The following is a 144,179-nucleotide window of genomic DNA, read 5'->3' as shown; positions in this document are numbered from 1 at the left end:
GCAGACTATATAGTGTCTGGAACAAGGAAGTGTCTTCCTCTTTGGCTGCTGTTCTCTCAGGCTGCATGTCATCGGGCCTGAGACACACGGTCTCAGTAAAGAGAACTGCCAGTTTTGTAAGTCGGGGACAGGGCCCCGTGAATGAGAACTAGCCAGCACAGACAGTTTTACTTATAGCACCCTCTAGAAGTGGTGAGAGTAGTTAGCTTATTTAGCAAGGGCAGTTTAATAGCCCCAACCAGGAGTTGTAAAAGGGTTTAGTCCACCCCGGCTCTGTAGTCGTTCTTTAGGGACCGGTTTTATTAGACGCCAGGTACCAGTGTTAGGAGCTCTCCCCTGGACCACAGTCGGCCGGAACACTCCCTTCTGAAAGGTCTATATCTCAGGTGTCAACTAATCCTCTGTGCATCCTCCAAGTGGGGTATTCTGTGCCTAAAGTGTTACATCTGCTGTACTCCATTGACCAATTCTTATACTGCTGTGTCTGTAAGTATACCCTGCTGCACTATAAAGTTGTGCCTTTGTCCAATAAATTGTACCATAGTTATTAAGCAAGAATCCTCTGGCGCCCAACGTGGGGCCCGAAGGGTTAAATTTATTTTGAAATTATCGGAGCCATTACCTGAGGGGCTGAGTAAAAGTGTGTTGTTGCTTTAAATTTTTACTGACAGGCACTGCCGGACGCGTTAGGCAAAAGGCGCCTGCAGTCCTGATCGTAATCCCTGATAACTAATTGGCCGTGGGTTCGGGCTTGAGGATTCCCCCCCGTGTAATCCCATTGGCCAGCGGAACTATCAATCACCGCCCCTAGAATTTGGCGCTCTTTTCCTACGAAATCCCGCGAGAGGCGGGTTGTTTGTGAGATTTGGCGGCCATTTTCCGTGACACTGACGTCACGGCGGCCATCTTGTGCCTCTCACTTGCATAGGAAAGAGACGCGTGAGAGAGAGCTCCTGCTGGTAAAGTTTGGATAAGCGGCTGCTTCCATTCTACACCAACCATTTAACTTCCCTCTATTGTGCACTTGCCTTATTGCTGCTCCATCGGCATATAGAGGAAGGTCTGTGCCCTACCAGAAACGCGGCTGCGTCTGGACTTAAGGCCGGATAATATTGCCAAACATACCTGTACCTACCTTCTGTGCGGCTGCCAGGAGAGTCGGTCGGCAAATAAAAGTTCCCCCGGGAGAACCAGGACTCGCGGCTGCGACCTGGATATACTGACCGGGAAGGAAAAGCATAAAAAGTGAGTACTACCCGCGGCTGCGGAATACTCCTGATACGGCATAAGAACCGGATTCACGGCTGTGACCGGATACGACTGTCTGCTAAATCAGATCCCTATAACAGTCTGAAGATTGACCCCAGGGCGCGCCTTAAAGAGGCCATAGGCGTTTGGGATAAACTGCGCAAAGGGTCTGATCATTATTGCTGCGGTTGTCAGACAGCCTATTCGGTGAACTGCAACTTTGTGCCTTTAAAGATGGCTGACAACGCTAGTCCCCGCTCACTGACCCCAGACACCCTGGGTAGTGATACCACCTTTATGACATCCCAGTCCCAACGTTATGTGTGGCTGGGCACTTTTGGGGAGCGCACCACAGAGGATGGTGACGTAGTAGTGGAGCCTTACTGTGAATGTTGTGGGCAGGTTATAGTCCAAGCCTGGAAGGAACTGGAGATCCGCTGCCCATTCTGTAAGTCGCGCTGTTGGGCAAAACCCCTACAGAGAGCGCAGGGACCACTTGTCCAAGGTGGCGCGGCAGGGCTTGACATACCCAGGCCTATTACTCCTGCTCCCACTGACATTCCGACTATTAAAACTGAGAGTGTTCCTATTAAGGTTACACAGGACATTGATACCAAGTCTGATAGCTCAGAGGAGGAGAGACTGGATTCCGTTTCAGTGACTGCCTCCCAAGCCATATATCCTCAGGAGCCTGTGATTCCTGTTAAAAGTCAGACTCCTCCAGATCAAGCAGGTGTATCCAAAGCAGAGGAAAACCTGCGATTACTGCTACTAGGTGTGGGTAGGGGTAGATCAAAATCCAATACCCCTGAAAAGGAGAGTGTGGCGTCCTCCCATTCCTCAGGGAGTGCAATCTTCCTGAGCGGTACCTCGCAAAGACGAGGCCATCGACCTGACTGGGCCCATATGACCTTTGGGCCCCTGCCTAGACGTTCTCTACCAGAAGGGCAGAGAGGATCAGAATCTCCAAAAGAGCCGGAGCTGCTGTCTAATGATCCGCCTGGTTGGCCAGTTGTACCACCCCCTCCCCATGCCGTGAACAAAAGTACCTCTTGTTGGGTTGCCCCAGGAAGGGCAGACTCAGAGAAATTTCGCTCTGTATCTAGAGTGCAGAGACTGATCAACGAAAAAGTATTCCAGCAGTGGGGTTTCTACATGCCATACGCCCCAGAGTGGGTATACGATGAGGTGGAAGCCCATGTTGATGAGTGGTTATATGGGGAATTGATCCGTCGGGAGGGCCTGATCCCAGGGGGCCTCCTACACCAAAATGCAAAGCGGAGAACCCAAGATGCCGAGTACTTATCAAATATTGCCAGAGAGTGGTGGTTCGGACGAACCATACTGAAACACGGAGTTCATTCAAGTGGGAAGTTTCAAGATGACCGAAATTTCGCCTTACTGTCAAATCTTCCTTCAGGAGGGAAGACGGACAAACCACACCCTGCCTATTATGTGTCCTACCGAGTGACCAAGGAGAAGTACGACAGGAACCTCCATTAGGTAGGAAAACCCCATGCCGGTCTGGATCTTCATCCCAGATGGGATTTTCCCCCGGGTGGGAGGTGGGTTGTAAATTCCCTAAAAGTTAAGGGCAAAATACCCACCGTTTTCATTGGGCACACTCCTAAGGACTGCCGGTACTGCTGCATATAGGGTGTGACCCCATCTTCAGTTTATCCACAGTGGTGGATTTGTTATTTTAAGTTTGGAACTCTCCACATTCCTTCAGGAGAGACTGTAAAATTGTTAATAGTTGGGTGAACAATCAAAAGACTGCTGCGCCCCATCCCACTACAACTTCTATTTCATTGCCTGCTCCACACCACGAAGTGCATGTCGAGACATCCATGAACACTGGGTTTGGGTGGAAGGCCTGGACTTAATAAAGTTTATGGGTGGGGATGTATTACAGTTTAAATTGTGCCCAATAACAATTTCTTTACAGCCAAGCATTGTGCCTGGGGACCCCTGAGTGAAGGCAGGATCGTCCTCATGTGTAAGTGTATCTATTATATCCCTGTTGCAGGTTACAGGTGGTATATCAAGGATACCTAAGTGTGTACCTGAGCACCACTGTTTAGGGGCAGGAAGGTGACTCAAGAATTCTAAGTATTGTGCCTGTCATACCTCTGTTGCAGAGTCAGATGGTATGTCATGGATCTATAAGTAAAGTGCCTGAGTGATCTATTATGACACTCATGTAATGTATATGGTTTACAGTAACGTAACTAGCAACGAAACAGTTAATATTTTGTTTAAATCAAAAATTCTGTTACAGCTAAGATGGTGCCTGGGAACCTGTACCTCAGGAGAATTCCCATGTGTGCACTGGAGTGATCCTACAGGACACTCAAAGTGTATATGATTCAATAAGTTGCTGTATGTGCCTAATCTTTTCTTTACAGTTATCCAATGTACCAGATACTCCTCAGGAGAGGGTATCAGAAATGGATGTAAGGATACTGTATTTTTGCACTAACTCAATGCACTACTGTTTTTGCTTGAAATGTGTACTTAATATTATTTGCCATTGCCGGGTCGGAATGGAATTTTCCCCCGGGTGAATGTAGGGACCCATAGGGTTAAGCTCCCTATGGTGTTATCCCTTATCTTTATGTTATCTGTGTTGTAATAGGGCAGAGCCCTCTACACTCAGATTTCAGTATTAGGCTACCCCCTATAGGTTTAGCCCAGGTTGACCACTCCCCTTGTGCAGACTATATAGTGTCTGGAACAAGGAAGTGTCTTCCTCTTTGGCTGCTGTTCTCTCAGGCTGCATGTCATCGGGCCTGAGACACACGGTCTCAGTAAAAAGAACTGCCAGTTTTGTAAGTCGGGGACAGGGCCCCGTGAATGAGAACTAGCCAGCACAGACAGTTTTACTTATAGCACCCTCTAGAAGTGGTGAGAGTAGTTAGCTTATTTAGCAAGGGCAGTTTAATAGCCCCAACCAGGAGTTGTAAAAGGGTTTAGTCCACCCCGGCTCTGTAGTCGTTCTTTAGGGACCGGTTTTATTAGACGCCAGGTACCAGTGTTAGGAGCTCTCCCCTGGACCACAGTCGGCCGGAACACTCCCTTCTGAAAGGTCTATATCTCAGGTGTCAACTAATCCTCTGTGCATCCTCCAAGTGGGGTATTCTGTGCCTAAAGTGTTACATCTGCTGTACTCCATTGACCAATTCTTATACTGCTGTGTCTGTGAGTATACCCTGCTGCACTATAAAGTTGTGCCTTTGTCCAATAAATTGTACCATAGTTATTAAGCAAGAATCCTCTGGCGTCCATTATTCTCTATTTGCACTACACACCTCAGCTAGTTGTAGTTCAACTACACCCTCAGCTCCATCTAATTCTCCCATATAGCGGAGGCTCACCCCTTTGTATTAAGTGTCGCAATGTAACCCATGCTCACATTATCACTACTAGCCTGGGTTTGGTAAATTGGGTCAGAAAAGTGTTACAGTTGCTTAAAAGATTTATAGCAATAATCAATCTGGAACACCATCTATGGCCCAGAGCACTAGCCCTAGTTTTGTTATATAGTATAAAACATGTAAATACTGGACTAGCAGTGGTGTCCTTGGTAATTTTGTCAAACATCAACCTTAATAAGGAGCAGAGCTACCTGTGAATTCACCATTGGTTTCAGGTTCTATGGAAATTTCATGTGTGCAGCAGGTAGGATACAGCTTTAGACAGCATGTAGAGCACCACTGTATAGACTGTAAAAGTGTTAGCCCCGAAACAGATTCTGTTGTGCCGACAGCTGGTTATAAATTGACTAGAATATCATGTCACAGTGTTTTAAGGGCTTGTAATATATACAAGTATATATAACCTGGTCACTTTAATTACCTATTATACTATTCCCGTGTAGCACAAAATATGGAACCAACAATAGTATTTGTACACATATATAATATATGTATTATTTTGCATCTTTGTGTGCCCACTGCCTACTTTTGTGAAATCTCGAGGATGAGACTACACTAAAAAAAAGCACTTTCATTACAGACACATAAAACAGACAAAATAAATATGAGCAAAAGTAGCTCAGCTTTGGAAGTCGGCTTTTAGGGCTCTGGCACACGGGGAGATTAGTCGCCCGCGACAAAACTCCCTGTTCGAGGGCGACTAATCTCCCCGAGTTGCGGCGGCGATTTCCCGAAATCGCCGAAAAAGACTTGCGAGTCTTTTTCGGCGATTTGCGTGAAATCGCGCCGCCGCGTCTGCCATCCTGCCGGCGACTTTCATGTTCGGCGGTGGGATGGCAGGGGTAGGCAACTCGGGGAGATTAGTCGCCCGCGAACAGGGAGTTTTGTCACGGGCGACTAATCTCCCCGTGTGCCAGAGCCCTTAGACCAATGTGATAATTTATTGAGAAAGCTGGGCCCCCAGAATTCTTTAACCTGTCTTTATAGCAAGGCACATGACACATACCATGCTTTGTTTATGTAATTCCTTGTGGGTAGTTCACCTTTATATTAACTTTTAGTATTATGTAGATAGTGCTGTTCTGAGACATTACATTGTATTTACATTGTGTTTACAATAACAATAAAAATTGTAGCCTCACAAAGCAACAGTTTTTTGTTAATGGATGATCAATGACTTCAAAAAACTGGAAAGAGGCAGGAAAGGAAGGGAAATAATGTTTTTTTGTTCATGGGGGATCAATGACTCCAATTTAAAAAACTGGAAAGGGTCAGGAAAGGAAGGGGAATAATTCCATACCTAAAAAATAATTAAAAAAAACAATTGAAGAGTTTCACCAGTAATAAAGTGTAAATATAGTTTAAACCTAAAATGAAAATACAATGTAGAAGTTATTTATTTTTATTTGCTGCTAATTATTTTCTGTGCTGTTTCATCTGCAGTGCTCAAATATTGATTTCAGTTAGAAAAAGTCATAAGTACCGAGAAAAAAATTAGTTACACTAATACCCATTTTGTCTTTGCAGTATCACACGCTATCAGCGCTATGTAGCCCCCTTTGCCCTTTTGTTCTTTTCCTTCTAACATTTACATTTAGTCACAGAGTCTCATGAAAACCTGCTCCATCCAGAGACACTGCTCCTTAAACATAATTAAGTAGACTTGTTATTGCAGGCTTCTAGGTGACTCACCGCCTTTTAACAATGGGTCCCTATGTCTTTTCTAAGAGATAGCAGATTCCACCAATCAGATGTCTCTTGTTTTACGTCAGAGGATAATTTAGTCTTCACTTTACAAATGGAGCCATGAATAGATCAATGAGAGCAGCACACAAAGCAGATGTCAAATAATATTTACTTGATTTTATTATATTTTCCAAGCTCACGTAAACTATGGCAAATATATATAGATGATATATTAATCTGTAGATAGATAGATGATGGATATTTAGATAGATAATAGATAGATAGAGAGGATAGATAGAGAGTTGATACACACAAATAAAACATTACAGCAATCTGTTTAAGTTTATTTCAGTAACAGATATTTATATATATATATATATATATATATATATATATATATATATATATATATAAAATAAACCTCTCTATTTTTGCATTTACATTTTGCTCACAGTTTTTTAAATCCTAGGAGTGCTGTCCTTGTTCCAGTGCATTTTTTTGGTACTAGCACCCAGGTATTTGTTGCTGCAAATACACTGACATCCCAGGCACATTATATACAGTCAAATGCAGTTTGTATATTTACAAAACACATTATATGCCGTGAGCAGTGCCGGGCCAAGGCAAGGCACCCTAAGCAACCTGTTCGGCTTTATTTTGTAATATCTCCCCTTTCCCTGCCTACATTTGTGCCTTACTATCTGTCAAGAGAGCTGTGCTCTGATTGGAGAAGCCACAAGAAGAAAGATCCAATCAGAGCACAGCTGATTACAGCAGAGCCAGAGCGTGCAGGAAGGAAGAATGCAACAATATTTCCCGATGTTAAAGGTTCCAGACCAGTTCAGAAACGAGTGAGTTTTTTAAGGTGCCAAGTAGGTTTGGGGAGGCTTAACCTCCCCTAGCCTTATTGAAAATCTGCCTATGACAGAAAACTTCAGCGTGCATAACTGTTCACCCCCCCCTCCGTTAAGTCAGTACTTTGTAGAGCCACCTTTTGCTGGCAATTACAGCTGCAAGTCACTTTGGATAAGTCTCTTTGAATTTGCCATATCTTGCCACTTTCCTCAAGGCAAAACTGCTCCAGCTCCTTCATGTTGGATGGTTTTCGCTTGTGAACAGCAATCTTCAGGTCTGACAACAGATTCTCAATTGGATTGAGGTCTGGACTTTGACTAGGCCATTCCAACACATTTAAATGTTTCCCCTTAAACCACTCGAGTGTTGCTTTAGCAGTATTTTTCAGGTCATTGTCCTGCTGGAATGTGAACCTCTGTCCCAGTCTCAAATCACAGGCAGCTAAGAAAAGAGTCTCAAAAAGCCACTAAAAAGTATAACAATTTTATTTCAATCCTTTGAAAACATAAGTAACCCCCTACAAACATGGCCTAACTTTCATGCTTACCCAGCACTTAATCCTAGGTTCATGCAGCCTATCATTAAGTGCTGGGTAAGCATGAAAGGCTCATGGAGCCTATGATTATGAGCATGAAATGCGTTAGGCCATGTTTGTAGGGGGTTACTTGTGTTTTTAATGGATTGAAATAAAATTGTTATACTTTTAAGTGGCTTTTTGAGACTTTTTTCTTAGCTGTTACATCTTTCAGTGATGACTAGAGGGTGCTCTCTATATTCCACATATATAGTGTTTAGTTTTCAGAGTACTCTTTCTTCGTCAAATTCCTTTTTTGAAGTTCCAAATCACAGGCAGACTGACACAGGTTTTGTTCAAGAATATCCCTGTATTTAGCACCACCCATCCTATCCTTGACTCCGACCAGTTTCCCAGTCCCTGCTGCTGAAAAACATCCCCACAGCATGATGCTGCCACCGCCATGTTTCACTGTGGCGATGGTGTTCTTGGGGTGATGGGATGTGTTGGGTTTGCACCAGACATAGCATCTTCCTTGGTGACCGAAAAGTTCAATTTTAATCTCATCTGACTAGAGCACCTTTTTCCATACATTTGGGGAGTCGCCCACATGCCTTTTGGCAAACTCAAAACGTGCCTTCTTATTTTTAACGTTAAGTAATGGCTTTTTTCTGACCACTCTTCCCTAAAGCCCAGCTCTATGGAGTGTATGGCTTATAGTGTTTTCCTATGGATAGATACTCCAGTTTCTGATGTGAAACTCTGCAACACCTTCAGGGTTACCTTTGGTCTCTGTGCTGCCTCTCTTATTAATGCCCTCCTTGCCCGGTCTGTGAGTTTTGGTGGGCAGCCCTCTCTTGGCAGGTTTGTTTTGGTATCATGTTCTTTCCATTTGAAGATGATGGATTTGATGGTGCTCTGGGGGAGACTCAAAGATTTGGATATTTTTTTATAACCCATCCCTGAGTTGTACTTCTGAACAACTTTTTCCCTGTCTTTGGAGAGCTCCTTGGTCTTCATGGTGTAATGCCTCTTACTTACTGGTGTTGAAGCCCCTGGGGAGTTTCAGAAAGGGTGTGTTTATATGGAGAGATCATGTGACACTTAGATTGCACACAGGTCAACTTTATTTCACTAATTATGTGACTTTTGAAGGTAATTGTTTGTACCAGGACATTTTAGGGGCTTCATGGCAAAGGGGGTGAATACATACGCACATGCTAATTTTCAGTTTTTTATTTTTTTTTTATTCTTTTTTATATATAATTTTTCTCATTTCACTTCACCAAGTTAGACTATTTTGTGCAGATCCATCACATAAAATAAGATTAAGAAACATTTAATTTACAGGTTGGAATGTAACAAAACATGAAAAATGCCAAGGGGGGGTGAATATTTTTAATATTGTTAATATTATTAACATTTTTTTATAAAGCGCCAACATATTATAAGTGGGTTTCATACATTGGACATACAGAGTAACATATAAAGCAATCAATAACCGATACAAGAGGTGAAGAGAGCCCTGCCCAAAAGAACTTACAATCTGCAAGTTCTAAAAAAATAAATATGGGTAGAAATGCCATATTGTATATACTGAGCTTGCTGCACCAAACTTAAGGCTCAACATCTCTATAGTATTAATAATCCAGGCCTTCAAAGTTGTCGCAGGAGCTCCCCATCTTGGATTTTGTTGAGTTTGCTGAGTGTCAGTGATACTCACATCCATAGTGAGCTCTGGGCAGTTTTTAAGAAGCTAAGCTTAGGGGTCGTCGCAAATAGCCAAGCAAAAATATTAGGTTTGCCCGTCATTAAAGGGGACATATAGGATAAATGGGTAAACCCTAATTTATAGGCCATTATGAATAATATACGGTGCTGGTTTCACTTTGTGCTAAAAATTAATCCTATCTGTAAAAATGGCCCCTTTATTGGAGCTCCCTGTAGATCCTATCACTTCTCCGTCCAAGTTTGAAATGGAGAGTGGGCATGTCCTAACGGTCCCGGCCAGAAGCACAGTAGGAGGGGGATAGCCAATCACAGCCCTGCACTCCCACAAGCAAAGACAGGCTTCAGTTCCCTATCAGGTCAGCCTAGCTGCTGATTGGTTCCTATCTTATAGTGCAGTGTACGGAGGGCCGCCGGCTACCCTGCACATCCAGAGAATTCAGCCAGCAGGAAGTGGAACTGATGGGCGGGACTAGTGGAGTTTCGGTGGAATTTCTCAATAAATCAGTCTGAAATACAACTTTTTTAAGCACATTCCTTCTATATCTAGAGGAGTATAATTCACTGGTACATGCTTCATTTTTATAGGATATGTCTCCTTTAAATCTGATGCTACAGGGCTGATTATTAAATTCTGGTGCTAATCGTGCAGGTTTCAGAGCTGCTATATATTAATAATCTGTATTATTTATTTAACCAGCCTTGTATAGTAACATTTATATTCTATACATACAGTATATTGTGTGTCGGTCCCTAAGCTCAGTAAGTAACAGCAGCACAGAGCATGTGTAGTGAATCAGCAGAATAGAAGATGGGGAGCTACATCTTTGGGGGCACAGACCTTCCCTGCTAGAGGGCTGTGGTTGCCTTGGGCTGGTACAGATGCCCAAAACATTATGTACAATATTTCTACCCTACTTCTTCAGTTAAGCTGTTGTTCTCCTTAAATGACCCCAGTGTCTCCAGAGAGATAGTGAGAATAGAGGAAAATAAACTTACTTACGTACTATGACTCACTGGCCGTTATTTTGCCTTTAAAAGATTGTCTTGTTTTGATCACTCATAAAGGAAAACTAAAGCTTAACAAGGAATTGGCTAGAAGTGCTATACATTATTTTTTTTTATTATTATTATGTAGCAGCCCAAGGCCACCACAGCACTTTAGCCTGCTTCTTGTATGCTGATATACAGCATGCACTCTTGGCTGCTGTCAGTTTCCTAAGCCTAGGGCCCATCTCACAATATACAATATGTATAAAATACAAAACTCCCACTACAAAGCTGATTAGTCCACTTATTTAAATCTATACTACATGACAGTAATAAAGGCAGTGTAATCTGCATCAGAATTAAGCCCTGTAGCATCAGCTCCTATCAGTGCCGGACTGGCCCACGAGGATAGCAGGAAAACTCCCGGTGGGCCTAGGTGTCAGTGGGCCCCCTTGCTTCTAGCTTTTTGCTGAAGTTGGACTGGTCCATCGGGATACCAGGAAAACTCCCGGTGGCCTGCTTCATTGTCATTCCCTATGAGAATAAAGAGATTAAATGAGCAAAGGAGGAATAATAGTTTAAAGAGTGGGCCCATGGTCCAAGGTATTCTGGTGGGCCCCTGGCATCTCACTCCAACACTGGCTCCTATGACAAAAGAAACATCTATTTTGGTTAATGTGTTGATGACTTCTGTTTACCCCCACACTGAGCATGTGTAGTGTCCAGGGCCCGGAATTCTGAATAGAGCGCGGCGAGGCCACCCCCTTTTGCCGCCCGCCCACCTCACCCATCATCCCCCCCAGGCGTGCCACTTAACTCATATGGAGCAGTGGGGAGAGGACGAGCTAAAGTTTCTTTAGCATCCTCTCCTCATTGCTCCGTATGTGGGCAAAATATTCCAGTGCCGCTGGGCAGCATGCCACCTCTATATTTCAGCTGCCCTAGGCCTGGGCCTTTGTGGCCTCGGCATAAATATGGGCCTGGCAGTTTCACAGGCACTCAAAAGATAGTATTTGAAGGCATGTATTTTTAGTGTTATAGGGATGTAGAACTTCTGGGCTGGTACAATAAGTATACACATTTCTAGCCACATTATGCCATATGACTTGCAATATACCTGAGTGGATACAGGTACATTTGACAGGTAGGAGTAAATTTGTTTTACTGGAATTTTTATTGTAGGAGATATGCTCATTTGTGACACTGTCTGTTTGCTGTTCTAGTTCTACCTTTTTTTTAATCTTATTATGCCACACTTTATCAGTCCATGTTTTGACACACACAGCCCCATGCTGCCATTTTTAAGACATAATATCATGCTTAAAGAACTGGGTCTTGGGGGAAAAAGCAAACTAAAAGCAAACATTTTATAGATTTTTGTTTACATATCTTAGTTGCTGAGCAGTAAACTGAGTAGAGATATCTAAAGCCTGCCAGCTGGTATTGAGCTGTGGTGACAAATGTCCTCTATCCTCCGAAGTCTGCTATGTTAAAAGTTGCAGTTCAGCAATATTTGGAGGGCTCTAGGTTGCTCCATCCTGAAAATATTATCATTTGGCATACTATGCATGCACCTCTGAACTAAAAGCAGTTCGTTTTAGAAGAGACATGTTTATTTCCAGTGCTCATCCACACAAGGAAATGTTTAAAGCCCTGGAAATTAATTCAAATTTAAATCATTCATTGCAAATAAAAGTGCATACTCATCAGCCTGACAGTTGCGCTACCTTATCTGTTACTAGGCATCACATGGCTGCATTGTCACTTCAGTTGCCTTTATTTACTATTCCAGAACGTTAAGCCTGTTGATAAAATGACTGAATGATTTATTGGATTTCAGGGCTGTGGAGACAACAGAATCCTGTAATCTGATACACAGCAGGTTTGACTTGCAATTTTTTTTTCCGAAACGTCCAATATCATCAATATGACCAAACTAGCAATCTAAAAAAAAATAGATAAAATAAAATACGTTTTTTCCTGTACACTTTTCAGTTGCAATGAGGTTGCAAAGAAAGGCACATAGTCCCTCTGATGAGATCAGTTTTTATCTGGGTGTTGCTTTACAACCTTACTGTACAGAGCCCCTATATATCTCTGATGGTGTAACTTTAAATGCTAACCTCTCAGTCGTTTTCCCAAAACTTTTTGCCTAATATACCTGCATGAAACATACAGACCAAACCCGTCTCAAAGCCAGAACACAAAAGGACTGGTCAGCGTCCAATCATAGCTCAGACAGGCTCCAATCAGAACGGCTCTTACATATCCTATTTGGGAACCGTAAAGGTCTGAATGTCACGTACGGCAGCATTGGTGGAGCCAGGGTGCTCTTTACAAGGAACTGACGAGCTCCCAGCCAGGTGACGCAAACTGGATCATTGATTTTTGATTTCCGAGCGATTTTTCTCCAGCTGTCAGCAAGAAAGGACAGTGGAGTATGTGCAGTTTGATGTTATCTAGCGATGAACAATAGAGGCAGCTGCCCTTAGCAGCTATCAGCAGCCAGCAGCGCTCCGTACAGCAGCTTCAGCACCACAGCCCTGGACAGCTCCGCTCTCACCTTTAGTCCAAGTCTCTCAGGTTCTCCATAGCGGGAAGGTCGCTCCCTGCATTTCCAACTCCCATCAGTCTGAAGGGGAAATCCGAACTCATTAGCACAGTACCTGGGTCCGACTACAGCACATTAAACGAGGAAAGGCACTTCCAGAACAGATGGGTCCAAAATATGTTTTTATTACTGCAATCATTGGGGTTTTCTGGCACGTCCAGGGCTTCCCCAACCCCGGCATTAAGCAAGGTAAGGGATTTACATTTCTTTAAAGGGGAACATCACTCATTGCATAATGAATGAAAGTTACATTCTAAGCAACTGTCCAATGTACAATAATTACACATATCCAGTTGTGCCATTTGTAAATGTAACTAGTCATGAAAGCAATCTCTGTCAGGCTGTTTATATTCTCTGCACTGCACCCTCTGATTCCTGAAGCAATGTAAGGGAGCAAGCTGCTTAGAAGACCTGGAGGGGAACTGGCCTCTGCTACATTGTTTCAAGAGTCAGACCCACAGAACTATTGGAAATTTTTAATGAATATATATTAGAATGCTGCTTAGAAATACATTTTCTTTCACTATGAAAAAAAAATAGATTTTGAGTGGTGTTACCATTTAATATGGTTGCTACTTAGACTAGAAAACACTAAAAAAAAGCAAATAAAAAAGGCACTGATAAATCTTGACTGAAATGCATGAGCTCATGGTTGTGTTGTTTTGTAGGAAATGGTGAAATCAATTTGTAGAAAACATGAGCGTTTTAAAGAAGCAGGGCAGACAGGCTGGGAGACTGTAGAAATACAATGTTCTTTTTAATCTTCTTATTAAAGTAATCAGATTATGGTGGGTATTACTGTTTAGTAAACATTCCATATATCACCAGTTTTAGACACAAGTCCAGTATTTTAGACATTTGGGAGATATGACTAAAGCAGTGATATCTACAATACATTTTGGTAGCATCTTGGCGCTTTAAACTGTACATTTAAGTGTAAAATTCACTAGAATTTATACTGTTTTGGGTTTTTTTCTACAATTGTTGTCAGTTTTTTATTTTCTAAAAATAATCGAAAAAGTAGCTTTAACATATGCTATTTTTTACAAACATAACCCGAATTTGTTCCCACTATTTTTAAGTCCTATGCATTTTTAATACAGTTTGCATAATTCAACACAAATAATTTTACACTGCCATTCTTTGTTTAAAGCTATATTGACATACTTTTAACCAAGGTGCTTAGTATATTCAGCAGGGTGATTTTCTTTAGACAAGTAATCCTAACATGGAGGCATGGCATTTATACTTCAGTCCCCAGAAGGGACGTGCCACTACAGCCTGAGCTCTCCATGTCCACCTTAAAATTCAGCCACTGCATTCCTAATATTATGGAGAGACTGTAGAGGGCAAGTATCCTCTGGACACTCCAGAACAGAAGTGAAGTGGCTAATATTTTAAGGGCAGTACCTCTTAAAGGAGAGATTAAAAAATTGCATTCCTACAGGACCACAGTTATACACTTAGCACCACAGTTCAAAACTCAGGTTAGTAATTCACACTGTCTTTTACCACTTAAACTACAATACCCTGGTGAAAGCTGATGTGCACGTTGAAAAGTGAAGTTCTTAGCGGGTCCTAAACCTGATACCTCAGTTTAAGCTCTTTCTTTTTGCACAAACACTAAATACATTGATATACAGCTCTGATTACATCATGCAGGTCTCTGACTGATCAGTTGGCGCCATAACAGTCCATAACTATTGTTTCTATGGTAAAGTTCTAGATCTGACAAAAAGCATACTGGCTGATTAAATTATTGGAAATGTGGTACGTAAATATGACATATGACACATAGTAGAAATTACTACAAAAAACTTATTTTAAAATAATAATTTATGGATGTCACAAGCTTCTTGCATTAATTAATAATAATAGGAGTTGATCAGCAACAATTATTTTGGTTATGAAAGCCATAGACACGGGCCAAAAAATAATAATATAAATATCTTGTCTCCCTTAGATAAAGCTGTACACAACAGGGAATTAAGTGAAGAGAGACCCCTGGAAGAACAGGTAAGGAAAATTTCCATTTTGTTGTGCAGTTCTTTAAAGTATAAATCAATATATATATATTTATTTTTGGAGAAAGGTCCTAATAAGGACCAAAACGTCAGATTTTTTGTGCAGCGTGCTTGTAATAAAGACACAACGTTTTAACAAGGGTGTGCCGGTCTAAAAATTATTTTTATACATTTGATTTGACTGTGCAGCCCGTCTTGTGAATATTTTGCATTGGAGTGCAGACACTGATATAACTAAAGAAGGACTAATATATATATACCAAAATTATAATAATATACTGAGGAATAAAAATGTTATATTTTATTTACATTCTGAATGAATTGTGCTGATAAGGGTACTTTGTGACAGGCTCTACCTGGCAAAACCAAGCTTAATGAATGGGGCTCTGACAACCTCTATAATAGTATAATAGCCTCATAAGACATATGGCTAGATTACTTGTAGATATTGTAGCATTTAACTGACACTAGCTTAAACAGGACCATTGTTTCTTTTAGAAATAATTCACATTAAAGTTTGCACAGAAGAAACAATAAAATTAATGGAAAAATCATATAAGCATTATATTTGCATCAATGTACAGTAGCACTGCAAGACTTCAGCTAAATTAAATAAAAGGTTTGGTAAAAAATAGACTGGGGCCACATCATGGCCCAGCATAGTCCTGATTAGGTAGCTCTGGTGAGGGCAGTGTAGGTGAACCCACATGATGTATAGTAAAGACTATCATGGCATCATCATGGCAGTTGGCTGAAAAGCCAAGTATGACAGTACAGTCATGCTCCTATGTGATTGCTGTAGAGCCAGAGACAAGAAGAGACAACATGTCATGTGCAAAAGTCACTAAAATGGCTGCAATCTAACTACACCATTTGGGGAACAATGTATGGCACTCCAATCAGCAGGTAGCAAATAATGGCAACTCATTTTAAAGTAAACATTGTTGCTATGGATTAATGTACAAGTTTTCACCTTTTATTAATATTCCCTATACTGACACCTGAAAACAGGGACAAAGCAAACCTAGATATGGAAACGCTGAACTTTAAGCATTAGTGAAATAAAAAACTGGTTCATAATTTCATTGCACTTTTATCCCTGCAATGTTTTACAGAGAATGAAATCCACATATCATTCAAGAACTAGCAGCAGTTGCAGAAGGACATTAATAGGAGTTACTGTTGTGGGTTAATATAATGCACAAGATTAGCATTGTGGGTGTTTCCTGCAAGGCTACTACCTTCGCTGTCCAGAATCAGAGACTCTAAATATACTCTCAAGATGATATATGAGCCGTTACTTAGAATTGAATGACCTAGACCCATTTCCTCTTTTTTTTTTTGCATTACTATTATTATTATGCTAGGAAGGCAAAGTAAATATATTTTAACCTCTAAATAGTACTCAACTTTTTCACACAATATCTGTGCAATTATTTTCATAGATACAGTAGAACCACAATTTTATGTACCCCGATTTATCATTTTCATTTTTTCCCAGATTTTACGTTGGTTTGACGCCGTCCCCTGAGAAGCTTAAAATAAGGGTTCTTTTGTATTCAGTAACGTTCTTAGATGTGAGGCACAGTTTTCAGTATACAGTTGCAGAGATGCCACTATATAGATCCTCAAAATAATCCTTTTCTCTCTTAAAGATTGCAGAGGCAGACACTGTGAGCAGAGGCACAAGCAAAGGTAAGTGGGGAGTTAAGTAGCTACTAATAAAACCGCAATAAACTGCCAGTGCTATATTGTGTTGCCATCTTGCAGAAAACCAAGAGATGCTAAAAAATGATTCCTTTGCGGATGAGCTTGGGCTGTTGATGTCAGTAGCAGAAAAAGAAGGAGATGTGAAGAGAAGTGGAAGTGTAAGGAGCTCTGTTGGTGGTCACAGGGGTACCCTGGATGATGCTGATTCAACAAAGAACCTGAAGCCTGCAGAGTATTTTGACTCAACTAAAAGCATGTTGGATTATAAATATGAAGGTATTTTTATTATCTATATCCTTCCCACATTCATTATTAAAGGCAAGTTTATTATTTTATGAATATGCATCTAGTGAATTGTTTTTAGAGCTTTCTTTTGCTCTACTTGATTTTAGCCTTGTTTCATATTGAAGCGGGGGGGAGGGGACCAGAAAGATAATGTAACAGCATTTGGAAATACTTTTATGGTAAAATTATAAATAGCATGCAAGGTTTAATGTTTTAGTTTCTGGTACCAACATCTCTTTATAATGTCAGAGTTTAGTGTTGTGGTGGAGAATGCATACTGTGTGCTACACCATAGTAAGGGCATAAATAGGGTCAATTAAGGACAGAAGTGCAAGAATACTAAGGGGTGCATTAGAGCACATCTGCCTTGGGACTAGCTGCACCCTGCAGTCAAATAAAAAATCCAGCACGTAGTGCAGAGTGAAGCATCAGCAACTACAGATCAGTCCTGTCCTTACTATAGGTTACATAGCAGGCGGTAAGTACCGGGCATCATTGGGGCCTGCATCCGATACCCCTGCTGCTAAAAGTAGACGGTGCTGTATTCATGTGACTAGCTGTAGGTCTCTGTGTTACAAAACATTGCGTAGAGGCCTGCAGCAATTCATTTAGGCATTAAAGCCACAAAAATGGCACCCTGCTTCCTGCTCATAAATGAGCCCTAATGTCTATCTAAATAAATAAATGAAACTCTGTGCATTTGCTGTGGTGCAGGATATAGTACAATAGTTATATTCTGTAATCATAGTAAATTCTGTACTTTCCTACCTAAATTAATGTTGGTCATACTATGAGTAATCACAAGTGATAACAATAAGCATGAAAGAGGACCCAGAATCATGAGTAATGTGTTGTTTTAGTAACAAGTGAAAGTCTGAACCAAAAAAAGAGTCAAACAGACTAGGCTTAGGTCGTGCAATACTATTTATCCTTCCTAAATGAAGACTTCTACAGCATCTGTTCTGTCTGGAGACATTCCAGTCTTTTAAGCCAACAGATTCAGTGCTTATCATAGTAACAAATAAAGCAATCTGTGCAGAGATTTTTGGCTTTTATGAATGTTCTGTAAGGGAAACAAACCTTTAGATGAGGATTTCATTTTATTAGTGGTACATTATTATTATCTGAGATCTTGAAGAGCTGTAAATGTGATTTTGGAACATACAACTACAAAAGTATTTCATACAAAGCATTTAAAGAACCAAAACAAAAATATCTTCAGATTAAAGGAAAATTATACCTCCAGAATGAATACTTAAACAACAGATAGTGGCCTATTAAAGAATCTTACTGAACTGGAATATATATATATATATATATGTCAGTAAATATTGCCCTTTTACATGATTTGCATTGAGCTACCATTTAGTGATGGTTTTTGTGCTATTTGTTTTAGGAAAATGTGATGGTGCTGGTGAAAGGAGGAGATATATGCAATAAAAATGGTGTGATTTGGGTGGGGGAGATGTGCCCAACTTATATACATGGTGGGAAAATGTAGGGTTTACTTTAAACAACTATAATGATTCTTTGTTACAAATGTATGAATATCACGAATTTTGAGGATGACATGGACTCATAACGCATTCTTATTGTCTAAACTTGTTATCCTATGGCAGATGACCCGGATGGCCTGCACCAGTTAGATGGCACACCTTTAACTGCAGAAGACATTGTTAGAAAGATTGCCACAAGAATATACGAGGAAAATGACAGGGGGGTGTTTGATAAGATTGTGTCGAAGCTTCTGAACCTTGGACTGGTAAGTGTACTCTATGTTAAATACATTCATCATTTATCTTTAGCCAATTCTAACCTTAAATTATAATTTTTTGGATTAAATTAGCCATTTGACTAGCTATAAACGAGTGCACTATAAAAGCTTTAAAGAAAAGGCCTTACTGTACAACCAAGAAGATATTAACTTACTCTAGTGCTTGCAGAGATCTCCCTATACTTGCATGGGAGCCTTAGAGTGTCCGGGACCTGGCAAACATTCTGAGATACTGTAATTGTTCCACTGATTTAGATTGATTTTCTGACTAAATATTAGGCATGCTAGAGGTATTTAATGATTTGCATTGCATTATAACTGTTACTGAGATATAACTGTAAGTTAACTGCAAATGGGTCAAATGTCAGGGCACAGGATTAAGTATATAGTTTGTATATTACCAGCAACTGGATCTTTTCAGTGCCTACCACTTATTGATATATATATATATATATATATATATATTTATATAAAAAACAATAGCAATTACTCAATAAAGTTTACCTGTTTATTCATTCCTCCCTAATACCATTTATTTCATGGTATTTCTAGTACCTACTGTTATTCTTTACAGAGGGTATACTTATGAGGTTATTTGTGGCTCTAAATTATTATTCTGAGATACCGTAACTGTTCCACTGATTTAATTAGATTGATTTTCTGACTAAATATTAGGCATGCTAGAGGTATATAATAAATTGCATTATAACTGTTACTCAGATATTACTGTAAGTATTGATGAGTGAATGTGTCCTGTTTTGCTTTGCTGAAAAATTTGAGACACTTTTTTGACATGACTGTGCCTTTTTTTATGCAAACGCATCATCAGGATCTTTCCACTGCCTACTACTTACTTTTCCTCTGTAATAATAAACTAATACCTTGTACTTGATCCCAACTGAGATATAATGAATCCTTATTGGAGGCAAAACAAACCTATTGGGTTTATTCAATATTTAAATGTTTTTAAGCAGACATAAGTTATGAAGATCCAAATTACAGAAAGATCTCTTATCCGGAAAACCCCAGGTCCCGAGCATTCTGGATAATGGGTCCCATACCTGGAAAGGTGTCTCTTTTCTCTTGGTATCCTATTAATAATATTGTCAGTGTGTCACGTGTGAGTGACATCAGAAAATATTTCTGAACTGATTTTGGCTTGATTAAAGGAAAACTATACATTCAGAATAAATACTAACTGTAACAGGAAGAAGTGTTGGAGTGACAGACAGAACTTTGTCTCTTAAGTGGATGATGTGACCTAGCATGTATGTGTGCCCTTGGTTTCTTTGTGTGCACCGTGAATCACAGGATCCCAGGGGGCAGCCCTTAGTACTTAAAATGGCAGTTTTCTATTTAGAAGTACATAGTATTTAAATACTACTACTACTTAAAAAGTATTTCTGTATGAAAATGGTTTATTTAGGTGAAGCAGGGTTTTACATATGAGTTGTTTTATGCAATATATTAGAATTAGAAGCCTGCATTGTTCGGGGGTTTAGTTATTCTTTAACACCAGTGCATACATAAAATATGACTCTCTTAAAAGGGAATCTTTCATCATTATGTATTGGAAATACTTTCCCCCATAGCTGTTCTTGGTGTATTACCACTGTGTGTGTAGTAAATGATTTTAAAGGTTGTGTGCTAAATTATATTAAAAATAAATTATTTTTCTACCAATATTGTTCATAGTTGCCTGGAATATATTATTCTTAGTGAAATCAACAACTAGCAGTTAAATGAGAGTTTAATGGCTACTGAAATGAGCTTACAGTAATGTAATCAGTACAATCTTTGCTTTCAGATTACAGAAAGCCAGGCATACACATTAGAAGATGAAGTGGCAGAAGTTTTACAGCAACTAATTGCTAATGAGGCTAAAAACCGTGAGAAGGAAGCAGGAGATCTGGATTATGCAGCCGTGAGATCAGACGTCTACGATGACGATAAGCAGGAGGGAAAAATGGTAATTTATTTTGCGCATCCTTGGCAATGCTGTGTGGCTCTCTGTGACGTTATTAGCCTCTGGAAGTAATTACTTTATTTTACACCACTACGCAAGATGTTTTCTATAACAGCATGTGATAGTGCCCGGAAACCAAATAGATGATAGTAATGGAAGCAGGCATAATATTTAATCTAGAGAACACATTCTGTATAATCACAACCTTGAATTGCTCAGGCTCATTCATATTTATATGTGCAGCAGTTAGTGCTATATATACCATTTCTGTATAGACCATAAAGTAATGATAGATACTGTCATTACCTGCAGTATCAAGTATTGGTAAGTAGAAGTGTCTTTCAAAATGGCCTGTAGTTTGAATTATTTCATGCTCAGCTATCAGCCCCAGAACTGGGAACTGAAACTGAGCCTCGGGTTTGATTTATCTATGGTGTTTAGCTACTTGTAAATGTAAATATCTGTTCACTTGGCCAAGTATTCAAAGACGTGATATGTTTGGCCTTTAGGCAAGCAACCACATGAAGCATAGCAAAACGATGTCCTCTGCGGGCCACATATGCAGGCATATGCATTTTTTGACTACAGGAATTTGTCTGACTCCCACTATCATTGTTTAAATTATAATTTACATTTATTTAGGAAACACGAAATAAAAATGAAGACAGAGAATCATCTGAAACAAAAAATGAGGATTCTTTTAGCAGCAAGGAAAGAAGGAATGAATTATCTCCCGAAGAAGACTTTGATGATCTCCAATATTTCCCAAATTTTAATCGACTTATAAAAAGTCTTAACTCAGGTAACCGAAAAAGGCATATTTTAAAAACAACACATTTCCGGAACAAAATACACTGCTTTAGTTTCTCTTTGTGAGTAGACACAGGGGAGTGTTTATAAATAAACTGGAGACAAACATCACCATTGATGTTGCCCATAGCAACCAACAAGAAATTAGATTTGAACAGTCACCTACAAGTTATAAAACAAAAGCAAATATATGATTGTTCGCTATGGGCAACATCACTGGTTAATAAATAAACTCCTTTAGGGCATGGTCACACAAAGCATATCTCCGCTCGGCCTGGAAAACGCGAAGGCAAACGTTTCCCAGGCCGACCACCAAACCACACCTCTCTGCATGCACAGACATGAAAGTACAAACCACCCAATACCATTTAGCCCTTTATTACTGGGGAATACCTTTGAGTAGGTTTTTTTAAAATATGGCAGCCTTGGCTCCTTTAGATGCTGATTGTGGTCAGAAGTAGGGATTTAGTTTGCATGTTATAAATATGGGGGATTTACACATTAGGCCTCTTGGATATTTGCTATTTAATAAATTTGTACTGCCATCTGAGAGGTAGTGAATTTTGGCATATTTTATCATTTAGAAGTGAAAATTCTCTAGTAGTATATTCTGTTGCTGCTTACTGTTCTTTTATTTTGTTGAAAATGTGGTTATAATACTAATTCTAATACTTTACCCTAAGAAAAGTTGTCAAAAAGGCACAGTTTGAGTTTCCTCAAAGTGGCCATGGGCTGATAAAAGCTGCTGATGGACCACTTCAGCAACTTATCAGCCTGTGTATGGTGGGCATATTGGGGAAAGATTTTTGCTGTCCTCGCAAAATAAGCAAATCTTTCAGTGAATGGCCAGCTTTAGATACATAGTTGATGACAAATCTTCTGGTAAAGCTTCCCTTTGTTCTTAGAGAAATAATCTTCTATGTATGTAAATGTTAACATAACTTGTGAAAACATAGTTCTTTAAGCAGAGAGCAGAAGTATAGTCAAGGGAATAAATACATTTCTCTATAGTTCTAGCAAAATAATAGCATAGTAACAGCAGGGGAACTGCAGTTTATTCATTATTAAAATAAATTAATGAAATAAATGTATTCTTTTGCAAGGCAAGGCAATGATAATGAATAATGAATCATTACCTTCTTAAATGTATCTCTTTGATTATTATGGTTTCCAATGTCATATTTTATTTTTATAGAAAACGATGCCAAAGAGAAGAAGACATTGATAACAATAATGAAAACTCTAATTGACTTTGTAAAAATGATGGTTAAATATGGGACAATTACACCAGAAGAAGGAGTCAATTACTTAGGTGAGTAAATGTGTTGTAATTGTTAACAGATATTGATTTTAGTTTTTTTTTTTTTTAAAGCTGAAGCTATTGGAAAATCAATTGATTTGGGGTGGGGAAATCTATGATGATCAATATTCTTGTTCACACTAGTCATTTAGATTTTCCTTGGACACATGAAATATATATGATATATAACTTTTAACCCTGTCTTGGCAGGGCTTTTTTTGTCAAGTGATACTGATGAGCAGAAATCATTTGTGCATTGTGATGAATTCAGTAACTGCACTAAAATGTCAAAAGAAAGATTAATTACACACATTATGCTTTCATTATGGGGTTAAAACAAACCTTTTGAAGGTACACTTGCTTTAAAGAAAAAAAATATATAATATGATTACAATCAATGACCTGATACCCTGGCCGTGCTCCTGTTCACGTCTTCCACCTTCTTTTTGTTCTGGTCTGGGCAGGTACATGCGTAGTAAAAAGCTGAACTTAGACGCAAAAAGCAGTTTTTTTTACTCTACTGTGCATATGCCTGCCCATGCCTAGAGAAAAGAAGAAGATCCTGCTGAATTTCTATAGAAATATCCTGGCTGGTGCATTTTTCTGCTTACAGGATCACTGGCCTGGGGTTATCAGGTAAGCAACTATTTGGCACCTCATAGTGATTTTAACTTTTGTTCTTAATTCGTTTACTAAGAGGCACCATGTGCAAAGCTTCTGCATGGCTTTGCCTTACCGAAGATTTACTGGTAAGCTACCAAAACTTGCTCTCAGCTGGCACAGCTTGGTAAATTACCAACAGAATGCATAAATGCAACAGGAAGATGTTACAGATGTCTTGTAACTACAGATACCCAGATTAGATATGTCAATGTCTGTGTACATGATTTCAGTCACAAGCGCAACCCTAGAGATTCTTACATTCCACTCTACATTTGATGGACTACACTTTCAAGCAGTATCTGAATGCAATGAGCGCAACTTCTTATTTGGCTTTTGGACAGTATTCAGGGGTCACTATTTTTATACCCCCCGCAGGGGATGCATACAGTCCCTTAAAAATTGCAACTTTATAAGCATAAGCTTGTGATATTGTGCCTTTAACCACAACTCCTGTTGCTTGGAATATGATAGCTAGAAAATAATTTATTGTTACTGTAAGCCTAAATGAGCTACTTTGAGTTAGTGTTTGAATTAGTATAAAAGAGCCTTCATCGATAAACCACTCACTTGACCAATGAGTTAAGCTTCCAAGAAAGGCATTGATTAAGTCAGGATAAACCACATGTTCTATGATTTTGCCATTTCCAAACATGAATATTTATAGTTTAAAAGCACTGTATGATCTGCATAGAGGAAAAATACGCATCTAAACAACATTTTAATGCAAGTTTGCCACCTGCACAGATCTATATATATAAACAGTGGTGTGAAAAACTATTTGCCCCCTTCCTGATTTCTTATTCTTTTGCATGTTTGTCACACAAAATGTTTCTGATCATCAAACACATTTAACTATTAGTCAGGTGGATTTGCTGGTGTGTTTTGGGTCATTGTCCTGCTGCAGCACCCAAGATCGCTTCAGCTTGAGTTGACGAACAGATGGCCGGACATTCTCCTTCAGGATTTTTTGGTAGACAGTAGAATTCATGGTTCCATCTATCACAGCAAGCCTTCCAGGTCCTGAAGCAGCAAAACAACCCCAGACCATCACACTACCACCACCATATTTTACTGTTGGTATGATGTTCTTTTTCTGAAATGCTGTGTTACTTTTACGCCAGATGTAACGGGACACGCACCTTCCAAAAATTTCAACTTTTGTCTCGTCGGTCCACAAGGTATTTTCCCAAAAGTCTTGGCAATCATTGAGATGTTTTTTAGCAAAATTGAGACGAGCCTTAATGTTCTTTTTGCTTAAAAGTGGTTTGCGCCTTGGAAATCTGCCATGCAGGCCGTTTTTGCCCAGTCTCTTTCTTATGGTGGAGTCGTGAACACTGACCTTAATTGAGGCAAGTGAGGCCTGCAGTTCTTTAGATGTTGTCCTGGGGTCTTTTGTGGCCTCTCGGATGAGTTGTCTCTGCGCTCTTGGGGTAATTTTGGTCGGCCGGCCACTCCTGGGAAGGTTCACCACTGTTCCATGTTTTTGCCATTTGTGGATAATGGCTCTCACTGTGGTTCGCTGGAGTCCCAAAGCTTTAGAAATGGCTTTATAACCTTTACCAGACTGATAGATCTCAATTACTTTTGTTCTCATTTGTTCCTGAATTTCTTTGGATCTTGGCATGATGTCTAGCTTTTGAGGTGCTTTTGGTCTACTTCTCTGTGTCAGGTAGCTCCTATTTAAGTGATTTCTTGATTGAAACAGGTGTGGCAGTAATCAGGCCTGGGGGGTGACTACAGAAATTGAACTCAGGTGTGATAAACCACAGTTAAGTTATTTTTTAACAAGGGGGGCAATCACTTTTTCACACAGGGCCATGTAGATTTGGAGTTTTTTTTCTCCCTTAATAACGTAAACCTTCATTTAAAAACTGCATTTTGTGTTCAGTTATCTTTGACTAATGGTTTTTGATGAGCAGAAACATTTAAGTGTGACAAACATGCAAAAGAATAAGAAATCAGAAAGGGGGCAAATAGTTTTTCACACCACTGTATATATATATACATATACGCATACCTATACTTAACTAACTGTAGATCTTGAGATTTCTGTAGCCTTGGGTATTATAATTGTCAGTGCACCTTGTTTCTGCTCTCCTGAAAAAAATCTTCAGGAGGGGGGCCCAGTGCACACCCTAGAGCCGAATTTCCCTCCCCATTCTGCATACCTGGAAGCTCGCCTGCCTCGTACAGCAAATGAGTGTGCAAAAGGCAAATTTAATCTTCAGAAGTGGCAGCGTAGGGGAAACTACCATACAGAAGACCCCACAATCTGGGGACCTTTGTCTCCTGGGGTAGTTACACCACTGATACTTGTCCAAATAGTCTAACAAGTAGGTATTAATAGAACCTACCATTATAACACCAGCAGGAAGCTTATCAGGGAGTCATTTGTGCCTATGGCACACTGGCAAACAAACATAATATTGGTTTCTTAAGTACTTCTTGATTGGATATAACTGTCAGCACAACCATTTAGAATAGGTACAGTGGCTAGAAGAAGACCTGCATTAAACACAGATTCCAGGATCAATTTGCCTGATAACCTTAGTTTGCAAATCAGTGTCCCAATCCAGTAAACTCATTTTTGTACTGATTTCTGAATATAATTTTTTGGCCTTTTTTTATTTAATGTTTTCATGTGCCTGGCTCTAATAACTCTCTTCTAGACTCCCTAGATATAACCAAGAGCCCTATAATGTGTCTTCCTAAACTATATACATCAAATAAAGCAGAAAAAATATAAATACCAAATTATAAATGTACAGTATAACTAAAGGTATGCTGTATTTGATCGCCAAAAAGTGTACAAAAACCTGTTCCATAACACCATTTTAAAGCAATACTGACAAGTTCCTATTTGTCATTGGATTTGTGACAGTTTTTAGTAAATGAACCATAACCCCTTTCCGCAGCAGTCCTTTTCCCTTGGGTGTTGGAGACAACCAGAACTCTAATCAATGTCTTACTGGTGGGTACCTTTAATAGGCTGGAGATACTTGTGAACTCAGCCCTAACAGAGGCTTACACTGCCCCCAACCCTAGATGTATAATAAGGAGCAAATGAAAATAGCATAAATGCTAAATTGCAGTGCTGTTGTCCTTGGCATCCAATAAGATCTTTGCTTTCATTTTTTAACTCGTAGTAGACTGATAAAAATGAATTGCTAATTATTTGCAATTGGTAACTGCCCTAGTGCAATTTTCCTATTGTGTTAATTAGTTAATGGATCCTTGGGAAGAAAAAGGGAGCAAATTTAAATAAATACATTTCTACCTGTATTGTAGAGAACACTGACATGACTGTCTTGGTATCACTTTAGCTTCACATTCAGTGATAAAAGGCTTACCTTGCCCCCAAATTTGTAACTGGATATATCCATAAATAAATAAACTGAATTTTTTAAATATTATTAAATATTTATTACATGTGCCCTTTTCTCCAAAAAATTTTATACCCATTTGAAACCCATTTTTTAAGAGATGCATTCCTCATATGCATCTGCTTCTGTAACATTGAATTTGCCATGGCACATTCTGATCAGTCTGCATCAAATTACTGAATTGGCTAATTGAGGTCACCCTGCATGCTACTGGAAACTGTGATGCTTGGTATTAGTTTTCTATGAAAATGTAATACATGAAAGTACATGTATCCGTTGTATAACAGTCCTAGCAATGCAGATCTTTTCCCATCACACTTGAAAATGTACATGTTATTTTTAAACTGTAATGTATTTCTATCTGCACTCTTATGTAAGTGTCATTAGGTTTAAAATTGCCTACAAAGACTGCATACATATCAGAATATTCCAGTGTTATTGACCTGTTTTGCTCATGATAGAGAACACATATGTAATTTCACCCCCTTAAGTGCTATTCACAGATCCCAAGAGGAACCTAATCCCTTGTTTGATATAGACCTAGAAATATGTTCTTTCCATTTTTACCACATAGCAATATTGTATACCTCAAGGACTTTGTAATTCTCTTGCCAGTTTTACAGCAAAAAAAGGTAATGTAGTTGTTCCAAGCTGGCCAAGTAACCTTCACCCATGATAGCTGCATGGAAAGGAACAGATTCATAAATGTGCATTTGAAAATAAGCAATAGTCTCAGCAACAACAACTGCAGATTAGTTGCACCAAAATTATGTTCTTTGAATCTTTGCAGTGCTGACAAAATGTGTCTAAGTATGAAATACAGAGAGAGAAATGAACCAAAATGGTTAATTATATAAGGAATAGTGATGAGTGAATTTTTTAGCCAGACATAGATTCGCAGCAAATTTCCACATGTCGCCATTGGCGTTGTTTAGCGGAACTTCAGAGAAAATTTGCCACCAAAAAAATTTGTAGCGCGTCAAAAAAAGTTGCATCAAAATAGGCGCGATTGCGTCAAAAAAGGGCGCGGACAACAAAAAAGACGCGAACGTCAAAAAAAGACATGGATGACAATAAAATTGTGCGACAAACATGTCTCGCATGATTTTTCACCGTTTCACAAATGTTTTAGGTGAAACGATACCGGACAGATCCGCTCATCACTAATAAGGAATAATGTACCCCCAGGTAAAATGAGTAGCCCCCCATAACCATATAAAAACAGGAGGCCAGTCATGGAACGCCTCGTAATATTCTCATATTTTACAACAGAGGGTAACAATATTTCTATAGATTAAGGTTTTAATAAGTCATGTGACAAAAGTGATAACTGAGCACTGGATGAAATACAATAAATTTTATTACAGAATGCATTATGAGGATATTTTTAGACACATAGGAAATTAATGCCACAGTAAAGGTAGGGTGATTCAGGCTGAATAATTTCACGAAAGCCCCAGCATGACAATCATCTACTAATCTTTTAAATGACTTACTATATTATAAAAAAAAGAGCAATTTCTTTGCATGGGTATTTCCTCCCAGATTTACCCTGGCACCCATCTCAAACCTGGCAAACTTTTATACTCTCTTTAGATTCAGAAATGTGACTTTTCACACTGTTGTGTGAAAAAACCTTAACTCGCATGTGAGCCTAACCTGCAAAATGTTGCCATTGTAGGACCCGCACCCAACCCATTCCCACTCTGTATACTACTTCTGCAAGTGCCTTAGGTTCCTAGACAGGGAAATTTTGGGAGCAGAGGAAGAGTGCACTCCCCCAGTCTGCCCCATACCCAACCTGAATCTGCAATAGTCCCCCAAATTTCAACTCTAACACGCCTGTCTTAAGAGTAAACCCACAGCTCCCATGGGATGCGGGTCAAGCAGCACATCACTAGATGTATGATAAAGCATTTCTTAAAAAATATATTTAGGTGCATGCACTAGTAATTAAAGCTATAGTATAGTATGCATACCTAAAGAAGCAATTCACCTTACTCACTCACTACATCCTCTAACACAGTGATCCCCAACTAGTGGCTCATAAGTAACATGTTGCTCACTGCCCCCTTTGGCAGTGGCCTCAAAGTAGGCGTCTGCTTTTACATTTCAGGCTTGGAGGCGAATTTTGGAAGCACAGAGACACAGTTTTACACCAAGCAGAGCCTCCTGCAGCCCACATGGGGCTACCAAATAGCCAATCACAGCCTTTATTTGGTATCCCCAAAGAACTTTTTTCATGCTTGTGTTGCTCACCAACACTTTTTTCATCTGAGTGTTGCTCACGAGTAAGAAAAGGTTGGGGGCCCCTGCTCTAACAGGATATGTTTATTTGTTTACCTCCTACACAATGATAGAGCTGTTTGGTCTCATCTGCTGCTGCTCCATTTGAATTACATGAGCTGTGGAGGAGTTGGAATTTGGATCGATTAGCAAATTATTTAGCTGACATTAATAAAGCTATACACTCTAAATTTATTGTTTATGAATTTGTGTGGATTATCACAGTATCAATTAAAGGGCATGGGTGTATTTACAGGAGAGAAACAAGAAATCTGATAACAAGAGATCATATTCTGTAATGACAGCGTGTAAAGCCTGGGGAGGAAGTAATGGCTTGTTGCAAGAATGACTGCATCATCAACAATGAGGAAGAGCCCAATAATAATGATTAGATGAAAAGCTGAATATGCTTTATACATAATAGTTTCCTTTTTAGAATAATATGATTCTTTTATTTAATAAGGTAGACTGAATGGGCATGGAATACACAGGCAATCAGTTTAATATTGGGGTCTCCAGAACAGAGTAGGGAGACCCAAATTCAGTTCAGGAAGAAAAAATTATCTTATGGTTTATCAGTTGAAAACTTTGTTGAAATCTAAGGGGAAAACCTGAAACTGAATTTGAAGATGTCATTTTTTAGCAAATGTAATTTGGACTGGTGGGTTCTCACTCACTATATAGATCTGCTCATGTAGTCTTGTGCCCCACCTAGTGCCAGCAATATGCCCAAAGTGGAGGGTAGGAACGTAAAATGGGCAACGTTTCGGGGCAACATAAAATGGTGCAACGTTTCGGGGCAACGTGACCCCTTTATCAAGCTTGATAAAGGGGTCACGTTGCCCCGCAATAAAAATTTTTTAAGGGTTTTTCCCTTGTTTACAGCCCTGAGTGCCATTAGCTTTTTTTGTGGTTGTACTATTTTTGGAGGGTGCCGATCCCTCCAGCAGTGTGCACCGGGCATATAAGTTTGGAGTGCCAGGGTGTGCGGATAAGGTCTCTGTGGTACAAAAGCTCAAGTACAACACAAACCATACCAATTATATGCAGAATTATCAGCTTTGATGAGATAGTAATGAGATAGTAATGTTTTGTACTATTTTAACTCACATTGATTCTTTTTTTGACCTAATGCTATTCACTATATTAACCCCTAGATCGCTGCTAAGCGATAGCTCACAACAACCACCCTGGAGGGTAATGATTTACAAAGCTCTGTGGCAGTGAAAGGGGTTAAGGTGATTACAGTAATAGACACACCAGAGTTCAAGCTTTCTGGCAGTGAGGGAGTTAAGGAGATTACAGTCATAGACACTGTGGGTCTGCCAGTGCTCTGTACTGTAATCTATTTTTATTTCTATGACGTCAGCTTGTACTTTGGCTAGTACAAAAAGGAAGCTTCAGTAACAACATGACCTTCTGCTGGTTAATGTCACATTAAGCACTGAGCAAGCTGAAGGCCAATGTGTATTTTTCTCACCAACATCCTCCTCTGAGACTTCCTTTGTCATTATGAGGAAATTCTTATAGTGTGCATGGCATTCTGCCTTTGTAGAGGGTAAGGGCAAGGTGAGAATGAGATAAAAAAAAATCTCATGCTTGAAATGATTTTTCTGAACATTTCAATTTGATAGATGACAGAGAGGGATGTTGACTTATAGGCCAATAAATGGAAGTGCAACTAATCAATGATACAGACCCTAAATCTCCTTCTATTTATGTGACAGAAATAAACATCAGAAAACGACTTTGTACCTTGTGACTTGGCAGAACAAGTGCACGGCATGGCAAGATAGCATTGTTTTTCTTTATGGATGAGCAGGTTGGCTCACCCACTGCCATAACTGCTGGCATATGTAAACTAACAGAAGGCATTCACTATTACCACCTGCTCTACTGACCACCTGATTGCTTGTGGTTACTTTGGCATGGAAACTGCTTGACCTACCAATAATGATACGTAATCCAGCAAAATTAGTCACTCTGTGTGCCACTCAGAATATAGAAATCTAAAGAAGAAAATAGAAACCAGGATCATTTTTTAAAAAGAAAAAACTGACACAAATATAATAGATCAATATGATACTTTGCCAAAAGATCAATGCCTAAATCATAAAGATGTTAATTCTAAGTGACAAAGCCCCCTATGTTTAACAGCTGATTGCTAGAGTCACTGGTCCTAGCAACAACAGATTTGGTTACATGTCAGAATGAAGAATGAATGTGAGTATAGCAATAACATACTAACCTCACAATCAATCTGCTTTCTAAATTTCTGGGTCATTAACCCTAGCAACCAGGCAGAGGTTTAGATGTCAGGATGAAGAACAAACTGATGACTCTTTCCAAAAACCCTTTTCCAAGAAAGTCGGGACACTCTGTAACATGAGAGAATGGGATGATTTGCAAATCATTTAACCCCTATATTCAATTGCAGATAGAACAAAGACAACATATCAAATGTGAAATGTCATTGTTTACTGGAAAATATACTCTCATTTTGAATTTAATGCCAGCAACATGCATCAAAAAAGTTGGGCGAGGGGCATGTTTCCCACTGCATTGCTTCACCTCTTCTTTTTAACAATGTAGAACAATATAGAAAACAGGTGTCATGGTTTGAATTTGTTATTGTTTGTAAGGGCTAAACTCCTCAGGAGATTTTTTAGGATGGTGTTGGATCAACAAAATGCATCCTACAAGTCAGATGTAGTTGCATGGGTCCAAGTACAACGGGACTGGGAAAATGATGCGTAAACTACAAGACAGATTTGCCATCCAACACGACATGCCTGTCAGAAGGGAACGCTGAATTTGGTGGATCCCTAGATATAAATTTTATGTTGAGGAACATTGATAAATTGTGGCAATATTTGCCCATGCAGTTTTTTATATGTGGTACCCATCCCCATCTTTACTTCAGAGAGACCCAGACCTAGCTTAAAGGACATGTCAACCCCAAAATAATTTTTTTGCATAATAAAAGAAAACATAACTCTTAGGGGCTGATTTACTAAGACACGAATTCGAATTGGAAAAATTCCGATTGGAAAACGAACATTTTGCGACTTTTTCGTATTTTTTGCGATTTTTTCGGCGCCTTTACGACTTTTCGGAAATTATCGCGACTTTTTCGTTACCAATACGATTTGCGCAAAAAAACGCGAGTTTTTCGTAGCCATTCCGAAAGTTGCGCAAAATCTGGCGATTTTTTCGTAGCGTTAAAACTTGCGCGAAAAGTCGTGCCTTTTTCATAGCGTTAAAACTTAAAAGGCGCGACGTTTCGCGCAAGTTTTAACTCTACGAAAAAATCACCAGATTTTGCGCAACTTTCGGAATGGCTACGAAAAACACGCGTTTTTTCGCGCAAATCGTATTGGTAACAAAAAAGTCACGATAATTTCCGAAAACTCGCAAAATACCGATCATTACGAAAAAAACGCAATCGGATGCATTCGGCCCGTTCGTGGGTTAGTAAATGTGCCCCTTATTCTAAGCAACATTCCAATATCAGTTTATTTAAAATTATTAGTGCTTTAGTTATTTGTAAATGTAATGTAATTGCTATTGAAAGCTGCATTTGCTGAACTCCTGGTTGTTACTTTTTAAACAATGTTGCAAAAGCCAGTCTCCTCCAGCAAGTCAGGTATGTCAGTCTGCTGCCTTGTGTTACATTGCTTCAAATGCCAGAGCCACCAGGGCAGAGAACAGAAGAGGACAGACAAACACTGTTTTTAATAGAAGTAATATATACAAATAACTAAAAGAACATTACAAATATGTAATGAATGTATATTGCAAAGTTGCTTAGAATTATGTTTTTTGGGTTGACATGTCCTTTGGCAATAGGAAAAGCTTTGGCAATAGGAAAACAAAACAGTATAAGACAGCAAGCAAACTGCATAAGACAGCAAGCAATTGAATAAAAAAATAGCTAGGGATGGATGTAAGTGCTTGGGAAAAATGTAATTAATGCCATAAAGCAATGATGTACAGTATGTTGGATATTAGAAATGAGCATAAGATGTAGATAATAATATGCGGCTTCTTTATAACGGCCAGCCGGTACCTGGCATAATTACTTCTGGTGAAAAATCCTTCATATATATAATTTCATGAGTATGTTATTTCAAGCAAAATTGGTGTCTAAAATAAAATCCATAAAGCATAGTTACATAAACCCTGAAGCAGGCTACAGTACTTCTAAAATAAAAGGGGCTTTCAAAGGCATAAGGGAGAAATGTACCCTGCAGTTAAAATAAGACAAAACAGAAAAGACTCACATACTGGACTTGTAGAAATAAAGTACTTTGCCTTTAGCTTGTTTTCCTTCCCCTAAATACACTAATGAGTGAATAGGACCTAAATGACCATGTTTCTGGGCTTATTTTCAGTCTGTACAATTTTTAAAACCAGATTGTGGCAACGATAAGCCCTGATAGCCATTAGTAAAAGCTGTTGCCTGGAAACCCACAAGTGCATGCATGGTACTAGGGTGTATGACTCACCGGCAGCAATGCCTAATGTGCCTCCGAGCAAACATTGTCCACCTGTGCACAGATGGCCGACATCCTATTAGGTCTCTATGAGAGAGAACTGAAAAATATTCCCTAACTACTGGATGAAAAGAGCTCTGATGAACAAAGGAAGAATTTTATTAGAAATGTTCATTAGTGTTACCATTACTGTGATAGCGCAGGAGAGCTTGCGTTGCTATATCACCATCAATGGAAACTGCTAATATAACCATTCATATTTGGATTGAATTCACAATAGTGAAAAAGAATTCAGCATAACCCATTATGCTACATAAGTACAGATATCTGATTATAGGGATAATTCAATTAAAATGCTGAAGGCAGATATTTCCTCCAAGGGATAATTAATAATGCAAACCTTGTTTAATTAACACTATATCAAGCAATTATGAAATAAACTGTGATTTTACCATAGATTTGTTTAACAATTTGAACTGTGAAAACAGCTTAAATGAGAGCTGTACTGAGACGATATATATCAAACCAAGGGTGGCACTCGGAAAGACTTTGTCTCGGATGCAGGGTAAATACAGTAGTCAAGTATGGGAAAAAAAGACCAGCAACACCGAGTTTATTGCAAAAAAAATCAATTGTGTATTAAAAAATGCATCTGTTCCAGCATTTGTTAATACACAACTGATTTTTTTGCAATAAGCTTGGTGCTGCTGGACTTTTTTTTCGATATATATATATATATATATCTCTATATATATTTTTTATTTACACCAGCCTGAAGGTTTTGCATCTCTATAACAGTAATGATCCAGACCCTCAAAGTGGTCCACATGCTCAGTGGGCTCTGAGGAGCCAGTGAGAAGCTAAGCTTAGGGGATTTAGGAAATTATCAAGCAGAAAATGAGGTTTGTCTGTCACAGAGGGTGATGCTACAGGACTGATTATTAAATTCTGATGCTAATTGCACTGGTTATAGAGCTGACATTTACTAGTAATCTGTATTATTTACCATCATTATGTTGGGTTGAAAACCCCAACATACTGTTCTTCGACTTCAGCTTATTCTGCCGCTTCTTCTGCTTATTTAGCGCCCCCCATTTTCTAAACGCTACTCCTCCTACAGTTTTAGGGATACAACACCCAAACTCTCCACACTTCTTCACCCTATAGCGCAGCAGGTTGCTTGTGCTTTTCTAAGCGACCCCGACCCCATCTTTTTGTGGCGCTGCTCCGAACCCCCCAATTTTCCCATTGACTTTGAAAGGGAAGATTTTCAAACTGCTGCCACACTTACAGCTTTGAAGCTACACCCCCCAAACTTGAATAACATAATCATGGTTTCACCCCGAATGAAACAGCATCATTTGTTGGATGACCCCAAAGTGGGAGGGGCCACTTTAATGGGGAAATTGAAACTGCTGCCAATCTTACAGCTTTGAGGCTACACTCCCCAAACTTGAATCACATAGTCATGGGGTCAGCCTGAATGAAAATATGATGATTGTTGGATGCCCAAAAGTGGGCGGAGCTGTAAACAGCCAATCAGATTTTACCTATTAACTTGGCGGAAATTCAAGCTGCTGCCATTCTCACAGTAATAACACCAGGGTCCCCAAACTTTGCAGAGATAGGCACCAGGTAACTGTTGTTCAAGGTTAGAAAAAGTGGGCGGAGCCACCAACAGCCAAATTTTACCTATTGACTTTTAACTGGGAAATTCAACCTGCTGCCACTCTCACAGTATTAACCCCAGGGTCCCCAAACTTTTCACAGTTGGTCACTAGGGGACTGCAGTTTTAGTTTTGAAAAAGTGGGCGGAGCCACCAACAGCCAATCAGATTTCACCTATTGAATTTTATTGGTTTGATGCCAGGGTTCCCAAACTGGGTGACTCGTTTGACGTACTTAAGGTTAGAAAAAGTGGGTGGTGTCACCAAAAGCCAATCACATTCTTTCATTGTTTTCAGTAGATCCCCAAACTTTGCAGAGCTAATCACCTGGTAACTGTGGCTCAGAGTTAGAAAAAGTGGGTGGAGCCACCAACAGCCAATCAGATTTTAACTATTGCTTTTTAATGGGGAAATTGAACATGTTGCCATTCTCACAGTATTAACACCAGGGTCACTAGAGGACTGCATTTTTAGGTTTTAAAAAGTGGGTGGAGCCACCAACAGCCAATAAGCCTTCACCTACTGGATTTTTTTTTTTGTTTCAATTTAAAATGCTGCCTTTCTCACACTATTTATATCAGGGTTCCCAAACTTTGCACAGTCAGTCACTGGCTGACTACATATTCAGGGTTAGTACAAGTGGGTGGAGCCACCAACAGCCAATCCATTTCCACCCATTAAATTTAATTGGTTTATATTTAAACTGATGCCATTATTTAAGTATTAATTCCAGGGTTGTTAAACTTTCCAGAGTTAGTCACTGGGAATTTGCCATTCAAAGTTAGAAAAAGTGGGCAGAGCCACTAACAGCCAATTACATTTCACCTATTTACTTTCAATGGTGAAGTGCAAAATGCTGTCAGTCCCCAAAATGCCTGAGTCCCCAAACTTTGCAAATTTGGGGACTGCAGTTCAAGAATAGCAAAAGTGGGTTGTGCCACTAAGAGCCAATCAGATTTCATCCATTGAATTTTATTGGTTTAAATTTAAAATGCTGCCATTCTCACACTATTTATGCCAGGGTGCCCACTGTTTGTCACTGGGTGACTTCGACTCAAGGTTAGAAAAAGTGGGCACACCCACCAACCACCAATCACAATTTACCTATTGATTTTTATTGGTTTAAATTTAAACTGCTATTAATCCTAGGGTCCCTAAACTTTGCAGAGTTAGTCACTGGGTAACTGCAGTTCCAGGTTAGAAAAAGGGGGTGGAGCCACCAACCACCAATCAGATGTCACTCTTTGACTTTCAGTGGGGGACACTATTAAAACCAGGGTCCCCAAACTTTGCACAGTGGTTTTTACTATATAACTGTAACTGTGGTACGAGGTTAGAAAAAGTGGGGGGAGCCAACAACAGATCAGATTTCATTTAGTATCTTCACGTTTTTCAACCCAACATAAAGTTTGTTCTCAAACTTTCCTTTCTAGTCTTTATATTGTGACATTTATATCCTATATATACACAGTATATTGTGAGTCAGTCCCTAAACTTAATACATGACAGCAGCACAGAGCATGTGCAAGGAATCAGCAGAAAAGAAGATGGGGAGCTACTTGGGGACACAGATCTTCCCTGCTAAAGGGCTGTGGTTGCCTTGGGCTGGTACGGAATCATTTTTATTGTTTCTACATTTTCTTTTGCAGAAAACCTGGATGCCATGATAGCTGTGCAAGCAAAGAATAAACTTGGAAAAAGCTTTGGTTCTCACAAAAGCATACTCTCAGGTATTGCACAGTTAAATTCTGATTTCATGAGCTTTTATACTGTACCATTAGAAAGTCAGCGATAAGAGATCATAACTTCTGTAGTAGGTTTATTTGTAATCTTACTGAGATGACTAAAGCTGGCCACATAGGATTACTCCGCACTCTTAATAAATAAATCAATATACAAAGGCACAATTTACTTAAAGACTTAAAAACTAAGTAAGCTTTATCAGAAAGGTCTATGTAAATACAGCCATAAGCACTTACAGAACTGCTGCTCTGTGTCCTCAGCGCCAAAAAAATTTACCACATTTCTTTTCTTTTCTGTATTTTCTATTCTGTATACATGATCTTCTGTGTTAGACTTTCTGCTCTCAGAAAAATCCTTCAGGGCAAGGCACGAGTCTGCTCAGTTTGCTCCTCTCTACACTCCCCCTCCTTTCTCTTCTTTCCCCTCCCATCTCTGCTGTGTAATCTGAGCTGAGAGCTGTTCCATGCCTACAAACTGCTGCCTGGAAGTGAAGTCAAATAAAGCTAAAATGGCAGCTGCTATCTTAAACAAACAGAGGGAGATTCTATGGTTGTTTGCTCAGGTATGGTAAAGCATTCCGCAGAATAAATCTAGCCTTCTAGCTTGCACTATAGTGACTAATCTATTGGCAATAACATTTATAGCAATATAACAACAAAGACTTGTGCTGAAACATTGGAATAATTCTCATCTGTCTAAGAAGGGTCTGCTTTCTGTTAGTCCTTTATTCTTTGTTGCTGAGTGGTATGTATTATACACATGGTTATGTCTGTATGTAACATTTTGCAAACTGCTATATATGCTAAATCGTATAGCTACTGCAAAAGCATACCACCTTTGTATATTGATTAATTTAATAAGAGTGCATAGTAATCTATAAACTATTGGTGATTTTGAAAGTATCAGATCGCTCAAAGCCTTTAACCTCAGCACAATGTGACTTTTAAAGGCTGTTTTATTAGCACCCATTAGTTTACAATTAGACTTTCTTAAATGAACATGTATTAGTAAGAACACAAAATCATTTTTTACAATAATATATTATATTGTTATTTATAGAGTGCAGCTTATGCACATATTTAGGCTTTAGTAAACATCACTGAAGAAAAGAGGGATCAAACAGAAGCCTGTCATTTGCTGTTATAAGGACCGTTTTGGTTCAAAAACTTCAAAAACACTGTAAAATCACAGGGATACAAATATTTTAGTAACCCTTTGTTTGGAAATTCACTGGTATAGGGATCAGTTTCAGGGTTCCAGACTACAACTTAAATAGTACCCGAAGCAGACATCTTAACCTCATAATACCCATATGCCAGTGCAATGAAATGGTAATGAATTCACAGTCTTTCATGACAAAAAAAAATCACTGGTTTGTTAATGTTCCATATATGAGATAATTGAAAAACTTCCCTTAAGTGAACAAGTAGTTCATGTAGTTAATGTTACCTTTAAAAATAGCCTTGTAAGCTGTTCACTAAGCAGAATCACAAAACTAAACAGGCAAGTTACCATCATCTGAAAATTCTATTCAGTTATACACAAATTTCTCACAAGAGGAATGCCAGAATGTTTCACACATTTTTTTTCTCAGTTATAATACTTTGTCACTTGAATTTTCATAAGCGTGAAAAATGTTTTCATATTCCAAAACGTTCCCATGGGCTTTGATGGGAACTCATGAGAATAGTCAAATAAGCAGAGTTGCTTAGAGATTTCCATTCAGACAAATGATTTGCTTATGGGTTCAAGCTCCTAATATAATAGTTAAAAAAAAAAAACAAGCTATGGCACAAATGAAATGTTGTAATCACCAAGAATCCCTCAAGGTAATAGTTGGGGTAAAATCCATTGTCCTTTCTTGGTGTAGAAGACAAGAATGTTGATGAATCTGACAGCACAAAACAAGAAGCAGCCAAAATGGAAAAAGAATATGAAGCATTAAAGGACTCCACAAAACCAGAGCCCAAAGATGCTGAGGACAAAGATAAACCAAAAGGTACTGTTGCCATTTTTATACTTCCACCTAGTCATATACAGCACAGGGATTAGGCCAAGATTCTGCCTTTTTCAGCAGGATTCTGTATCGGTTGAATCCATGTGCCTGGCCAAACTGAATGCGAATCCTCAAAATCACAGGACTTTTTGTCACATAACGAAAGTTAAAAATTCTTCATCGTGCACTTTAAGCGAAGTTCTCTTTATCCCTTCCGTGGCCTTATTTGCATATGCAGATTTGGATTGGTATTCGCCCTAATCTTTCCCGTAGGATTCAGGGTTCGCCCAAAGGATATAAAAATAATATTAGGGTCCAATGGGAATATCATGTACAAGAAAAAAAAAATAGAGAAATAGAGTTGTAGAATAATGTTAAACTATTAAGCAGGTGCAATCAAGGTGTAACCACAAAATAGGACGTTTAATAGCAATTGCTTTACATAGACAGAAAGGTATCAGGAATAGTATAGGCCAAAGGGTTCTGGTAGTAGCCTTGTTGCTAGCCTCAGATGAAGCAGGCACAAAAGTGGTGAGAAATAGACAATACTGCTCAGTTTGCTGTCTCTTGAGAGGCAAGTATTTAGGACACACTATTAAGTTCCATGTATTATCTGTATAGCAGAAGAGAGTAAGGAAGAATCTGACATTAAAAAAAGAAAATATAGCATTTAATTACACACCATATTTCTTATAACCCCATGAAACTCATGGGTTTTCAGTTCATGGTGGACTGTATCTTTGGTACCTGGTAGAAGGGCTACCTACTCAATTTTCCCATCTGCTAAGTTTTTAGAAACAAATGTTTTAGTTTTATAATTTGCAGTGAGTGTCCTTCCTGTGCTATTATTTGCTCTACTCAACATGTCTGTGCATATTTATATCATTAGCATGGTGTATATGAATGCCCACCAGGCAGAGTTCAACTAAGATTAACAGGGACATATATTGCAATCTAAATGCTAAAGATTAAAAGGGGTAGTTCACCATTATATTACCTTTTAGTATAAAGCAGTCTGTGATATTCTGAGAGAGTTTACAATTGGTCTTCATTTTTTATTTTTTTGTAGTTTTGTAATTATTTAGCTTTTTGCTCAAGATCTCTTCAGTTTGTAATTTCAGCTGCTACCTGGTTACTGTGGTCCAATTTACCATGGTGTAAACAAGACTATCAGATGAATAGGAGAGGGTCTGAATAAAAATATAGGTAATAAAAAGTAGCAATAACAATAAAATTGTAGACTGGCAAAACAATATTTTTTGACTGCTGGAGAAAAGCAAGCCATTAAAAAATCTATATAAAATTCAAAAAGAAGATCAACTGCAAAGTTGCTAAGAATAGTACATTCTGTAACAAACTAAAACTTAACATGTAGATCAAACTCTTTAAGCATTAACTATCAATATGGCAACCGTGTAATGGATCATAAAGGAATGTGTATTTTATGATGGAATCTCTAGACAATTTTAAATTCTTTTGGGACAATATTTCATTGTCTCTGAGGAGAAGAGCTAATTTTACATAGCAAAGAAAAATTTCAATGTGTCTAAACATACTCCAAAAATAGTTTAGTCACGCAAAGCAACCAATTATCTTGTCCATCAGTCACTGACACTTTCTATTTTTCTCCAGGGAAGGCTGAGACATATTTAGAAGCAATCAGAAAAAATATTGAGTGGCTAAAGGAACATAACAAAGAGGGAAACAAAGGAGGTAACAAAAATATAATATTATGTTTCTGCATGAGCCTTCTTTGAAATGTTAAATTCCCTAGATAAAAATATTTTTCTTGGTTGGGATAATTACCCCAAAGATACTTTGTATCTATTTATTCAAGCATAATAATAAAATCTATTTCAAGCATAATTATAAAATCCAAGTACATAAAATCAGGGTTCTGCAGTAATAATATAACTGTTCTTCCAAAACACACAAAGGTGAAAACATGGATTCCCAACAGTTTCATCATAGGCCTTTCATTCTGTTATACACAAGTGCAAACAAATGTCTTAATATTGAGTATAAAACCCCTTTCTTTTTATTTTCAGATAATGATCTTTCAAAACTGAAAGATTTCATCAACCAGCAGGCAGATTCCTACGTGGAAAAAGGAATTTTGGACAAGGAAGAGGCCAATGTTATCAAGCGTATCTACAGTAGCCTGTGAAGCTAGATCCTGTGGTTGTGTTAGAAAACATTGCTTTAGAATTAGAAACCTACACTTTTGTCAAAGGGACAGATTTACAAAATTAATAATTTTAGGATATCCCGAAGGATATGATTGATGCATTTATCAAATAAGATCAGGGTGCCAGTTCATAATAATGTGTTTGATTGCTCCCAGTGGTCGACAACCATTGTAATATGAGGTATTAAAACTTAGAGGCAATGCCATATAACTGCCTACCAAATCACTAATCCACAAAAATAGAATGTGTGCTTAGTTATCAACCAAATGCAAATAAATGGGGGCTTAGCAATTCAGTAAAATGAATTTCCTGTGTAGCTACAATTGGGTACTTTTATTGTAACATTACCGCTCATAAAAAAAGAATGAGCAATCGTAAATCTGGCCCTACCTGTTTTTTGTGTTTCATTAAAAAATCCATTGCATCAGTTTAATGTATAGGTGCGAAGGCCATTTTCATAGACTGGTACTTACCAATACATGACCAATGTAATGTCCATTTCCTTGTGCGTCTTCTCTAAATAGTAATAGCAACTATAATACTTAAAACTGTGTTTTTATATTTCTATAAAGACAACAATATGCCTATGACTGGTAGCTCTCATTTTACAATAATAATATATACTGCATTTTGTAAATTTCAAACATTTGACTTTTCAGCTGTTTTTGAACTTCAGGTCCCACAAACCCTTGCCAAGCACTGGAAACAGGGAAATGTAGCCAACTGATAGCAGCAGAGTCACAGTTTAGCATTCACCAAAAAAAAATAAAAAAAAAAATATTCAAGTAAATTTTCTCAGAGTGCTGGGACTGTACTTTCTGTTTTAATTAGTGTAAAAAATAGCAGCAGTTTCATATTACTAAACAGAACTAACAGCTCAGCAACTTTCTTTATAGACTGCTGGGTCGGTGGTCCACGACTGAATTAAATATTCAGGCACAATATCCATTGAGCAGCACTCAGCATTTACAGTTATACTGACAACCCCGAGATTGAGTTTCTACCCTCCAGCTCAGCACAGATTTCTAGGTTACTTGTAATTACTCACTAGAGACAATGATTGCATATTTATGTAACCACTGGGCCTCTAGCCCTGCCCTTGTAAATTGCAAAAATGCTCAAAGGAGCACTAAGATTAAGTTTACTTTCATTTTCTTTTTTTAGTTTACATCACCTTTAGGGCTCTGGCACACGGGGAGATTAGTCGCCCGCGACAAATCTCCCTTGTCACGGGCGACTAATCTCCCCGAACTACCATCCCACCGGCGAACATGTAAGTCGCCGGTGGGATGGTACACGCTGCGCAGGCGATTTCGGTCAATCGCCGAAGTTGCCTCGCGAGGCATTTTCGGCGATTTGCCGAAATCACGCCGCCGCGTGTGCCATCCCACCGGCGACTTACATGTTCGCCGGTGGGATGGCAACTGATGGCAACTCGGGGAGATTAGTCGCCCGCGAACAGGGAGATTCGTCGCGGGCGACTAATCTCCCCGTGTGCCAGAGCCCTTAAAATATCCAACCACCTATTAAGGCTTTCATTAAGAGGAGCATTGCCACCACACTATTTTTAAAGACAAGTCGTGGTGAAAGAATGCCCGATTATTGGCTGTACAGTATTTTCCTAGTAAGACAAAAGAAATGTCAGCAAGTTGCACTTTGGATGAGCCAAACATGTGGATTGTGACAATCTCTGGTTTCACAATAGAAATATTGTGGGATTGTGGATCACAGTTAGATAAGGTTTTCTTATTTTTTTGGTCTACTGGCTAATGTGTTATATTTTGGGGTAGATATCTGTATTACTGCAATACATTACTGTTGACTGGGCAAATTTGCATCTGGGCAGTGCTTCACAGCAACCAATCGGATGTTTGCTTAAATTGTTTGACTTGCAGCTGACTGACAAAAGCTGATCACTGATTGTTTGCTATGAGTTACTGCTCAGCTGCAAATGTGCCAAGCCTTTATAAATGAGCCCCATTATTTCTTGAGCTAGTCTATACTAGTAACAGTGCATTCTGGTCTAGGTAAATACAGGAAGAAAACAATAGGGTAATTTTGTGCCAAAATCCAGCACAACAATTCCTCCAACCTCCCTGCTTCAGTTGTACATATTATTTGCTTATCCACATTCCTGAACAAATTTACAGAACCCACTCATTTGGCACTCTGGCAGAAATAACATCAAGCAGAAGTCGGTTTAGGAGGAGAGATGCAGTGATCAACCCAGAGCTGCCTTGGGTATCCTCAGATAGCCATAGCCACAGCCATAGCTGGTAACACAGGGGAACGCTTTCTGCTGATCATGAGTCATTTTTACTCTTTAATACTGAAGTCTATGGGCAGTGCACTAAACCTGAAAAAGTACCCAGAGGTCATTTTCTTGAGTTCTTCTATGAAAGGAATGAGAACACAATGTTTTAAGCATGATGCAAGTGTGTGATTGTATTATAGTTCTCCCTGTAAAATGCAGAAATGCATCAAAATGTTCAGTAAATCAAGTTTGGATATACAGTATGTTCCATAAAGATGTACATTATGTACTTAACAGGTAACATTTAAATTGTGTTTTATTCTAGCTTTCCCTGCACACCAAAATAAAACAATGAAATATTTACAAAATATATACAAAAAAAGTTGCCACAAAATAAATTAAAATATATGATTGGGAAAAATGGCCTTGCTTTATAAATCTAGAAGTTAGTAGCAATGCTTTATATTGCTTGAAGGCAAATGTAAATTATGCTTGCCATAACTAGACTGTCAGCAAACATATTTCTCTTAGACAAAAAAAAAAAACAGTTTCCTTGCATTTTATTAAAAGCAGAACCAGAAAGCATATAAACAGGGCAGAGGGGAGTAGCTTCAGGCAAACCAAAAGTACAACAAGCTCGGCTGAAAATCCTATTTCACGGTGCACCGCAATTCTGTTGTGCTTAATTTTACAAGGGTAAGTAAAACTGTCTCATTTAGTGCTCCATACTTCTACCCTTTAATTTTTTAGAATTTTATGGTTAGACAACAAATGATGCTTAACCTGGTAGACAATGTGCAAGATTTAAAGCTTTTTTTTGTAGATGGATATTTTAACCACAGTACCTTTATGTATTCCTATGAAACCACTTACTTAATCCAAAATCATGCGGTGGGCTATTTCAGTCAAACTGTACCTGTCGTGCTGCATGACAAGCGGTAATAGAACGGAAGGTAAAATGTCAGATTTTATTAAACACTTAAGCTGGCCATACACGTGGCAATCTGACCATCAGTCGCACTAAACATTGTCAGATGTGCCACACACCATTCAGGGCTGAATCGGCAGGTAAGGAGGTAGAAACAATAGGATTTCTACCTCCTTCTGCCGATTCAGCGCTGAAGGGAGATTTTGGTCAGGCGCCTTCTATGGCGCCCGATCAAAATTTTCAAACTGGTCCGATCGGCGAGTCGGCCGATATCAGCAGCTTCCTGCGATATCGGTCGACTCGCCGACATACCATACACGCACCGAATATCGTACGAATCGAGGTTTCGTACAATATTATCGGTGCGTGTATGGCCACCTTTATACAGGCAGGACTTCACATCTTGCAGTACTGCAGTTTTGTAGGAATAGCAGTGATTGTTCTATATGTAAACACAAGACAATGGTACAATGTGGTAAAGATACAGAAAATCCAAGATACAGAAAATCTCCACAAAATGAGAAAACATACTTACTTGTTGTAATCCTAATCATCCTATTAATGCTTTCAATTCTTTTTTTTCTACATCTGAATAAAATTTTAAATTATTTAAAATTATTTAAAGTTTTTTTTTTTAATTATAAAACCATTCCATACACAGTATTTATTAAACATATTTGCTAAATGCTACAGCACTGCATTCTTGCTTTGAAGAAAAAACATTTTTACTTGCAACAAACTGTAAAAACATGCAGCACTCTGCTCTCCTTTCATCAAAACCAGCTATAGTATTGTGGAGCATTGTGAACTAAAGTGACATAATATTCAGCATTATTGTGCTTAATGGCCACATTTAGTCCTAACAACACACACACAGTATAATTTGTGGTATAATTTTGTGTTATATATTAAGGTTCATATTTCAATTTACTCCACACATATACACCATATTTTCACTCAACCTCATATTAAAATCAATGGGACCAAGTTCAGGCAGCGATTCATTTATATGGTAGGGCCTACAAGCTGTATTCTGATGGTAATGTTTTTTGACATTTTATAGGGATTAAGAAGATCCTTGAGATGAATGCTTGAATCTGGAACAGTTGTAATTAACTGAGCTGCAAAAATAATATAAACATAACTAAAGCAGTTCATATTAATGAAGAATAACTGCAACTGTAAATAAGTCACAGAAAGAAGTTTATTTTTTAAAATGAGTAAACAATAAAATCACATTAAACACAGTAAAGTTTTTTTATCATTTGCACTCAAAAGACCTCTGTGGGTCTCAATTAACCGCAATATAAAACAGAAACAACCAAAAAAAAAAGTGACAAAACCGTTGATAAAATGAGCAGTGAAACTAAAATACAGAGTATTGCAAATGAAATACAGTCTGCAGCCATGTAACAAAATGTCATAGGAGTGCGGATATGTCATTCATTTCCCTTTTTGAATTCAAAAGACGCAGCAAACAGTGTCTGCAAATGACTTACTTTTAATATATAAATATACCGGTAGGTTTCAAAGGCTGCCATATGTATTTAAAGGCAATATAATAAGGACACTGAACTATTGCAGATAAATCAACATCAGTGCAATCATATTAAAAATGTCAACAATAGATTTGTCAAACAAAGGAAGTCTTTAAGATTAGATGTTTGGTGTATGTGGACCCACAGCCATTGCTTTAACAAGACCAGATATCTTCTTGTCTCTTAGTGCTGATAGGAGCAAGTTGCATAGGAATCATCATGTCTAAAAACAAAACAAGAAGTTTAAAGCTAAAACTGAAAAGCATACATTTTTTCAATTTGTCTTCATTATTTATTTTTATACAATTTTATAGTTATTGTTACTTTTTATTACTTTTATTTTTTTTTAACCAGGCCCTCTCCCACCCATAATCCATATTCTAGTCTCTCATTCAATCACAGTCTAGTTGCTAGGGTAGATTGAACCCTAACAACCACACAACTGCTTAAATTGGAAATATACTGAACAAAAAGATAACTTAAAAATAGCAAAAGAAAAACTGATGACTGATTGCAAATTGTTTCAAAATATTACTGTCTGTATTATACTAAACGAGTCCAGATCTAATCCATAACAGAATTTTGAACTGGACATGAAAAATGTTGTTCCCCCATAATCGCCTTGCAACCTGACAGAGCATAACCAGTTTTAAAACAAAGAAGAGGAAACCTTACAGTGCTCATTTGTGCAGAGCTCATCTCTCCAGAAACACTCCGGGCTGGTATGGCTGCCAAAGGTGCAACTACTACATACTGAATTAAAGAGGGTGCATACTTTTGCAATCAGTTATTGTGGTTTTTACTGTGCATGTCTGTTCAGTGTCAACATATGTGTATAACATGTTGTGTACAAAACATTCCTTCTCTGAATATTTAAATTAATAAAGGTAAAGCAGGTTCATGTTTTCCTCCATTGTTACCTTTTCAATAGACATCAGCAGAAAAGTTTCATAAATCTGTTACAAACACGTTGTGCTGCTTGATTCTCTGAGCACGTCATGCAAGGCTAGCAATATGTCTCTCTTCGCTCATATCAAAATGTAAATATGCCGAGAAGGACTATTTAGTGCGCCAAATATTGGAAAACTCATGGACATTTTTAATCAACATGTGAGCTGCATCCCAAGATACAGCAGATGCAGAACTGTAATGGAAAATATATCAACAGCAATAGCACTGCATGTATGTCTGATACACTCAGATATATCCTGCACTGTCCAAGTGGTTGCTGGAAGAAAGTCCTTTGAATTTAAAATGGAATTAATCTTTCCACAATCTGTTCCTTACTTTGGGGAGGATTTACTGCCCTGGAGCAAAGTTGTTCCTCTGCTTTTGAATTATCCAACCCATTGTGAAAGATTTTAAAAAAAGCCTACTAATACAAAATGAAGGGAAATATAATAACAGCCAGAAATATAATTTACTTGGATCAAACTCAGGGCTGACAACCTTAGATTTACAAATGTCACCACACACTGAAATATTTTCAACTTCTGTGTTTATGGGACAAAAAGTCACATCATTTTTAGGATTTGGATTTGGTTCAGCCAGGATTGTGGATTCTGTCAAATCCAAATCCTGCCAAAAAAGGCTGACTCTTGGCCGAATCCTGGATTCGATGCATCTCTATTAAATATACAAAAAAATATGTATGCCTTTTGGTCTAAATGTCAATAGCAGGGTGCACTGGTGCTTGGAGTATGTGGTGCCAGAACCACTACTGAAACTCACCATTGACTGCCAGTAAGCATATTAAAGAGTTATTCTGGCTCAACATCAAATATTCCCTTCTTAGTATTCAGTTCTCAGAGATATTTATTACAATCTAAAATAGATGCTTTAAGTTCAGAGAAAGGTGGATTTGCCAATAAGAAGCATATAGTTTTACTAGCAAGCCAGGTTTAGGCCACGACAAGTGTTGTTAGCTGACATCACTCTCAACATTGTTGAAACACAAATCCTCTTTAGTGCCCACGCAGTATCCTGTACTAAAGCAGCTCAGCACACACAGCAAGGATTTGTGTGGGAAGAAGCTTCATTCGTAAAATACACTAGCTGCTGTACAGTTGTTAGAAAAACAGAGCCTGACAGCTGAAAAAGAATGAATTCTGAACCTGAATAAATCAGCATAACAATGCTGAGCTGGAGAGTATTGTCCCTAATTCACAATGAGAAACACCGAGAAAAAAAAAAAAAAAAAAGGATGAGTATATCAGAATTTGACAAAAATACAATATAGTAATACAAATAGTAGGTAGCATCACCAAAAAACATTAATTGTGCCAATATCACAACTTGTCCACACATTTGGTTAAGTACAATACTGCAAAAATACATAAAACATGCAAAAAATATAATATTAAGGATAGTTTTGCGCACCAAACAAATGTTTCATGTGTGATACTACAGAACCCACAATAAGTACAGGTATCGGACCCCTTATCAGGAAACCCATTATCCAGAAAGTTCAGAATTACGGAAAGGCCATCTCCCATAGACTCCATTTTAATCAAATAATTCACATTTTTAAAAATGGTTTCCTTTTTCTCTCTAATAATAAAACAGTAACTTGTACTTGATTCCAACTAAGATATAATTAATCCTTATTGGAGCCAAAACAATCCTATTGGGTTTAATTACTGTTTAATTTTATTAGCAGACTTAAGGTAGGAGATCCGAATTACGGAAAGAACCCTTATCTGGAAAACCCCAGGCCCCAAGCATTCTGGAGGAGATCCTAATTACGGAAAGAACCCTTATCTGGAAAACCCCAAGCCCCAAGCATTCTGGATAACGGGTCCCATACCTGTATTACTATACTACAATAAAACATTTGCAACAGTGCATGCAGGGCAGACCCAAAAGCATGAACTGCATACATCATCCTCCACACCTTCTCCTGTCCTGCCTAATTTGCACCTTCCATATCTTATATTAGATGAGAACAAAATCATGACCCCAACCCTAGGCCCCTACAACCCACTCTTCTCTGCTCCCCCTGTTACTCTCACAAGCATCCCTATCTGCAGAGTTGTGCAGGTTGACAGGTCCCATTTCTTCTGTGCAATTGCAGACACAAAGCATGTGTAGCTAAAGCAAGGTCTGGATTGGTTTCAACTGCACATGCTTCTACTGGTGAACTTGCACAGAAAAGGGATCTGAAGTTAACCCCACTGCGCCACTCTGCATTTTTCAAGCAGGTACACAAGGGTCAGACTGGCCCACCCGGATACCACGGGTGAATTCCTAGTGGGCCCCACTGCCTCGGGTTTGTCCAGCAAGGGTGGGGATATGTGTAATGGCAGCAGTGGCAGAATACAACAGGGGTGTTTGGGTGCCCAGGGCCTAAAGGCTGCTTTAATCTCCATTATAATCCGCCACTGATCATGTGTAAAAAGCAGAAATATAAATCACCATGCATCTCTCTCCTCCCAGCACACAGCAGGATAATTAATTTGATGATTGTCTAGTAGCTTGGTCTTCTCTTCTGTAGGGGGTATGTTTTTCATGCCTCAGAAGTGATCTTTAATATGACTGGAGAACTAGTGAGATGGATCCAAACACATTGCAGCTCATATCTGTGGCAAGAAAAGCACACCCACTGCTTTGCTGTAAAAAAAGATTGAGTCTTCCCTGAACTTACATAAGTTCCTGCCTGTCCCCTACCTGTTGGTTGCCACTTTATTTCAGGCAAGCCTTCTTAAAAGGATGGGGAGAATAGGGAGTAAAAGGTATGAAACAATCGGAGGAATAAAAAAAAAAGAAATCTGGATGCAGAATGAAAATAAGAAGGGGGAATGGGATTTTATAAGAGGGAAATTGTGGACGGAAGGAAATAATATAAGCAAAAGCAACTGGGGAGATGAGAAGGCCAAGGAACAACATTAAAGGACCATAAGCAGAAGGGGAAGTTTAGGAGAAAAGAACAGGGCTAAAGAGAAGTGAAAAAAGGGTGGGTAGCCTAGAGCAGAAAAGCTTTTTTTTTCTTTTTTGCCCATGCATTTCAGTTTTAAAGGAGACATAGTGGATAAATAGAAAAAAAACCCTAATTTTGTAGGCAATTATGAATAATATACGATGCTGGTTACACTTTGGGTTAAAACTGAATACGGTCTGCAAAAATGGCCCCTTTACTTGAGCTCCCTATAGATCAGGGGTCGGGAACCTTTTTGGCTGAGAGAGCCATAAACACCACATATTTTAAAATGTAATTCCGGGAGAGCCATACAATATGTTTGGCCGCAGATGCTGCGGGGCAAGGTAGGGTGGGTCCCAAGGATGCCAGATGTGATGTAGAGGAGGGCGTGGCCTGCGTATTACATATTAAAATTTAACTTAAAGATGAACCACCCCTTAAAAACGTATTAGGGGTTAATTCCCAATCCCTGCCCCAGCAGTCATGTTCATCCCCTATTCCCTGCTGCTGATGGGACAGCATTGGATTTCCTTCTAAACAGACAGTGCAGTCTGTAGTACAGTAGCTTTCAGAGACAATGGCTAATCTTGTGCACAAATCTGACCAAAGTACAACTTTAGCTCAAGTTGGAGCACTATTGTCTTACTTTGCTTACCAAAAAAGCTCCTTATCACCTCCAATAGGCCTATAATCAAAGGAAGTCAAAGGAGCAGTCCCTCAAACTGAGTTATAAATATCACTCTTCTTAAGCTGGCCATACACGCACCAATAATATCGTACAAAACCTCGTTTCGTACGATATTCGGTGCGTGTATGGCATGTCGGCGAGTCGACCGATATCGCAGGAAGTTGCTGAAATCGGTCGACTCGCTGATCGGTCAGGTTAGAAAATTTTGATCGGGCGCCATAGAAGGCGCCTGACCAAAATCTGCCGTCAGGGCTGAATCGGCAGAAGGAGGTAGAAATCCTATTGTTTCTACCTCCTTATCTGCTGTTTCAGCCCTGAACGGTGTGTGGCGGATCTGACGATGTTTCGTGTGAACATCGTCAGATCGCCACGTGTGTGGCCACCTTTAGATAGGGCAAATACCCCAACAGGCTCTCCTCTGTTGTAAACACAACTCTACTGAGAACTCTTGCAAAATAGCAGCTCTTTAAGATGCATTCCTCATTCTACCCAGCTAACAGATTTTTTACTTACGTCCTTTTGATTGCAACAACATTCCCTTTTATAGTAGAACAACCTTTATTTTAACATGCGAAGATCATTAAAACACACTACTGAATTCTACTGAATTCTCCCCAACTTATGTACAGGTTACCTGAGGTCTTCTTCTTTTAGCCTCTGGGCTGCCTGAGTAGACCTCTTTATCTGTAAGTCCAGTCTCTGAAGAAAGTCTTTGGCTGACAGCTCTTCATCTGACCTAACAATAGGTTGATTTGTTTTTGCAGAGCTGGGTATGGAGACTGTATGAGCCTCGGCTAATGCAGGCTCTTTTGTTGGAGAATTACAATTATCTTGAGTTTCATTCTCTGGAGAGTCCAATGAGCCAAGTCCATTAAACAAGGAGCCCTTCTTTGAGATAACTGGAATATTCAAGGACTTCCGAAGAAATATACAGTCGGTAGAAAATAATTTATTGGCTCTTTTAATTTGCTCCATCTAAAATTGAAATAGGAATACGTGATGAAATTTCACCCACAAAATAAACCTTATGACAAATTATAGACGGCTATGTTGAGAAAAAACCCATTGTAACTGTATAACCACTAGCCAGACACACTTTGCCAGCACTGATCCATACTTTGGGTTCTTTTAATGGGTTTTATTAGTGTTGTGTACAATGGTGGACAAAATTTGCCCCAGCTTTCAACTCTCAATGGTAACAGTGCAAAAATAAAAGTCAGTTTTTTTTGGTTGCTATTGATAAGGAATACATTCTGTGTGTGCAGATTCACCCACAGGCCCCCCTTACTTGGATGGATTCTGTTCTCAAACTAGCCTTAGTTACGTCAACGATAGCCTTGAAGACAGAACCACCTATTTGGCAAAAACCTTGTTTTCGGTGCTGTGAAAAGATATTTCTATGTGTGCAAACTGTTTAACTGGGAACGCTTATACGTTTCTCATGACATGCTACTGTCACAAAGTCTATATAAACCCTGTGCCGTCTTTGTTCTGTTGTTCAGCCTATCTTTTGCTCAGAACCCACATACGTGTCTAATAAACCTTACCTAATTACCTCAAACGACTTTCGGTATCTGAAATTTCCATAGCATTAGCTATACAATATATCAAGTGACCACTGAGTCCACTGGCTACTATTATCAATGCAAGCTATTCTGAGTATGTGACGGGCTTGGAACGTTAGATGTTTTCATGTCAGTTTGATCATAATTAGGCCAATGTCCTCAATGTGAAAAAGGTTTAAATTGAGGAGGCTGAAATGAATTGCTTGATATTATTATATACATGTAGCTGAAACTAATGTAAAATGTTGTGTAAAACAGTATCTTTGGGAGAGAGCAGTTTAATTTACTTTTGAAAAAAAGGTAATTAAACCTTTTTATGTTGCATGGGGAGACTGGATTTCTAGGTTTGTATGTAATGCTACCTCCTTGCCAGACCAAAAATCCAAGCATTCATAAGGAATAGTTAGCAGCTACCTGGCATATATAGGATCATTTCATCTTAAAATTATCTTTAAAATTGTAGTTCATCTTAAAATTAACTTTAAAGGGGAGGTTTTGCTTAACATGAATGTACCATATAGAACTGGGGATTGTGTGAGCTTTTGGTTTTAAACTAAGAAGTGGACACAGTCATTAGAATAAGTACAGATATATGTAAAAAGAGTTTTTAATAGTGGGCAGTGGGTCTGCAATATCACATAAATAAAAGCAGCTGGTATATTACATTTGCAGTGATGTCCTTTACATCCAGATAGTTTGCCATAACAGGGCAGGGGTGGGGTAGTACAGAACTTTAAGTTGACAGCTTCTAGAGTAAGTGGGGTTCTCCAATGTACCTGTATTACCCCTAGACCCAGAATATGTAGGGGTCAGAGCCCGGGATAAGGTAAAGGGGTAAGCCCTACTATAGTGATCCCCAACCAGTGGCTCAGGGGCAACATGTTGCTCACCAACCCCTTGGGTGTTGCTCTCAGTGCCTATGTGGTTATTTTTGAATTCCTGACTTGGTGACAAGTTTTGGTTGAATAAAAACAACATTTACTTCCAAATAAAGCCCCTGTAAGCTGATAGTGTGCATAGAGGCTGCCTAATAGCTCTTAGCCCTTATTTGGCACCTCCATGAACTTTTATGATGCTTGTGTTGCTCTCCAAGTCTTTTTGCATTTGATTGTGGCTCACGAGTAAGAAAGGTTTGGGACCCCTGTCCTACTGGTTACCCTGTTGCCTATGGAGCATGGATAATGATTCATTATTTACAACTATACATTAATCCTCACGCCTAGACCCCTTTTATCGAACTACAATTCCCAGCGTCCTCACGGCACAGCCTGGCTATGGCTTCTTTCAGTACCAGCAGGAGGATTTTACCATCCCTAAATATTTCAGGATGCCCACCCTTTTCATCGCTGCTTAGGATGCTGGAAGTTATAGTTGCCCAGCTGCTGTGGAGCTGCAGGATAGACCAGCTTAGTTTCCCCGCATCCCCTGTTCAAGGAGTCTTATTAGGCCGCCCCCTCATCAATCCCACCTCTCCGGCGCGTAGGCCCCATGCCTGGCATGTCCTTACCGTCACTCCGTACTTGAGCGCGATGCCCTGCAGGGTATCGCTTGGGCTGAGGCGGTGCTCGATGTACCTCTCGGATAGGGGGGCCGCCACACTGGCTGTGCTCCCGTACGAACGGGTTTTAGTGCGGGCCAGGCTAAGAGACAGTTCGGCTTCAGACTCACACTCAAGTCCTGGGAACATCGTGTAGCCATAGCGGGAGCCCCCTTCCCTGTGCGGCTGAAGCACCGGTGAAAGGTCAGCCATGTTCTGTGGGGGAGTAGCTCCGGTAACGGAAAGGACAGCGCAACAGAGCCAGGAGCCCCCTTTCTTGCATCCCCCGCACAGGCAGACAGAGGGCGCTAAGCTCACATCCCGCAGGACTGCGCCGGCTGCACTGAGATATCAGCTCTGGTCCCTTCTCGTCGTCCCCATTGTGTTTATTCTGTCATCCGTGCCCTTTGCTTCTATCAGTCTCGTTATTCCCTTCCTTCACAGTGAACTATCGTTACCGTTAGTAATCGCGCTGGAGCTTCATGTAGGGGGCGCTCTGTCGGCTTGTGCAGTAGGCTTGGGGCCCACAGACTCTATCCTGCTCTATTGGCTTGTTATTACCTCATGGATACTCTATGCAGAATCAGAATGGGCTTACTTTTCTTAACTTGTGGGTCGCGACCCCTTTGGGGGTTGAACAACCCTTTCACAGGGGTCCCTAAGACCATAAGACACATATTTCCAATGGTCTTTGGGATAATTTTATGGTTGGGGGTCGCCACAACATGAAGAACTGTATTAAAGGGTTGTGGCATTAGGAAGGTTGAGAAGCACTCACTGCTGTGGCACTCTAGGGTCTAGAGCACTCTGCACCTTCACTTAGTAGGCTCATTGCCTATTGGCTGTTGTGGGGTGGGCACTGGAAGGGTACCATCATCATCATTTATTTATATAGTGCCAGCAAACTACACAGAGCTTCACAATAAATTTATCTTAAAAATGTTAACAAACAAGGATATTCAGAGTAACAATAGGGTCAGAGGGCCCTGCTCACAAGAGCTTACAATATAATGGCCACAACCTGATTGCCACCTAGAGCAATACACTGGCCCACCCTGCATGGCAGTGCTATCCATCTTATTGAATGACATGGGACATGAAAGTTATAGTTGCTGAAAGTTATGGTTGCCCAGCTGCTGTGGAGCTGCAGGATAGACCAGCTTAGTTTCCCCGCATCACCTGTTCAAGGAGTCTTATTAGGCCGCCCCCTCATCAATCCCACCTCTCCGGCGCACATACCTCTATGTCACATACAGTGTAGTTGAGGGCTAGTTTATATGAAAAATGAGCAGACCAGGTACTGGAAAATCCTTTGAGGGCTACACATGGCCAGTGGGTCTATTGTTGGACGCCCTGCAGTATGGTATCAGACTGATAGAGCCACAGGAATATTAGCTATTTATATATGGCATGGCCACCTTGCTCTGCTCATTTGGGCCCAGGCTACAGGAAGTGAAGAGGACTTGCAGCTCTTTTTTGTTTCCTCCTCGTCTGCAGCCCCACTGGCCGACGGTACAGAGGCAAGGTTTTTCATTTTGATCAGAAATCAAGTGACTAAATCCTTTATGACTCCTCACATGTAATTGTGTTAAAATGGTGCTACAGTACAGGGATGGGTGGGCATCAATAGACACAAAGGCCAACCAGCAAAGAGTAAAAGTATTTGTTGTTGTTTGGTATATCATAAAAGGCCCTACATCTTGTGCTTGGCACCAGAGGCAATGGAGGGTTTCTGAAGGTACCCCTGGCAGTGGTCGAGATTTGTCTAAGTCACTTTTGATGTTTCTGAATGCAGTAGGCTCTAATGGTTTCTCCCTCTCACTCATGCATTGTGTCTGTAGCACTGGCAAGTGGCCAGCAATGCAGATGGGACATCCAGAGATTCCCCACTGACATAGCATTTTGCTGAGTCAATTCTGCCTACAGAATGCATATGAATTACACCTAGTGAGGGCTGCATAGATTCCAACCAACTCAGCATACTTCATGTTTCGTTACAGTTCCCAAGCAGATTGCAGCACTTCAACTGCAATGTGAGAAAGGTGCCTTTTGTTGTAGTTACCCAGCAACAGTTTAGGCTCACACAAGCCCTTTATTAAATCTCTCTTGTAGCACCTACACTTCAAATGTGCAAATGTAAGGGTTAATTTAGGACTGCAAGTGCAGCATGCAAAGTGCAATTTGGGACACAAATTGCCATTTTTTTTACCCCCATAATTTCAGTCTCATTGCAACCACAAGTAGTGTTTGGCATCAGAGTTGTACAGTTATATCAAAATCTGCTCAATTGTGCTTGGATGCAAATTGGGCACAATTGTGCTGAGAGTCAGTATGGTGACATTTCTGCTAACAAATAGTTGAAACTTTGCTGTATGTTTTAATGCTTCCCATGGTGAGAGCCCTGCCACTACTGCATTTTGAGGGAGTGGTTGCAACAGGGTTCCCCTGCGTTAGTTAGAACCTTTGGGCGCAATTTATCCTAACAAGACTGGCAGGGCACATGGGTGCACCTCAGAGCACGTATGAGATCAGGAAATATGTGAGTGCAACAGCCACCTGATAATGCCTGGATGTGGGCAGATGCAAAGCAGTCATTAATCCCTGCCAGGGTGCATTTATCTGTAATTCACAAGCAGACTAGCTCTCCAATTAAAATGTGAACAAGGTGCTTTTATTGTTGTTCCATGGTAACATTTTGGTCTCAACACTCAAGAAAGGGTCTACAGGAGAGAAGAATAGGCCATCTAGCCCTGAATATGAAAGATAATGTATAAAAACTGACCACTCTCACTTTTTACAAGGAATGTTACACCAGTTTTTACAGTAGAATCTGTTCCAGGCTGTAATTGCAGAGGTTAGGTGATATCAAGTTACAGATAGTAATATATTTGTAAGTCTGGAGCAAAAAAAACACCTTTATAGCCCTTTGTACTGATTAAGTTCCTTCATTGCTACTCATGGCTTTAACTAATTCTTAAGAACTACAACAGAACTTTATAAATCTACCCTGTATTCTATTCCCTAGTTTACTTTGCTTTTACTTGTACTTTGGTTTAGTAAAACACTGGGCAAAATGTATATATTACATTTGTTTCGCTTTGCTTTATATCATGTTGCATTGTTATCTTTGTTTATGGAAAGCTCTTTTAGCCTGTTTAATTATTGCCCATTCAATGTGGAACAGTGGCCAACAGAGAACCAGAAGCTGCTTTTGTTGTGCAGCCAGTAAGACCACTTGCTGAAATCCAGTAAGGTGAATTATATGGGCACGTGGGTATTTTTGTTCACAAAACAACGAAGTACCATTAATATTTATTTTTTATTAATTTAACATAAATTATGAGTGGTGTCAATGTATTGCTCTCATGACTTGCAGCCATTTAGTTTGCAGAGTTGTTAAAGCAGAGAAACTGGAATTTGTATATACTCAGGCACTGAAGTATTTTCCATCCAGCAGGTAACGAATGTAATAGCTGTTGCCACATAATGAGCTACATTTTCCATGTTGCTCCTGAGTACACATTAACCAGGATGTTATGCAGCCGTCCAGCACTGTGTGTGTGTGTTGAAGTGTAACAAAGTGGAATATTCAGAATTGGGAACTAGACTTCCTATGGTGGGTGTAAAGTCCATAAATTTTGTAAAGGGTACAAGGATCAAATTAAAACTGTCAGTTTCTGTGTATGAATTTGTCAAAGTAAAAAAGCTATTCTTGGCTTCCTGTCGATTGCACTACGGCGATATGGCAAAGAAAGGAGCAGCAATCACTATGCGACAATCGATTGATCGAGCCTAGCCTTCTTTCTGTATAGGCTAGGCTCGATCAATCAATCCTCGCATAGTGGATGCATCTCCTTCCTTTGCCGTATCGCTGTAGTGCAATTGACAGGAAGCCAGGTTTTAGCAGGTATTTTCTATTAAAGCATTTAAAATACTAAGTGGTTTGCAGGATAGGGCAGTTAATGGTGCAGGGTAGAATAGCTTTTTTTACTTAAAAAAATTTAGTGTTACATTTCCTTTAAGCAGTAGCCCTACCCTTAATTTAGGGGTTAAGGGCCAATCAAATATTTTTTGTTATCTCAAACTTCATAAGGAATAGAAAGGGGGATAAGAGACTCCTACTTAAATCATCCATAAATAGCTTCTATCATCCTCCCTAATATTCTCTCTCCGATGACTGCCTAATTCTATAGTGACACAGCATTTATACTGGAGCCGAAAACATTTTCGCCTGATTCTTGTGATGACTCTGAGAAAGTAAGTTTGGTAGTACAGCCTCTGGCAGGCTTACAGCCTTATTGCTCTTACAAGGTGAAATGTTATACACATCTCAGTCTCTGCTAAAATATTCATTGGTCTCCAGTTTATCTAATTTGGCATGGAACATCCTATTCAGCTTGTTGTATGTGTACTTCCATATTAAGCTTTGTAATGTGAGCAAACTGTACCAGTGAATGTATGGCCAAGGCACATATTGGCCACCTTTTCTGGCAAAAAAAACAAACCTTATACTTCATTTCCTTTTCTATAACATTAGCATCAAGCATTATTTTTACTGTCCAGTGGTAACTGTAGCTCACTGGGTGCCAATATCATACTGTTCCTCTATTAACAACCAACATACACTACAGCCTTCAGCTTGTCTCCATTTCCAGCTCTATGTAGGAGCAAACAGGGAAAGGAATGTAAATTATGTTAAAGTGCCCTCATGTGGCAGTTTGTGAGTATTGCATTAGAAGATGGTTAACCACATTGCAGCAGTGTTACTTATACCAGCTAGTAATAAACACATCAGTGCCAGAAGCAAAATAAGGTTCCTTGAACAAGTGCCATTATTAAAATTAATACTCCGCTGTATATTTCCTTTTTGGAAAAAAAACAGAAGATAGTGCCAGCCCTTTATAAAGTTGGCCATAATTGGCTGATAAAAACTGATGCCTTGGTCCCTCCAGACTGAGTCGGCAGCTTACCAACTAATGTATGAGGCCCACAGACTGGTCTGTCGAACCAATATATCTGCCAGGCATGTATGAAAGCACTGTTGTGCAAGGATTGCATTGACGCTATCCTTGTCCAATGGGTCTGTATGATTCTATTGTTGGCTCTGGGCTCTGTATTATATCTCTTCTGTATGGACCTTCTAAATAGCCTTTGAAACATGGATAGACTTGGACCTAGACTACTTGCTATTATGTTGAGTGTGTAGACCCATGGGTTTAAGTGGAATAAAGGAACCATGATATATAGTGTGATACGGTGTAGGACCACCCCACCATCACTAGATCCACCATATAATTAATAGGGATGCATCAAATCCACTTTTACGGATTCGGTCGAACCCCAGATCCTTTGTAAAGGATTCAGCTGAATACTGAACCGAATTCGAATCCTAGTTATCATATGCTAAGTAGGTTTTGTAAGGGTTAAATGTTGGTGCACGTGTAGTGTGCGGTAAAAAATTTTTAAATTTCGTGTTTACTTGATAAAAAGACATGTGATTTTTAGGATTCAGTTCAGCCAGGAGCATGGATTTGTTCGAATCCTGCTGAAAAAAACAAATCCCGAACTGAATCCAAAAAGTAGCATGGTGGGGGCAAAGTAGGTTAATGTTTGTTGATATGTTCACAAAAACCATACAAGACAATAAATAGGTTTTAAAGCAGATTTAGCTAACAACCTGCAGTAGTGTAAACTGAAATTAGGTTATTTTTTGATTATAATCTCTGTATATTGTTATATATATGTTTTATTTATTGCACTTTTTAATAAGCACTGTGAAGTTTTACTGTTTTCTACTGTTACTGCATTAATATTTTTCTTTACACAGCAACTTAACTATCCATTAAAGTATTTCCTTCTACCAGAATATACAGTATAAAGCAGTATTTTCATGTGTGAAAGAAAAATTGAATGCACATCAATTTAATAAATTCAGCTCCAGATTTCTTCTGAGGGCACCCGGAGGCCGGTGTCCGTCGTACCGTCTCACAGGATTGCATGCGCATCCTTTGTTTTTACATCTGGAGCACAAGGGACAGAGCGCGTGTTGATTTAAATATTAGGCAAAATCTCTTGTGTGCCTAGTCCCTATTGCTCTGGACGTAAGCAAGCTTCAGGTGTGGCTGGGCAGCATGCTGCCCCTTAATTTGTGCCGCCCTAGACTTGGGCCTTTGTGGCCTTGCCACAACTCTCAGTCTGTACCTAGCCACTGCTATTTGTATTTAGTGCTATTACACAGGCTACATTGCCTACATTATACCTGTAACAATAGAGAGAGGGAGTGTTCATTAAGTTAACACACTTTATTGAGAAAACTGGTGCAAATATACAAATGTACATTGTTTGTAGAAGAGCTGCATAAAATGTGGATGTATGATAAATGGCTGCCAGTCAAAGGGGCTGTACTTAAAGAAAAATAATTTATTAGGGTGTGAGGCATCATTTTTACATGCCCTGCCAGTAAATTCCTGTGTTGCATTATTCAGACTGTACTGGACATATAAAAGCTAGCTATTGATTGAATGATGTGAGTTACTCTACATGTGCACATTTGCACGTCTGCAAAATCTAATTTCACAAGAAGGAACCAAAGCTTAATGCAGCTAAAAACATCTGCTTTTAGTTATTACTGTCTTCTTAGTCTCCGTACATATTCATACAATAAGCCCTGCTTATTCTTTAATATACTGCACTGTATGTATTGGATACACTTGATGTCCATGCAGTATGTGAATTCTGATATATGTGTGTGTATGCTGCATTGGGACACAATAGAGTGTGCCGTAACTCCCTTTAGGAATAAAAGCACTTACATGACACAGGCAGCAATTTTACTGTTACGCTGATTCCTTAGACAAGTGCACTCATCCATAAAGATTTCAGGCTAGTGCTTAAGGCACTGCTATTTAGAATGAGACTCAGAATTCTTTGTACCACCATACACACTGCAAGTGTTTGTTGGTTGGAAAGGTTATGTGGCTAAAGAGAACACAATATCAGGATTATAGTAAATTACGTTAAACTGGAACATGAAAAGTGAAGGAATAAAATAAATACATATGATAGGTTTTATTTTTTATTTTAGCAGCTAGGAAATAATTTAATAATCCTATTATGACATACAGAAAATAAGCAGAGCAGAGCTATGCTCTTATGTTGCTTTTTGTATTTTAATATTTCCACAAGGTCCACATCCTTCTTACGTTACAAGCACATCTGGACTGGGATTCAAAATAGGCCCTAGCATTTCAAGTACACAGAGGCCCAAACAGCCCCCCACCAGCCCAATAAATAGTGACACCTTACAGCAGCCCCTCTGGCATTTGCCAGAACCCACATATTGCCAGTCAAGTATTGGTGCAGGCATATGGAGTGGATTCCAGCACCAAAATGCTTACCCACTTGGTGTGTCTGCACCTGGGCCAACACAATGGCTCCGGGTGCAGGCACAGCGAAAGGTTGATGACAGTGTAGGGGCGGATTCTCAGCAGACTGAGAATCAGGACTATGCGGCAGTAGCTCGAAGCCTGTGGTAGTTCTGTCCCCCATATATGGGTGACCAGTAACTAGTACCTGCTGATTGTTTGCTATAGGTGATTAGACCATTAGCAAACTTTGCACCATTTAAGGCAATGGGAAGATTCGGGGCGACTAATCTCCCTGGAATTCCTTTCCACTGGCAGTAAAGTGAATAGCCGATGGAAAAGCATACATGTTGCTTCATTTTGAGAAGTTGCCAGCAAACATACTTTCATTTTTTTAAGGGGTTCATGTTACCCTTTATATAACTTGAACACAGGCTATATTTTCATTTCTTTTGTTCCACTGACTGAGCCCCAATCTTGCTAAATACTATAACTAGAGTAGTAATAGGTTACTACATAGAGAGAAACTATGGATACATTAATTGATTTTTCACTACTCTTAATATTAGCTAAGGATGCACCAAATCCAATTTTTGGATCCGGGCAAACCCTTCGCAATGGATTGAGCTAAGTAACGGACCAAATCCTAATCTGTGTATGCAAATTAGGATATGGAAAGGACAAAGACAACCACTCATGTAGGGATTTAAGGATTTGTATTCGGTTCGGCCAAAGGCATGGACTCCAAATGAGTCTGAATCCTGCGGAAAAAGGCAGAATCTTAGCCAAATCCCAAACCAAATCCTGGATTTGGTGCATCCCTAATATTAGCATTGCATGTTATATTCTAAAAATATTTATCAGTAGCAAGATTGTTACTTTTTCACCTTGTCTTAATATTATAGCAATGGCTCACAATAAAGATTGCACATATAAGTTAATAGCTGTATTTTATTTACATCATATATTTATATATATATATATAAAATGAATGTGAAGCATAAAAATGCATCAATTAGTATGAACATGTAAACTATCACACTGCTACTTAGTCCGATGTAAATATGATTCCCCATTGAAGAATACATCGGGTGTGTCTGCATCCTTGGCTGAGAGCACCTATAAAATGGCATTCTGAGCTTCACTCAGATTTATGGATTTACAGACATAATGCAACTCTGGCCTTAGGAGAACATGATATTTGAAACTTGGAGTGGTCGCTGTGTAGGATATATACATTTGGCTTACCCTTTTAAGTGTCAACAACATACAGTAGAATCTAAGTTGCAGACAGAAAAATTACTATATTGCCAGATTCTATTCCAATGAATGAAAAAATGCCTTATCAGACAAAGCAAGGCAGTGGAGCAGTTTTAAACTTTTACATTGATAGATGCAATGAGGTAATATAACACCATTTAAACCTAATAGAGATTTAGCATTTTACAAACTGGGGTGTGAAATGCTGGCTTTCAGACCCCTTAGCAATGCAGGTCTTAGGCCTATGGTGCATAGGGAGAATTCAAGCATTTTGCTGTCAACACAATTTCCAGCACAGTGTGTGTGTGTGAGCAATGCTCCAGCTTGCCTCATTGTAATCTCTCTAACCCTACTGGTGCACCCATGGATCAGGCAAATATCACAAAGAAATCCATCAGTGATCACAGCCAGAATGGCAGGGTCAGAACAATTCCCATTAAAGTCTATGAAGAGGTGAATTTAAGTGGTTTGCTGCCTACCTGACTTGCTGGAAATCAGATGGGTGGCAACACACAAACCTGCCCCTCATGCCATTGCATGTCTAAGTAAAGGGGGGTCGGTTTTCCATTTCGACCAATGCAGCTATCTTTATGTTAGAAAAGCCCGTTCTTTGAAATGTTGGGGATTCTGAGAAACCGAGAATCTGTCCTCTGCATGAAAATAAAAAGGGCTTACTTGTTACATGTTTCAGATCAGAGTGATGGCATTTTAAATTTTAAAATGGTACAATGCCCAGTGAAGTGCCTTATCCTGAGGGCATATCATGTTATAAGACCTAAGGTTTATAGATGTTGGCTACAGAAATATTTCTATAGATAAAAGGAGTACATAATTTACAACATTGAAGCATGCATGAGAACTGACTATATATATATGTTATAATATTACACATCTTGGAAAGATACTATCTCATATTAAATCTACATTCATTGTATGTGTATGTTCAGCATCTGGCACTAGGTTTATGTGTGTGTGTATCCTACATGGAGATCTTATCTAATATCACAAAGCAGCAAAGTGATGTTGGTTCTTGTGTTACGTGGATTATTGGTTCATAGTGTGTGTACAACACTGGCAACACTGAAGGTAGAAAAGATCAAACATAGAAATAGTTGATTTCACATTACAGTATGTTACAGTTGGCAACAGTAATATCAGTATATCTGGCAGGGAAACATCTTCAATGACTTGCTTATCTCAGGAAAAGCTTGTGTACATAACATCACAAGAGAACAGCATTTTTATGAAATGAATATAAATAAATGGACATTAAAAAATAAGACTGTATGGCTGAATTCATACAAGTGCATTTTTAGTGTTCAGCATGCTGGGCCTTTCCCCACAGGATTCAGCATTTCTCAGAAGGTTGTCTCCCTTCATCCTACTGATGTTCTCTTTCCACTCGCTTCTGACGAACTGCAGAGAGAAAGAGAGAGACAGAGTCAGACATCCCTAAAAATATACAAAGTACATTTTTTTCATTTTATGTACCATAAAATCTCTAGCAGCTTAGCAAACCACATTCTTCCTGCTCTAATGAAGTGTAGATCTTCTTCCACCCTGGTCTCCTACAGATAAGATATAAAATATGCCCTTTCCATAACTAGCAACAGGGGCCACAAATGTTTTTTGATTTTTTCGATCTTGCACATTGTATTCTCTTTATGCAGATTTGGGCAATTTGTTAACTCAATTGTCAATGGCAAGAGTGTTCCTGGCTCTGTCTCACTATTATACTGCAGCATGTAATGTTTTTATTGACTTAATATATTAATGCAGACTAGGGAAAGTTGAATCTGCCATTAAAAATTGCCTAGTCTTACTACTGCCCCAATATGGGGAGGTATGTTCATTTACTGGTTGAGAGACAAGAGTGGAACTACTTAGATCAGGGGTCCCCAAGCTTTTTCACCCGTAATAAACTTTTAAAAATAGTTATAAAAAACTATAAATATATATATAAAGAATTGTTGGGGGGCAACGCAAGCATGAAAACAGTTCCTAGGGGGTGACCAATAAAGGCTGTGATTGGTTATTTGGTAGCCTAATGTGGACTGTTTGGAAGTTAAAATGGTCTATATGCCTCCAAAACTTGCCTCTGAGTCAGAAATTCAAAAATGAACACCTGCTTTGAGGCCACTGGGAGCAACATCCAAGGTTGGGGAGCAACATGTTGCTTGTGAGCCACTGGTTGGGATCACTGAGCTAGAGTAATCAGTGCAGTCATACATAGATACTGATGTTATTTTGTTCTGAGACTAAATGCAAAAACTGATTTCTCCTAATAAAACAAAAATACTCCTTCATGTATCCCACCTAAGTCATTGTTCTTTGTAATGGCTGTGGCAACCCTGATCCTTGGGCCTTGGTGTGTAAACTGATAGCCAAATTTAAGAATTGCTGAGTTCTCTTCCAGCATCTGAGCAATTTCCATCTCTACAGCAGTGCCGAGCTGTTGCCTCTGTTAAAAGTAAAGCAGAGTAGGGGATAAGGCATATGATGCAGTTCTACTGTATTCAGTTCATTTAGAAATTATTGCACTTTACCTGGTTGGCAATCTTGATCTCTGTTAGGGTCTTGTTCTGTTTCAGAGCTTCCACAAGTGCTAGGATCCCGCTTCCAGTTATAAAATTTGTTTCCACATTAAGACCCTTCAGCGTTTTGTTAACTTTTAACATGTCTGCCAGTGCCTTGAAAAATGGAAACTTAATCAGATCCAGGGAAACCTGGGATATCAAACTTCTACCCTCCAGCTGTTTTTTGGAGACTGAACTGCCAGAGGTGGATGGGAGATTTAGATAAATAACAGCTGGGTCTCTATAGCTTAGAGATCCCTAGCCACACTGTTTATTTTCAGATTTGTTTCCCTATCTCCTCCCCATACACATGGCCATTTTTAATATCAGAATATTTTGACATGTAGTGTTTACATTGTTTACTTACCAAAGCCACTGGGTCATTGCTTCTTGTAGCTGCAAGACTGAAGGCTTTTACATGGGTGTTTGTCTCTAAAGCCTTGGCAAATTCCTTTAGCGTTGGGATAGGAATATTCTGCAGTATACAAAAAAAACATGTCAGAATACTATATTTACTAGAAATGAGTTCTAACAAGTAATGTATGTACAAAATACATATTTGTACGGGTATAGTACAGTATTAATTCTCCCTTGTAAGATTTGGCTATGCACAGAATATTTCTTTGCATACTAGTCTGAGCCTATTTATCACATAACAATTAGCCATTGGCCATGTTTTTCCATGTCAAAAAATGCAGCTTTAGTACGAATCCCCCTGGAAGCAGCAGCTCTGCTGCCTTTCAGACTATTTTTGTCTGAACATATCATGTTCCATAGGCCTTACTATTTCATGGGGTTTGGCCATGTCTAAATCTCGAAAATGGCAGCAAAAATAGGGGGGCTGTATTTAGTGTCACATACAACAATGTAATGTGAGACCAACAACAGCTTTATCCTTTTGTCTTAAGTTGCCCTTTAAGGCAATCAATACATAAACAGCTGGAACAACAGTTTCCAAATGCCTGTGTCAGGGCTTAAAGGGAGTGTACATGCTATTTAACATTTATTGTCTCACAGAAGCATCATCTATGTAAATCCATAAATCAATCTTATCATTATGGACCAATGGAAACCAATATAAATCTGTCATTCTGAATTGCCTTACAATGTACATTACCTTAATATTGTTTAAATTGATATCCAGCAGAAACGGATCATTTTCTTTTAACCGCTGCAAACTCTCTTCCACATTAGTGGGATTAGGAGGATCCTCAAATGTGGGTTTCACCTTTTCAGCCTTGACAACATCTACTGAAATCATAATTATTATATCCAGTTGTAACCTTTATTATATGCATCATTGTGTCTTTCCATATATACAACTGACAAGAGCAGGGGCTGCAAGCTACCTTTTTCTCAGTAAATAAAGGACTTGGAAGTCTCATACAATACTGCATAAATACATACAATACAATACATACAATGCATACTGTCGACCTCTCTCTTACCCAAATAGCCAGACCTCCCTTTTAAAACTAGATGTTTAGAAGTTCTCGAAGTTACATGCACTCTCAGAAGTGCTCTGTCACACAATGCAAGAAGTCAGTTACAGTAAAATATATTTTTGTTTTCTTACAAATAGCTTTCTGGTAGGATCAGTTATTTCCTCTCTCTCTCAGTTATTTCTCTGATGCATCCAGCCATCAGACTTAAATTAACAATTGGAGCCCTGTCCCTTGCTGAACAGTATTATCCATTGTAAGCCCTAATGGCTGAAAAAAAAGAGTGGTGGCTTAAAGCAGTGGGTACCAGAGTAGTGTGCAATGTAATGCAGGCAATTGTGGCAAAGCATTAGAACCAAGGGCAGTGAACGAGAGAAGGTTTATTGTGGCTGTTAACTTTTTATATGATCTAGAGAGTGATATTCTGAGACAATTTGTCTTAATTTTTTATTATGTGTGTTTTTTTAATTATTTAGCTTTTGTTCAGCAGCTCTCCAGTTTGGAATTTTAGCAGGTACCAGGTTGCTAGGGTCCAAATTACCTAGTAACCAAGCAGTGGCATGAGTAGAATAATAGAATAGAATATAAATATGAGAGGCCTGAATAGGAAGATAAGTGATCAAACATAACAATACAATTTTAGCAAAGAATCTCAGAGGACAAGAGAGCATAATGGAAGTAGGGGAGTATAAAGTGGCTACATATATGTGAGTGTATGTGTATTTGTGTCATGGACTAGGAGGGGGCCTAAGGAAAAACAAAAGTTTTAAAACCTCTGATACAAAGCAATTGGAAGAGATCCATCATAGAGGTAAGTAGGCTGCAGAAAAAAGTGAGTTTAAGAAAAAAAAGGAACTAGCTACAAAAGATATGTTTAGTTTATTAAAAGTGCCACCATATTTTGCAGAATTGGGGAGAACACAAATAGTATACTTACTTCTAAGATCCCTTCTTTCACCATCATCATTGTTCCCATTTTCATTTCCCTGTGGTCTGCTGGCAAAGTGCTGAACTCCAAGAACAGCTATAAAAATGTGTATTTTCTATTATTGTATTTATTTATAGAAACATTTTTATTATTTAGGAGGCTAACGTCATCAATTGCATTTTTCTAAAATTACCCCCATCATGTAATGATCAGTAATACAGTGTGCCTGATTCTACCTGATCTAAAAAGTATTGTTAACTTTAAAGGTAACACCTTTACTGGATATAGATCTTCTCTAGTCTATTACAAATGTGTGGTTAGTGTGTTCTAATGGTCCTTGCAAAGAAGCAAGAGTTGGGTAGCCAATCACAGATCTGCCTTCATTAAAGGATTTGTGAGGTTATGTAATAAAAGGCTCTAAATTTGCCCAAGAGCAGTAACCCAGAGCAACCAATCAGCAGATAGAATGTTCCGGTCACCTGTTTAAATGCAAACATCTTATTGGCTGTTATGGGTTATTATCCCTGGGCAAACATAGTGTCTTTTATTACATTTGTCCCCTTGGACGCTATCTGCAAGTAGTTTGTATGTTCTCCCCATGCTTGCATGAGTTTTCATGGAACTATTGTTACGTCAAAAATATGATAACTGGTTCCTCACAAAACTGTCCATAGTTTGTAAATGAGATTGTAGGCTCCCCTGGCGCAGGGACTGATGTGAATGAGGTATAATGTTCTAATCTATGTGCTGGCGAGAAGATTTTTGAGCATCACTACTAGGCTTTCTGCATCCATGGTCTGTGCTGTTGTATTCAGTAAAGCTTTTTACACCAGGTAAATGGATATTATACTGTGAGGCCACTGCACCTAATATTCACACTGCTTAAAAAGTGGACTTAGGGGCTTTTAAAATTGGTAAAAATGCTAAAAACTGGCCATTGTCAAACTTCACCATTGTCCCAACTGCCATCCTGGCCTGCTGGGGATAAACATTTGCAGTCTCTTATATCTGCTTTTCAAGCAAAGAATTATTGATGAGCATATAGTACTGACTTGCAAGGTCACTGAGTTCAGTATCTGTGGCACTTGCAAGAGCTTCTTCCAGTTCTGGCTCAAGAGTCACCTTCTCTTCTGGCTGCCTTTCAATGGGCATGTGCTTAGGAACAAAGACTTTGCCTGTAGGGAGACAAGAGCATGATTACACAGCAGTACTAATTCACTAAACCTCAACCCCCTATTGAAAGGAAAACTTTAAGCAGTTTGTTTGCAGACAAACAATCTGCAGGTTGGAGCAAAAATACATTTTTTTTCTTTAAGGAATTTCTTTTTAACTTACATAAAAGCACTTTGCAGTTGTGCATATAGTAGGTTCCACCAAGAGTAGGGAATAGTAATAAATGTGATTATTATAAGCCAACTTTGTGGGGCCCATACATGGATCTCTATTGGACTAAACTGAACAAACATAACCAAGGACAGGACAAGCCTTGGTGTGGCCAGCTTTGTGCAAGCAATGAGCTGAAACAGCAAACAAAGGGAAGGACTGGATTCCTAAGAGTTTATGTTAAACTGCTAGTGGAAATCTAACCCTGTCATTTCTGCTATGGTTAAAACTACACACACCCTTCAATTCTGTGCTGCTGTTCCTAACTCACTGAGACCATGTATATCACTTAATAACATATCTTGGAATGAACTAACTCTGTAGCACAGGCAATGAAGCCAAAATAGAATAGATGACAAATGAGAATGAGTCTTGCACAGCTGTTTGTTGGGCTGGAACCAAGGAGCCACTCCTCTGGCACAATGCAAGCCTAACATCAGATCTGGAGAAGGAGGGGAAGGAACACTGCATGGGGCCAGGACTTTTGTGCTAAATTATGTGGGAGAGCCTACAAATAGAAATGTGCTGTGCTTCCATCTTGTGCAGCTGTTTAATGGGAAAAGTGTTCTGGGATATTTAAAGTGGACCAGGAATTGTGCAAAACTATTGTTTTGAGTAAAATGACATTTGATAAGTTGTGGTTACAGGTTATACATTATACACATTGCAGTTCTTTTAGACAATGAGTCAAACAAAAGTGTTTGTAAAGCACTGACAGTAAATTGTCAATAATGTAGATACCAAGTGAAAGACTTTTAATGAGTATTTTTACCTTAATGTCCAACCTATAAAAATATATTGCATAAACAAGCTCAAACGTAAAACACTGCTTCATCTAAATAAACCATTTTCATAAAAATATACTTTTTAGTAGTATGTGCTTTGGGGTACTCCTAAATAGAAAACTGCCATTTTAAGAATTACGGGCCACCTCTTGGGTTCATAGGATTTACAGTGCACACAAACAAGCCAAGGCACACATACATGCTAGGCCACATCAGCCAATTAATGGACAGAGTTCTGTCTTTTGGTCCCACACTTCTTCCTGTTACAGTTAGAGCTGCATTATTTCTGGTCATGTGATCTCTGAGGGAGCACCCAGCCCATCACTAAATGGTGGATCAAGGCAAAAGATGTAAAAGGCAAATATTTACTGATATATATATATTTTATTTTATAGCCTTTGGAATTTTACTTTCTATCTGCTTGCTATGGCTCAGTTATGCTAGCAACCATGCAGAAGTTTGGAAGGCAGAATGGAAGATGAACAGAAGAGACAGGAATGAATCAAACCACTATGCAGAAAATAGTGTACAGTACAAGGCATCATTCCCTATAAGTGTGTGCCCATTGAGTATAAGTTTAAATATATTACTTATTGGGTAATTAGCAAACCATTTTACCATTACCATTTACCATACCATTAAAAGGTAAAGCAATAAAACCAAATGTTTGCAGCATGATTAAAATGCCCATAATCCTTTCATATTGTATGTATTGTACAGCGCTGCAGAATATGTTGGCACTTTATAAATTAATGTTAATAATAATAATGTATTGTAGTAGGAGCAGTAACTCTGTTTCTGGAGGATTTTTATGGTTGGGAAAATATATTAGAAAATGTGGTTGCTGCCAAAAGATATTTTCAACAATGAAAAATGTGTCTAATTGGAGATGAGAGGTTCTGTTAGCAGTATGTCATTGTAACAAGCTGAATTGGTTGTTAGCAACATTTGTATTTTATTTTGGGCAGTCAGGATTTGATTTGCCAGTGATGAATGTAAACAGAATCACAAATGTTGCCTTCTTTGTTTGAAACTGAATAATTCTAAAGTTGGCACTGTACTTTGCTTGGAATTACCCTTAGGCCATGGATCCCCATGGTTGCAAGTTGTATAAATATAATCAGCAGGATTAGTTCTATTTGCTTTCTGACATTACAAAGATATTCTACTAGTAAGCATTAAACCCACCTAATACAGACATAGTGGGTGAGATTAACATATACTGTAGCTAATGAGAGATCACAGTAGGATGCTGGTGTATTTCTAAAAATGTTGCTTGGTATATATTGTAGGGGTAATGTATTAACAGTTTTAGTAACCCAGAACAACCAACCAGCAGGTAGTATTTACTTGTTGCTATTTAAAAGCAAGGGTGTGGTTGGTTGTTATGGGTTACTTGACCTGGAGTTAAATTTGCACCTTTAATTACATTACATCCATTATGATCACAGCTTATCTTCTTAATGCACCCTTAATAGAACAGCTTACATGACATTAGAACCAAACTTTCCAGTGGGTAGTAAGGACCCATAATATGTGTAGTGCAGAGCTAAATGCCATATTCTGTTACACTTGCTGTAATTTAAATAGAACTCACTGCTCTGTTTAATTACATTAGGGGCCAGATTTATTATGCAGCGTAAAAAACAGTGCCAAAATTCACCACACATCACTAGGCTTTGCCACATAAAAAAATGCATTATTTTTTCAGCCAGGGTAAATTAAAACACAGCTTTTTACACTGTTTTTTTTATAGCAAATTTAGTTTTACACAGCATAATAAATAGGCACCTAAATGTATGTTCCCAGCACAAGTACTGAATGGTGCGCTAGGACTGTGCTTAACACCTTAACACCTTAACATTTAAACACCATAATGTCTTATGCATGGTAATGGTGGTCTGTAAAAGGAATCTTTAACAAAAGTAAAAGAGAAAAACCAGGTATGTGTATATTTCTATCCAAATCAGATTCAAAGTCCCATGACTTCCCAGTGAGTCACTCTCACGCGGAAGCACTGTATCCAGCAAGGCTTTATTTGCTTTATTCTGGTCCAACAGTGCAGAGATCTGTGATGCACTTTTCAGCCACTAATTATACTTGAGATGGGTTTGTAAAACATGTCAGTGTAAGTTATTTCTAGCACTGCTCATATAATGTGTATCAGACTTCAGTCTTGTTGACTTCACAAATTGTGTATGTTTTTGTGGTAGAGCGCCACAGCTGGCTCTTATCGCCCAACTGCTTCTAACATTGAAATGATCAGGCGGAATCATATTCTCTAGATGTAGTGAAATGTGTTTTGGAGCCTCTTCTTTAATTCTTTTAGAGCTGGCGACACTGGATAAGAATTCCATCATAACAAAACTAAGCCTCTAATTATTTCCAGACCCTGATAGCTAACTCGTGTCTCCCATTGCATAACACTGATTTCAGAACTACTGTCATCTTAGCTAATTCTAAAAAAAAAATATGGATGCAATAGCTGAATCAGAAATAGGCAACCTTCTGTGCTGCAACTTCCAGACCCCCCCCCCCCCCCTTCCCTTACAGATGGGAACACTCCTAGTTCCTGGCATAGGACTGTAATGCAACTAGTAATATAGAGAAGACTTTTACTTACAGTCTGTTAAAAAAAAGGCCTGACCACATCTGCATGTCTCTTGGCTGCCCTCTCGTTTTTGCTGATTATGGGTGCCCAACGGAATGTATGGATGACCAAGAGAAAGAAACAGCCTTGTGGTGCTTAGAAATGACTTTTTTAAAAAAAAAAACAACTGAAATAGCAACAGGACATAAAAAATATATGTACACAGGCATATATAATGTGTATTTTTTCTTCACAAAGTGCTTTGCGTTGCTTTATTCAAGTGCATTAGTAATTGGCACTGAAAATGTAACAGGAAGTTCTGCCATCAAACCTTGTATCACTGCCCCACATGCTGTTACTAAAGCAAAAAGTACAGTGTCATAGGCATGGTCCTTGGAAAATTGCTAAATGGAAAGCTAAATAATTCAAAAACCACAAAAAAAATTATATTAAAATTATTTAGTCTATGGTAGATGGCCTTCCCATAATTTGAAACTTTCTGGATAACAGGTTTCCTGTAAAAAGGATCCTTTACCCCTATATTATACTATTGTATTGTATCTACAGTATGGTTAGTATTCCTAAATCCCAGCAGAGGCATACTACACATTACCCTGACATGCAGAGAATCACAACAACTTATGTGGGCCATAAGTGCGGAAGTTTTTTTCAAAACGCATCAGGTAATAGAGCTTCCACAGCAGAATCCTGCATTGACATCTGTTTTTCAAAACCACAAGCAGATTTTTTATATTTTATTTTGAAATTTCACATAGAGCTAGCCATATTCTTCCCAAGGTGCCACAGCCATCTGACCTGTGCTCTGATAAACTTCAGCCACACTTTACTGCTGAGCTGCAAGTTGGAGTGATATTACCCCCCACCCCCCTCCCAGCAGCCGATCAGCAGAATAATGGGAAGGGAGCAAGATAGCAGCTCCCAGTAGGTAGCAGAATAGCACTCAGTAGTAAGAAATCCAAGTCCGGCTTGAGACTCCTCCAGTTACATGACTTTTTTATATTTAATTTTGAAATTTCACATAGGGCTAGCATATTCTTCATTTCCCAAGGTGTCACAGCCATGAGACCTGTGCTCTGATAAACTTCAGTCACACTTTGCTGCTGAGCTGCAAGTTGAAGTGATATCACCCCATCCCCTAACTCCGTGATGGTTTTAATCGTTTGAATAAAAGTGATATTTTATGGAAGGATGTTTCTGTGCTCCGTCCACAATTTATCTATATTTCACTGAGTTTTGCCTGGATTGGGGGCGTGTTTGAGACATTGCAGCACCTAGTACCTAGTTGCAGTTCAACCCATCTGGTGAGTGCTCCCCTGTTTTGCTATTGTTTGGGTGATAAAGTGCATGACATCAGAGAAATAAAAAAGAAACCTTTCTGTTAGCAACATTGCAGTGTGTTTCTATCAGCCTTTAACAAGAATGTGTGAAAATAAATATAAAGGGACTTCTATTTGCTGCTGCTTATTCGGTTTTCCTCTCTCGGTTCCCACCCTCTAACCCATAAAACAGTAAATACAATGGCTATAGAATTGTTTTCTGCACCCCTTTACCCCTGTTACCTCAGTCTGGATTTTATTTGCCATCTATTTGCCAAGACATCTATTTGATGACAGCCAAGAATTTTCCATTAAAATGCACAGGCCCAAAGAAGTGCCTTGTATCTGAAGGCTCTCTTGCAACATAATGAAGATGGGCCTATGTCCCACATCCTGACTTTCACGCTAAGCACAGAACCAAGCCTATTAAGTCTAAACAATCCCTTCAACAGTTTCCTGTTGGAATCAGTCAATTCAGTGACAAAGTGCAGATTTATAACTGCACCTTCCCTTGTGTTTATTGCATGACTAAATACTATATTCCTATATCACTGGCTGAAATATAGAGGGTGCAGACCTTGCAATTGCAAGGAGCCGAGAAGGGAAGGGGGTCCGCAAGAAGAGGAAAGGGGGTTGTGTGTGATCTTGCATGGGAATCACCAGGTATTTTGAGCAGGTAATGGTGAGGGCCAAAAAATAATGTAGTAGAATGGTATATTGCACCAAATCCAGGATTTGGTTAGGAATTTTCAGCAGGTGGGAAAAAGTCCCCAAATATGTTAAAAATCCAAAACCTCTAAATTTTCGAAAGCCCCGAATTCAAAAGACCATTAATATCAGTATGCATGATTTCATGTAGGAAAACGTCATTATGCAGACAAACACCATACATGTCTTCATGTAAATAGATGGCTCTAGATCAAAAGCTAAGTGTTTGTTAACATCAAAAAAATTAAACTGGTTTCAATGCATCTAAATATGATGTATTTATACCCTGCACTAGTAAATTGTGACAGGTTACAAAGACACCAATATAGTTTCTATACAAAAAGCTGTTGTGTTGCCTTGAGAGGAAACTTCCGCGATTTCAGTGAAATCACGCTGCCGCATATGCCATCCCACCGGCAATTTACATTTTCGCTGGTGGGATGGCATTTTCGCCGGTGAGATGGCATTTTCGCCGGTGAGATGGCATTTGTCGCCCGCGAACAGGGAGATTTGTCGCAGGCGACTAATCTCCCCGTGTGCCAGAGCCCTTATAGTTGAAATAGAGCTGTAAGGCACACGTTTACGTAGCAGATAACAGAGAAGTTGTGTTGAATACATTGTACATGGTTTTAGTCATCACATCAACATACATAAAATAGGACATTTATTCCAAAGAAATAGTTTACTTATAATCAGATATAAACTTTAAATGTAAAAAAAAATCATTTTATGGCACTTCTGGTCCTTTAATGTGGAAACCAAATCCCATTGCTTTAATGCTGCCATTTCTAAGTAAATGTGCTTATTATGCTTTTACATGTATATATTAATCCTAAAGCTACACATATACCTACAGGATAATATTAATATTAGTTTTGGATAATCGTTACTTACTCACTTCTGTTGCCTGTGGTCAATTTGAGTCTTACGTTATTTGCAAAGTACATTAATCTATAATATATGTGGTCCTTTCTGGGACATAATGGGTTAAGACTAAACAAGAATGGCTGAGCATCTGGATGATTACAACATTTTACTGTTTTTAATGTGTTTCTCAGTACCAGATTTAAATTTCACATTTGAGGTCCTTTCTGATGTAAACCACATGTTCTTAATGCCAACATGATAAACACAAACAAGCTGCATTGCTGAACTTTATACAAATAGGTGTGGCTCTAACCAATGTAACCTTCTCTACCAATTTAGCTCATCATTTAAAGGGATTTTATTTGTTTTTCCTTTTCTTTTCTCTGGTTCTGACTCTTACAACAATGTAATAGAAGTCAGATAATCAGCTGGCTGCATCTAAATAGTTTCATGAGTCAGAAGCAAAAGTGCAGAGACTGTAAGCAGAGAGATTCTGCTGTCAATAACAAATACATTAATATTTAACTTTGAAACCAATAAAAAATGAACATATATTAACATATATTGGAAAGTGTTTTTATTTACATTTTCTCTCACAGTGTAATCACCTTTAATGTGGCTTGTAATTGTTTGATCAGTTTCATAAGCAAATAAATTAAAATATAGCCAATACTTTGCAGTATAAGGCTTTTAGTGGTAGATAATGATGTTTCTGACATATTCCCAAATGAAATCTTTACAAGAATGGCCAGTCTGCTGACTGATTCTTCATGGTAATGATAAGCAATGTTATAGTTCTATATACTAAGATCAGTTTTCTGTAATACAAAAATATTGTATGTATGGCCAGTCAGGTTATTACTTCCAGCGAGATACTATAATGTCTTTGTGCATTTAGAAGTAGATGTAGCAAGTACAACTGTGCCTGCATTATACTAAATGAATACAAATTCTCAGAGAAGTGGAGTACAATAGAACTTGAAACACACAGACATGTTAGACAGTACCCAGACAAGTCTATAGGGGTTATTTGTGACCTTGGGGGGGCGCAAGTGCAAGATCACTTGTGCCTCCATCTACACAGCTCTGTGCACTGAGAGAAGACCACAGCGTTAGGCTATTTGCAAACACTGAAACGCATCATGCAAAGAAATGCAAAAAATAGCCAATTGCAGTTTTGCGCTTTGCATTTCTTTCACAAAATTCTTAATTTATGTTAATGTATCCATGCACCACCTATATATTTTAGGGCTGTAGATACTATATTGTGCCATGGATCCCTCCAGACTAGCACCCTTTGTTCTTTGTGTGCAAATTAGGCCACTCGCAACCAGACCCTCCAGTGCCCTGGCCTGCTCCCAAATTCATCTTCATCTACCATCCTCGCCTGTCCCATTCTGCACTAGACATTGCACTTTATATTCTATATAAACTATATATAGTTGTGAAGGATTTTAACTCTTTGTGTTTTAGCTTGGTTGCTGATTGAGCTAAGGGGGTAGTACTCTTAAGGTATCATTGTTAATACCATATTGTTTTTATTTACACCCTTCTCCACTTACAGAGCTAGTTTACTGTTTTTCTTTGAAATAAATATTTCAAAACATATACCCCAGTGATGCCTCATTTAATGTAATTTTATTGGTATTTATTTTGATTATTGACACTTAGCAGTAGCTGCTGCATTTCCCACCCTAGGCTTATACTCAAGTCAATCATTTTTTCCAGTTTTCTTAGGTAAAATTAGGTACCTCGGCTTATATTCGAATCGGCTTATACTCCAGTATTTACGGTATGTTTGTAACATCCTTTCTTTTTAAGTGAACTAGGGTTAAAAAAATTGTTGGAATTTTTATGCAATGCACAGTCACAGAGAATATTAGAAGGAATTTCCTCCAGTAGGCAGCTCAAAATTATTCATATGCCTTTAGCCTCATGGCAGTGGTTGCCTTTTTCAGTTAAAGTCCCCTTGAAGTTTAAACCTTTGCTATGACCCCCTTAGCTTGTGAAATGTCTAGAGCAGAAAGAACTGCAGTGATCAGAAAACACATACCAGCGAACAGCCACCTCCCATTTTAGAAAACAACTGCCCTGTGGCACACTCCATCTGCACTAAGTATCAAAAACACTGACTTCCCGGGCCACCATTTCCCATTTTTCAAAATGGGAAGTGATTGATATTGAGGAAGGGTACCTGAAAAGATATAACTGACTTAGGACCCCATGGGTGTGTGTCCGCTGCTGCCATCTGGCAAAACACAGCAGAGGACAAAGTGCTACTCTCCATCTGTTATCAGTCCTAATACTATATAATAGTCCCCTTTCTAATGAACACAAATCAGTGACAGACGGACCTCAGTTGCCAAATGTTGGAGTGCTTTCGTGCCAAGGTCCTTCTGTTACTACTTCATGTGCATCCATTAGGGCACTTTATATTTGATATTATTACAAGGGGTTTTGCCTCAGTAGGCAGCTCAAGAGTCTTTAGCATCACGGCAGTGGTTGCCAAACCTTTTTAGTTAAAGGACCACCTTAGCTCATGAAATGTGCTGAAGCTGGATAATATTGGTGTGTCATTCAACCATAGCTTTGAGAATATCTAGAGCAGGAAATACATATTCACTCCAAATCTCACGCTAATTGACTGTTATGCTGTGATTTCAGGAGTATCTAAGGTTTCAAATGGCCTACAGGTTGAGCCACCAACACAGTTTGGGAACCACTCCCTTAGAATATAGCAGAATAGTATATATTTCTGGGCTAATTAAAAAAAATCCAACATTGCTTTAATGCATTTTGGATGAGTTGCTCATACTATATATTTCTCTCATTTTTTTTTTGTCCATTTAAAAAACTTTTACTTAAAAATTCCTTTACGTGAGAAATATAAGGGATTATTAAAGTGGACCTGTCACCTAGACATAAAAAGCTGTATAATAAAAGTCCTTTTCAAATTAAACATGAAACCCAAAATAATTTTTTATTACCACATCCATACCCATTATAAAAGCATTTTAAAATCCCAGCTGTCAATCTATAATGCCTGCCCCGCCTCTATGCCTTAGGCATAGAGGTGGGGCAGACAGTTACTTTCACTTTCAATTCAGAACTTCTTAGATGTTGCTGCACTCCTCACATTCCCCCTCACTCCTCACCATGTAATTGTTTAACCAGTGCATGAATATGGGTATCAGGTTCCCCCATACTGGCACAGAAACAAGATTTTGGCAGGCTGCAATGCCTGCATTGATAACAGTGTCCACAAAATGGCCCCTGCCTGCTTGCTGCAATAGTGAATTCCAAGGCTGAAGAAAATAAGATTAAAATAATTTATATAGTGTAAGTTAAATTTTATTTTGCTTGCCAAACACAATAGAAAACAATCTGGAATTATTTCTTAAGGTGACAGGTCCGCTTTAAGCAACATACAGAGACTATACTAACAAGGCTTCCAGACATAGGGGATGATGGATAATCCAATTTACTACATCCATTCAGAGCATACTGGCTCCTAATATCATGCCCCAAATTTTAGCTACAGATGGACTTGGCTATACACTATTTTTACAAAATTGAAAATAAGCGACAAACAGCAGCTCTCTGCTGATTTATGTTTGCACTTGGGTGTCTATCATTGTTACCTTTCTTTTCTCCAGTAAAAGGCACATAATCCTCTCTGTCTTGATGCTCTAAAGCTTCCTTCTGTAGATAAGCCAGGAGGTGCTCTCTGTCAAATGTTCCAGATGCTTCTTTTGTAGTCTGGTCCTTCTGTCGGAAACCAGCTGGCAATAGTGCATTCTGAAAAGAAAGATATATTTCTTATTCCATACAATAGTACTGTAAATGTTGTTATCTTTATGGTAGGACTTTACTAATCCTGTTTTACAAAGTGAGATACAATGGGCCATTTACTACGTGGAAGTTGGCACCCTGCCTTGCACTCTAGAGGAAATGCTGCCGTTCCCTGCACTCTGTCTTGAAGCTGAATGCTGCCTCTATTTAGCTGCTCTGTATTCATGAGGGGTTGGCTGATGAAAGTATTTAGGAGTTCCTTCTCCTGGCTAGTAACACAAGCTGCAGTGGACACAGGGCACAATGTGCCCTAAAATTAGACCTCTGTTACTGCAGGCGACTAACCGTTCCCAAATGCCTTTCCACTGGAAACATTTTGAGTCGCCGTTTGAAAGGCCTACGCATCACTTTGACTTTCTGAAGTTGAGTGAAAACCGAAGCGACTCCTATTGTTCCTGGTGGAAAGGCATTTCGGAGAAATTAGTTGCCCGCAATAGCAGAGATCTATTGTGGGAAACTAAATCGCTCCGTTGGGCATTAGCCTAAAAGTTTTAGAGAAGCTCAGAAATTTGCTAGGTCTGAGTACTTTGTATTACATACAAAAATGTAACTGAAGGGTTAAGGTAACCAGAGGATAGAGGATACTTCTACAGTTAGGCCTTTGACTCCTCACATGCACTCATCTGTGTGAAGAGGCAGGAAAGGGTCATTTTACATTTGGAGGTATAGGAAGTTTAAACGTGGGTCAACAAAAGGAGTAAAGCAAATAGCATATACAAAATGTCCAGTGTCAAAGTTCTGTAAATGTTGTATGGTTTCTATTATACCATATGTTACATATTTGCATAAGCTGCATTATGTATTATAAAGTTAATTTCTTTTGAAGGATGTCCGATTGTTGCTTTCTTGGGAAATAGTGAGAAGAGACCAAAATGCAGGCTATATGTTTGAGCCTGTCTGCGTTCCTGCAATTTAACACTGTAAATACAGTATGGGATGGTTACTGTTATATATGTTGCATGGGATTGATAGCCTCATAGTTCCTGCTATATAAATATAATGTGTCTGATGGTCAGTCTCATGGTTCTTGCTATAACTACTATGTAGGATGGACATTCATGCTTTTCTGTCTATAAAATTAGTATATATGACAGTGGCTTTTAAGTGGCTTGTACAAGTTTAGGTGCCATAATTTTTTCAGCACTGCATTTCAGTGTTGACAGGTACTTAATAGGTGGCTGGACAAAGGCTTAAACATAGTAACAGATGATGAAGGTCAATTTATTCTGTTTTTATCCTAGTAAAACTGTAATCAGGCAAACTAAAATTATTTTTACTTGAAGCAAAAGGAACACCGGCACATTTTTGTTATAGATGATCCACGTGATAGATTTCAGGGGAAATGGAAACAGTCACTTGTTCCCATCTATGTTGGCTTTGCAGTTAATAAAACGTTTCTCATTGTTGTTATTGGCTTCCTCAGGAGAAACTACTGCCAAAGTGCAGGGGTGCCCAATTAAAGAGCCAAGAAACAAATTAAGTTTTGTAATTAGAGCTCTGTAAGTAACAGAACTGATTTTATCCAATGACAGTAAAGTAAAAACAACATTAAGACTGGCACCTTTCACAATAAGGTTTATTAATCACAAATAACCTTCAAACAAACCTCGACCTTTGATTTGGTTTTTCCAGTGCTAGAGGTTAGGAACAGGCTATAACACAGCTAAGTCATTCCACCGTCTTGTCAATCATCATACTTGTGTATTATAATAGATAATGCAGACCCTACTAATAGACACCAGAATACTAGTTGATGGCCATAGTGTGTTATAATCTCCTGTAAATCAGATGGCAAAATATATACTTCAACATATATATAATTCATAAATATAAATACAACAACAGAATTCAATGGTATTCCAGCTGGTAAATGCACCATTGTGTTTGTATTTGCACATTTGTCCCTAAAGTGCTACTGTGCCAGATGCATATCGTCTCATGGCTCTGGGAGGGGTTTGAGTAAGCAAATGTATAGTGTGCAAACCTGCTTTGCATGTCTCCGGAGGAAGTGTAGAGATTGTTATTGAGAATATACTGACGGCTGCCAGGATACGGTGTGCACACACTGCTTTGCATTTCACAAATTATACTCTTTACTTTTCCAAACTAGTGCTGGTACCACTGTGGGCCACGTTGACAAGTAAATAACCTGTTTCACCACAAAGCTGTACAGGTATGGGATCCATTATCTGGAAATTCATTATCCAGAAAGCTCCGAACTACAGGAAGGCCATCTCCGATAGACTCAATTTAAGCAAATAATTCTGATTTTAAAAAATTACTTCCCTTTTCTCTGTAATAATAAAACATTATGTCCTACTTGATTCTCCACTAAGATATAATAAATCCTTATTTCATGTTGAAATATTTTTTAAGTAGACTTAAGTTATAGTAATCCAAATTACAGAAAGACCCCTTATCCAGCAAACCCCAGATCCTGAGCATTCTGGCTAACAGATTCCATACCTGTGTTATGGAAAGGCCAATTCTACATTACATGCAAGCACTGAGTGATAACACATCTGTAAGTCTCTTAGCTGCCTGCTTTATTGTCCATTTTAGAAAGTTCAAGGGCATAAGCAGTTAGTATTAATAAACACTGGCTTACTAATTGAACCAGAACCCTATCCAATTGTCAATTTAGAGACAGGAGGGCATTGATTTCCGTCTCTCAATTTAAATTGGCATCTAGCCTGCTGGAGAGTTTTCTCTGCCTAAACCATTATAGTTTTTTTTTTCGGAAAGGGCTGAACCTATGCAATACATTGATTTTCAAACATTTTCAGTTGTGTAGAATGTTGTAGAAATTGTGGGTTCTATGGTCAAATCTCGCATTCATTTGTCCCTGCAGTGCTTCATAGAGTCTGGGGATAACATTTGTGTTGATTCTCTTTTATGAAACTTGTATGAACAGACCCTACACCAGCCTTTTGGTGCTTCAAGACTAAAGAAATAATTTATGGAAGGCTAAAGACATCAAAAGCTATTTAATCAACTATTATTGTTGTGGTGTGCCTTAACACTGACTTCGTTTTATACATGAATCTATATACAAATGGGTGATATCTCAAAGTAAAAGGTTATAGGGAATGGATCTGACAATAGAAATAATCCCGCTCTTTACACTTGCCTCAGGATCGAGTTCCTCAAGGACGTTCTCCAGCTGTTTTAGTTCATCTGCTGAGAGTTTGTTAAGTATTTCGTCCTCATTAATATTCTTATACTTGTCATAGTCCTTTCGGAATGGTAAAGACATGACTGGGGAGTTTCAAACGCTTTTCCTGTTAGCTTTAAAAGAGAAGGTGTTACACAATCAGTATACAAAGAGATGCATGAAACAGAGAAACAGTTCCTTCACAGATGGATAATTCAATAAATCTTTTGCTGGAATCACCACATTTCAAATGACAATTCCAATTTTACAGATTATCTAGGAGCCATGCTTCAGTAGCCACAGACACTACTGTGACATATTGGACTGTAAGGCAATTAACATTTTATGACCTTATAAATGTGCTACTTGGAATTCATGCAGTGGAAAAATCGCCATTATTATGATAAGTATCTTAAATATTCCTGTAACAACTATGATAAAAACTATGATTTTTGTCTCCTAATATCAAGGATGGTGACTTATTTTACGTTAACAACCAGTAATTTGGTATATTTTATAATACAGTTTATCATCCTTAGGCCCCACACTGTGATTGGACTGATGTTCATTTGCTATTGGTGCACAAACAAACAATATTTAGACACAAATTGAAAAAACTGACCAAAAATATATTTATTTCCCACTGTATAAACATGTAAAGAAATTTGGTCTACAAAAGGTGATAGGTGTATAATTAGATTATGAGATTACAACCCTCCCACCAATTCCATTTTGCTGTGACAGTTTTTATTATTATTATTATTAACATGTATTTATAAAGCGCCAACATATTCCGCAGTGCTGTACAATAAGTGGGTTAAATACACTGGACATACAGAGTAACTTATAAAGCAATCAATAACTGATACAAGAGGTGAAGAGAGCCCTGCCCAAAATAGTTTACAATCTACAAAGTTTTTGCCTTCAGATAACCAGTAGTTCATTATATAGTGGGATTATCTGTGTACTAATAATCTGATTGTCTACCCTGCAAGCACCATATATGAAGAAGCTTCATTTTTCATTGCCCTTTAGCTCAAATAATATAAAAAAAATACGTATTTTCTGCATAAAACAATAGTCAGAGCGTATGTTCAGCCCAAACCCTATTAAATTAGCTCATGTTGAAGAAGGGGGTATACTGCCCCTTTAACCTATTGCCTATTGCCACCCCACCTCCCCAAGGACTGTACAGAGGATTTTTTTTGGAGATGGAAAAAGTGGAGGTAAATTAATTATAACACAAGCACATTGAAACATCTTATTGTAATAAGATAAAAGAATAATGATAAAGAAGAATATGCCAAGGGTCAGCATAATACAGCATTTACAAGAAAAAAACAGATGCTTTCATCAGGTAAATGGTTCATAAAACGAAAGCTATAATACACAATGATACATAACAGAATGTCCAGAGGAAACATATTTGATAACGGGTCGTTTACATTTAGATATATTTTGCTTTTGTGGGGGAAAGCAAGGTAAGTTGTGAAGGTGGAAAATGTCTCCTGAAAAACAAACATTGCTCTGCGTTTCGAAGCAAGGTGCAAAACGAAAGTTTCACTGTAATACCCAGACCCAAGTGCTCTGTAATTGAGCACTGAGGGATGCATAGGGAGGATTGATAAATAACCCTTCTGATGTGTAAATATACTTTCTTCAAATCTGCTTCAAAATGTAGTTTTCTCACTGTAGGCTGCCTGCGCCACTTTACATTTATAACAGCGCATTTCTGTGGGAACTGTAAAGTGTGCAAATGTTGTTATAATACTTATATTTGCAATAAAATCGTTTTTGAGCAAGAAAGAAGGTACACATATTTTATAATACATAAACATTGGGCATTGCCAATTATACCTGGTAACATTGCTAAGCACTGTAATAACACTGTAGGATAATGATACAGATTATTAACCAGTTTTGTGTCCTAGAAATGATTTCTACATAATTGCTTGGAATTAATACTTTTGGTTTTTGTTTTTAAACTTGGTGTACCCTTACAATTTCTGTAAAAAAACAAGTTCTCCTCCTCTGGCTAAAAAATGGAGATCAGTCCCAAGCACCTCTAGCCTATGGCTAATATAATATAGGGAGTTATTTAACCAGCTGGCTGAAAATTAACCCTGGAGCTCCCACTCACCAGAGCATTTTCATTCAAAAAGTATTCACACCTGAGAATTCCCAGGATCCTTCTTCAAAAACATTATTGTAGTATGAAATTCATGCTAAGGACCCTGCATATTATCATCTTTGGCCCTCAATCCTGAACAAAAAGGTGTCTATTTATTAAAAACCATCAGTGACAAGAGAGAGCAGGCTAAGCTGTAGTGAGGCCCACTGATGCATGTTCTGACTGCTCTACAATTTTAGAATATATGTGTACAAAAAGCATTATCTTACTGGAGGTATTTAGAATAGAATGTCTCTGAAACAGATGTTACTGTGGTGCCCAGTTAGGGTTGCCACCTGTCTGATTTTGATGTGGAAAGCCCAGTTTTTCCTGGGGCTGTCTTGTTAAATATTGTTATTGCAATCATATCACTGCTTAACAATAAACAACTCCGTATAGTAAAATACCATCTTAAAGTTTTTCTAGTATATGAACATTAAAAATCATTATGAAGGAAATAATTGCAATATATGAGGCAGGATTCTGTGGGAAATGACATAATCTTTTAAGTAAACAGAGAACATGCTGTACACGGAAGCGCTTCTTTGGGGTCTGTGCAGTGTCAGTGTTCAAATAAGTCCTTTGTGTTTCATCGCCAGTGTAAGACAAATTGGTGTCTTTGACAGAACTGAAAACAATCCTAGATCAAATGCAAGATTGTAAATCACAGCATGCCATGATTTCTTTTAAATGGCAGAAAGCTTGTCTCCTATGCAGTTCCCTATGCAGTTTGTACCAGCCTGAAATTCACGATACAGTTATTCTGCAGATTCTGTTTTATGGGCAGGCCAATATTGGGATAAAGTTAGACAAATTCTTTATGGAGAAGGATCTAGGGGAACTTGTGGATATAAAACATAGCTGTAGTAAACAATGCCAGTCAGCAGGGAAAAGGGCCAGCAAGAAATGGTTATATATTCACATGAGGATAACTATGTATAAAAGTGGACCATATAATACTTCCTATGCTATTTGCTAGTAGATCCTTCAGGAAGACAAAAGGGCATTCGTAGCAAAGAAAGTGAATTTTAATGACGAGAGCTGTGATGTTGTTGAAGGCTCTTCGAAAAGCAGTTGTACTAACCGGTGCAAGGCTATTGATATTAATACTTTAATATTTACTTTTAGTGCTATGTTTATCTAGGGATTGGTCTGATTTAGCAAAGAACATTTTCCTCTTCTGTAGAAAACGTGAGCAATCTGTAGATGTTTTTTTTTTTTTTGCCATCATCTGCACCATCTACTAGTTAAGTAAGATTTAATTAGATGAGTGATTGAACTTGATGGATTTCATTTCAAGCTCAGTTGAACTGTAAGTATATTAAAAGGAAGATCACATACTTGTTTTTTGTAGAAGGAAACAAAAAAAATTGTTGGTGAGTTCTTTGGTCTCTATAATGTACATATAGCACTTATTCATTTAAGGTTCTTTATCTTTGGCCTGCTAGAATGCACATCCAAGTTCCTAAAACTACAGGGGTCATTTACATCTGGGAACCAATGTGCAAAGTGTGGGCACAATCCACCATTTTTGTGCTTTGCATACTGCTTTCCTTGCTGCAATCTACACTATGGGGCTGATTTACTAAGACACGATTTTTTAATCCGAATTGGAAAAATTCCGATTGGAAAACGAACATTTTGCGACTTTTTCGTATTTTTTGCGATTTTTTCGGCGCCTTTACGACTTTTCGGAAATTATCGCGACTTTTTCGTTACCAATACGATTTGCGCGAAAAAACGCGAGTTTTTCGTAGCCATTCCGAAAGTTGCGATTTTTTCGTAGCGTTAAAACTTGCGCGAAAAGTTGCGCTTTTTTCGTAGCGTTAAAACTTAAAAGGCGCGACGTTTTGCGCAAGTTTTAACACTACGAAAAAATCGCAACTTTGTGCGCAAGTTTTAACGCTACGAAAAAATCGCAACTTTCGGAATGGCTACGAAAAACTCGCGTTTTTCCGCAAAAATCGTATTGGTAACGAAAAAGTCGCGATAATTTTCCGAAAAAAATCGCAAAATACCGATCATTACGAAAAAAACGCAATCGGACGCATTCGGCCCATTCGTGAGTAAGTAAATGGGCCCCTATGTTTCAGAAAATAGAAATCAATGACTGCCCCAATAAATATAGCTAGGCAGAAACACAGGCAGACGAAAATCATCAGGTTTAAAAATCCCATTGGGATGAAGAACACATTGGTACATTGATACAGTCCCGTCCCAATTGCCTCTATCCCAGCAATGTGATCTGATTGTTTGCCCAAGGGTTGAATAATTGGATTAATTCGATATTGCCCACCTCAAGTTGGGCATATTGGGGAAAGATCTGATCATTTTGCAACCTCACATCAAAAAGTTCATCTTTCCATGTATGGCCAGATTTCATATTCTTGCCCAGGGACATAGTAAATGACCCCCTATTGCCTAAAAATAACACAATAAATAGATAATAAACACAATAAACAGAGCAAATGTGCTTTTTTTAAATAACTAAATAAAACTGCATTTGTTTGTCTGTTTTTTATATAAAAGGACATTGTGGGATGTTTCAAAATCTCTATTCCTACAATTATTTAGATCTAATCTAAAACTATGCATGGAGAGCTAATGACTTCTGCATGATCGTATTCTTCCCAGAACCCTATTCTAGGTATATTAAGCAATACCACAAATTTGCAGTCAATAGAGTGGTGGTTTGGGAAGGACCTATACAGATCTTTGAAAAAAAAGTAAAGAATTTGTAATTTTGGCCCATTTTAAGTCCCACATTTAAAATGAGGCAAATTAATGTTTATTAATGTAATAATGTAATATAATAAAACAACAGTTTGTAGGTATATCAAACTAGGAAGTCTTCATTGTTGGAATCATTGTATTTCAGTTATTCAAATAGTGACTTGAGAGGAAACGTCGGCAAATCACGCCGCCGTGTATGACATGCCAATTTACATTCTAGCCGATGGGATGGCATTTTGGGGAGATTAGTCGCCCGCGACAAGGAAGATTTGTCACGTGGCGACTAATCTCCCCATTTGTCACAGCCCTTAAACTCCAATAAATACAGACTGGGTGGGGCTTTGTTTAAACAACAGATAAAAGATAGCTGAACACAGCTGAGCAAGTACTAAACATGCTACAATAAAAATTGTGTCTTTTTGTTGTTACTGGCACTTTAATGCAAAAGTGACTATTTTTGTTTAGCAGTACTGATGAGTGAATCTATCCCGTTTTGCCGAAAAATGTATGAAACTTGGAGAAAATTTGCGAAACGCAAAAATGATGAGCTTCAAAAAAATTAAGCGTGTGACATTCTTTTACACTCATCATTTTCCCGGACTAGGGGTGGCAACAGGTACCTGCCTAGCGCCCCTTCACTGTTGCGCCCTAGGCAGTTGCCTCTTCTACCTACCCCTAGTTCCGGCCCTGCTTGTCCTACTGCTTACATGTGCCAAACGCAGGTGGAATGCAACATGCTGTGTTCCACCTGTATTTGGTGCTTACATGCGCCTTTGTGAGCACAGAACGATAGGGAAAGAAGGGCTGTGTTTCACCCTGTGTTCCCCTGTGAAACTGTTCTTTAGTTGCAGGGCATTCCTTCTGTTTGTAGACAGGCATGGATTATCAGATTTATAACAAGCTTCTCTGACCCCCCCCCCCCCCCCTCCAGATAATCCATGAGCACCATGGCACATTACCCCATTGATTTACTGTAGGTATACTATTTATGTTTATGCAGGCACAGATCTGTAATAAGATGAACAGTATGTCTTCTGGTACATGGTTGGTATCTGAGATGGAGCTGAAAATATGTTCCCTGTTGACTGCTACTCACAGCAATTCTCAGCCTGTCATTAAGTTACAATTCCCAGAATTCCTAGACATTCTCACATTCAGATTGGAGAGCAGCTAGAATAATTTAGGATACTAAACTGAGTTTATAAATTCTACTGCATACACGTTTTTTACTACTGTGCTTGTACAGATCTGGGTGGTAGATACCTATTATCTGCCCTACCCTGTGCCCGAATAAAATATTCAGTGGTGTACAGAAGTTGCGTACCCTGCAAAAACTCTTAACCAGTCTTTTTTTGACCACACACCTTTACTAATTGTCTTGCCAATTGCCTGGACTCTCACATTTTTTTGCTTCCTGCCAAGATCCTTGCCTTTACTTCTGCACATGATCTGAGGCCTTATCTTTGAATGCTCTGCACCCATTCTTTCAAGCTTCGTAGTTTTATGAATTTATTTTCTCATCTCTGCCATGTAATTTATAGTGACTACAGGTAAACAAACCCCCCAAAAATGTATCATTGAACATAAGCAGCTTTCTGTAGGCCTTTATGAGGCCCAAGCTTCTCAGTGACTCTCAAAACCTTTCCTAAATGTGTGTGCAGATAAGTAAACTCTATACTAACAGATTTTTAGGTTTCCTTTAAAAATTATCTTATAACCAGCTATTTAGTTCCTTCCTTGATTATATCAAGGTATTTTCTGTACCCTCAAAGTGCTTCTCTGTAATAAAATAGCAACACTTTCAGCTTCACAAAACTAAGCAGTATTCCCAGTGCACGGAACTGCATACAGTGATTGACATGGTCATCAGATAAATTATTTTGTCAACACAGTGTTATATCCAAAAAAGTCATGTTCACAGGAACACCAGGTCACTTTGACAAACACAAAAGTTGATGTTCTGCCAGTGTGTTCAATATTGGCCAGCTAAACCAACAATATCAGCCTGTGTGGATAGCTTTTACATGAAGCCAGTTAAGCTACTTTCACACAGCAAGAAAAATACTGTGCAAACACCCCACTGGTTGCTAACTGCACTCATGCGAGTCAAAGACAACCAAAGTACTGGTGTGTTAACAGAATGTTGAGTAGCCATTCCTATATCTGTCTGTGTTTACACCATTGAATTAAGTCTAAATGGACTTTATACTCCACCCAATCCACTCTAAGGGGGGAATTCACAAAAAGTTGTGATAATGGGACAAAATAAAGTGGAGATAAATTTGTTGTATTTTCCACCTTATTCGAAAACTTCTATCTCTAATGCTGTGAATTTGTTTTTTAAACTGGCAGTTTTCAGATCTTGTCTTTTAGATGACATTTTACTGATTTACATGAGCCTTGGAATAAGGATTTTGCATTTTATTTTTTGTCATTTCTTTAGGGGCATTTCCTGAAGGGAAAATATAATTTATAACCCTATCATATTTTCAGACTCTCTATTAAAATGTACAGTATATGATTATCCATGAAACTACAGATCAATACAATGACCAGTTAGCTGTATTCACAGTGAAGGTGATTAGGAGTGGTTAATAAGTAATAAGTAATAAAATGTGTTAGTGAAAGTTCTGAGCTATCAAATCTTTTCAACTTGCAAGATATATGGTAAACAGAGCATGTTAAGCTCAGCTGGAGTACTAATGGGTGACCAGAAGCCCTCTAGATGCTGTTAAACTACAACTAGAACTTACACTCATAGAACTTACAGGGAGCTTTCAGCAATTAGTGGGGTTCTGTGAATTTTAGTTCAAACCTCCAGATGCCTATGTCTGATTTAAACACTGTTAAGCAAGGCAGGGAGCCAAACAGATGTGTTATGTACATCTGGCCTCAAGCAGTTACTGTGTATCTAATGCAGGGGCTCTACTGTATTCCAATCAAAATCTGCTTTTGCATTGCTTTTGCATACATTGAGACTGAGTAAATCCTCTTTTGCCACTACAATTATGCTATTAACTTGCTAAAATGGCTGAAAGTTTGTTTACATTGCATTGTATTGACCAAGGTATTAATTCCAATGCAATGAAAGGGCTAAAGAATGCATTTAAATGAGGCTCAGGAAAGGATGTGGCGAACCAAAAAGTTGGCATTAGGAATAGCTGCAATCTGTAAACACATTTTTAAATTCCCATCTTATTGATTTGTCTTGGAACAGTCACTAAACTAAAGTAATACATTAGTGCTTGAAAGCATCATTAGTGTATGTTATGACCTTTAAGGATTGTCAATCTGGAACTGACTATACTCAACATTATATTTGCATCTGCAAGGCCCCAGGTTATCCACCACTGTTCTGTATGGCCTCAAAGGTCCCAAAGTCACACACATCACATCCACCCACCTGTAGCCAGACCACAGAGGCAACTGTGTAGGAAGGACATATTCTAGACTGCTATACCAGCAGGGAACCCTTTAAAGGACAATGAAAGGTTAATATAAATGAAAAGAAAGTCTAAAGGCATTCTTTTTCAGTACTTACTGCATATCTAAATTCCCAGATCCCTGCTTGCTTCTCTGAGATATGGTGCTGGCAGCCTACAGCAGTGTGAAGACTACAGTGACATCACTGAAATCTCTCTCCCCTTCCTGTAGGTGCCAGCGGCAGCCTTCCTATTCTCTGAGCATGTGTGTAACTTGATCCTGTCTCCTGTTCTGAGCTACACATGCCCACCAGCCAATCAGAAGCGGATCTGGCAGAGGGGAGGGGGGGAGGGAATGAAACACATGTGCAGTATGAAGCAAGGAGGGAAAGGAAGGGAGAATACCTTTTTAGAGATGGCTGCCTGTTCTAGAAAATGTGTAAGTAAGTGTGTAAGTAAGTAAGTGTGACTGAGTAAATATTTGATTAGGTGAGCCAAAAGTGTGGTGTTTTTACTAAACAATAGGAGGACTATTGGGCAGTATGCTTTTTAAATTTTGAGTTGCATTCTCCTTTAAGGCAGTGATCCCCAACCAGTGGCTTGTGAGCAACATGTTGCTCCCCAACCCCTTGGATGTTGCTCCCAGTGGCCTCAAAGCAGGTGCTTATTTTTGAATTTCTGGTTAGGAGAAGTTTTGATTGCATAAAACCCAGTGTAATTGCCAAACAGAGCCTTCTGTAGGCTGCCAGTTAACATATGGGCTATAAAATAGCAAATTATAGCTCTAATTGGCACCTCCAAGAACATTTTTTATGCTTGTGTTGCTCTCCAAAACCTTTTCAATTTGAATGTGGCTCACAGGTATAAAAGGTTGGGGACCCCTGGGGATCCCTGGGTTAATAAGTCTTGTATTAAAGTGGTTTCAGATGGAAATTTCCTAAAATAATAAAGCCAAATTGGCCAAAATTATACATATATTTTTATTTATATATCCACAATACGGGCAGCATAGGATCCTGATTATGACAAAAAGAAGGTGAAACAAGACATTTAAAAGCAACCAATTGCACAGCTTTGGGCAAAAGCAAAGCACTCTATTTCTTCGTTGAAGTGCATGCCAATAGATTGTGTGAAAATCCCAAAGAGAGGAGGAAATGTAATTTGGTTGTTATTGCAAAATAGGCCTTTTGGACTCACAAATTGGGATGTGTTGCACCAAGGGGACTTAACACCTCGCTGCAACTGAACTGTTTTTTGACAGAAAAGTGATGCCTATAAGGATGTATATTAGAATCTTATAATGTATACCCAAGTACATACGTTAGTGATGTTATACAACTTAGGGGAATGTATTATATGTTATACAAAGTAAGGGAATGTTGGATATTTAGGAATTAATGGGTTAACATTATCGGAGACCTTAGACTTTTGATACAAGAGATAATGTATGGTTACAATTGGTATTAAACTTAACTGTTTTAACAAAATTGCACTTTAGATTACTCACAGAGATGAAGGATTTTTTACAATGTTGCACTATTAAATTATTCACCGAAATGGAGGTATTTTTAACATTGTTGCACTTTGGATTATATTGGGATACTAAATGTATGTAATAGATCTAGTGAGAATAACTAGTGCACTTACCTATTAGAAAAATATTGATTGATAACACTTACATGATACAAGAAGGCAATGTCAGGGGTTAATGGTCACTAGGGGTTAATGATCACTAGGGGTTAATGGTCACTAGGGGTTAATGGTCACTAGGGGTTAATGTGCATATGATGTCACTGGCTCTCCCTGGATTCATGGGAGGAGGTTATTTTAACTGAGATGTTGTATGTATTTGTATCTTGAAAAAGGTCCCAAAAGGGACCGAAACATCGGTTGTACATGCAATTATAATGCACTAATATTAATTTGAACCACAAGACCCTTGGAGCTAGTTGTGTTTTATTCGGTATATATATATTTATTTATTTTGAGACTCTGTTTTTTTTAATACACAGTCCCTATGCATCCAATCTGACTCTAGCTCCTGCAAACTAAACTAATTCTGGAGTGAGACAGTCTCCTGATTATGATTCTGTGTCAGGCACTATATGTAAATGTAATATTTTTGCACCTCCAAATACCCTTCGCCATTGTGTACAAATTAAATACATAAGGAGTGCAAAAAGTCTGCACAGTCACTGTTCATTCTAGGACCCTCCAACTAGTGTTCATCTGCAGGGGATGCTGGGAGATGTAGTTTAATGACTGCTCTAGTAAGTACTGGCATAAATGAGGTATTATAATAAAGTTTTACTTTTTTTTATTGTTGTTAATATCATAAGTATCGCAAGTAAAATCTACTCAATTTAAAGGAGAAGGAAAGGCTAATAAAGAGTTAATCTGAAGCTGCAGGCATACCTTCAGTTCTCTCAATAGTGCCCTTAAGTCTCCCCATATTTCTCCTGTTCAGATGATCAGAAGACTCATAGGAAAAAAAACGTTGAGCTCTGTAAAGAAAGTTCCCATAATGCCTTGCTCCTGCACCAAGACCAAGCCCGGTCTACATGCTCAATTTGTAAGACTATGTGGAAGCTTCCTGCTGATTGGCTCAGATCACACATTCCTAATGGGGGGGGGAGTTTTTAGCATTCTTGATGGAGGGGGGAGCAGGAGAGGAGCGAGCTGCATATCTCTGACACAGGAAAACAAAGAGACAACAAATCCTGTTTCTTTTGACAGAGGACTCAGTGCAGCATTTCCTTGAGTGCTTGTGGTTGTATTTACATAGACCTTTCTGATAAAGCTTACTTAGTTTTTCCCTTCCTTCTCCTTTAATTTACACCAGGGTGAGGATTCCTTGTGTAGATACTAACTGACTTTGAAGGTTGATGTAGGACAGGACTGAACTACACTGCTTATATATATGTTACTGGTCTATTGACATTTTCAACTCAGTATTGGTATTATTAGCAAATGATAGGAAGTCTTATTTCCCTAACAGAGATAATAAATGAATATTTCTTATGCACAGCAGTGTGATGAGATGAGCAGTCTGCCTTTCTTACATATTTTCCATGCAGGGCTGTCGGCTGCATCAACAGCAGAACTGAAACCCCACCCTCCAACAGCACCCAGCACCCACTAGCACAGGTATCACAGTATCACACACCACTGGTCTCCCTCTTGCACCTACAAGCACCCAAACAAATAAATCCTTTAGAATTCTGGAAATTCCCAATGGGGGGATATCCAACATGCAGCTCCACATATGAAACTTTACCATCTTACTGACAGGTGGAAGACCCAGATTGAATAACCCTGCCCAGTATTAAAATGCCACTAGATTCACACGTTAGCCAAGTAACATATATAGCACATATAACAGATCTCCCAGTACCCCAGTTATGGCCATTCCCTATAACATCCCCCATGTCATAATTCTCCAAGCATGAAAAATATTCTCGTTATCACACAGCTCTCTTGTTTTTAAATGAATCTCCTGTTATATCAGAGACCCGGCATCTTTATTCTCCTTTACTGATATTAGCCAATATATACATGCATTAGCAACATGCCAGCTCTCCTCGTTATCTAAAGATCTGCAGCCCCCCTGCTCCGCTATGTGCCCAGAGATTGCCACTAGCCCTCATTATATCCTACATATCACCCATGCAGCAGCACCATGGCCAGTAGAACGCTACTCTGATGGCCAGCTGCTCCCGCGTAGAATAAACAATGATAATTCAAGAACACAAATATTTGTAGGTTCACTGATGGCAAGGGGTTTAATGGCATTATTTATTCTACACTCGCAAACAGCAATTAAAGGCAATGAAAGAATCGTTTTTACCCACCTATGCTCCCTCTTCTGATTCCCTTTCAGTGAAAGAGATCCAGCCTGCCTAGGTACCGTATCACCCCGCCTATGCAACAGGGGGCGCAATCGGCAACTAAGTGGTTTACAACTAGACCCCGGAGACATGTTGAGTGACAAGCACCAAGTGGCCATGTTTGTTAAGGGCACAGCGGTATGATGAAACGTGAGACGCATGCGCATATCTGCGGTTTAGCCTTCTATGTAGGGTTTGGAGCAGGTCTATAAAGCGTGTGCGAACTAAGGTGTCTTCGCATACGCTTTAAAGGGGTAGTTCATCCCTTTATGTGTAAATGGTTATAGCAACTTTTCAATTTGTTGTTTTTTTTAATATATATTTTGTGCTTCTGATTCTTTCTAGCATTCAAATGTGAGTCACTGACCCCAGCAGCTACAAAACATTGCTCTGTGTGGCTACAATTTTATAATAATTATTATATTAACGTTCTAGTCTGGCCCTCTTATTTATAGTCTGTTATTCAAACCACTGCCTGGTTGCTAGGGTAATTCCATGGCATTCAACCTTTAGTGAATGTAACATAACTTGGGCCATGTTAGTGCATCGCTGAAAATTTTCCCTGGTACATATAGAAGCACAAGAACAGAAATACTGGAAGAAGAAGGAAAATTACTGATGGATAGTGACAAAAAGCTGGAGGGAAAAATGGCATGAGACAAGAAAGGAGAGAGCAAGCACAGTGCTTTGCATCTTATCTACATTAGTAATATACATGGGTATGGGAATTTGTATTTATTTTAAATGCTTTAATATGAATTAATGACTATAATCATGAGTCTGAGCTCAATTGTTCATACCGTGCTAGTCACAGACTCTACTTACCAGAGGCACAGTAGCTTTGATGCTGTTACGCCCTTCTGCCTAATTAGAGCAGTCTTGTGCTTCCTTGTTAGCAATTTGGGGCCCTGTTTATTGGGGTGTATAAGGTAGACAAGGCTGAATGGCACTGTGTAACAGGGTTTTTGAGAAGGATTTCAGAAGCAAAAAGTGGCAGAGAGCTAGTGTTAAAGGCTGGAAGTGCTGCTACTAGTCTGCCTGTAAAAGTCTGAAGTAGGGCTATGATGCACAAAGTCAGATTAAATGTTGATCTAGTATGATATTATGTTATACACTAGGCTCCCATCAGAAACCGATTCACCTTTAGGGTTCATCACACAAGCAATATTTGCAGCCCTCTGTAACATACTGGCCCACGATGGGGCTGTCTACAGTTGTGCACTATGTAACCCCGTTCACCAAATGGTTGGTAATAGGATATTTATACAATATCTCATTATTAATCAATTTGCAATTGGTCTTCATGTTTTATAGTTTATTTTAATGTTTGCCTTTGTCTTCTGTATCTTTCCTGCATGCAGTTTAAAATGCTATCTGGTTGTTGGGGTTTGCTGACCCCAGGACCTATAAAACTATTGCTTACTGAGGCTACAATTTTATTATTATTTATTTTCATTATTTATATTGTTTGTTCAGGCCCTCATCTAATATCATAACCAGTTGCTAATTGTCTTGGAATGTCTCTTTCTAAATTAAATCTAAGTATCATTTAAAGGTGAACTACCACTTAAAACATGGTGAGTGGCTAAGCTAGGATTCTGTGAGTGATAGTTGGGTTTATTTACTAGACTGCAATATTCTTTTGTAGTTTAAGGGCCTGTGTTATGTCCAGGTTACAGTTGTTACAGCATATTTTGATGCTCGCATTATAAACAACGTAAGTGGCTCAGCCAGGAGTAAAAATTAAAATAAATAAAATTAAAATAAAATCTGGGATCAGTATTTAGCAAGGGTGGTCCTAAAAGTGCCCATACATGATTATAGTCTTCTTCAGAGGAATGTTCGGATATTGATCATACATTTAAATGCAACAATCTAACTGCTTTAGCGACATCGCCAAGCGAGCGGATCTGAAGGTGTATGGGCACCTTTAGTCTTACCCTTATCTTTACGTAGCTACACTTTATGGTAAATAAGATTTTCAAAGCCTGCAAAAAATGAACACATATATAAATACATCAATGCATAGGTAAGATAAAGAATTTCATAACAAAGGTTTCAAACTCCAATCGTCATTTAAGACCATCCGGTAATAATGTATTGAGTTTTTTTTATCCATTAACCTTCATGCTTTATATGTATGCATAATTGGTGGTTTTCTGATTTTAATAAGTTTTTTCACAGTTTATTGTGTATAAAGGAAGGATCATTCAAGAACTTTTTATACAGACTTTTTAATTTGGCACTAATAATTTGAATTAAAGAAACCCTATGGTGATCTAAGGAAATTTGGATGGACATTTTCAAGCACCAATTGATGGACACAGGGGGTGGGGCTATGGCTTCAAATGTTCACTCTGTTGTTAAATTATTCACACAGAAAAGGGCATGGTATAACCCGAAACATGTTGTGTGCAGTGGTTCATGTAAATATATGCTAAAGCAGTTAATCTGCGTGAAGGTGCTCTCCATTGGGGATTGATGCATCCTGTTTGTGAGCAGTAAGGCTGAGAATTTGAACACTCATACTTGGAAACTAAAACTAACATTTAGGATACATCGTAAAAATAAAATCAGAGGATGTTCTGACCATAATAATTGTACGAAAGTGATGTCCCAGAAATGCATTGTAGGTCACCCAAGGATACCATTAGATACACAATACGTGCACAGATTTGATCTTTGTCTGGCCATTTTTTAACCTGTCCGATCGACTAAAAGACCGATTGCTATGGTACAAACAAAAATTATTGAGACGAGAACCATATGTTTTATATTGCTGTGTGTATGGCCAACTTAAGGCTCAGCTGCCACAGGGGGCCTTGCATTAATACTCTCAGCCCATCAAGCCCTGGATGCCCGAGTCATGGAAAATTAAACACAACTTTCTTCTAGCCTGGTCATACACTGGCCAATCCCATATGGAATCTAACCAGCCTGGTCATACACTGGCCAATCCCATATGGAATCTAACCAGCCTGGTCATACACTGGCCAATCCCATATGGAATCTAACCAGCCTGGTCATACACTGGCCAATCCCATATGGAATCTAACCAGCCTGGTCATACACTGGCCAATCCCATATGGAATCTAACCAGCCTGGTCATACACTGGCCAATCCCATATGGAATCTAACCAGCCTGGTCATACACTGGCCAATTCCATATGGAATCTAACCAGCCTGGTCATACACTGGCCAATCCCGTATGGAATCTAACCAGCCTGGTCATACACTGGCCAATCCCATATGGAATATAAACAGCCTGGTCATACACTGGCCAATCCCATATGGAACCTAACCAATCAGCCCATAGGTGTATTGGGCATAAACTGAATTGAGGGCCATACATCCTGTGGCTGCTTTTCTTTTGTTACATCCTTTTGTTTGGGCCCTACATTCTGTCTTTTTTAACTTTTTAATCTGCAGGTATATAATAAATCTTCAAACCCAATAAACTGACCAATATATATGCTACATACATGCCATCATACATGTACTGAAAACCATACAAAACTTTGTCAACTTAAATTAATGGTCAACTTAAATTAATGCCCCAGTTAATATCTCCATGCCTACCCATGATCACAAAACCCTTCTTATTGGTTTTGGATTAAAGTTAATTAAAGGAGAAGGAAAGGCTAATAAAGAGTTAATTCCAAGCTGCAGGCATACCTTCAGTTGTCTTAATAGTGCCCTTAAGTCTCCCCATATTTCTCCTGTTCAGATGATCAGAAGCCAAACAAGAAGAAAAAACGCTGAGCTGTGTAAAGAAAGTTCCCATAATGCCTTACTCCTGCACCAAGAGCAAGACCAGTGTACATGCTCAGTTAGTTAGACTATGGGGCAGATTTATGAAAATGTGAGTTTAGAGCTTAATACATAAAAACTCACCCAAATTCTATTCATTCCTATGGGATTTTTAGAAGATTATTTTTAAGTAGGTGAAAGTTAGAACTCACTATTTGATAAATACGCTTCTAAAAATCCCTTAGAAATGAATAGAATATGGGTGAGTTTTTATGTATTAAGCTCCAAACTCACATTTTGATAAATCTGCCCCTATGAGTCAGCTTTCTGCTGATTGGCTCAGATCACACATTCCTAAGGGGGGGAGGGAGTTCTTATCATTTTTTAGGGAGGGGGCAACAGGAGAGGAGAGAGCTGTGTGTCACTGGCAGAGGAAAACAGACACAACAAATCTTTTGACAGAGAACTCAGTGCAGTTTTTCTGTGAGTGCTTATGGCTGTATTTACATAGACCTTTCTGATAAAGCTTACTTAGTTTTTACCTTTCTTTCTCCTTTAATTAGTTTAAAAAAGTCCCCAAACATAGCAGGAATAAATCAAAGGTATAGTATGCATCTCAATATTCTATACCACTTTAGTGAATTCAATAGTAATTCTGAAATATTTGTAACTGTCTAGTATCCTCTGGTTTAGTGGCATGACTAACCGTCGCTGCCCCCCGCAAAATAATCATTGGAGGTATTCATTCCGGCATACAATCCGAAATAATCATTGGAGGTATTCATGACAGTTTTAGAATTATGGTGCCCAGAGATTGCCATAATTACCCCCCCACTCAGGATCACGTGCATATGCGTCCATTTATCTCACATTTAGCGCTAATGTTTTCTCAACGACCTGTCCCCAGTGCTCCGTATGTGAGCAAAGTTTAGGTGCATCTTGTACTTGTAATTCACATGATCAACACCCATGATTGATGTCACATATTGGCATAATTGATCTTATCACCAATAATAATGTGGGGGTGTTAATCCTTTGTTAAAATGCTATACCCAAAGTGAAGAAAGTTTAGTATGGTACATATCTACAGAAGTTTGCTTTTATATAACTGTGATTTGGTTTACTTGTGTTTTTTTTTTTCGCTTTAATTGTTACATGTGGGGGAACACCGCCCCCCCCCCCCCCCCCCGTTCGTGGTTGCATTTTTATTTAGACTGTAGCCAATTACACAGGAAAAGCTCCAAAAGCACCATAGAAATTTAACTAATTACAAGGGAGGCTGTGCTCAGTGATTGGCTGCAATCCAAATACATTTTAAAGTACAAAATTATCAGGATGAAAATTGGTTTTGTTTTTCTTTGTGTTCTTTCAAATGTTGACAGGAAATTCCTGGAAAAAAATAATCCAATTCAAATGTTTCTATTTCCTTTCCCAATTTTAAAGTTATTGAAGTTTTAGCCTCCAGGAGAAATGCTTTCCGAACCGCATCCAACAAAGACAAAATGTTTTAGATTTATCATTCACAGCTGTGCTGTGATTATTCTGTCAGATTCTTCCACTGAGACCCTAGATATTACACTCTTGTGTAATAAAGCCTGAGAATAAACAGTGATGTAACATTGCCAAGAGGGTTAAAAAAAAAGTACTTTCAGACACATCTAGGGCTTACCAACTGTGTTTGTGTTCTAATTACCAAATAGTACCAAAGGTCATACAATTTGTTCATGTGTTCTCATGATTATATTTATAGTGTCCCTGATGGATGATAAAACAAGCATTCCGGCACAGAGGAAATTCCATGCAAGACCATTATCATGAATTATTAATTGGAAATGTAGAAAAGTGGACACTCTTAAATGTTAAAGGGCCAGTATACCACTCTTTTCAACATTATTTATTTTGCCTATTGTTTTAATTGGGAAATATTTTTTTTTTGTGCCAAACAGGGCAAAATCTGAAACTGAAATTAAAGTTACATTTTACTTCTCGTCCTGCCAAGCAAGGTAAAAAAATAAATCAGTCAACATCGAGAAGCCTTATAATTGTTGTTTGAAAGGATAACAGGCTGCAGCTCAGAAATGGGAGGGGTTTTTATTATTAGTGGATTGGTGATTTGTTTTTACCTTGCTTGGCAGGACAAGAATTAGAGTGTGACTTTTCTGTCATCTTAAGATTTTTTGCTGTTTAGAGCAAGAAATAACAAAATCATATTTTAGTTGAAGCAAAAAAAAAAATAATTGTCAACACAAGCCCTATACACGCATAATGTTGGATAGAAGGGTATAGTGCCACTTTAAATATGGATGAGAGTAGGTATATCCGGACAAAACCTGATTTCCCAGACTTGCCAGATGAACACTGAACCAAATGGCCACTGCAGGTCATAGAGCACCAGCAACATAGGTGACTAAGGTAACAGAAAATTTGCCTTACAAAATCAAAATGAAAAGTCATAAGTCTGTGTCATATTTTTTTATTACTGTCTGCATCCCAAATGCAGTCTGTGGCAGGGTGGCTGGGGTTGTTCTACAGCTGCAGTTGGGAATACTCAGTTTATATGATATTTGTGTTTCACTGAAGCAAAAACCATTTTGTGTTTTGTTAATGACTATACTTGTCAGAGTGGCTTTAATTGTGACACATGACCATACCGTTAAATGTTTGTTCAAGCTATTGGCTTGTTTCTTTTTGGTTAGGGGCTGCTGCTATCTTGCATTGCCCTAGGCCCCTACTTCTCTAACCCCAACCCAGTGCAGTGTAATTGTCTGTGTGTATTTTTAACAGCAGGAAAATGGACTCTCCCTTGCTAGGCTTTTTTTTTGTTGGGCAATCATGTCATCATCTTTCATAAACTGGCATTTATTCAACTATAGGTTGGTGGTATTATTGTTAAGATGCACCAGCTTTGGTTGGTGTAAAATTAAAATTCCGATAGGTTCACACATAGTTTTGTATTCTTATTGCAGAAACCAATTTGTCACAATTTCCCCTGTTGATCCAGAAGCCAAATGTTTTTTCTGGTACTTTTAAGTTTTTAAGACACTGCAAATTCCTTGCAAATGAAGACTGCAAGCTGGGGCAGAAAGGTTAACCTGCACCAAAACCTGCAGTCCCCCTCTCTTAAAAAATCACATACTTGTGCCTTGTTATTCAGAACAAGCAAATATTATTATAATATATTTTATTAATACAAAGTGCCCAAAATAGTGCCTGTGTAGTTCCTAACATGCCATGCATTCCATTGGCACTGGTCATTTTTTTCTGTTGTTTGTTTTCTCAGTGGTATACCTTTCCAGCGGTTGTCTTCCCTTACAATGATATGTCTGTCTGTCCTTTGGCCTGTTTACCTGTACAGCAGTATGTTTCTCCCATAGTATGTCCCTCCACCTGATTGCCATTCCAGGAATATGTGACTCTATTGATGTTTCCTCTGTTTATCTTTATCAAACAGTATATCTATCCCTCCAGATGTAGCATTAGTGGCACTACCTCCACGCCACGGAGCACTGCCCCAAAACATGGCCACACCTATGAAAAGCCACTCCTTTAAACAATATAAACATACTCTAGCTCAAGGTCTTATATCAGTTAGTATACAGCTGCTACTAGATATCTTGATAGTTCTGGGTCACCAGTTTAATCTTATATAGTTTCACCCATTTTTCCTTATGTTGCAGGCCCTCCTCATTGATATTTATTGGGGTCATACCTGCTGTTGTCTCATAAACTAATCTGTGCTTTCTTGAGAGTACAGTGGATTAGGGAATCTGCAGTAAAGGCAGAAGGTATAAACAGTATCTACATTTTTTCAGGAAAGGCTATCATTAGATGCTAGGCCTTGTGTTGAGTGACCGAGATTGCAGTATTGATTGTATGCTGGATTCATTTCCTTTAAATGCCTCTTGGTGAGCATGCTAGCTTCTGGAAAGCCTTGGATGAAGTAGTAAACCTATTTACTGAAGAGCTCTTTACTGAACAGCTGTGAACACAATGATATACTGGTTTTAAGCATAGTAATGTCATAAATGCATGATGTGGAATATAAAAGAAATGATGAATGTTACGTAAAATGTATACAATGCAAAAGATCTTTTGGTGTGTGCAAGGCAAGATTTGCATTGGGGTGGCCTAAGCAACCGGATTTTATTCTAATTAGGTATACAGAATGTTCCTTGAATACTTTTTTAAAATATTGGACAAGGAGTTTTTATTAAACAGCAATAGCTTAGTATTTTTTGTACCTAGATGGCAGTGTCCTGTAACAAGCTATGACATATTACAAAACATTGTGTTAATACAGCATTTCATTGAGACCTATCATCCTTTAACAGGATTGAGGAACTGAGCATCTGGAGTGATCAGATAATCTGTATTCCACATAGAAGTTGTAGACTATTATAATTTATGGCATCCTGTGCATGCAATATAGTGACAGGATATTGAGATACATTTTTCATAAACACCACATTTCTCTGGTAGTCATTCTACATTGCAAATTGTGACTGTAGGTGCCCTATGATGTTTTAAATCCAGAGTAGAAGTTGACTTTGAACAAACTATTGTAGGGACCCATAGGGTTAAGCTCCCTATGGCTTTAAACCCTACCTCTTCACATCTTTATTATTATTGGGCAGAAGCCCTTGTACTTGAGTTACAGTTATAAAGCTATTCCTTATAGGTCTGGTCTGGTTGTACACACCCCCTGCAGACTGATAAAGTGTGTGGCAGGAGGGTGTGACTTCCTCTTTGGCTGCCGGATTGCTACCTAGTGTACCTATCCATTGAGCCTGGGTGCAGAAACAGGCCCCAGTAAAGCCATACCATCTAAACAAAAGGAAAAGTAAGGACAGGGTATTTAACGTCATAGCACTTTCTAGGAAAGTGGGTCAGTCAGAAATTACATAGAAAGAGCAGCTCATTTGCTCCATCCAGGAGAGAGAGTAAAGGAGTAGTCTCCTAACAGGCTTACTTGTCTTAGATTAGGGACACAGAAGTGCCAGGGACATAGGCCAGCAATTAACCCTGCCCAACCTCTTTATGAGAAGGGATAAACCGGTGAGCTTGCCTCCAGTCACTCTGTTGGCTGTCTTACCCTGCCCAACCTCTTGATGAGTAGGGATAAACTGGAAGGTACCATACTTCTACTGCTTAATCTGCTTTAACATCAATTGTATTGCTGCATACCTCATCTGAGTGATTATTGATATCCCTGCATTTCTACCTTTGTCTTGGACAAATAAACAGTTCCATTGTTTGCAAGAGCTCTATCATCATCTATCTAATATATCATCAATTACACTACACAGTGGCAGTGGGAGGTATAGTTTAACAACATCCTCCAGTAGTTACTACCATATAGCGGAGGCCCATCCTGATGTATGAGAGTCACATGTAACCCTTGCTCTACTACTAGCCTGGTTTTGGTCCATATATAGCCAAAATAGTGTTACACTATGTTCCCCAGATGTTTATTATTATTATTTACAGTTTATAGCACTGACATAGCACAGATATAATATATCATTTAGATCACCCCCTGCTGCAGTGGAACTTACAATCTAAAGTCCCTATCACTTCACATATGATATTTAGGTTTATCTTCTATTAATCTTATTATATGAGTGTGGAAGGAAACCAGAGTGTCCAGAGGAAACCCATACAGGTCTCAGGAGAACATACAAAGTCATTTTTAGATACAAGTAACAGAACTTAGTACCCCAGGTCTTGATAAATTTACACTTTCCTCTTTAGAAATCCACAACTGATTTATTACTGAGTATTTTACAGGATTACAGCTGTTGGATCTACAGATTTGGCTATAGTTGAAGCATAGTTGGTTTAGCATTGACCTCTACATTTTTGCTACACACAAGAACACAGCACGCTTGTAGGCAGTAATCCCCTCTTGATTACTTCAACCACACTAAGAAACACAAGAGTGCAGGGAGTTGTAACACACACAATGTTTATTCTAATTTTGTACATGCCTCCAGAATAGGCAAAGCACTCTTTACACAGAAGCAGCAGATGTTAATTACACCAAGCAGGTAACACACTTCTGTACACAGTTTGTTCCAAGTAATCACACACACCGCCCTTCCCTCTGTTCGTTCACCCCTTCCACCTTCACCCTCCAGTACCTCTCCTCAGGGGGACTCCACACTCCCTATCACAGGGCTTAGCCCAATCGTACCAGACTTGTCAGGTGCTCTTGGGTCCCTCTGAACAACCCGGCATCAGCTTGAAGCACACCAGGGTCCTCAATACACCCTGAACTAAACACTTCGGCCCACCAAGGTGTTTCCCTTCTCTTCCTTGTGGGCAGGCACTAATGCTTCAACTAAAACTACTTAACCTTGCCCAATACTACTAAACACTGCAATTACCCAAAAGATAACTAAAATGATCCCACACTAACTTTGGTGAACCCTTTCACCCCTCTTACAGACTTAGATTTGTAAAATGTAAGAAGAGACAATTCATTGGTGATAATCCCACCACAGCAGTACCTATAGTAGCAGAGAAGATAAAAGTCTGTGGCAAGGGACTCTGGTTATGGAAGAGTAGGCATTTTAGGGAAACATGGAGACAGTTTACACAAAGCTTTTTAAACCTGCAACACTATTGCACTGATATTATTCAGAGTGTGTATGGTAGGTAACAAGGTGGCCGATATCGGCAAAAGCCTTGGATATCATTTGTCTCATCAATAGGACAGGCCTGATAATTTTGATGGCACCCAAACACTGGCTGTACATTAAAGGAATACTGTTATGGGAAAGCTTATTTTGAAATTGCATATGGGGCTAGCCACATGGATGGCATTGCAGGGAGATTAGTCGCCTGCGAAACAAATAGAGTTTTGTCACAGTGCGACTAATCTCCCCGTGTGTCATGGCCCTAAAGGTTATCCATATTTCAGAGTAAATTAAAATAAAAAACCTTGTGTGAAGTGGTTAAAATGAATTTCATGGCAGTGTGCAGTATGCAACAATGCTTAGGTGCTATAGGCTATTTAGTGGTCAGCAAGGTTTTGAATGCATAGCTTTTGCACCCTAATGTCAACTGCCAACCCAATGCCCATCTAATGTTGTTTTTTAACTCCCACATCCTACTGACAGCTAAATCCTTTTGGGGGACTTATGGAAGTTGACATTCATCTATAGCACAACAGCCACGGGTTAGACAATTATACATTCCTGGTGTTCCATAACAGTAAAGTTGGGCCTGATTGCAATATAAATCATCTGCAATTAATGCATTAATAGCGAAATTACACTATATTTTCTACATAATTATTTTTATTAGATACCATTACTCATATAACAAAGCAGAGTTATTGTCTCAGCCTTCCTACCTCCTTGTGACACCTTATTAAGACAGTGGCGTAACCTGCATTACCTTTCCTTTATCTGAGATCAGCCCTACTAAGCCAATCCCTAAGGTCACTGCATCTGTCACACACATTCCAGCGGAGTGACTCTACACACACACACACACACACTACAAGTCCCAGGTGCCCTTGCGCGCTGCGGCCAGGGAGTGGCTGCGCATGAGCAGTGAGCAGCCGGAGGAAGCCTGAGTACTGTGCTTGCATCGCCTGGCGGGTTCGGGCGGCTTCCTGGCGCTTCTCCTGCGGCACATAGTAGCGAGGTAAGAGTATGAAATATCTGCAAGAGCGTTACAGCCATTGAGTTGGGATTGTGTTTAGGGCCCGGGATCGTGTAATCGTTATTTATATGTTTTAGTAACAAACAAGTTGCTCCCTTACTTTTCCAGGAAGTGTGCAGTCAAGGGGAGCAGTCACCCTCTCGCCTCATACAGAATGGATGTGCCTTTATGCTCTCCTCTGGCCGCTTCCCATATCATATGTGGCACAATTATACGTTATAGCAAACCTGAACCTCAGCTTGTAACTTGTGTTGAACTACAATTATCAGCATCCGCCTTCAAGCAGCTGTCAGTGCAAGTTCTGGGTGTTATAGATCAGCATTAGATCAATAGTTTCTGGGGGCATAGGTTGTTTTAGTTACAGCGTTAGATGGGCTTTTGCAGCAGAAATGGCCGGATACCTAGTTGTTGCACTACAAATCCCAGGATTCCCTGACAGCTTCTTAACAGCAGCGGCTTAGTGGCAAGTGTTTGAGCCTCAGTGTTTATGGCCAAGGTGACTATTGCTGCTTAAACAGCGGACGAGCAGTAGGTGCTGTTCAGTGGGGCGTGGGTGCAATATTCCCATAGCAATGGCAGGTTTCCACTCTCCCATTCACCTCTTGATAACCTTCAGGGTTCCTGAGATTTTCAGGTACTTAGGGTGCAGAATCATTGGTAAGTGGAACATGTCTGGGTGCTGGGTGCACCTGCTGTTTTGCTTTTTCATGGGTGGGATGAGATTTGCAGTGATGTGAAGTGTGGGCGACACACCCGTAATTGTTAAAGAGATTCCTTCTCAGTGTTTTTCCCTAAAATGTTTATTTGGTTTCCATGCCGCACCTCTCAGCCTATGGGAGCCACAGATGTCGGACCTAAATACCTGGTGCTGTTGCCAAAATACAGCTTGCAGCCAAAGTGTAGCTGGGGTAGTAGGGTTGCCACCTTGTCTTATCAGACATCTTATTCCTGCTGTCTTTCTTCCCTATCAATAGCTGCTCATTGGTGGTTGCTGTGGGATTTATTTTAGTACTGTAGTGCATAGGCTGTTTTCTGGCTGAATTGTGCTGTATTCTTTTGGGTACATCTCAGCTGCGTGGCTTACAGTAGTCTGTTTGTTAAACAGGAAGGCATGTATGTTTTAGCAATCACTTGGAAAATTGTGCCAAAGAAATAATTATTTCAGGAGCTCAGCGGCCAGTGCTAACTTGCACGGTTCCACTTACTCTATATTTTCCACATTAAATATGAACCTAATCCAGGAGATAACAGAAGTCATTTCCCTGTTGACATTTTTTCTTTAAAGTCTTTGCCAATTATGTCATGTATTGTTGTCATCGTCCATGTTTTATTGCTTGGGGCAATCACAAGCAAGTGTCTTCTCCTGGTCTGGGTGTGTATGGGTGTGTGTATTATAAATATTGTGGGCACTGTGCATATTTCACAAAATGTTATGCGGTAATCTCTCTTATCGGTCTCTTCCTACCATTACACAACCCAATTTCTTTTTAAAACAACCACTGCATGTTACATATAATATGTATACATATAGAAATGGCAGGCCATACAAAGGCCAAGCATACTTTGTGCAGAATCCTAAATTCTGTATTTGGTGCATCCTTACCCATATAAAGGTGATCTAAGTGATTCAGTGAACAATTTTGCTCCATGGGTGGAAATGTAAAATTGTTTGTGGATGTTTCAGTCAGTCCATTGATCCAGCATAGAAGAAAGACGCTAATTACCTAAACACTGGAAAGGATTTTGCGGCTTTTGCACCCATCTGAAAGCATTTTATAAGGTGGGTGTTGAACCTAATCTGTCTAAACCCTCTAATCCAGCCCAGGGGTTCAAGTCCTATGATGCTATTATACTTATTACAGAATATTTTGCTTTATGTCCATGTTAACTCACAGGACATAAGACAGGAAGGTGTGGTGTCTTTTTCAGAGCTGAGCAGAAAACCCCTGCTTGTATCTGTAAGGGCCACTACACATGTATCAGTTAACTGATCCTGTTCTTTTCTGTTGTGTCTCTACCCACAACACTGTGCTGAACTGCCAAACGCGTTTGAGATGCAACATACAGCATTAACTGTGTTTAGTGGTGCAGTAGGTACAGGCACAATAGAAAAGAACAGGCTCTGTTAACTCATTCATTCCCATGGAACACATAAAAAAGCCAGTGCACAGGAACGCAAGAGTAAACGCCCACGCATAAGGGCTCTTATTGCCCTGCAAAGCAAGATCTTGCCTGAGGCAAATAGCATGCCCTTTGCAGAGGACTAATGACTTGAGAAGACTATTGTATTCGTCTGGCAACTCCAATACCTGCTGACCAGGGTCCCAATACAAATGTAAATGCAGCACTAAATGAGATCCTCGATGATATTTAGGACAAACGTGTGTAAACCATTGTCTACTCACAAATCATGAGACATCTGCCACCTTTTATTCACTTGAAAGGGAAACATGTAACAACACTGGTACAAGTGTACTGGCAATTCTCAGGCTAAAAAGAGCCAATAGTAACACTGCCATACATTTTCAAGTAAATGGGAGGCGGTAGTGATGAACACTTCTAGCAGACTGGAATGTACTAACGGAGAATAAGCCGCTTGTTCCATCAGACATATCCTTGGATATGTTCACTGGGTACATTTATAGGTGTGTGGTTTGGGCTTGCCAAAATGTCTGTTATCTCTCATCACTGACATAAGTAGGATTTGTTATGAGTATTACTCACGAGTCACTGGTGTGTGTTTATGGCAATACTAGCTGTGCAGGGTGACTTATAGGTTGCTAGCAGGACTGTCTGTAGAAAAAAAGTTTGTATGTTTTTTGAATGGAGCGACTTGAGCCCATCTGGCATTGGCACACACAGCAATTTCAAGCAGTTTGCCCACCAAATTTTTAGCCTTAACCTAATTATGCATCTTCTTGTCAAGTGATTCTTGCCTGAAAACACTGGGAAATTTTCCTTTAAAATATTGCATTATTGTCCTCTAAGGCAGAGCTGTCAAGGGCTTTAATATATAGTTGCTAGTGGCACAACCTTAGGCAGTGGCACACTGCATGATTAAGGCCATTTAACAACCAAGCATTTAATAGTTTGGCAGACTGGCGGCAAAATGCCCAGAATAATTCTCTTTTGATTTTAGTTGTGTAAAAGTTATAGTTATATTGCCTGTTCTCATTGCCCATACAGCTCCTTTTGGAAACTGAGGGGTTACTAAACCTTGTGCTCCCTCTGAACTCCACTCCTGCTGACTGGTGTATTTAAGAGGCTGTGGGACACAATGAGGAATTCCATAGCGTTTATTTACTACAGATCTTAATTACTAAGTGACCTCATCCTGCTGCTCTGGAATGTTTTGGCTTCTTCTGTAAAATCAAATCATGGGGCCCGATAAAGATTTCCACCATAGCTTGTGGTGCAAGCTGTATCATTGCACAAGATACAATATACAGCAATGAGCAGGATAGCATGCCAGAGGAACAAATAATGCTATACGCTAGCAGGGCCTGCCAACTTAACTTTGTGTATTGTGTCATTTTAGGCAGGCTGACGTTTTTGATGCAACATACAACTATACAGTACAACTTTCCTTAAATACAAATTAGCACTTAAACATATTTACATAGCTATTTTTTATTTGTCCTTTATTTTACAGAATGTAAGTCTGAAATATTTGACACAGAGAGAACCATGCAGAAAATGTTATGGACGCCCCAAGTAATGGTTGTAATTCTGACATGCAGCTGCAAATTCTGCTTGTCATTCACAAGTGAAATCTCTGTCATGCCTATAAAAAAAAAAAAAAAATATATATATATATATATATATATATATATATATATATATATATATTATACATTATACATTATACATATTCATGATTTTTTTTTTTATGCACTTGCTCTTAAAAGCACAATTTGTTTAACCTTTTTTGTTGTCTGGTTCTGACTCTTGAAACAGTACAGAGAACTAACTGCTACTTTGTTATTTTATTCCAAGAGTCAGAGCCAAGAGTGCAGAGAATAGAAAGGGGCAGACAGATACTGGTTTCATTTGCAATTACATTTACAAATAACTTTAAATACAGTCAAACCCTGAGTTTACATACCTGCATTTAAGTTCTTTTTTTTACAATTCTGTTGCATTTCTATGGCTACATATGCCATACATTTGACATACATTATGCCATAGTTCTTTTCTTCATTTTCCTTTAAAACTTGTTTATACCATGTAAATGTTATTTTCGTGAAACATTTTGTTGAATTTTAACATTTTTTTTGCAGTTCACCCCAAATCTACAGTCAAACCTTGATTTACATTACCCATTTTACTTTTTTCAGCATTTTACATTTTTTTAGATTGAGGTTAAAACTTAGAAAAAGCAATGCTGTGGAGCTGTGATTATGCTTTATACTCTGGCTTTATTAAAGAGTCTTAAGCATGATTGTAAGTTGGAGTGGACACTTGTTGTGGTGCTAACAAATGGTGATTTTGTTTGAAGGATTCTTTTATTTTATCAATTATCTCTAAACATAATATCTATAATATATATATAATATCTGTAATACAATCTATATGTATCAGTACTATGAGCACCAGTTGCCTTTGAAGTTATTTTAAGGGTGTGCCTGGGAATTGCCATAGTCACGCCTAATGAAAGCCAAAACATCCGAACTCATACTATTTCTATGCATTTGACATCTCAGTCTCTATTCCCCTTAATCCTTGAGTTAACCTGTGCAGGTGCATCACATCATTCATTCTGAAATAACGGACACCATGATCAGGGTTCCAGAATGCCGTCAGCCTTCATTCCTAGGAGCAGCTGGAAATCTTTCACCTTACACTGGGAGTGGTTCAGGAATGTGCTGAATGGGTTTACTCCCTTTTTCAAGTCTCTTTTCCCCCTCTAAATCATTTAGTGGCCTTTAACCTAAAAGAGCTAAGGACATGTAATACACCAAAGAAAAATGAAGACCATTTCTAATTTTCTTGCAGGGGTGTGAGGACTTTATGAATTCATTCTGAGGTATTTTAATCAGGTTGGAAATGCAAGTCTGGCTTTCTAGTAACTTTCAGTGACTGATTAGGCTGTCTTATGCTGTGGTGTAATTAAGATTTCTGTAAGGGTTATGGATTATATGCATTACTCCATATTCACAGTACAACGTAAAGTAAAATTAGACTGTATATAAATCATTCATGCAAATACAGAGAGATGCCAAAAGGCCCTGCTTGAGATCTTCCAGATCAGCCATCAGCATTTTATTATTCATTTTGACTTTGTTTTTTTTAATATATTTAGGGAAGCCAAATCATCTTTTTACTTATTCCTGCTAGCTTCTGTGAGGGTGTCACTAGTGTTGCTTGCAGTTTTAACGTTGCCTCAGTGACCATTGTCTCTCGTGTTGGCTTTACACAACTTTTTTATGGCTTTCTAAAGCCCACCCTTCAGAAAGGACATGTCTTCTGTCCAGTAGATATGAGATGGCTTTGGGTTTTATCAAAACATATGTGTAGAGAAAGAGAGTGATGATAAAACTAAGGAAGCCTTAGCAAAATGTGGCCTTTTAAATGCTGGTCTTTTAATAATGTATTTGCTGTTAAAATTTATTGGGATATATAAAGGCTCTCTGAAGAAGTGAGGAAACTTATAAAACATAAAGCAGCAGGCTATGGGCTTTTATACACATGATGCAGCTGAAAGGGAAATGCCTTTATCCAGAATTATGTTTAACACATGTTACTTTTTCCTCTACCTTGTTTGCCTACAATGTAGTAGCATGGTAGTGCCATGAATTGAGCTTAATCATGCAGATTACATTTTGTAAATTGCCATATTAGTATTAATATGGCAATGGCAGTATTAATAGTAGTATTGATACCCATACTACATGGATATAGGTGGTGTTGGGATGGGAAATGCATACCAGTAATTGTACCAAACTTTGTTTTGTATAGTAATGGTATATGCACGGCCATCTTAATGCGTAAGAACCATTTCCTAGACTCACGATGTAATGCAACTCCTTCCTCAATGTGTTCCATTGTGAAGCAATGGATTCTGGAACTTGAAGTCACTTCCCCACTATGAAAGAACTTTAAGTCCCAGAATCCATTATTTCACAATGGAACAAAATGTGTGAGGGATTGGATCACTCAGTGGAGTTCTGGTCATTTTATTAGACATCTGCCCACTCCAGCCTTTATAGATGACATTTTTGCGAACTTACTATACTGAAAACATTTTTTATTTTGCTCAGTCTATCTATTTTGCTCATTTTCCTTTTTACACTGAACTGCTCCTTTAAGGTATGGTGATCTAAATTATTGAAAGATTCTGGAGAAGGAAAGCCTTGGGGGTGCCAAAATGTTAGGCACCCCCAAGTGACTCAAGTTAGAAGAGAACAGCACCAGCCTGGGGTAACAGTGAGTGCTTCCTTCTTCCGCGTTGGCACACTGCGCATGCGCATTAGAGTGAAAAGCCGAACTTTAACAACAGTCGGCTTTTCACTCTACTGTGCATGCGCCAGCCCAGGGAATTTGCCACGGAAGAAGAAAGCGCTCGCTACAGGTACCCCGGGCTGGTGCTGTTCTCTCCTAACAGGAGCACCAGCCCGGGGTACAGGGGTAAGCGATTTAAGTCACTTGGGGGTGCCTAACATTTTGGCACCCCCAAGTGACTTAATCTTTCCTTGTCCTTTAACCAGAAAACCCAAGCATTTCAGATAATAGATTTCATACCTGTACATGCGATGGGGTAGTGCTGTTACAGACTTTTTGAAGGGAAGAGGTTATTCAGGTGTTTTCAGGCATGTTGTTCCAGGACTGGGGTGCAGGAAAGCCACTTGCTATTTTCTGTAACATTGTTTAAACTGATTTCAATGGACTTAGAGTGATGAACATCATTCAAAAACATCTTACTTTGGTGTCTGCATACTTTGCATTGTTTTGCATGTTTTTGTTTTGGGAGTGTACAGATGGTTAAGGAAAGGTAGTTTGGCAACTGTATCCTTTTCTATTGTAGAAGCTGTAAAAAGAAACAAAAGCAATATGAGAGGTATGAATGAACTGGGAACATATGTAAATGGGTATTCTACTGACCACTCAGTGTTTTATATGGCTTTTATGCGTTTATCCACAGGCCAAAAATCTGCCACATGTGGCATAAGCCTAAACCTTAGCTATATATGTGGCATGTTTAGTTCAGACTACCATCAACTTGAAGCTGCACAATCACGAGAACTGATAGTGAAGTCATTTTACTGCATATGGTCATATTTTTACCATTGACCTTAGAATGTGAACTGCTAGCCATAGATAATTTGTCATTCATGTCACTTCCTATAAATAAGCCATCATTTTGTCAAGCTTGCCATTAAGGAGGGAGGAATAGAATGTGCTGGAAACTTTTGACATAATATTCGGGAAGCAGATGACAAAATTCTCAGGAGAAATGCAAGGACAAATTTCTCTATCATGTAAGCGGAGGTGGGTGGGGAAAAATGCTCTAAGCCCTAAATTCCACTGCAGAACACAGCATAAAGTATTGCTTTTAGTACAAGAGAAAAGCTCATTTTAGTTTAGTTTGTTATTTAGCATAGGCCTCTGTTACTTCTTGAAAAAATAGAACCAGCAAAGTAAAATCATTTTTTAGTATTTGACATATCTGACATGAAACCTCTGCAGTTTAATAGTGTTATTCAACACCAAATAATGGCCCAGTTATTTTATATCCTCCCATACATTCACAACCGCATTATATTTAAGTGTGATGTCATGTAAATGAGTGTGGGCAGGTTTGGCAAACTGGTAATAATAATAATTATTTAAAAAGCGGATTTTAGCAAAATCTTTACCACAGAGAAATGCTAAAGGCTCATTTATCTGTAGTATAACAACCAATGATTGTACTGGAAAAAGGGCCACGCACGCTATGCTATTATCTAAAGTCTAACATTGACAGGAGAAAGAGTGGGAGAGTAACTGATACAGACACTGAATCATAGATCACACCCTGATCCCACAGTTGTCCTGACATGCATGCACTCCCGGCATGTTCTGGCAAGCACCTCTCCCTGACATTGTTTCATGCCAGGCTATATCCAAGGATCCATTGTCAATTAACAAGCTGACTTGACTAATCAGATACTCTGTTTGTGCATGTACCGTATATGTGTCTCTATATATACAGTCATTTATGGGAATTACTTTGCAGTACGTGTTTTATATTTTTTTATGTGTTTTTTTGCACTTTTCCTGTTACTGAAAAAATGCATTTTGGTTAAAAGGGCAACAGCACTTTGGACTGTTCTGAGCATTTTCTATCCCAGTTATAACTCTGGGGCTTTTTCCCTGCCCATGGATCTACAAAACACCAAAGTGACAAATTGTGCTCTTGTCCTGTAATGTCTTACATGGGAATATTTGCCTGGGGGAGGACCCTATAAATGTACAGATTTACTCAGCCAGGAGTGAGTATGTTTTACTATAACTTGCTCTTTGAGGTGCGTTTGTGCGTAATGTGCAAAAAGGAAAGCCCTTGGGCCCTCACTACCAATATCTCAAAAGACAGTGATGTTGACTGTTTGACTGCAAACAGCGTCCCAAACGTGTGGAGACCTCCCTCATAGTAACATAGTAAGTAAGGTTGATCCAGAGGAAGGCAAAAAAACCCATCTGAAGCCTCTCTAATTTGCTGCAGAGGGGAAAAAAATTCCTTCCTGACTCCAAGATGGCAATTGGACCAGTCCCTGGATCAACTTGTACTAAGAGCTATCTCCCATAACCCTGTAAAAGCCTTCATTTTACATGTGGCAGCTGCCAGGATACTCTCTAGCTATTTTTGGCAAGCTTTGGCACAAACATGGACTACATAGACTTGGACTTCATAAAGTTACATGTTAAATAACAAGTGTTTAATTATGTTTTAATAGCTTCTGCAACATACCTTTATAATATGCTCTAGCTCAGTGCTGTCCAACTGGCGGCCCGCGTGCGGCCCCCCACCTGTCTGACTGCTTTGATGGCTTACTCATGTGTAAGCTTTAAATGGTATCAGTACTGTGATTAACTGCCCCCCTGCATGGTTCTCACCTCAGATTCAGGCTGTAAACCCCCTGTATTGTTTAAAAATGTAATCCCCTGTGTTGTTCACACCTTTTAATCTCTGCATTGTTTTCCCCCTGCAGTGTTCACACCTCAGGCTGTAATCACCCACATTGTTCCCCTGTTCACACCTCAGACAGACTGTAGGAGCATTAGAAACCCACAAATAATCCCTGCGCACTACAAAAAGAACATATACTGAGGTGGTACTGCAATTAAAAAATTAATATATAGTTATTGTGCAGACTGCAGGAGCAGTGCCAGCATTGTGTCACTGTATGCTGCCTGTGTGTGCCATACAAGCAAGCAGAGTATGGCACACACAGACAGCATAGGGCAAGCAGAGTATGGCACACACAGGCAGCATAGGGCAGGCAGAGTATGGCACACACAGGCAGGTTAGGGTAGGCAGAGAATGGTACACACAGGCAGGGTAGGCCAGGCAGAGTATGGCACACACAGGCAGGGTAGGGCAGGCAGCGAATGGTACACACGGGCAGGGTAGGCCAGGCAGAGTATGGCACACACAGGCCAAGAATGGCACAAACCAGCCAAGAATGGCACAGTCAAAGTATGGCACACACAGTCAGGGTAGGGAAGGCAGAGTATGGCAGGTTTTTGCTGTACTACAACCATTAATATGGGTATGGTCATGTGATAACACGGGTGTGGTTTCAAGTGGGTGCAGTTTCAAAAAGGGGAGTGGTCAAAACTGGCTTCCATTATCGGCCCTCGGTACCACAGAAGTTGGACAGCACTGCTCTAGCTAATGGTCTGTTCTGACAGATGGTGACCAGTCACCTTGAGTGACTGACCACCTTCATTCTTAAGACCTTTCTTAAAAGTCAATCCCCCCCCCCATATTTTGGTCATACGCAAAATATTATGGTCAGGCAGTGTTTCTCCCATTGCTGTCTGTCATCCTGGATATTGAATCCAGTAACCAGCTCAGAAGTGAGAGGGCCCATAATTTCCTCATTTGGTTGGTCAGACTAATGAACAGGAAATTGCATTTTGGCCTTACATATGTTTGTTGCCTATAACATAAACACCCCTTAGTTAAGTTTTAACTTTTTAAAAGCCTTTTCCAGAATAACTTAGCATTTAACAAAGTGCTCTAGAATAATAAGGTGCTCTGTGTATTGAAAATGCAGCTATGTATAAACAATATAAACTAAACAAATATATGTGTTAATTGGAGCCTAAAGCACAAATCCCTTTTTAAGATAATTTATGTTCCCGTATACCATGCTGTTGATCTTGCAGTCATATAAAGAGTATAGCAAGATAAAGTGACAAACAGTATTGGACTTCTGGGACTTATGTGCACAGAAAACTCTGCGTAGGCCTTTCCACCAGCGATTCTTATTGTTGCCAGTGGAAAGGCATTTTGAAGAGATTAGTTGCCCATGGTAGCAGAAATCTATTACGGGCAACTAAATCTCTTCATGGGACATCGGCCTAAAGGACAACTAAACCCCCACCCTGCACAATGCCCTCTCCTCAGACACAACTTGCTCAGTCATATGCATTACTCCCCAGCAGTCATCACTGAGCAGAAACATGCACACTCAAAGCCAACCTAGGCCTACCTGTTATCATGGTCAGGGATTCTGCCACCAGATTTGCCACTGCCGACCTTGCTGTGGAATTCTGCATTTAGAGCCCCTGAGGGGGCTACTTGCACACACAGAGCAAATGATATGGGAGGTTACAGGGGGTCCTTTGAAGAGAGACTGATATTAAATTTAGGATGGGAATGTAGTTTCCCTTTCAGCAAAAAAAAAAAAAAAAAAAAAAAAGATTAGCCATATAAAAAATAATGGATTTGGTACAAATTCTTAATACTAGACAAAAATGTAATCCTAAAACCTAATAATTTGCATATTAATATTTGCGCAAAATCCTTAAAATTTGTATCCTCTGATAACAATTGTAGCCTTATTTATTTAGAATTCACATAACATTGTGGGTTTGCATTCAGTTCTGCCACACTTTCAGGACAAATCCCTACATTCAAGTGAGGGAGCAGGTTTTCTAAGGGCCAGGGAAGCCACTTACTAAGCATTAAATGCCATATGGAACTAACCGAATAGTCAATATGTGTATTAAGGCACTTCACAATATTACAATATAATATTAAACATTTTATATATATATATGTGTGTGTGTTACATTTACACGTTTTACCACCCAGGCCGTTTTGGACTCTTCTATTCTAGGTAGTAAGGCTTACTAAAGCATTTCATGCTGGAAAACATAGATTATTTAGAATCTTACTTGCCTTGGCTGTTCTTTTGTCTTTGGACACAATGTCACAGGACAGCAAAAGCAATGGTGTTAAGAAGAAATGCCTGGCCTGTTTCCTGCAGATAAGGATTAAGAAAGGCTTTGTGCAAGTAAAGATTTTCTGTATTTTATTATCGTTTGGCAAAAATAAACTAAGATCCCATTCTCTATCCAAAATCTTCAGGATTTGGGGGTCACCGAACAAGCAGATCAACCCCTTTATGGGCCATATGATCAGATCACAACAACAGAGATACAGCAATATGTTTTTTAACGTTCCTGATCGATTGGCCAGATATTGGTCTGGTAGGCACGTTGGAGGGCCCAATACACGGGCAGATAAGCTGCCAAGTTGGTCTGAAGGGGCTGAATCAGCAACTTTAATCTACTTTTGTATGGCAGCCACCTTGCATGGTCTTAAAACACTAACACAAGATATAAATTAAGAAGACTAGTGTGCATGTTTTCTTTAATAGACCTAGATATATTTTAATTGCTGGGTAGCACTTGGAAACATTGAGACACCATATGCAGATATATACCTTCATCTGACAAAAATATTCCTTTTTTTATTTCAGAGGAACATATAAATAGCTAAATATCTGAAGGACCCCACTGGAATCTGAACCATGAGCCTTCATATTCATCAAGACAAGTACCGGGACCTTGATGAAGATGAGCTGCTTCGTAACCTGTCTGAAGCTGATCTAAAACAACTAGAAACTGTTCTAGAAGATTTGGATCCTGATGTGAGTATAAACACAAGGGTATTGTACTCCATGACTCACCTATGTTACACCTATCAGCTGAAACTCATCATCAGAATCTATGTAGTCTTTATATTCAATGGTCCTTGTATAATTGATCTATTCAAGATGCCAAAATACAATGTTGTAACATACTATTTTGCATCTGAAACATGGAAGTGAAGCCCCTTAAAATTGTAATCCTGAAAAAAAAAATATTCTTATGAATGTCGGCACGTTCCTTATTAGCACACCACCTTATTAGTGTCCTGAGAATGCATGGTACACTGAAAGCCATTTACGTATCACCTACGGTAGATGTTGAGGAAAGGGCTCTGACTCACACACACACACACAGGGTCAGTTTCATTGGGAGGCCCTTTCTGCCTGCATGTTTTTGACTTGTGGGAGGAAATGTTGTATTTGTTGTACAATTCCCAGGCACACACACACAGGCAGAATATACTAAATTCTTACAGATAGTGTCCAGGGAAGAATTGAACTCTAGAACTGCAAGGCAGCAGTTATAACCCTATTAGCCAGTGTTTGTTACATACCTTTTGTCTTCAGATTAATTTTCAAGTTTCTGCTGAAACCACGTTTTGTTTTACTGAATAACCATTAGAATGGTTGGATCCATTTTTTCCCTTTCATAGGCAAGGTAGCAGTGTTTTATATTGTAAACCCCTTATATATCAATGCATGCAGAACTAGGGGGCAACAAAGACAGCCTCTCCTCCATCTCTACTTCTGTTCCTAGCAATAACATTTTTATTATATATATATATATATATGTGTTTATAAAACGCTACATACCTATTGATATACATTTTTATCCAAATAAAAAGACCGATATCAACATAACCATGGAATCAAACATGACTCTGTTACTGTCAAGCAATAGTGCACTAACTAGCACAAATTAAGCAGGGGCTGTATTTTGCAATCCCTATGTGCACAGTAACAGCTGCTTATCAGGGGCCTGCCCCTACCAGATGATTCTGTAAACTTGGCTTTCACTTGTGTTCTCTGTCATATATTCTCTCTCCTGTGGTGTAATGGAATTTGTCTTCCAGAGAGTCTGAGGGACAGCTTAAGGAGTCATAGGCTGCCCCTACACAGTGGTGATTGTGCTGTGAAGATTATTGCCTTATCCTGCCTTATTTGTTATTTAGGAAAATATGTCCTCTCAGTACAAAACGCAGGCGGAGGAAATCAGACAATCTGCTCCGTATGCCTGTGGCCTTATGAAATGAACAGTGAAAGAGTGCCGCCAAGTAGCCGTATTGATATGAAAAAGTGGCAGAATCTATTATTGGCAGGAACTATTAAGTCAAACCTCTCAGACATGGGGGCCTTAGAAGCTCAGCATTCTTGCCCCCACTGCTAGGATTTTCTTATTATATTAACCTGTATACACCACCCATTTATATTTGACTGCTGGTACACATGCTACTGTACATTAACAAATATGCACACAGGAAATATTTGCTATGGCTCAGTGTATTCGCCTTCGTAGCTCATTTAACTTCTTGCAGCTTTTCCCTCTCTTCATTCTGCTCTTCTCCTACATCGTGCTGTGTTCTCTTCTTCTGGTTCCCATTTGTTGTGTTGGCCGCTGGGTTCTGACAAATGCCAGTGGGGCTGCTGTAAGATGCCATAGACAGACGCTATTTATTTGGCTGGTCTATTTTAGCCCTTGTGTTCTTGAAAGACAGGGCCTATTTTGAATCCCAGTCCAGGCCTGGCAGCTCCTCATCCTCAACTGCCTATGAGCATTGATCCTCTTTACCCCTTTTTATTCATTGCTGCTCTTTGTGCCTAAGTCTCACCTGCCTCCACCCTCCTTGTTCCCCTCTTCTCTTTGTGTCTAAGCAATAGTGCATCATTGATATTTTGAAAAATTGTGGATATCAGTCAGCTTTGTCAGGTGATTGAACTGATTTCACCCTTTACCAGGTTAGGAAAATTTGGTATAATATTACTTATGCAACAGTATTTCTTACAATTCATGCATTTTATGTATGGCTGCCAAAATTAACTGCTTTGTCCTGTATTCACTTTTGCCTTTATTATTTAAAGTTAAATACATTATTATAGGGATTTGATAAATCTTTATGCAATATGTTTTCTTAACTGACAGAACGCACTGCTGCCAGCAGGCTTACGGCAAAAAGACCAGACCTCTAAGGTGCCCACAGGACCTTTTGACAGAGATAGTCTACTGGAATTCTTGGAGAAGGATGCACTCTCTAAGAAAGACAGGGAGGACTATGTGCCATTTACTGGAGAGAAAAAAGGTAACCTTGCTAGTCATGTCATTATATATTATTATTACTATCAACATTTATTTATAAAACGCCAACATATTCTGCAGCACTGTACAATAAATAGGTTTATACATTGAAGATATAAAATTACATAACAAAGCAACCAATAACGATACGAGAGATGGAAAGGGCCCTGTTCAAAAGAGCCGATGCACCCAAATGTGGCAACTACAAATTGCTTCCAAAGATACCCTGATATAATTTGGTCTTTGCTATACTACTGTGTCCCTCAAAATAAAATCTTTCAGAAAGCCACCTTGTTTGCTTTCTCCTAGAGCCATGTTTGCATCCCATACCTTTTGAGACATGCACATTATGGCAAACAGCAGTACCTATTCACTGTAGTGTAAGTTAATTGGTCTCAGAATTTTTTTTTTTTTTATCCCCTCAGTCAAAACTTAACGTTGGCTATTCATGTGTTTTGTCATACATTTTCATACATTTTTTTGTAATAAACTCTGTGTTGCTGGTCTTTTTTTTATATTTAAACTATTTACCTTGTGCCTGAGACAAAGACTGAAGTGGAGTGCCACCCTTGCTTTGAGATATATATATATATATATATATATATATATATATATATATATATATATATATATATATATATGCAACTAAATCACTGCAGTATTTGATAAATATGATACATATTGCCTTTGCAAAGTTGTCAACCTGTAACTGTAAGTAAACTAGTAATAAAACACATGTCTAGTAAACTTCAATTGTTTTTCTCTTGACAATATAAATGTCCCATAAGCATACATATTGCTGCATTTAGTGACACACAGGCATCATATTAGAGCAGTGGCACTTGGGCTGATTTTAGATGCTTTAGTACCTTTTTTTGAAGCTTTGTAGAAGGTGCCTAATCACCAAAATTTCCCCGCCATTGCCATATCACTTGATAGTACTCTCACACAATTCAAATGACAGTTGGTTGACGCACTTGCAGCAGTTTGCAGTAAGGTAATGAGGGGTGATTTGGAGCCTACTAAAAATCATGGGTGCCAAATGGTCCAAAATTGCACTGTGTGACAATGCCCTAAGATGCTGTAGTTGCCACATGAGTTTCCAACACTCCTGCACACGCTCCATCTTTAACTTGCTCATTTTTATAGTATAAATCATATTGTTAGTCAGTAGACTATACTAATAAGTTAGGAAGACACAGATCATGTGTAGTAGTGGAATTTTGCATTGCCCTATCTCCTCCAGCTAGGAGGCTATTATTGGCCCTTATGTGGAAAAAGCTGGTCAGCACTACTTCAGTGTAATGTAATTTTCCACTCTTGTCTTTCTGAAATGATTACAATTATCTAAAACACTAAAACAGTGTAAGGGCAGGTTTTTAAAAGCCATGTCTCTTCCCAGCAACATATTGGTTTGCCAGAGTAACAGAGGATCTCCTGGTTGGCCCAGGCCCTGGTGACCCCCCAAATGTTGTTTCCATGATATTTGACAAACCCTCCTCTAAGAGTAGACTCCATTAAATACATTTATATCTTTGTTTATCAGTGTTTGGTCTATTATAGTTTTAGACATAATTTAACTTGAGTCTCTTTAAATCTAATATGTGGATGGTAAAAACTAAAATCCCTTGTTTTATATAGGGTGGCTTCTTTAGTATCTCTAAAAGATTCATATGATTAAAATACACCACACATTTGAATACATGAAAATAATGCATTAGGTGTTAGACTTGGAATTAATTTCCAAACACTCATTTGTTTATTTCCAGGGACCTGCCAGGCAATTTGGAGGTTAAATTCAACATTTAGTTCATAGACAGTGTTTCATGATATGTGTTTTTTGGTTAATTTTAAGATGTCATTCTTATGATTACGGTATTGATTTATGTAAGTTATTTTACTGAACTAACACCATGGATAGAAGTTGAGCTGCTTGACTTGTAACCTCCCAGTCATTGCAAAGTCCCTGGAGCTTTGCCAGTTCCTACTAGAACAAAGTAAAGTGCTTCCTGAGATTGCTATTGTCGGAGGCAGCAAGGGAGAATGCTGAAATTTGTTACAGCGACTGATTATTTAGCAGGGTTTGGGATGTCTAGACAATATGTTTTGAAAAATAGTGAATGAACGGAATTTAAAGTATACCTGTGTTTCATTTGGCAATGAATAAGCAACCTCTCTCCCAAGCAGGAGTGTTCAGGTCGGCATTTGGCAGCAGTTGCACTTAGGTTTCATAATTGCTGATGGTCAGACCCTGGTTTTGTTTAAGGCAGTTACTTTTGACAGCTATTAAACCTTGTCATTTAAAATAAATAGTCAGCTAGTTCTTCAAGGTTTTAATTTCCAGTCCTTGTGGTAGATGATTAAATATATGGAAATTGAGGCTTTGTAGCTTACCCTTAATTTAAGATTTTCAAAGGGATGCTTTTTTTTTTTCTTTTGGTGCCTATTGCGATGCTCATGTTTGCTTATTATAAAGGGGGTTGCTTCTCTTACGCACAGATTTGTGGTATCTCCACTTACACATGACTAGTATAGTCACAAGAATCAGTGGCTCCTTACAGACAAGACTGACTCTGCAATACATTTGGACAATAAAAAATAAAAATTGTCATGGTTTAACCTGTTGACTATAAATTTGTGTGATTTTTTTTTTTTTCCCAAAACCATTTTGGCACATAAAAACCATACATTATGCACTCTGGGGCAGCAACCTTGATGCACCTATGTTAAGGGAAAGTTGGAAACTACAGCAATGTCAGTTGCAAGGCAACCCTGTATTTAATGCCTGTGATAGGCAGATGGTAAGTACAGAGCTCTGCACATTGCACCTGCTGCTGCTGCTTTCTAGCTTGTGCGACTTCATGACATACAAACCAGGGGCTGTTACAGGGGACACCTGCACTATATGAAGGGACTCATTTTGGTAAGTGCATTGAGTTGCTCATTAGGATGCAACATACGAATGACAAAAGTTTTCTTTTGTTTCTGTAGATACTGGTAGAATGAACAAGTGTAGCATGCCCAGTTTCACCAAGGCAGTATCTGTAGTTTCACCGGGGAGTGTGCAAACTCAGAAGCATTATTGATAGTGCTCATGAAATCGTACAGCTTGCCAGCATGCATTGCACTCACAGCTTATTAAAAGAAATTTGCCAGAGTGCTTGGTCGAGAGTTATATCCAGCCAAAAAACAATTATGTCTGTGTGCAGCAGAGTGAATAAGAACACAGCTTCGAATGGGAAGGCAAGGTCATTTGGACAATTTCACTGCTTCATTTCGCAGTAAATAGGCTTAATAGCTCAGCAAATGAAATCATAGTTTCCATTGTGTGTTTCCTTTTGGGTTTTATGCAAAACATGTTCTCACAACAGGACTTTTGGCTGTAGTTTCAGTAAAATCAATTCATTCAAGTGGCTTAAAGGAATGCATACACACAACATGTGTTTGCACCTCTCTTGTTCTACTTGTTTGACTAGTGCTTTCTTATGCAACCAGTTACACAGCACTTCAGATGTTTGGGTTGAAAGAACAATGGCACCTTTTTACAGTATGTAATATTTATATAGTAGTTTACAGCCTCTGTCACTGAAACCTCTCCCACTGCTAAGAACAGAGAAGCTTTTTGTGTAAAGATGAAAGCAGGCTGCTAACTGGACTCTGAGAGCAGTATCATTAATTTCTGCTGCCATTTGTGCTGTTCAAACATGCTCTGCTAATGCTATGTTCCTGCTACCCTAATTACCACTCCCCACTTTCATCCACTCACCAGTGCAGCTTTGTTGTATTATTTGCCCCTATTTTATTTTGCTTGATATTAGAGGCATAAGCAAACTTAATAAACTTCATGTTTTTGTGTACTTGTAAGGTAGATAGATTGGTATCTAGGTATCTGGTATCTCAGTTTTTTATGGTTTTTAGACCTGGCTGAACTTGAAAATAAGTTTTGTGCAGTTATTTATATTAAGGTGCTGAACCAGTTGATGTCACTTCTGGTTTAGAGCAACAACACTTCCTTTTTAACGGTGATTAGTGGATCGGGTAGCATGTCAAGTGGTTAAAAATGCAGGTTGCAGATCTGGGCTGTGGTTCTGTTCAGGACTCTACTGTAGTGGGCCTGTAATTGGGATTAATTTCTTGTGTGGGTTTATTAGGCATCTGTCTCTTGGCCTCTATATTTGTGGCTATTTTGTAAAGTGATAAAATAGAATCGAGGAAACAAAACATTTGCAAGTGTTTACACAGCTTTAGAGCATATCTTTACATTTTGTATTACATTACCCATGCTGCCTGACATAAACTTTGGTTTGAAGGAGCCCTTCTTCATTAAGGCTGGAGAGGAAAAGCTTATCAGATCACATTAGAGCACTTCACTGTTCATACAGATGTATTGGGAGAAATTAGCCTATTTAGAAATAATAAAACATATCTGAACCACTAGATAGGCCATAATATCACCGTGTCACTGTGTCTTTCTGTGCTCAGCTATGTGAACTTGCCATAATATTACAGTGACTTTTATACAAGATTTCAACAGGAAGTGTTTGAAAGGTTAACAAAGATGATGTCTAACACAGTGCATTACGTTGTAGGGAAAATATTCATTCCAAAACAAAAGCCCTTGGACTTCCGTAAAGATGAAAACATTTCTCTCGATCCAGAACTGGAAGAGGCATTGACTAGTGCTACTGATACAGAGCTGTGTGACCTTGCAGGTAAGCATTGAGAAAAACATTATCTTTGTTTTATGAAAATCCCCATAAACAAACACAAATAGAGTAACAGTTTAAAGCAATGGGCCTATTAAACTATACTACTTCCTTCTTTTAATCCTACCCAATGTCTTGTTACCCTTAATTACCTATGTCATTTAATTTGAATCCCTTTTCCCTATGTCAGTCTCATTGGTTTGAAGTTGAAGGCCACAACCTCACATCCACATTGAACTGGGGAGCATAAGGGCCAAAGACACATGGTGCATGTGTAGCCCGCGTTTTGTCACAGCTACAAAATTCCAGAAAATAGCCATAGATAATACTTGGAATTGTCTGCTAAAACACTCAAATCATGTCATTGTTCAAAAATGCGTATGAAGGCATTTTTAAACAATTACACGATTTGAGTATCTTAGCAGAGACAATTCCCAGAATTATTTATGGTAGGGTATTCTCTGGTGTTTTGTAGCTGTGACAAAACGTGGGCTACAAATGCACTGTGTATCATTGCCCTACATGTTAAACTGAAACATAACTTATCGCTAGACACACAGTACATGCGCAGATTCGATCGACTGATTCGAAACGACAGATCGCCATGGTACAAAAATGATCAGGACGATAATTCGGAGCTCACGCACGGCCCAAAAGCATGGCACAAAATACCTTGAAACGATGTATCAATGAGGCATAAAAGCCATACTATGCCTTGCAAAAGTTTTCAGGCCCTCAACCACTTATCTAATTTTAACAGAAAATCCTACACTAAACTGATTTTAACAAATCACTGAAACACTAGTTTTCTCATGTGATGACGTAACATAGTAACATAGTAAGTTGGGTTGAAAAAAGACATACGTCCATCACGTTCAACCATATTGCCTATACAACCTGCCTAACTTCTAGTTGATCCAGAGTAAGGCAAAAAACCCCATCTGAAGCCTCTCAACTTTGCCACAGAGGGGGAAAAACATTCCTTCCTGACTCCAAGATGGCAATCAGACCAGTCCCTGGATCAACTTGTACTAAGAGCTATCTCTCATAACCCTGTATTCCCTCAGTTGTACTGAGAGCTATCTCCCCTACCCCTGTATTCCCTCACTTGTACTGAGAGCTATCTCCCATAACCCTGTATTCCCTCACTTGCTAAGAATCCATCCAGCCCCCTCTTAAAGCTATATAATGTATCAGCCAGTACGACTGATTCGGGGAGGGAATTCCACAACTTCACAGCTCTCACTGTAAAAAATCCTTTCCGAATATTTAAAAGGAACCTCTCTTCTTCTAAACGGAGTGGGTGCCCTCGTGTCCGTTGGAAGGACCTACTGGTAAATAAAACATTAGAAAGATTATTATATGATCCCATTATGTATTTATACATAGTTATCATGTCACCCCTTAAGCGCCTCTTCTCCAGTGTAAACAGACCCAACTTGGCCAGTCTTTCTTCATAACTGAGACTTTCCATACCCTTTACCAGCTTAGTTGCCCTTCTCTGGACCCTCTCTAACTCAATAATGTCCCGTTTGAGCCCTGGAGACCAAAACTGAACAGCATATTCTAGATGGGGCCTTACCAGCGCTCTGTAAAGGGGAAGAATAACCCCCTCCTCCCGTGAATCTATACCCTTTTAATACAGCTCTAAACCTTGTTTGCCCTTGCAGCTGCTGCCTGGCTTTGCTTGCTACAGCCAAGTTTATTATCTACAAGGACTCCAAGGTCCTTCTCCATTATGGATTTGCCTAGTGCAGTCCCATTAAGGGTATAAGTGGCTGCATATTTTTACATCCCAGGTGCATGACCTTACATTTATCCACATTAAATCTCATCTGCCACTTAGCTGCCCAGATTGCCAGTTGGTCAAGATCCTGCTGCAGGGATGTTGCATCCTGGATAGAATTGACTGGTCTGCAGAGTTTTGTATCATCTGCAAACACTGATACATTACTCATAATACCCTCCCCTAAGTCATTTATGAACAAGTTAAACAAAAGTGGACCCAGTACAGAACCCTGAGGGACCCCACTGAGAACCTTATTCCAAGTAGAGAATGTGCCATTAACAACCACCCTCTGTACCCGATCCTGTAGCCAGTTTTCAATCCATGTGCAAATGACTTCACTAAGACTAATAGACCTTAGTTTAGAAAACAGTCGTTTGTGGGGAACGGTATCAAATGCTTTGGCAAAATCCAAATAGATTATATCTACTGCATCCCCACTGTCCAGCTTCTTACTTACCTCATCATAAAAAGCAATTAAATTGGTCTGACATGACCTGTCCTTCATAAAGCCATGCTGATTACTGCTCATAATGGCATTCTCCACTACATAATTTTGCATGTGATCCCTTAACAAGCCTTCAAATAACTTGCCCACCACGGATGTCAAACTTACAGGCCTATAATTGCCAGGCTGAGATCTTACTCCCTTTTTAAATATAGGAATGACATTCACCTTCTTCCAATCCCTATGTACCATACCTGATGAAAGCGAGGACGTAGTATGTCGGAAAATGAAATGAAAATCATGTAAACCCAAAAATTTAATTTTTAGCTAATGAAAAAGATGTAATCCCAAGGAAGTTTCTGATGTATAAATATACATTCTCATTGGTATTTTTGCAAACTTTTGTGATAAATGTATATTGAAAATTATATCTTTTAAGTATGGGTTTACAACAATATACAAACTGCAGCTGTGATCTTCCAGCAGGACAATTAGCCAAATATAATAAATTATATTGTATGAGCAAAATGCATATGATGTATATTGTTTATTATTGTAGCTTTCTGCTGTATGCTTCCTATGAATAACATGTGGTAGAGATGAGGTGAGATAAAAGTGCTAACGATGAGTTATATTTTGTCGATTAAACATATACCATAAAGAAGTTTTAATAACAGAGCATGTTAATGAAAAAAGTAAATCTGTGTTGCATAGCCACGTATGTGCAGGACAAAAGACATTTTTTACTGTTTTTGCATGTGTTAATTGTGTTATGTATTTGCTTCTATGTAGCTATCCTTGGAATGCCCAACCTATTGCCAAGCAGTGGAACCAGCAACGGTTATGATAGTCAAGGGTTCCCCAGTGAGTATAACATTGTTCATGCCTGATGATGCTCTTCCTGCGCACTAGAATCATTGTATTTTAGTTGTATTATATTATTATTATTATTATATTAGTAATTGTTTTGTTTATTTTTAGAATATTGACATACTAACTTATAAATAAATAACTTAGTCTAGTTTTCTCTGAAGGCTGGGCAAATTTGCAGTAACCATAAATCAGAAAGTTGTACAGAAGCCTAGGATTTTGTTCTTTATATGTGCAATTTTGATAAATGTAGATTCAAACACATTACCTGTACTACAAGTTGTTTATAGGTTTATAAATCTTAGGCCACCTTCAGAGGCCTCCCAAACCAAACCACGGCAGACCCCCCCCCATATTCCATCTTCCCAGCTCTTACACACCAGTAGCATGCAAAGTTGAAGCCCTACTGGCCCTGGTTCAATTGCGAATGCTTCTGGTCAGCAATCACTGGGGAAAAGACATCAAGCATTTCAAGAGACCACAAAGCCCACTGTGCAGCTGTGGTTCGGTTCGGAGGGGCCTAATGTTTTTTCCTTTAACTGTGCAGTAAGGCAGTGAGGACACAAGGGTAGGTCAGATTTGCCTAGGGCCTCTAGCCCTATACCTATAGAATACTAGCTAAAGTACAACTGTCAGCATTACACCTTCAACTTGGCCAGGGGATGGACATCCCATACCTCAGTGTTTATGTTTCTCTAGTTGGGTGCTTTATCCTTTCTGCACTGGCTTTAGTGGCTTTTGAAAAATGTAACAGTGAAATGTAAGCAGTAGTTCATCATCCAATTTTTAGTAGCAGGTAATAACCAGTTTAGTTTAATTTTTCAGATGTTGTCAAAGCAGAACCTGTTAGGCCCATTTTTGATGAGCCTCCAAATCCCACCAATGTGGAAGAGACCTTGAAAAGAATAAGAGACAATGATCCACGCTTGACTGAGATTAACTTGAACAATATTAAGGTACGGACCAAAAAAAAAAAACCTAAAACAAAAAAAACTTGCTTTTTAAACATGCCTGCCTGGGCAAACAGCTCATAGCCTAAGCACCATCTAAGATAGTAATATGTGTATAAGAATCTATATGACTGTATATGCACATATGCACATACAAAATAGTAATTGTATAAGCTGAAAATATCCATTATATAAACCAAATTACTTTACATTACAGCACACACAACTGCAGTTTATTATTTAAATCAATGCCACATATGGAAAATGCCAGTGTTCAAGGCTTTTCTCATAATCAGAATGTACAGAGGTCATACTTGAACCATAACTATATCCCATAATTCAGGTTTTTTCCATTTATGAAAACTTTTTCAAGACACCATAGCCAAATAGATTTTTGTGTTAGATATAAAAGATTCCCCCCTTCACCCACTGGTTTAACCAAAAAGTGTTCTCCAGCTAAAACCCATTCCATCTTAGCTCAACAAAGGTAAATGATAAATGGGGAAAAATATATACTGGTGATCAAAAGTGGGAAAAGAAGGCCTTTTTTTCCCTGCCCTTTGAAATATATACCCCCAATATTATTATATAACATACTTTCCACAAGTGTTACAGTTGTTTGCAAAATAATGCTTTTTCATTTCAGAATATACCTATTCCAACATTGAAAGATTATGCTAAGGCATTAGAGAAAAACACCCATGTCAGAATATTTAGCATTGCAGCAACAAGAAGCAATGATCCTGTAGCTGTGGTAAGTAACATATATCTTGTAAATTCTCTTAAAGGAGAAGGAAAAGCTAAGTCACTTGGGGGTGCCAAAATGTTAGGCACCCCCAAGTGACTTGAATTGCCTACCTTTTACCCCGGGCTGGTGCCCCTGTACAGAGAGAACAGCACCAGCCCGGGGTAGCAGCGATCGCTTCCTCCCTCCTTCTTCGCTGCCGAAAAGCCGAACTTTAACAGAGAAGTCTGCTTTTTCACTCTACTGCGCGTGCGCCGGACTCGGAGTCGCAGCGAAACGAAGGCGGAAGGAGGAAGCGCATCGCCCCAGGTGCCCCGGGCTGGTGCGGTTTTCTCCTAATAGGGGCACCAGCCCTGGGTACGAGGTAAGCGATTCAAGTCACTTGGCGGTGCTTAACATTTTAGCACCCCCAAGTGACTTAGCCTTTCCTTCCCCTTTAAGTAACATCCCCTGCATTGTATACATGCGATTTCTACAGCAGCTCTTTTTTGCCCCCTAAGGCCATTGACACTGGGAGATTTGTTGCCAGAGTTAAAAAATCACTTCTGGCTACAAATCTCCCTGAAAATACCTTGCTATGTGCTAACATTTGGATTGACGCGAGTAAAACATATTACGCCAATCTGTCATAATTTTGAAAAAATGTTAAGGGAGGCAATTTCCCAAAATTAAGCCAGATTGTATGAATTTTACTTGCGGCGATCCCAGTATTAGTCTATGGCAAGGCATTTTCAGGAAAATTTGTAGCCACTGGTAGCAATTTTTTAACACTAGCTTCAAATCTCCCCATGTGTAACTTATGTGTAAACTAATTAAAAAATCTTCATGGCATTCTAAATCTCCTTTTCTTCTTTTTTAAGGCATATGCTGATATGCTGAAAGTAAACAGAACTCTGAGAAGTTTTAACATTGAGTCTAATTTTGTCACTGGATCTGGAATATTGGCCTTGGTAGAAGCACTGAAAGAAAATGAAACCTTGCAAGAGATCAAAATTGATAATCAGGTAAGTTGATAATTAGGTCTAATTTAGTAAAACAACATATAAGACATTTCCTTGTCTTTTATTATTAATTTTTATATAGTTCCGTTGTTCCCGGCAGCGCTTTATAGAGTAAAGGGATACAAATACAAGACCAAACGGTTTATAACTGGATATTGTAAGGAGACAATAGGGGAGGGCCCAGCTCGCAAGAGCTTACATTCTAAAACTAAGAGAGCAATCTCTCTACAGGAAGACTTCCCATCAGACTCATCCAGTACATTGTGAACAGTGGGATGGGCCAACTTCCTTTTCTTACATTTTGCATACATTTTATTCTATTTGGCCCTTTAATCCTGCTTCTTCCTAAGAGTCTAACAGTCCTATTCTCATTTGTTAATAATTATGTGATGTCATAACATCTTCCATTATTTGTCGCTTCCATGAAATGTTCTACTTGATAAAAATTATTATATATATTATTATATTTCAAAGTTTAATAAACCTTATTACTTTTCAAGAAATTTCTTGTTATTGAAAAAGCCCATTTTTATCTTAAATAATATCAGACATGCACCTGGGCCAGAATTTCTGCCATATAAACCACCCTAATGGAATTGAGCATCCCCATCACACAATGTCCTCAGCCCCATGCCTCAGTGACAGTAATAAAGGTATCCTTATTCTTGGTCATTTTGTCGTCTTTCAAGACTAATGCAATGCCTTTTCTCCCTTTTCCTTTTAACAAAACAGAGACAACAACTAGGAACAGGAGTGGAAATGGAAATAGCACGTTTGCTTGAGGAAAACTCAACAATTCTAAAGTTCGGCTACCACTTTACGCAGCAGGGACCACGGACAAGGGCAGCATCTGCAATAACAAAGAATAATGATCTTGGTAAGATCAGAGTTCTGAATAATAATAATAATATAACATATTACAATTTAGTATAAAATGCCAGTATTTCCCACTTTGAGATTGGGATAGGGAATCACCTGCAACCAGATACAGTAAAAGTGTATATCAGGGGCATCTGAGCAGTTTAGATGAGAGCACATTTGCCTAGGTGAAGATACAGATTTAAAGTTAAGTTAGAGACCAAAGGGCATATTTATCATGCTGTGTAAAAAGTGGAGTAAAACATTACCGGTGATGTTGCTCATAGCAGCCAATCAGATGCTTTGCTTTGGTTTTATAACTGTTAAAATCTAATTGCTGATTGGTTGCCCATCACCGGTAATGCTTCGCTCCGCTTTTTACACAGCATGATAAATATACCCGCAGGTGCCTCTAAGAGAAGGGTCACTGGGGATTACTTAAAAGCCTGTACATTCTGGGGCAATTTAACAAATCACTGTGGCACATCTTGGTGGATGCATTAAAGAAAGTTTTAGAAGTTCTGTATTTTAAACATAAGCTGTTGGGAGTCAGCAAGAATAGGAACAGTCTGTCCAGACAGTTGACAGATTGTCAGTCCATTGGGCAGGCATGTCTGACTTCTCGACCAGATATCTTATTGGCCAAGTTTGAAAGGCTTATGACTGAATAAACCCTGTTTGGCCAAGTGCATGGGTGGCAGTGTCAGGCAGTGATCCACTTGTTTGGTGATCTAACCAGAAGAGTTGATCTCACCATATTTTGGGCATTAGGATACATATGGGTTAAATGTAATACTGAATTATAGGTGTGTGCTATATATAATTTTGTTTAGCTAGCATCTCTGACTAGGCGAGGTAATTATATAATTACCAATGACAGACATGCATTAGTGCCATACATTCAACATAAAATGAAATCTGTCACGTTAACTTAAATGTAAATGAGTATTTTAGATTATAGAGCATCTGTCTTAAAATCCACATATCCAATCAACAATGAAGTTTTTAAAAATGAATTAGAGACAGACACAGAGTACTTTAAAATATATTCCCTGTGCAGCGAACTAGTCCATTAAATCATTTCAAACAATTTGAAGTTAACTTTCTACTGTCTAATGTGTGTAGAATAATAAAAAGTAGCTTTTAAACTGGGTTGTGCTATCTTACTGAATATGAATATGATATGAGTTCAGGTTTTAAAGTGTTTAGGGTGAACACACGGAGCTACTAGTAGCAGCTACTTGTCGGCTACAGAAATACAGTGCTAATAATTCACTGATAATTGTCTCTACTTGTGTTTTAGCGGAGGCAATTCTCAGTATTATCTGGACTTCATGTAAAAAAAAAAAAGCAGACAGGCTGCTGGTGATGTAGACTTGGGGACATAATAGGCAAAGAAACAATATTCAGGCTTGAACAACATCCTGTCAGATATAAAAATGTCTTTCAGTGCACAACAGGAAATGAGCAGGTTAAGAGATCCTCACCAAGACTAGTACAAGAGGTCCTTTGCCTTCAAATATATATATTAGTCATCCCCGGTCTGGCCAGTCCTACACTAGCTTTCATGTGATTCATTAACAATTCTACTGCTTTATATTGCATTGCATCACAACTAGGACAAAGTCAACCCTGGTCTGGCCAGTCCTATAATTACTGGACAGATCGGGGATGACTTTGACGTAGTTGGCCAGCTTGAATATATTTCAATATAAGGATAAACAATTCCTGTTTTGTTCAAAGGGAATGGTATTTTTTGGCAGCTTAATGCACAGATTGTCTATAAGTCATTAATATGTCAATAATTGCATGAAGTTTGTAGTCACAACCTGAAAATGCATCTTTTTTTGTTGTAGGACCTCATTAAGAAAGTTCAGTTGTCCCCTAGGCAGTTGAAACAGCTTAAAAGAATCAATACTTTACAAAATATACATCCTAAATGACACTCACACAACTTTCACTGTAACCAACTTTCACTGTAACCAACTGTGGTGTTTTGGTTACAATGTAACCAATGTAAGTAGTAAAAAAAAACAAACACTACTGGTTACATGCTTTAACTACTTGTTACAAAAAAGTATTAGCCCAGTAAAGTGATAGCTATAGATGTGAAATCAGGACAGCTCTCATTTTTTATATTTTCTAATCATTTTTAATTTTCTTTCAATTTTTAAGGAATTATTTTAGAAGATTAAATAACAGCTGTATTTAAACTCCTTAGGTTTGCTCTTCAGTATGTATCTTTTATAATGTATTGATTTAAAAATCCATACATCATGCACACAACCTCATACTATAGCAGCTTGTCATGGCTACTAAACACCAGAAAATACTCTGCTACAGACAGTACTGAGAACTGCCAAAACACACGTAGAGGCAATTATCAGTAAAGGATCAGCATTGTCTATTATAGTAGCTGTGACAAGTAGCTGCTACTAGTAGCTCAGTATGTATTCATCCTAAGGGCAGTGGTACATAGGGAGATTAGTGGCCCCACGACAAATCTTTGTTGTTGCGGGTGACTAATCTCCCTCCAGTGCCATCCCATCAGCTGCTAGAATGTAAATTGCTGGTGGGATGGCATACGCGTTGCTGCGATGTCCTGCAGTCGCCCAAAGTTTCCTCTCAAGACAACTTTGGGCGACTGTGGGACATCACAGCGACGCGTATGCTATCCCACCGGTGGTTTACATTCTAGCTGGTGGGATGGCATTGCGTGTACCCCTGCCCTAAAAGTGGTTTGGTCCTTACAAAGAGAAAATGGCACACAGGGTATTTTGGTATTTTTGCCAGCATCCCTTCAGGGTGAGACACTTGAATGTGAAATGATGAACATGCCAGAGCCAAGCCACACAATGCAACAATGTTGTTCCATCTTACCAAGAATCTTTTTTTTTTTTTTTTTTTGAAATTTTAGTTTTCCGTAAATTAAGAATTTAATACTACAGATATGGGATATGTTATCTTGAAATGCGATATCCAAAAAGCCTCAAAGTACCACAACAGACCTTTGCTTAGTTTCCTGTTTGCAAACAATTATTTGATAAATTTGCCCCTTTTTCCTGTAATAATAACCCTAAATCTAGAATTTGGTGGCACCTGATCTAGTATAGATCCATATTGATAGCGAAAAAAAAAACAAAAAACAAAACTTGGTGTATGAATAGAGTTCCACATTATGGCCCATTATCTGTATAAGTTCAGGCCATACACATTTCAGCTAATAGATCCCATAACTATGCTTGTGTTTTACTATTTCACACTGTAGTTTGGTGTATAATGATGTTGCTGGTAGAGATGCCCTTTCATTTTCTTTCTTGTAATTTTTCTTCCAGCAGTCTTATCTCCAGACATCTGCTTTTCTACTCTGCTGCTTTTAGGGAAGGAAGTATAGGACGGAAGTGATAACTGACATTCATCTTTTTATAATTTCAGCATTAATGTCAGTTGGACTGGAACGCTATGCAACTTGGCTTCTTATAGCTTTCTTTTTGCTGTCTTTGTATCCCTCAATATGAAGTATATGAGTTAATTCTCCTCCCAATCCATTGGCATCTCTTCAAACTTGACCCTACAGGGACACACAGGTTATAGCGTATGCCTGTTTCTGCTTCATGCACACATTCTCTTCTCAGTGTGTGTACTGTACTTGCAGTGTCTTGTTAGTGTGTTTTTTAAACTAACAATCCGTATGCAGACTAATTCATCTTTATTAATGTGTGTCTATGGCTATAAAAACACAAGGAAATTGAAACATTTTCTTAGTGACTTATATAGGTATGCTACTCTAGCCGATACTGTGATAATTTGCAGAGTAACTGTACAAGTATGCCAGTATTCATTTAAACACAGCAAAGGTCATTTAACAGTTTCACCCTGAATGAGATTAGGGGCAGATATGCAAGCTAATGAAAGTATTTGCAATAGTGACCATGTTTCAAAATGGCATTTTTTTTAAATGTATATTGAAACTGTACCCCAGAAATCAAAGTGTTGTTGTTCCTCTTAAGATATGCCTGGGAAGAGATGGTGCCATGCAACCATCTGCATATTCCATTCAGATTAGCTAGGGAAAGCTATTACAGAGGGCACAGGAGCATTTGTATCCAAGGATAAAAACAGGGATCGCCAGAAAGGAACTTCACAACTTTGCTGTAGGGTCTGTTTTAATTCAGTAAGCTCCAACTTACTAATCTGCATGGGGTTGTACTTTTGAGCAAATGTGGAGCCCTATACTATTTTATAACTATTGTGTATTTTATATAACTTGCTTTAATAAGACACCCATTTGCACTAATCTTATAGTAAGAATACAATGCAAATATAACCCTCACAGTATTACAGAACCAGATTACAAAGCATGTCAATATGATTACTTTGAAAAAAATATTGTAGTTAACGTTTCTCAATACAGTGCAAATGATAGCATCACATCCATATATTAACAGTAAACTTCCTAATCGTATATGATTACAGCTGTTTTGTTGGCATGGCATTCTCTGATTATTTTACATTTCAGAGTATTTAGGAAGTGGGCGTATTGTCTGTTTTGGTAGTAATTGTTTTCTTTTTTTTTCTTCTATTATTACAGTGCGAAAACGGAGAGTTGAAGGGGACCGTGAATAAACATTAAACCAACCAGGAAACATTGTTCGGAGATTTCAAGGTCATCCGTGGATGATCTTCTCCATTTGGGGTTATTTGTCACGGACTTCATTGGGCTGGGAAGAAGGGAAGATACTGGAAAACTGCAAACCAATATCTGATTATTCTTGGCATTCTTTAGTCATTGTGGAAAACGTAGCATCTATACTAGAATTCAGAGCCTTTCCCCAAGAATGTAACATTCCATATAAAGTGAAGCCATGAGGAAAGTGTAGGAAATCTATCCTGGCTATATCAGTGTTCAGATCACTGTTAGAAATTATTTTCTTGTAAAGGAAAATGTTTGCTTAAGAGATGCCCAGTAGTTTGTTTACCTGTTTGGAGGTTAAAGGGAATGTCTTCAAGAGAAATAATTAAAAAATAGAATATAGCCTATAGTGTTTTTACATAGGGTTACATATGAATTTAGCCTCCTTTGCCTAGACTGCAAGGGTAATAGTACATAGGAGTTTTGTTTTGGCTGCAAGTGTCAGGGAAATGTCAGCAAGACAAATAGCATAGAATAATATTAGTCTAAGAAATCTCTCTGCAGATTGCTGTTGTTGGGGTGATTAAAGCGAATAATGATGGCATCCAATAAATGAATGCTCAGCTGCAGGCGCAAAACCGCAAAGGTTGTTTTTAGGATAAAATTCTAAGCTTTGTGTCCCGGATGCTGCCCTGAGACAGCACATAAGAAATCTTCTCATGTACCATGGGCCCCAAGGCATTAACTTGTACTTGCTCACATACAGAAAACATTCCAGTGCATATCTACATTTATACATAACTGCAGGTTACAGACAACAATAGGAAAGGCACCTAATCTATATGACCACTAGATGTGCTTTTGCTATTGTCTTTAGAAAATTATCATGGAACAAGCACTGTGTCAGTTCCCACTGTGCGTACAGTAAGCTACACTATAATGTGTAAGGGAACATAATCAAAATACAGACTTAGAATTGCTAATAAGTCATTTTGTTCCCCTGTAACTGAAGACTCAGACTGAAGAAATCAGGTCCATTTTATGATCAATTCACTCCTAGACTGCAACACAAATAGTAATCCCTTAATAAGCACTCTTGTGATTCTGATAGCTCATTGCTAATGAACCACCATACAAAATCTGACTTTGTATCACTCCTTCATTTTTGAGCTGCAAAAATTATTTTCTTTACTTTGCAAACTTTATTGCCAAGAGTTATGCATTGCTTTTCTCCATGATTTTATTTGTAACTAGAGAGAGGCGCTTCTGTCAGACATTCATGGATACTGTTGGATACTGTTATTAGAGTGTAAACCAGGAATATCCATCCTTTGCACCTACAGCTGCTATTGCACTACAGTTCCATGGAGGTGGGGGCACAAGGTTCCAGAATATGTAGTCTAGCTCTTGAATTGATTGGTTCAGCAGTAGGCAGGGAAACCATTTTTAAATGGCTGTAATGTTTTGTTAGGCCCACAAAGGAGTCTTTAACTCATAACAGTTTAGATTCTGCCAAAATACTCAGGGGTTTCTTGCGTAGACAATACCCTGCTGTCTCTTTCAGGGAAATAAATTCTACCAAAAAATGTTTAGCTACTCCATTGCAACAGTGTATGTATACTAATTATGGAAGGGATGGGCAAACTTTCACCTAGCTGTAACTACCAGCAGCTCAATTGGTGGGGAAAATACCAAAGTCTGCTTGTCCCTTTATAATCCTAAACAGAGGACAATTGCACTATAACATGAAAGGTGCAGAATACAGACAACAACAAGCATGCAAGCATATGACACATACTATATTGTTAACTGAATATATTTCTCTGAAAAGCATTCACTCTTAGAAACTGTTAGTTACACAAACTACATTGCATTGAGTGTTGCAAACACCATTCCTGACTTTAAATGCTGAATGTAGATATGGTTTATCTTGTATTGTCTTGCTATATAACCCGTTTGTCATTTATCTGAGTTGTGCCAAACATTGTTTTCTGGCTATATATATCTTATGTAAAAAATTATGCAATTTTTTTTCTGTCTGAAACCTTCTTTTTTGTTAACGTTTTCTTTCTTTTTTTTTTTTGAATAAAAAACTTTTATACAAAACATATTTGTTATTTAGATATGTGAGAATAAAATGTGAGGCAGTATTTCTAAAGGACACTTTTGTATATTAGAGGTCATAAACTTCCTTCTAAATTTTTTTTCCCAGTCAATGTAAAAGCAACTGCTCTTCTCTCCTAGAATATTGAATATCCTCATACATTTCAACACTAAAATTCTACAGGCTCTATTCTTCTGTGGTCATGTCAGTATTGGTGTAAATAGAACAACTTCATAGGGGGCCCTGCAAGAACTTTGCGCTTGGGAGTAAGATGGGGCATACATAAGTACTAAGGTTGAAGGGTAGTTAGATACCTTTTAGAAAAAAGTTGTAAAAAGCTGATCTTGCATGTATTAAAGGGGACCGGTCACCTTAACATATAATTTCAAATCCATTTCTGTTATTAATTGAGCAAACTAAACCTTACACTATATACATAACTTAAATCTTGTCTCCTTCAGTCTTGGAATTGACAATCACAGCAAGCAGATAGGCACCATATTGTGGACATTTTAATTAAGGCAAGTTCTGTATCACCGCATATCTTTTGTATGCAACAAAATGCAAACATTTCATAACTGGTAATCGAGAATAGAGAAATAAATCTCACTTACAAACACCTGGCGCATTGAAGCCTCCAAACTGGAGCAATAGGTTGCACAAATAACTATTCAGAGGCATCAAAACAGCAATTTGAGTGACACTCCTTTCTCTATACTGTACATATACCCAGAGGTCACCAGACTTGTAGGTGCACACAAGGTATTAAAGGAGAAGAAATGGTATAAACTAAGTAAGCTTTATCAGAAAGGTCTATGTAAATACAGCCATAAGCACTCACAGACACACTGCACTGAGTCCTCTATCAAAAGAAACAGGATTTCTTGTCTTTTTTTATATACATTCAGGTATCTGACTTCCTCTCTCAGAACAATCCTTCATTCCTGCTCCCCCCTCCCACAAGGATGTTTGATCTGAGCTAAAACAGCTAGAGCTGTAGCAGGAAGCTATTTAAAATGGCAGCTGCTGTCTTAAAGGAGAAGGAAAGTCATTTTGGCATTTTACTGCCAATAGATTCACCACATTAGTGCCACCTAAAACACTATATTTATTCTGCAGAAAGCTTTACTATACCTGAGTAAGGAGTTCTAGAAGCTCCCTCTGATAGCAGCTGCCATTTTAGCTTGGTCTTGGTAGCTTCCTGCTGCAATTATAACCATTGGGAGCTCAGATCACACATTCCTTAGGGAGGGGGGAAGAGAACTGCATAAACTCAAGCCCCAAACCTGAAGGAGCCCTAAAAGAGAGGAAGTCAGATACCAAAGAACATGTTCACAAATAATGAGACAAGAAATCCTGTTTCTTTTGATAAACGACTCAGTGCTGCTTCTCTGTGAGTGTTTATGGCTGTATTTACATAGACCTTTCTGAGGAAACCGAGAAAGCTTCTAGAGCTCTTTACTCAGGTATGGTAAAGCTTTCGGCAGAATAAATATCGCGTTCTAGGTGGCACTAATGTGGCGAATCAATTGGCAGTAAAATGCCAAAATGACTTTCCTTCTCCTTTAAGGGCCATCCACTTAGCGCTCTGGGCCCCCTCAGAAGAACATTCCCCATGGTTATTAATAAGCTGTACGATGAAACAGCACTGTACCGTATATACTCGAGTATACGTCGAGTTTTCCAGCACCAAAAATGTGCTGAAAAAGTCACACTTATTGTGATCCTGCTCCTCACAGACTGCCTGATCGCGCTCTTCTGCGCACCGCAATAGTGCCTGAGGCGGAAGTGATGTCACGCTCCCCTGCGGCCAGCCGGTATTCAAAATACCTGTGTCCCCGCAGTTCCAGTAACCTCAGCTGTCAGTCAGACTGCCGCCTCCGATCGTGGTGATTATAAGGTGCCCTACATTGGTAAGCCTATGCTCTGTGTTTCATTGAATACTAATGTATAAGTGACATGATCGTCACTTGTTCTCCTTCCTTTACCTAAATAAGAACCTGCGCACCCATACCGGCATTAAGGTTGCAGTTCAGCAATACAGGTTGTCTTCCTGAAACACTTCTTTTTCTTTCTTCTGAGTGTCCTGTTATGTCTTAACCTGTCCCATCATTATATATTTTTTTGTGTTATTATTTTCTGTGATATAACTGACTACTGTTTGTTTTTATTTGTATTTATGTATATTATCAACACGCTTGGAGGTGTTTACTGGCCACTTATATAGTGATGTCATCAGCCGGTTAATGGCACCAGTGGGTCTTTGTTTGCTGTTTATTTACTTTGAAAAAGGCTATTATTTATTATTAATTACTGGTACCGTAATTTAAAGTTACACACATACAGTACAGTATAGAACAAAAAAAAGAAACTTGCTACCACCCTAGGCTTATACTCGAGTCAATACGTTTTTCCAGTTTTTTTAGGTAAAATTAGGTACCTCGGCTTATAGTTCCTTATTTCACGCCTACATATACCAGCTTTGGCTGGGAAGGCATGCTTATAGGATACTCTCTCAAAGTCTGTGTCAGTGCTCACACATTGTAAGGGAAAAAACAACAAAAATTGTATCAAATATAGTGTAGCAGTATTAATTATCAACACACCTTGTGTCACACATACACTACCTCAGAAAATTGAATCCCAGAATGATTTAAAAGAACCCAAAGCGCTTTAAAATCTTAAGTGCTACACGCACATCAAGTGCACAAGTGCATTCAAATAGGTCGGTGAAGCCAGTGTCTGTGGGATTATTGGTTCATTTTAAACTTTCTTGCTATACTCACAAAATCAGGAAGGGTTTGGGATATACAAAGGGCTCTTATCAGGGACACCAATTACTCTCCACTCTTCTCCTTCCCTTTAGGGCTCTGGCACACAGGGAGATTAGTCGCCCGCGACAAATCTCCCTCTTCGCGGGCGACTAATCTCCCCGAGTTGCCATCCCACCGGCGAACATGTAAGTCGCCGGTGGGATGGCACACGCGGTGGCGCGATTTCGGCAAATCACCGAAAATGCCTCGCGAGGCAACTTCAGCGATTTGCCGAAATCGCCTGCGCAGCGTGTACCATCCCACCGGCGACTTACATGTTCGCCGGTGGGATGGTAGTTCGGGGAGATTAGTCGCCCGTGACAAGGGAGATTTGTCGCGGGCGACTAATCTCCCCGTATGCCAGAGCCCTTAGGGATAACAAGAAAGTGGCATCTGCAGAAAATCTTAAAAATCTTTAATAGTAAGATTAGAATGCACTTACAAACATATCTTTAAAAGAGCATATCACATGGGATTCTGCTGCAGCTACAATACAAGAGGTGTCCGGCGTTTCTCACTATATGCTGCACATGTCCCCTGTCTCTGAACAGACGTCTTCACTAGAACGCTGCTGAGGTCACCACTGCCGTGTTTTACCTGGACGACTTCTTCTCTTAGCGATCACGAGACTTGTAGTCTTGACACATTTTACCCCACAATATCTGAATAAACTTTTAACTTAAACCATGAAAATTTTGCATCGTGGTTGTATGAAAATATCATGGTATGATCCGAAAGTTCCAAAATTTTCGTATCCGAACGATCGTAAATGGTGCAAAAACCTTTCTGATTTTGATCACACAAATTGACTTTGAAGCACAAATTGTCACAAAGTACTAAAAAGTTGCGGAAATTAATGAAAAAAATCGCAGAAAATACACACAGTTGTAAAACTTAGAAAAAATATAAATCTTTAGCATTCGGACTCAACCGTACTTTAATGAATAGGCCCCTTAATGTAGGCATTGGTATTATGAGGGGCACATTTACTAATCCACGAACGCTCCGAAGGCGTCCGAATGCGTTTTTATCGTAATGATCGGTATTTTGCGATTTTTTCGGAAACAGTCGCAACTTTTTCGTAGCCATTATGACTTTTTCGTAGCCATTATGATTTGCGCGAATTGTCGCGACTTTTTCATAGCCTTCGCGCTGAGTACGAAAGTTTCAGATTCATTCAAGCTTCAGTATCGTGACTTTCCTTGGGCCAGGTTGGAGCTGCAGAGTGCCATTGAGCCCTATGGGAGACTTTCCTTGGGCCAGGTTGGAGCTGCAGAGTGCCATTGAGCCCTATGGGAGGCTTTCCTTGGGCCAGGTTGGAGCTGCAGAGTGCCATTGAGCCCTATGGGAGACTTTCCTTGGGCCAGGTTGGAGCTGCAGAGTGCCATTGAGCCCTATGGGAGACTTTCCTTGGGCCGGGTTGGAGCTGCAGAGTGCCATTGAGCCCTATGGGAGACTTTCCTTGGGCCGGGTTGGAGCTGCAGAGTGCCATTGAGTCCTATGGGAGACTTTCCTTGGGCCAGGTTGGAGCTGCAGAGTGCCATTGAGCCCTATGGGAGACTTTCCTTGGGCCGGGTTGGAGCTGCAGAGTGCCATTGAGCCCTATGGGAGGCTTTCCTTGGGCCAGGTTGGAGCTGCAGAGTGCCATTGAGCCCTATGGGAGACTTTCCTTGGGCCGGGTTGGAGCTGCAGAGTGCCATTGAGCCCTATGGGAGACTTTCCTTGGGCCAGGTTGGAGCTACAGAGTGCCATTGAGCCCTATGGGAGACTTTCCTTGGGCCGGGTTGGAGCTGCAGAGTGCCATTGAGCCCTATGGGAGACTTTCCTTGGGCCAGGTTGCAGCTCCAACCTGGCCCAAGGAAAGTCACGATACTGAAGCTTGAATGAATCTGAAACTTTCGTACTCAGCGCGAAGGCTACGAAAAAGTCGCGACAATTCGCGCAAATCATAATGGCTACGAAACAGGAAACAGGAAAACCATTTTGTGGCTACTCTACTGCAAGGATTTCAATATTTTTAGATTTCTTATTTTTAATTCATATTTATTCATTTATGTTTCTTCCTATTAATAACATTGGTATCAAATATAATTTTAGGTGCAACGTTAGCCCTACGTTTAGTAACCCAGGGCAACAAAGCAAAGTTGCAGCATAGTAAATGGCAGCTGTTTCTGGAAGCTATGGGTTACAGTCATGTTATTCCTTTATCCCCTGCACTGAAAGGCACCAAGCTAACCCCTATGTCCCCGCCCTCACAGATTTGGCTGTTAATGCGTCAGGTTTTAGTGAGTCTAAACAGTCTGATAGTAGCCATTAATATGAAGTATTTAAATGATTTAAATAGATACTTTGTGCAGAACTGCTATCGATTCCCCAACAGATAAGCCTCACAGCGCCACAAGCCGCTGCCCCCCAGCACTTCCAGCTTCCCAGAAGCCTCCGCGCCGCAGCTCCCAACTCCCCGCCCAGCAGCTTCCACGTCCTTTGCTTTTCATTCATTTCCTGCTTTACGGCAACAGCGTTGCTCTGCGGCAGCGCGACTTGGCCATGGCGGACATGGAGGATCTGTTCGGTAGCGATGCCGAATCTGAGAATGAGCAGAAAGGTAAGGGCGCCTGCCCCGGTGGTGGGTTTGCATATTGTTTTAGGTACCTCTGTTAGGCCTGTAGTTTGCTATTAGGCTAAACGATATCCATCTGCAATCTTCTCTGTGCGGACAGGGCATTCTGGGAGCTGTAGTCCGCATTAGCGTGAGGCGCTCTGTTTCTCAACTTCAGCTCCCAGAATGCCCTGTCAGAGTCAGAGAGATGTGTCTGTACTAACTTGATTAATCGCTAGGAATCCATACATTGCCTTTACTCTTATTTTTATCTAAGGGCAGTGATATAAAGGAGCACCAGATCCTGGAACCATATCTTAGAACACAGAGCCCTATATGGGTTCCCAAACAGTGGCACAAGCAAGAGCTGGATCGCTTCACCTGCCTTTTCCTACATACACCTATACAGTCTTAACTGGCTGAATAGCCAGCCTTTGGGCTAGTGATTGGCAAACAGCGTCTGTCATTAGTGCTCTAATGTGACATTCAGTACATAGCATTTTCCACTTGACATTCTGTTCCTTTGCTACAGCAGGGGAGGATTATGCTCTTTTACCTTGATCA

General features: G+C 39.0%; 5 protein-coding genes and 1 long non-coding RNA gene across 10 annotated transcripts in view; 3 read left to right on the top strand and 3 right to left on the bottom strand.

Moving 5' to 3' along the window:
- Positions 1-12,803: 12,803 nt before the first annotated feature.
- Positions 12,804-42,001, top strand: scg3 (secretogranin III). Of its 2 annotated transcripts, none has more exon segments than NM_001276693.1 (12): positions 12,804-13,258; positions 15,033-15,085; positions 16,749-16,788; positions 16,864-17,079; positions 18,708-18,850; positions 20,670-20,831; positions 21,471-21,630; positions 22,834-22,950; positions 37,083-37,163; positions 39,050-39,175; positions 40,805-40,885; positions 41,221-42,001. In NM_001276693.1, coding segments are annotated over 12 exon segments (1,383 nt in total). In that variant the 5' UTR covers positions 12,804-13,173; the 3' UTR covers positions 41,340-42,001.
- Positions 42,002-45,728: 3,727 nt separating this feature from the next.
- On the bottom strand, positions 45,729-54,232 carry lysmd2 (LysM, putative peptidoglycan-binding, domain containing 2). Its single transcript, NM_001044403.2, is given in 3 exon segments — positions 45,729-46,304; positions 51,320-51,660; positions 53,758-54,232. Coding segments are annotated over 3 exon segments (624 nt in total). The 5' UTR covers positions 54,001-54,232; the 3' UTR covers positions 45,729-46,264.
- Positions 54,233-60,074: 5,842 nt separating this feature from the next.
- Positions 60,075-94,294, bottom strand: tmod2 (tropomodulin 2). 3 transcript variants are annotated; one of them, XM_012958500.2, is made up of 10 exons: positions 94,210-94,294; positions 82,010-82,167; positions 78,669-78,825; positions 68,410-68,532; positions 67,367-67,453; positions 66,105-66,238; positions 65,355-65,462; positions 64,958-65,101; positions 64,728-64,872; positions 60,075-63,827 (listed from the first exon to the last, which is right to left on the bottom strand). In XM_012958500.2, the coding sequence occupies exons 2-10, from the start codon at positions 82,133-82,135 to the stop codon at positions 63,793-63,795; spliced, it is 1,059 nt and encodes a 352-aa protein (XP_012813954.1). In that variant the 5' UTR covers positions 82,136-82,167; positions 94,210-94,294; the 3' UTR covers positions 60,075-63,792.
- Positions 94,295-105,537: 11,243 nt separating this feature from the next.
- Positions 105,538-138,205, top strand: tmod3 (tropomodulin 3). 2 transcript variants are annotated; one of them, NM_001016924.3, is given in 11 exon segments: positions 105,583-105,648; positions 117,639-117,809; positions 119,950-120,106; positions 124,692-124,814; positions 127,835-127,906; positions 128,738-128,868; positions 129,509-129,616; positions 130,468-130,611; positions 131,341-131,485; positions 136,058-136,340; positions 137,788-138,205. In NM_001016924.3, coding segments are annotated over 9 exon segments (1,035 nt in total). In that variant the 5' UTR covers positions 105,583-105,648; positions 117,639-117,689; the 3' UTR covers positions 136,093-136,340; positions 137,788-138,205.
- LOC116409770 lies at positions 109,281-112,846 on the bottom strand. Its single transcript, XR_004222039.1, has 2 exons — positions 112,408-112,846; positions 109,281-109,450 (listed from the first exon to the last, which is right to left on the bottom strand). It is a non-coding gene; the product is annotated as an uncharacterized LOC116409770 (long non-coding RNA).
- Positions 138,206-143,444: 5,239 nt separating the features above from the next.
- leo1 (LEO1 homolog, Paf1/RNA polymerase II complex component) overlaps positions 143,445-144,179 on the top strand; it is a 12,855-nt gene continuing 12,120 nt past the window's right edge. The window contains exon 1 of the mRNA XM_002936345.5: positions 143,445-143,621. Coding sequence (XP_002936391.3) covers positions 143,564-143,621 — 58 coding nt within the window. The 5' untranslated portion in view covers positions 143,445-143,563. The remainder of the gene's footprint in view (positions 143,622-144,179) is intronic.

The sequence above is a fragment of the Xenopus tropicalis genome, chromosome 3 (assembly GCF_000004195.4).
Source record: "Xenopus tropicalis strain Nigerian chromosome 3, UCB_Xtro_10.0, whole genome shotgun sequence".
Taxonomy (NCBI): domain Eukaryota; kingdom Metazoa; phylum Chordata; class Amphibia; order Anura; family Pipidae; genus Xenopus; species Xenopus tropicalis.
The sequence above is the reverse complement of the archived record's forward strand: the minus strand, read 5'-3'. Positions and strand labels throughout refer to the sequence as shown.

Coding starts and splice junctions, on each gene's coding strand:
- tmod2 (XM_012958500.2), bottom strand. CDS start 82,135: ATGTCTTTACCATTCCGAAAGGACTATGACAAGTATAAGAATATTAAT. Junction 68,533..78,668: donor TTTTACTGGAGAAAAGAAAG/GTAACAATGATA, acceptor GTCTCCCTACAG/GCAAAGTCTTTGTTCCTAAG. Junction 66,239..67,366: donor TGAAAGAAGGGATCTTAGAA/GTAAGTATACTA, acceptor TTATGATTTCAG/TAGATGTTGTCAAGGCTGAA.
- tmod3 (XM_012959063.3), top strand. CDS start 117,690: ATGAGCCTTCATATTCATCAAGACAAGTACCGGGACCTTGATGAAGAT. Junction 124,815..127,834: donor AGAGCTGTGTGACCTTGCAG/GTAAGCATTGAG, acceptor GCTTCTATGTAG/CTATCCTTGGAATGCCCAAC. Junction 131,486..136,057: donor AACAAAGAATAATGATCTTG/GTAAGATCAGAG, acceptor CTATTATTACAG/TGCGAAAACGGAGAGTTGAA.